At 36.8% G+C, this 116402-nt stretch overlaps 16 protein-coding genes and 1 pseudogene across 20 annotated transcripts; 11 read left to right on the top strand and 6 right to left on the bottom strand.

Moving 5' to 3' along the window:
* Positions 1–238: 238 nt before the first annotated feature.
* Positions 239–3055, top strand: LOC125474548 (COP1-interactive protein 1-like). The gene is made up of 8 exons (XM_048578475.1): positions 239–421; positions 513–902; positions 984–1415; positions 1497–1568; positions 1680–1928; positions 2010–2441; positions 2523–2954; positions 3017–3055. Exons 1-8 carry the CDS (start codon positions 239–241, stop codon positions 3053–3055), a joined length of 2229 nt encoding a protein of 742 aa, XP_048434432.1.
* A 679-nt stretch (positions 3056–3734) lies between these two features.
* Positions 3735–7712, bottom strand: LOC125468202. 3 transcript variants are annotated; one of them, XM_048578329.1, is made up of 5 exons: positions 7502–7712; positions 5041–7357; positions 4551–4752; positions 4264–4460; positions 3735–4188 (listed from the first exon to the last, which is right to left on the bottom strand). In XM_048578329.1, the coding sequence occupies exons 2-5, from the start codon at positions 7346–7348 to the stop codon at positions 4118–4120; spliced, it is 2778 nt and encodes a 925-aa protein (XP_048434286.1). In that variant the 5' UTR covers positions 7349–7357; positions 7502–7712; the 3' UTR covers positions 3735–4117. The 3 variants fall into 3 exon arrangements, with proteins under 3 accessions (XP_048434286.1, XP_048434284.1, XP_048434285.1); XM_048578327.1 differs by having other exon boundaries at positions 5041–7349; positions 7502–7655; XM_048578328.1 differs by having other exon boundaries at positions 3735–4173; positions 5041–7349; positions 7502–7650.
* A 3546-nt stretch (positions 7713–11258) lies between these two features.
* Positions 11259–13440, bottom strand: LOC125474508 (scarecrow-like protein 23). The gene has a single exon (XM_048578324.1). The coding sequence runs from the start codon at positions 12778–12780 to the stop codon at positions 11431–11433; it is 1350 nt and encodes a 449-aa protein (XP_048434281.1). The 5' UTR covers positions 12781–13440; the 3' UTR covers positions 11259–11430.
* Positions 13441–16042: 2602 nt separating this feature from the next.
* Positions 16043–16699, bottom strand: LOC103964159 (60S ribosomal protein L27). Its single transcript, XM_048578325.1, has one exon. The coding sequence runs from the start codon at positions 16673–16675 to the stop codon at positions 16268–16270; it is 408 nt and encodes a 135-aa protein (XP_048434282.1). The 5' UTR covers positions 16676–16699; the 3' UTR covers positions 16043–16267.
* A 12323-nt stretch (positions 16700–29022) lies between these two features.
* Positions 29023–33438, top strand: LOC103964174 (UDP-glycosyltransferase 82A1-like). Its single transcript, XM_009377077.3, has 2 exons — positions 29023–29609; positions 32322–33438. The coding sequence occupies exons 1-2, from the start codon at positions 29111–29113 to the stop codon at positions 33254–33256; spliced, it is 1434 nt and encodes a 477-aa protein (XP_009375352.2). The 5' UTR covers positions 29023–29110; the 3' UTR covers positions 33257–33438.
* An 860-nt stretch (positions 33439–34298) lies between these two features.
* Positions 34299–38771, top strand: LOC103964161 (OVARIAN TUMOR DOMAIN-containing deubiquitinating enzyme 11). The gene is made up of 10 exons (XM_018651617.2): positions 34299–34715; positions 35221–35421; positions 36194–36267; positions 36674–36728; positions 37001–37075; positions 37359–37432; positions 37554–37602; positions 37946–38030; positions 38269–38325; positions 38447–38771. Exons 2-10 carry the CDS (start codon positions 35254–35256, stop codon positions 38491–38493), a joined length of 684 nt encoding a protein of 227 aa, XP_018507133.1. The 5' UTR covers positions 34299–34715; positions 35221–35253; the 3' UTR covers positions 38494–38771.
* Positions 38772–39967: 1196 nt separating this feature from the next.
* LOC103964162 (heat shock 70 kDa protein 17) lies at positions 39968–46422 on the top strand. The gene is made up of 15 exons (XM_009377063.3): positions 39968–40106; positions 40525–41328; positions 41587–41819; positions 42414–42573; positions 42717–42962; positions 43065–43201; positions 43339–43663; positions 43757–43918; positions 44293–44367; positions 44454–44554; positions 44724–44793; positions 45039–45095; positions 45230–45291; positions 45694–45766; positions 45875–46422. Exons 2-15 carry the CDS (start codon positions 40567–40569, stop codon positions 46070–46072), a joined length of 2661 nt encoding a protein of 886 aa, XP_009375338.2. The 5' UTR covers positions 39968–40106; positions 40525–40566; the 3' UTR covers positions 46073–46422.
* Positions 46423–46561: 139 nt separating this feature from the next.
* Positions 46562–49625, top strand: LOC103964164 (pentatricopeptide repeat-containing protein At4g02750-like). The gene is made up of 2 exons (XM_009377065.3): positions 46562–49172; positions 49487–49625. The coding sequence occupies exon 1, from the start codon at positions 46927–46929 to the stop codon at positions 49144–49146; it is 2220 nt and encodes a 739-aa protein (XP_009375340.1). The 5' UTR covers positions 46562–46926; the 3' UTR covers positions 49147–49172; positions 49487–49625.
* Positions 49232–51847, bottom strand: LOC103964163 (UDP-arabinose 4-epimerase 1). The gene is given in 10 exon segments (XM_018651619.2): positions 49232–49902; positions 50008–50152; positions 50254–50383; positions 50562–50656; positions 50789–50930; positions 51017–51108; positions 51222–51329; positions 51419–51535; positions 51622–51687; positions 51689–51847. Coding segments are annotated over 10 exon segments (1173 nt in total). The 5' UTR covers positions 51746–51847; the 3' UTR covers positions 49232–49681.
* Positions 51848–55633: 3786 nt separating this feature from the next.
* On the top strand, positions 55634–61402 carry LOC103964165 (protein PAT1 homolog 1). Its single transcript, XM_009377066.3, has 5 exons — positions 55634–55945; positions 56612–56760; positions 57094–57150; positions 58059–58134; positions 58802–61402. The coding sequence occupies exons 1-5, from the start codon at positions 55891–55893 to the stop codon at positions 60877–60879; spliced, it is 2415 nt and encodes an 804-aa protein (XP_009375341.2). The 5' UTR covers positions 55634–55890; the 3' UTR covers positions 60880–61402.
* Positions 61403–64452: 3050 nt separating this feature from the next.
* On the bottom strand, positions 64453–70266 carry LOC103964168 (carnosine N-methyltransferase). Its single transcript, XM_009377069.3, is given in 19 exon segments — positions 64453–64658; positions 64865–64918; positions 65003–65071; positions 65174–65230; positions 65321–65418; positions 66096–66169; positions 66879–66992; positions 67177–67243; positions 67329–67393; positions 67560–67639; positions 67719–67733; positions 67735–67764; positions 67899–67970; positions 68109–68216; positions 68330–68551; positions 68756–68798; positions 69117–69160; positions 69268–69340; positions 69890–70266. Coding segments are annotated over 19 exon segments (1503 nt in total). The 5' UTR covers positions 70012–70266; the 3' UTR covers positions 64453–64562.
* A 3092-nt stretch (positions 70267–73358) lies between these two features.
* LOC103964167 (protein TIFY 5A-like) lies at positions 73359–74631 on the bottom strand. Its single transcript, XM_009377068.3, has 3 exons — positions 74384–74631; positions 73985–74066; positions 73359–73746 (listed from the first exon to the last, which is right to left on the bottom strand). The coding sequence occupies exons 1-3, from the start codon at positions 74425–74427 to the stop codon at positions 73537–73539; spliced, it is 336 nt and encodes a 111-aa protein (XP_009375343.1). The 5' UTR covers positions 74428–74631; the 3' UTR covers positions 73359–73536.
* Positions 74632–81052: 6421 nt separating this feature from the next.
* Positions 81053–83365, top strand: LOC125474507 (7-deoxyloganetin glucosyltransferase-like). The gene is made up of 2 exons (XM_048578323.1): positions 81053–81796; positions 82304–83365. Exons 1-2 carry the CDS (start codon positions 81241–81243, stop codon positions 83233–83235), a joined length of 1488 nt encoding a protein of 495 aa, XP_048434280.1. The 5' UTR covers positions 81053–81240; the 3' UTR covers positions 83236–83365.
* A 3158-nt stretch (positions 83366–86523) lies between these two features.
* Positions 86524–88213, top strand: LOC125474506 (7-deoxyloganetin glucosyltransferase-like). Its single transcript, XM_048578322.1, has 2 exons — positions 86524–87093; positions 87189–88213. Exons 1-2 carry the CDS (start codon positions 86544–86546, stop codon positions 88115–88117), a joined length of 1479 nt encoding a protein of 492 aa, XP_048434279.1. The 5' UTR covers positions 86524–86543; the 3' UTR covers positions 88118–88213.
* A 7223-nt stretch (positions 88214–95436) lies between these two features.
* On the top strand, positions 95437–97206 carry LOC125474147 (7-deoxyloganetin glucosyltransferase-like). Its single transcript, XM_048577590.1, has 2 exons — positions 95437–96001; positions 96113–97206. Exons 1-2 carry the CDS (start codon positions 95473–95475, stop codon positions 97033–97035), a joined length of 1452 nt encoding a protein of 483 aa, XP_048433547.1. The 5' UTR covers positions 95437–95472; the 3' UTR covers positions 97036–97206.
* A 2203-nt stretch (positions 97207–99409) lies between these two features.
* On the top strand, positions 99410–103543 carry LOC125474505 (7-deoxyloganetin glucosyltransferase-like). 3 transcript variants are annotated; one of them, XM_048578320.1, is made up of 3 exons: positions 99410–99941; positions 101515–101979; positions 102484–103543. In XM_048578320.1, exons 1-3 carry the CDS (start codon positions 99887–99889, stop codon positions 103413–103415), a joined length of 1452 nt encoding a protein of 483 aa, XP_048434277.1. In that variant the 5' UTR covers positions 99410–99886; the 3' UTR covers positions 103416–103543. The 3 variants fall into 3 exon arrangements, with proteins under 3 accessions (XP_048434277.1, XP_048434278.1, XP_048434276.1); XM_048578321.1 differs by having other exon boundaries at positions 99411–99854; XM_048578319.1 differs by lacking the exon at positions 99410–99941 and having other exon boundaries at positions 101325–101979.
* Positions 103544–106343: 2800 nt separating this feature from the next.
* On the top strand, positions 106344–107942 carry LOC125474146 (annotated as a pseudogene).
* The last annotated feature ends 8460 nt before the right edge of the window (positions 107943–116402 follow it).

Here is a 116402-nt window from a genome sequence, read left to right as displayed (position 1 = left end):
CAATTTGTACAACACGTGGCGTATGCCATGTATGCCTTGACACTTCAAAACTTTAATGCATTGGTGAACATTTGTTTTACTGAAATTTCGATGTCTACAAGAATAACCTGCTTAATGAAGTGCATCAGAATACTAAGAAGGAACTCCAGCTAGCGATATCTAACCTTGAAGAACAGCTCAAGGAACAAAAGACTTTACCCACTAATGAGTTGGTGCATCCTCTTCCTTGTTTTTACACATGTTGTTACGATGCAGTTCAAAGCCTTTGCGCAAGAGCAGTGTTGAAGAATTAACAGATAAGCACTCGAGAGCCTTAGAACTTCATTCTGCTTTCGAAGCCCGCATTGTGGAAGCTAAGACGAAGTTGCAAGAAGCCATTGAAACATTCAGTCAGAGAGATTTGGAAGCTAATGGCATTTCTGTTGCCAGTGGTTTGCACTAAACTTTTTTGTAATTATTTTGCGGCTAAATATTGTCGCCTTATGGTTATTAGCTACATCTGTTTGCCACAGATAATTGTGCGCGAGGTCCTGCTCCAGCGAGAGATATCTGAACTTAAAGAACAGCTCAATGAACAAAGAGCACGAGAAGCTGCTTTAATATCTGAGGTTCAAATTCTCAAGGATGAGGTTGCTGAGAAACCTTTATTGCAGAATTCTCTCAAGGAACTGCAAACCAAGTCAGCTCGCTTTGAAGAAGAGAGAAGAAAACTAGCTGAGGCAAATATAAAGTTTAAAGAAGATGTGTCTACATGCAAGTACAAACAATGTGACCTTGAAGCAAAATATTCCACTGTCGTTGCTGAGAAGCACAAATCAGTTGAACAACTTCAGGCTGCAAAAAGGACTATTGAAGATTTAACGCAGCAGCATTCTTCTCAAGGGCAGAAACTACAATCTCAGGTTTGCACCAAACTTTTTTGTAATTATTTTGCGGCTAAATATTGTTGTTTTATGGTTATTAGCTACATCTATTTGCCACAGATATCTTCGCTTATGGATGAGAACCGTCTGCTTAATGAAGTGCATCAAAATACTAAGCAGGAACTCCAGCAAGTGATATCCAACCTTGACGAAAAGCTCAAGGAACAAAAAGCAGGAGAAGCTGCTTTAAAATCTGAGGTTAAATATCTCAAGGTTAAGGGTGCTGAGAAACCTTTATTGCAGAATTCTCTCAAGGAACTGCAAACCAAGTTAGCTCACTGTGAAGAAGAGAGCAGAAAACTAGTTGAGGCAAATAAAAAGCTTAAAGAAGATGTGTCTACGTACGAGTCCAAACAAAGTGAGCTTGAAGCAAAATATTCCACTGCCATTGCTAAGAATGATGAATCAGTTGAACAACTTCAGGCTGCAAAAAGGACAATTGAAGATTTAAAGGAGCAGCATTCTTCTCAAGGGCAGAAACTACAATCTCAGGTTTGCACCAAACTTTTTTGTAATTATTTTGCGGCTAAATATTGTTGCTTTATGGTCATTAGCTACATCTGTTTGCCACAGATATCTTCGCTTATGGATGAGAACCGCCTGCTTAATGAAGTGCATCAAAATACTAAGAAGGAACTTCAGCAAGTGATATCCAACCTTGAAGAACAGCTCAAGGAACAAAAAGCAGGATAAGCTGCTTTAAAATCTAAGGTTAAAAATCTCAAGGCTGAGGCTGCTGAGAAACCTTTATTGCAGAATTCTCTCAAGGAATTGCAAACCAAGTTAGCTCGCTGTGAAGAAGATAGCAGAAAACTAGCTAAGGCAAATAAAAAGCTTAAAGAAGATGTGTCTACATACAAGTCCAAACAACGTGACCTTGAAGCAAAATATTCCACTGTTATTGCTGAGAAGGATGAATCGGTTGAAAAACTTCAGGCTGCAAAAAGGACTATTGAAGATTTAATGCAGCAGCATTCTTCTCAAAGGCAGAAACTACAATCTCAGGTTGGCACCAAACTTTTTTGTAATTATTTTGCGGCTAAATACTATTGTTTTATGGTTATTAGCTACATCTGTTTGCCACAGATATCTTCGTTTACCGATGAGAACAACCTGCTTAATGAAGTGCATCAAAATACTAAGAAGGAACTCCAGCTAGCGATATCTAACCTTGAAGAACAACTCAAGGAACAAAAAACAGGAGAAGCTGCTTTAAAATCTGAGGTTGAAAATCTCAAGGCTGAGGCTGCTGGGAAGCCTTTATTGCAGAATTCTCTCAAGGAACTGCAAACCAAGTCAGCTCACTTTGAAGAAGAGAGCAGAAAGCTAGCTGATGCAAATATAAAGCTTAAAGAAGATGTGTCTACATACGAGTCCAAACAAAGTGACCTTAAAGCAAAATATTCCACTGCTGTTGCTGAGAATGATGAATCAGTTGAACAACTTCAGGCTGCAAAAAGGACAATTGAAGATTTAAAGGAGCAGCATTCTTCTCAAGGGCAGAAACTACAATCTCAGGTTTGCACCAAACTTTTTTGTAATTATTTTGCAGCTAAATGTTGTTGCTTTATGGTTATTAGCTACATCTATTTGCCACAGATATCTTCGCTTACGGATGAGAATAGCCTGCTTAATGAAGTGCATCAAAATACTAAGAAGGAACTCCAGCAAGCGATATCTAACCTTGAAGAACAGCTCAAGGAACAAAAAACAGGGGAAGCTGCTTTAAAATCTGAGGTTGAAAATCTCAAGGCTGAGGTTGCTGAGAAGCCTTTATTGCAGAATTCACTCATGGAACTGCAAACCATGTCAGCTCACTGTGAAGAAGATAGCAGAAAACTAGCTAAGGCAAATATAAAGCTTAAAGAAGATGTGTCTACATACGAGTGCAAACAAAGTGACCTTGAAGCAAAATATTCCACTGCTGTTGCTGAGAAGGATGAATCAGTTGAACAACTTCAGGCTGCAAAAAGGACTATTGAAGATTTAATGCAGAAGCATTCTTCTCAAGGGCAGAAACTAAAATCTCAGGTTTGCACCAAACTTTTTTGTAATTATTTTGCGGCTAAATACTGTTGCTTTATGGTTATAAGCTACATCCGTTTGCCACATATATCTTCGCTTACAGATGAGAACAGCCTGCTTAATGAAGTGCATCAAAATACTAAGAAGGAACTCCAGCAAGTGATATCCAACCTTGAGAACAGCTCAAGGAACAAAAAGCAGGAGAAGCTGCTTTAAGATCTGAGTTGAAAATCTCAAGGCTGAGGTTGCTGAGAAAACTTTGTTGCAAAATTTTCTCAAGGAACTCAAAGAGAAATTGGGGAAAACTGAAGCTCGACTGCAAAAAGAGGTAGAAATCGATTTCCCTGAAAAAAATCCACAGATAAGCTCTTGGGCAGCCAAAGAACGGGACACATTCATCTTTTAAATATTCTTTCTAACTCAGACGAATTGTAGGCTGAAAGCATTAAGGCGGCTGCAGCGAAAAGAAAGGCAAAGGCTTCCCCAATGCCTAGTGTTAAGTTCATTGTGGGAGTGGCTGTGGTGTCAGGGATCATCGGCCTCATTCTTGGGAAACGATACCAGATCAAGTTTTTGTGTTTTTGCTATCCCCTTGGTTGTTTGCAAAGCAAAACACAGATGGTTATGTATTATTCAAGTTTGTATTTAGTTTGTATATTGGGTTGCAGATGCTTTCGGAAATATAAGAATTTGTGCGTTTGTTGATACGAAAAGAAGAGGACAGTCTCAGTTGTTTTTGAGTCATATGGTCGGATCCCAAAATGAAATTATTTCAGGGCCGTTTGATAAGTATTTAATTTTCAGTTTTTATATTTCTTTTTGAAAATTAAAAACTGAAAACTCGTTCCGCAACTATTTTTGATTGTCAGCTACAAAGCCCCATTTTTCTACCATGTAAACTACCTACTTGTAATTGTTTGTTGCAGGAACTTGCCCAACCAATTCACATCCCTGAAGGCTGGCCGCGGTCACATATTTTTCCTCCTAATTTCCATCACTCTGCAGTAATGCCAGGGAAAGAATATAATTGGCCCGAGCAGTATCTCTAGACATGCGAGTTTGCTAAGTGCCTTGCTTCCCGTAGGAACTTGAAGAAAGTGGCGGTGGTGTGGTGAACTCATAAAGATGTTTGTCTTTGCATTATGTCCCGCCGGCTCACAGCGCTGTGTTTAACATTCTTCTTTAACCACTTTTAATCCGTTCAAAATTTCATTGTCATCATACCCTGTACATTGACCAACTGTCCAGTTTAACTCAAGATGTAGAAAAGATTATATCTTCGACGATAAATTACAAACCATACAAACTTAGTTACCTGAACCCAATTCTTCAACTTCATCAACCGAAAGTTGTAAAAGCCTCGAGTTCTCAGAGGGGGGATCAAGTGACATCCAATCAGGATTTTCAGTGTCTTCTTGGTGCATCTCCATCTCTGCTACCCACTCTTCGGCAATGCTGTTGCGGTCAAATGATATAGGATCCACGTACTTATGTTCTTTGTGCGTGTGAACCCTATAAGACAGTTGATTAGCAAAACATCTGTTTTCTTTGAGCAAAGAACATTGGGAATACAAATCAACAGAACCTATGGTTTCCACTTACTTCTGTTTTAGTTTGAGGTTGTATTGAAGGAAAACAAGATCATTAAGCCGCTGTTGTTCTACGCTGTTCCTTGTCTTGTGCAACTGTTCGAAAGGAATCTGATTCTCCTGACACGGAACTAAGCTGCAAGTTTGACTGAGAATACGAATTGCCAAGCGTGCGAGGTTTGGGCAACCACCACCATATGTCGACCACCATTCAGCTAAGACAAACAGAGAGTTCAAAGAAATGAGCCAAAAGATGCAAGAACATCCAAACTCTCTGCAGCATATCCTCAAAATAGGAGCCCTCGTACCGAATTTTAAAAATAAATAGATAAATTAGATGGTCAGGGTATATTTTATGCAATTTATCATATCTATCATTCTATTACATAAAAGTTAACTGAGTTAAAATATGGCTTAATTACCTTTCGTCTACATGTATAGCCAAGTAACTAAAGAAACCATGCGACACAAAATAACAATGCATTCTAATGAACTATTCTCACCAGGAAGCAGACTGTCCCTTGCTCGGACTGCCAAATTCCTCCCCAAATCTCCAACAGCATTTTTGTACAAGTTGATCTCTTTGATTACTTCATCTTGGACTTTTATATCAGGAACCAATCTCTCTATGCAGTCAAACATCCTCGACACAATTTCATTATGCATGTCTCCTTTGAAGCTATAAAAGAACTTGGGATTAAGGTAAAATCCTGCAGCGTGAAGGGGAAAATCCCACAATTTTTTCCATCTCTGATCTATAATGTTCCAGTACACCATATATTCTTCTTGCTTGACAAGTTCTATTTTGATTGTTTCTTTTGCTCGATACATCCCTGCAAAAACATATCCCATCGCTGGCCTCTTCTGGCTACCAACAATTCTCAAAACTCGCAAGAGCGGATTTGTTAAACGGGTGATCAAAATGCACGAAGACCAAAATGACTGATTGCTGAATATATCTAACACTGCCGATCCTTCTGGTGTTTTAGAAAAGGGGCAGCCCATCCACTCGTTTGAAGTAACCATCGACTGCAAATTATATTTAAGGTCAGCCATTTGTTTCAACGTCATAAAGTTTGTTGCAAACCTAGATACTCCCAGCCTAACAATGTCATTCCCAAACGTATACCTTCTCATCATGTTCAAAATGCCAACGTGTTTGTAGATAAATCTTGTAATAGATCTAGCCTGTTCAATTACAGAATTTATCCACTCAACCTTTCCGAAATCCTCGAGAATCGAATCTATGCAAGCAGCGGAACAGGGAGACCAGTACAGGGTAGGGAACGTATCCATCAACTTCTTCCCAACAACAGAAAATTGTTCTTCAGTATTTGTAATGACTTGCAAAACATGTCCCACTCCAATTTCTTCCACCACTTCCTTGAAAAATGCAAACAAAGCATCTGGGGAAAAAATAAAGTAAGAAGCATCCACAGATTTCAAATAGATTGTTCCTTCAGGAGAGTACACTGCAAAATTTAGCAAAGTTCTACCCTTTTCAGAATTCCATTGGTTGACTAGAAGAGAACAACCTGTCCTCGCCCAAGTTTCCTTGTGTTGTTGAATTTCACACTTCATTTCTTCAACTGCATTCTTCAACATCCAACCCCGAATGTCATCATATGAGGGTGCCACAGTCTCCTTTCCCCCAGAGGCAATTGCGTCAATCATTGGCTGGAAATAAACAGAGTTCTTCACTGCATCCAGGGGAGCCTGAATTTCATACAAAAACCGACCAATTGCCATATGTATTTGTTCAATGCTCAACCTTTTTACCTGGTAATCATTGCCGATGGTTCCATCATTCGCAGCCCCCAAAGCATTTTCATCCCTTACCCTCTTCTTCACACTCACATTTGTATTACTTACGCCAACGTCTTCATTTTCCAACAAATTTGAATTGGGAAAAGCAGTACCTAATGCAATAGGAACAGGAGGTGAAGCATTACTCAATTTCGTAACAGCATTAACTGAACCAGTTGCTGCTTTAGAAGGTCTACCCCTCCGCCTTACTCTTCTATCAATACTCAATCCAGCATCTTCCTGATCTACTGAAAAATTCAGTTTGATGCCAACTTCTTCGTTTTGCGATAAATTTGAATTGGGAAAATCATTGCCTACTGAAATAGGAAAAGGAGCTGAAACGCTACTCAATTTCGTAACACCGGCATGAACTGAACCAGAACAGGTAGCACCACCTGAAGGTCTACCCCTCCGCCGTTCTCTTTTATCAACACTTGTCCCACCATCTTCCTCTTCATCTACCGAAAAATCCAATTTGGGCACTCCAATTAATCCCTGCTGAGCATTACTCCTGTAAGAATTATCTACTTCAAGGGGCACATTCGTCAAATTATCACTTAACCTAATTCCTCCTTTCCCACTCATCCCACCAGCCTCCTCATCATTCACCACCGCATTCGAATCGTGTCCTACAACCAATTTATACTCTCCATTTTCACCCAATGAACCGTCAATTTCGCTAATACTACAATGCGGGTTAGCAACAATTCGACTCTTCCTCTGCCTAAACGCTGCAATCCCATCATCCAAACTCTGCAACATTGCGATTCTAACATCCGGCGGGGCCTGATCACAGGTAGGGCCATTGCCCTTCCGACCGGCAAGGTGGGATTTAAGCCGAGTAATCCCACCACCCTGAAACAACTTGCCGCAATATATACACTTTTTCAACTCAACTCTAACCCCATTGGGTTGGTCTTTCATGAAAAGTTGGCAGTGTTTCCATGCCGGGTCTTGTTTCTGGGGAGAAACAGCTACGGGCTCGAAACCCTCCAAAGATATCATCCTAATCAACTAAAATAATCAATCAATTAATCAATCAAATTACTAGCCTGTGAATATTTTTGAAAATTTTCTGAGAATTTAATATGTAGTGGTGAAGATTTTGCATTTTCCAGAAAGAATTCGAAGGAGAAGAGTGGGAAGAAGATGACTTACTTGTCTCTGGTGATTTCTCTCAGCCTTTGGAGCATTTTGGGAACACAGAGAGAGAGAGGAGGAGGAGGGGGAGGAGGAGGGGGTGGGGGTGTTTGGTTTGTTTGGGAGAGAGAAACGAGCGTCCGTGCGGGCTTTAGATGGATTTTTGTGTTGAGAAAAAAGGTCAACCAGTTTGTCAAACCGGTGAATTTTTTTTTGTTCTTTTAGCCAAAATGGGATTTGACTGTTATAACTTCTCAGAGCAAATCCAGCATGCTCCCTAGCATGGTGGATAGGGAACAAAAGCAACCCCATCCCCACTCAAACTAGCTCCAGCTTATTTGGGCAATTGGGTTAAGGGAGAGTCCGTGGGGGAGGGCAAAAGGGAGTCCAAGGTCCGAGCGCCTAAAGGGCTTTGTGATGCAAGGCTGACGTCAATCACGTTATAAAAAATTTTGCGTCAGGCACGTGCATAACACTTGCGCATGGGGGCGCGTTACTGACAAGATTTCAGGCGGTGGGGCCCGCGTGTTCACTTTGAATCTAAACCGTTTGATTTCTAGATCAACGGTCCAGTTTGTTCGGTTTTAAAAAAATTTAGAAAAAGAAATCAGAAATGTTTGGGTGGGCCACATGTCTCATTTTGGATTGTTGGATTTCAAATTTTTTGTAATCCGACGGTCCAAATTAATTAAGTTAATTAAAAAAAATTAAAACTAATTAAAAATCAGAAAAAAAAATTTAATTATAATTTTTTTTTATTTTTTTATAAATACCTTACCATTTTCTCCCACCTTACACCACATTTCAATATTTTCAATTGCCAATTGCCATGGGGGGCCTTCCTACACTGGAAGTGCTCTCATTTTGGCCTTTAAGATTTAAAATTAATAGAAATGTGCATGAGATTGTCCATCATAATCACTTTGTTCATTCCGTGAAAAATCTTCGTTAGAATAAGGAAACCTACCTTATACTATCACATCCCGGCCCGGGCCCCCACCATATCCTGGGCTCGACTCCACCGTAGCACGATATTGTCTGCTTTGGGCCCCGACCACGCCCTCACTGTTTTGTTTCTAGGAATTCACACGAGAACTTCCCAGTGGGTCACCCATCCTGGGATTGCTCTCTCGCTCTCTCGCTTAACTTCGGAGTTCCTACGGAACCCGAAGCCAGTGAGCTCCCAAAAAGCCTCATGCTAGGTAGGGACGAGAATATACATATAAGGATCACTCCCCTGAGCGATTGGGATCTTGCATACACTATACTAATAGTAAAGATGCGTAGTAGCGTTCAAAGATCACTCTTTGGCCTTTAGACTCGCTTTAGCGCCTTTGCCCTTTAAGTGACAAGGGGTGGTAAGACAAGGAGTAATATAAGAGTGGCTCGGTCATCATCAGGCCTCTCCTTATTCATTCTATAATTCAAAAGGTAACCGACTTTTTCTCCGGTTTCCGCAACCGTCACCATTTGTCACTACGATTACTTCTTCATTTTCCAACCAAGGATACTGGTGAATTTGATCGAGGAGACGGACCTCTATCTTGGCTGTCTAGCTATGACTAAAAAAACCTACTTGTGACAACTCAACACTAGAAGCTCATCCAAAGCTTGACCAGGAGATGGTTGAGCGCACAAGAAATAAACTAAAGCAAGAACCTGCGACTTCGCTTTTCCTCTTTACTTTCTGTATTCCCATATGCAATGATGGAGATGGGTCCTTGTGATCAGCAGAATTCTAAAACTACAGAACCAACTGGTTTCAAATCGGGGGAACACCATCCGAAGCAACAACCTCAACAATTTTTGTGTGTGTGTGAATGAAAGAGATATAGAGAGAGGTAAGTGATGGAGAAGTCAGGAGGGGTTTCACAATATAAGAAGGAAAAAGGTGGCAACCAAATCGAAAGGGGATAAAATGATAAAAATATCCTTAATTTTTGTCTAATCGTTTTGGCCCATGTTTATTAATTGAGAGTATTTTTCTAATTTTAGTCCAAATTTAATCGAAAATTTTTACGGAATAACCAAAATAATTGACGGTAGAGAAACTCATAACCACTTCTATTAATTTCAGATCTCAAAAACGAAAAAATGAATTATGCCGATCTCAAAGATCATAACTGCCCTTCAAACGACTAACTATTACTTTACCGGTACTAGGCCTGTTAAAAAGAGCCAAGGCCCTAATAGGCGGTCTGAGTTTAGTCCTATTTTAAGGTCTTAGGTCGGCCCAATCCGATCGTAGAGCTGGTTTTATTTGACTCGTTTTTAAATCGGTAGGTCATGGGGCTTACATTTTAAGCCTCGATTGGCCCATAACGAGCCTTAAGGATCGGGTCCTATTCGGCCCAATGTCAATAACAAGACCCTGTTGCACTAAATACTCGAGTGAATAACTATTTTACCTTTTAAAGAAAACATGTAAATATTTTACCTTATAAAGTAAACATGGTTTTTTCATGGAGAAGTACAAAGAAGGGAGATGATTTTCGCACGTTATTTATATATAATTTTCGGATCAAATAAAGAAAAAAAGAAATAAGAGAAATAAATAAATGTGAGCGTGCATTATGAGAAAAAAGTGTAGCACAAATTATTTCCGTGCGAAAGCTTCCACCCTTCATTTGCTATTGGCACAATGGCTCCCACATTTCACATATAAGATAATTAGGGCAACAGTCTTTGTACGTTAACTCAATTGGAGGTTTGGTCCTGAAATAAAAATCTAAGTATTAATTTCTAACTTATCATAATATGGAGCGAAAGTCCTTTTGGCGAACTCCGTTTAGAACTTTCACCCCTTAAATCTTTATTTTGGATGAAAGTTCTAACGGGGTTAGCCAAAATGACAATTACTCTACATTATAACAAGTTCAAAAATCAATGTTCACGAGTTTTTAATCCAGGAACCAAAGCTTCAATTAATCCAATTTTCTGATTGACATATTGACATGGAGGTATGCTGGTAGGGTAAGATGAGGAGGTTAGCAAGTGTTTAAAACTTGATTAAAAATGGTTGGAAAATGATATGTTAGTAAAATTGGGATTGAAATAATTTAAAGGTCACTATCATACGAGTTAAAGTGTGTGGAATTCCCTTCCAATCAACCTGTCAAGAACTGATATGCAACTATGAGAGGAAGAGAAGCACACCGAGCTTATCTGATTTTCTGACAAAGTGAGACAAGCTTTCATTTTCTAGGGTACAATTCCATGTGCACTCATTTCCTTTGTGGGGACTAGGCCATCTCCAAATTCCAATTTCTCACTTACCCCGCACATGTTAGATATAGGATGAGGGGACCTAGAAAGATCAGTCGTGTGCGTGAGTTAGTTCTAAACGTTGTATCATACCATTGATATATCACATTCAAAGTCTTAACGATCATAATTTTATAATCCATGCAGACGACTTACCGTAGCATATAACATTGATGTTTCTATTGATCCCTAAAATTATTTAGCACACAAAGGAGGATAAGTCTTGTCTCCCATGTTTGATTGCAACTTCCCACCAAGCCAAATATCATAATCCTCATCCTCTCATGACATTGCATCATCAAAACACACATTCAACTCTTCAATGAGTTAAACAATTGCACCTAATTTAACAACACAAATGATTCTTACTTCCTAAATAATAATAATAACAAGCCATGACCTATGGATTTTTTTTTTTTCCGGGTGGTGTAATACACACACCCCTTTCAGTTTTGATCGTCGAATTTCATAAATCACAAAATCCAAAGAACAAAAATTAATAAGAAATATGTGAGAAGTAAAAATAGATGCGTAGACAGCACCGCCTTCTTCTTTTCTTTAAACATATAACAAAGAACCGAAAAAAAAAAAAAAACTAACTACAATGTTTTGCTCCTTCAAAGAATTACAGCAAAGTGAAAAACAACTCCTCCTCCCCACTGTATCATGCTGGTCAAAGTATTTCAATCCAACGGCTGCCAGGCAGAGGCTGTGAGCAAGGAGAGGTCCTTCCAACCCAACTTCAAGCACCCATTCTCCTCCACCAGAGTGTACCCCTTCCACGGGAACATCCCAAGCAACAAGCTAGCCTGCGCCGCCGGGTTCCCGCCAAGCGAAACGGGCCCAAACCCAACCCGCTTCAACTCATCCCCCCACCTCTCCACCTTCACCTCCCCGGTTCTCTTCGGCCCGCCAACCGCCAGGATATTCCTAATCTCGCACCCAAACAGCTGCTGCTCCACCATATGCCTCTCCAGGCTGTCTGCGCCCAACCCGTCCCCGAGCGCATCAAACAGCGCGCTGTAGTAATGCAAGGCCTCCACAAACCTACTCAGGAAGCTGCCGCTGTGGCTCAAATCCTGCTCGGCGATCATGATCAGCTTCGGTCTCAGCGAGCCCAGCAATCTCAGCGTCGCCAAATCGCTGCCGGTGACGTCGTACAAGCAATGGTGCATCCAGTGGACCACGGTGGCCTCGCTCGGTCTGATTCCGAGTTGACTTAGGTCGGTTATGCTCCCGATTTTGCCCTCCAGCGGCTGGAACTCGAAGGGCAGGCCGAGCGAGCTCGCGAAATCGGCGAGTCTCCGTCCGGTCGACTGGAGGAGCTCCGAGGAGGACCCGAACCCGGTTATCCGCATTGACCGGATCTTCTTCGACCGCGATGCGAGGATGTGGAACAGTCCTGGCCACTGGAGGCCTTGCATTATATCCAAATCGATGACGTGGACGTGATCCTCGCCGTCCAGCGCCTGGAAAATCGCCTGATTGGACGTGAAGTGTGAGAATTTGACTAGCGGACTGATGGAGTTGTAGGATTGGAGCCCGTTGAAGATCCGCTGCGACTGAGCAAGCGTTAGGGTTTTGTTGGCGAGCGGAGAGTAGGTACCTAAGCAGGAGCTGATCACGCGAGTCTGAAGCGCATGCGAGAAATACGCGCCGACTCGTTCCGGCGACGACCCAAACGGCGATGATAGCTCCGCGATCTCAGGTAACAGGTCGCTGGCGTCGTCGAGGCTGTCCATGGCGACGAACTCGGCGCATTGTAGCAGAAGCCCCAACAGTCTCAACCCGTCCGACTCGCCCTCCGCCACCGGTTCGGTGTCACGATCGTCGGCAGTGCTTTCGCGGAAATTTCTGCCGGAATTGGGGCGTTTGGTGAAGGAGGGGTCTTCGGCGTCGGAATCGCCGCTTCCACTGCCGGCGAGGTCGCGGTCGACGCGCTTGGTCTTCATGGAGGAGGAGGAGGAGGTAGGGTTGTTATTGCTAGGGGTGGCGGCGGCGATTGGGGATTGAGGAACTAAGCTCTGAAGCATGACTGGTAGAGGAGGAGGAGGGAGGAAGTGTGTGATTGTCGATAGGGAGAATATAAAAAGCTCGGAAGCCTTCGAGCGGGAAGCGACAAAGAAAAGCGAGAAAGACAACCAAACGCCTGTACAGTGAGTTTTGCAGAAAGCTTTGTCAGAGAGAGAGGAGAGATAGTAGAGAGAGAAAATTGTTTGGTGAGAGAGAAAATTGTTTGGTTAGAGAGAAAGTGCGAGAAAGTGAGAGAAAATTAGGGAAAATGAGACGGAAAGTTTGATAACTTTAGAGGGGGAAGGGGATGCGTGCGAGCGTGTTGGGGGGTGGGTGAGGAGTTGACACGTGTGGGGAAATCCTCCTCGTTAGGTACTCCGTTTGGGGTTGTCGTTAAGTCCGTTTGTTGTGTTGGGGGATTCGACCAAAAAAAAAAGGGGGTCGGTCGATTGACGGATTAGTAGAATTAATTAAGGGTTGATTAGTTGATTAATGGTGTAATTAGCGTCATCTTCGGATTCTCGGATCGAGAGGTTTTGGGAAGATTATAGGGTGGGAAGGTTTGTCCTTGTGTTGACATTGATGTGTGTTAATTTTGTCTAATGTTTGTATGGTTGTATGCAAACATCTAGACCATTCAATATTCACGAGTTTTTGGAACCTTGGACGGCGGCTTTACAGCTGTACCAACTCAGATCCCAATTCGACTTCAACATTTATTCTTATTTGAGATTCCAAGTTGATGAGTCTAATTGACTGTAATCAAAAGAGACTGAAATGCTCATTTAGTATTTTTGACTTCCGAAAAAGATGGATAACCGTGTTTACCATCAATTGTCCTAATTAAAAAAAAAAAAAAAAAAAGAGTGTGATATATATTGTTAAAATATAATGGTCCAAAAGTAAAGTATTTTAGAGAATTTAACATGTAAATTTGAGTCACTTAAACGTATTGTACATTGTCAATTGATATATAATAGAATGATTCACATATCATGTCCTATATTCAAGAAGCTTAAATACAGTTAGGACTCCTATTGTCCTGAAGTTTAAATGTCAATCAACATAAATCGAGACAGTAAAAGCTTGTTAGGCATCTAGTATAGGAGATATTCTAGAGTCCGACTTCTTGAGCTCATTTGCTGCCTTGTATAGCACAAGTTCTAAGGTCTGAAATAGCGACTGAAAGTCTCTCTACCCCAATCCCGTTGTATTTCAAGTCCAACTACCCCACTCTCTAGTCCCATCATTCCAATCTTGGTCGTAGTTCGACTGGAGTATAAAAGAAACTTTTATGTACTACAGTCGAACTTCAAAAGATGTGTGAATTCGCTGGCTATACCTATTGCTTACCAAAATGATGAAAGATTCCAGGGTAGGTAGGTAGACTACAAAAGTTAGAAAACTAAAACTTGAAAAGAGTAGACTGAGTTAGTCAAGGACATCATAAATACTAATCTGAGTAATATCAGACTCGGGCTGTTGGTACTTCAACTGGTACAGAAGGCTTCTCTGGTTCCAGTGGTGGAGGTGGAGTGGCAAAGCACCGGCCGTGGTGGCATAGAGCAGCGGAGACTTCGGTCAGGCAACTCGAAAAGCTCATAAGCGCAAGTGTTTTGGTGAATAACTTGAGAGAGATGGATTTTTATCCCTTTGAATCTTGTTTTGTATTTAGGAGGGGAATTTGCAGACAAGGGTTGTGCTTTTGTTGTTTCTCTTAAGCATGATATATCATCTACTTAATGAATAAAAGCAGATGATACTAAGATTCCTATTGAAATTTTTTGGGTTCCGTTACAACAAAAGTGACTTCCGCACACGACTTTCTTCTCTACACTCCTATTTTTACAACCCTTGAATTGAATGAATCACCAGAGAATCAAAGGATAATCCAGGTGGTGATTACAAACAAGGACACGAGTGCAGAAGGGGAAAGAAACTAGGCGTGAAATCACCCCCCGTGTAGCATTCCAAATAGTTTACTTCGACGACTGCATAATTTTCGATGTACAAATTGAAAACGCCAAACATTGAGAAATTTTTTATACACCCGCCCAATGAAACAAGTCTCTCACGTATACGATCATTTGCCAATTGCCACATACATGCATCAAAGAGTAAATTGTAATAATGATCTCTTAACTTTAACTCAATCGGAGCAATTGTCCCTCAACTAAAAATCTATTATCATTGGTCCCTCAACTCATTAAAACATGCAGCTATAGTCCCTCAACTAAAAATCTATTACCATTGGTCCCTCAACAAAAAATCTATTACCATTATTCTCACAGCACAGCAGAATCAGTTTTTTTTCAAAGCACAACAATACCAAACCAGATCTAAGTCTTGAACAAAAACTATTGTTCTTAAATTTGACTACACATAAAAATCATCCAGAAAAGAATTGGCATGGAAATGTTTTCAACCAAAATTTCACGACAGCAAACCAATCCATCGAATGCTAGCAACCAGTTTAGCATCAGATGTTTTCATGATCAACGCAACACAAGAACCACGTAATTACAAGTAACATCCAAAAACAAGCAACAACTTCTATTCACGACTGTTAAATCACAAATCTAAACATTTTGACATGAGATGATTAGGGCATCTACCGCTAACCAAGAAACTCGACAGTCAACATAGAGACCACAGACAACAAAACTCCCTAAACAAAGAGTGACAAAGCGTTTTACAAAAGCAGCAATCTGCAAAACTTCCAATCACCAGCCATCAGTTGAAGACTCAATTCAACACATCATACTGAAAGATAAACAAAGTCTATCAATTGAAAATTCAATAGTACTTGTTAATAAAATGCTAAAACTTTGACTGCAACTTTTCAAATTTCTAGCAATTAGTAGAGAACATTTCATACCACGAAACCCCAACATAAACCAATCCATATACACACACTCCAACGACGTCTTAAGGTACAACTGTTTTCTACAAGACGAAGCATCAAAAATAAACACCATAACTAAACTATTTCTATTAACTAGCACTAAAGTTGACAAACAAGATACCTCACAGCAGACAATTTGTTCGTGATCGACCCTAAACACTGGAAAATCCAAAAGCACAACACTTGGGCAATTCCATAAAACAAAAATGCATCAGTGAACAGTAATCGAACTTAAATCGAAACATTACACGCATCACAGCTGCTCAATAGCCTACAACTCTAGAAACCCGATTCCTAATTATCCAAATTGAAACAGAATCAATACACAAATGATAAGCGTAAAGTAACTGCAGGAAAGAATCATATCAAACAACACAGAAGAACAATGCTGATATAAAATTGCAGGAAAATAAAGCAAAATCCAGAAAGACCCAAAATTAAACATCTCAGTAATACAAAATCTAATCACTCAAGCTAAACATTAATCCATAAAATCCATAAAAACGTCTCATTTCATTTCAAAATTAAACTTAAACTCGAAAAAACATAAACCCAAAATCAGACAGACCCCATTTCCAGTGCGGCGCCGTATGGAAAGGTCCTCAGAACCTGAGCTTGGTGAAGAACCACCTGTTCTTCCCGGTCTTGAACCGCTCCTCGAACCGCTTCTTGACCTCCTTCAAAGCAGTGACCTTCTGGTCCTTTGTCTGCAAGCACTCGACGTTGACGACGTCTTTGAGATCCACGTCCAGGGTGTAGCGCGTTGGCATCAGGTGCTGGTAGTTCACGAGCTTGATGAAGGCCTTCACTCTGGATTTCTTGGCCGTCTTCTTGGCGGAGTCCTTGCGGATGACCTTGCCTGGGTACTTCTTAATCCCCGCAACCAAACAGTGGCCGTAGGGACGGTCGCGGGTGCCCTCGTCGAAGGCGCGTACGATGACAGCCTTGCGCCCGGCGTAGCGGCCCTGGAGGTTGATCACCGCCTTGTTTGGCTTCAGAAACTTCACCATGGCTGGTTTCTCTCTCTTCTCTCTCACTCTCTCTCTCTCTGTCGCTCGGGTTTCGGCAAAGAGTGGGGAGGAAAAACCCTAGGAGAGAGATTTATAGTAATGGCGGCTCACTGAAACCCTAGGTTTTTTAAGACCTGGGCTGAACTATTGAGATTTTGTATTGGGCTTGGACTGGGCTGAGTTACTATTTTTTTTTCCAATCTCGTGCTTAATCGGGGCAACATCCAAAAAATGAAAATTGGGAACAGATTTCTCTCAAACGTAGGGTTGCTTCGGGTTAGACTTAATTAATTTTAGGAGTCGAAATCTTGTCACGCCGACATGGTGTGAGCCTACGTCTCTTTGATATCTTAGTTAGACTTAATTAATTTTAGGAGTCATTCCGTGTTACTGTATTACAATTTGGTAGTATTCTTCTTCACTTAAAAGTAAGAGGTCTTAAAGTTTGAATACTGTGGATGGCGAATTCAATACCAAATTAGGCTGCTCATTGTGTGATTTAGCCGAACTCTCCCTTCCTCTAGTGCAAAAATATCGATGTACTAAAAAATAAATTAATTTTAGGAAAAATAAATTTCAAGGTATAAGTTTCTTGTCTCCTAAACAATTATCTGTTCATATATTTGGTCATGCCTTTAGAGCACTTTTAGTGTAGTAAGGCCCCCTAGCCAATAGGCAACTTAATCCCCTTAAATAACCACTAAGTACTACGGTTTGATGGTATTCCTCTTCACTTGGAAGTAAGAGATTTTAGGTTTGATTCTCGTAAATGGCGAATTCGATACCAAATTAGGTTGCTCATTGTGCGACTTAGCTGAACTCCCCCTCTCCTTAGTGTAAAAATATAGATGCATTAAAAAAAATCCCCTTAAATGAACAATAACTGCCAAAGTGCAACTCCAACCCAAAACTAAATAACCCAAACAATTCGTTTTAAAATATTAGTATTTTTTATTTTATAAAATACTAACTTTATTTTTAATTTTGTGTAATAATAAATGATTGGTTGAAAGTATTTTAAAATATTGAAATGTAGGGTAAGAATCTGGTTAGGTATTTATAATTAATATATATATATATATTTTTTTTATTTATTTTAATTTTTTTAATAATTTAAATTATGACTAACGTCTTGCGTCATATAGACAAAGCGCTGGAACAGACGATTATTGTCTGACTTCTCCATTGAACTCACCTTGAGTGCAATTGCTCAAGTAGGCTATAGTGTTTTGGCCTTTGGGAGGGGTGAAGTGGATTTGATTGCCAATCCCCAAAGCAATAAGCAACAGTAGTGTTGGTCTTATATAAGGCTAGGCATGGCTTTGGATGTGATTCGTTAGGACACGTGTAGTGCTCCTTGTTAAGGTTAGATAAAGCATATAGATGGTATTGCCCACAACTATAGCCCTCCGTCAGACTCAGAAGGATAATAACCATGATCATCTTTAGAAATATCTTTTCAAGTACACAGTGAGACTAAATTCATCTTTTTTCTCTTAACGTAGATAATATCAATTGTTCAAAAAAATAAAAATGTATACGGTGCCATCTTTTTCAAGGATAATAACAGGGGTTTACGAATTGCTTCTCTCCTCCTCCCATAACTTGTCCTTGTTGGATTTTCATAGCTCAGTTTGCATGCAGGCCAAGTAATAGAAACCAGCAAAGCTTGCACAAACGTATTCAAGTTGAAATAACAACAAAATTACAGAGAGAGAGAGAGAGAGAGAGAGGGCGTGCAAAAACTCCAGTGCTGCAAGAGTGGAATCAATGTATACAATTTACAAATTGAAAATCCAAAACCAAAAATTATTTTTAGTTGATTTTAAACATAAAAAGTAAAAGAAAGAATACGAAATAGTTATTAAACAGTTCTTAAAAAGTAAATTGAAATCACTACCATCTTCGGCAAACATGAATCAATTAAATATTGCAGTAGATACAAAACTTGATATATGAAACCATACAATCAAAACATATACATAGCATAGAAACTATACATCAACCATCCAAAATCAATTTTCATTTCCTTTCCAAAATTTATAAGTAAGGCATGAAAAAGGCATATATAATCAACTATAAAACGTGATCTCTTAGTACTACAGTACAGTGATATTCATCTTCACTTGTAAGTCAGAGGTTTTAAGTTCAATTCTCACTAAAAACGAATTTGAACCACATTATTGCTAGAACATTGTGACGCTTAGTCCACTCGCCCATCCTTTAGTGTAGATAATATCGTTTGTTAAAATACTTAATAATCGTGAAACTTGGAGCCCATGTAGAATTAAACCACTCTTTTAAGTTTATGAAAATTATAACTCAAAGTTGATATAAAAGTACAAATATATCAATAATTGTAGTTTTGACATTTTCTTCAAAGATAACTCTTATATTTCCATATTTGAAGCGGAGAATGAATATTGTAGACAAAGTGTCGATAACGACATGTTTTGTCTTGTTTAAGAGTGATTTGACAATTACTCATGCTGAACCAACCCAAGTGTATTTGTCCTCTTATATTTCTATATATAGGTGAGGATAAGGCATTTTTCTGGAAAGATAAAGTTGGCAATGGGACCATCCCTCATGTTCCTTTGCGTTTAAGAATCGATGACACAAACACAATGCAGGTTTTGTCAAACACGCGTGCCTTTGAAAGTAGTCATCCACTCTCACGTAATGTTTGAAATTTGATAAAATATAGCAGAAATAATTGAACGAGAGAAACAAATCAACCACTAAATAAAGTATAAACAAATAAATAAAAAGAGTAGCCATATCGCTTAATTTATTATACAAGGATGAGAAACTGGGACAATCACACCGTCCAAATCTACATCAACAATATCACACACCGTGATTGTACTGTAATAACACAAAAAACTAGGTAGAAGTAAACACAAATGATCAAAAATATTGATCGGTATGAATGGCTGGATATATCTTCAAAAACATGCATCCAGCATGCAACAGCAACAGAGGGCAGCACAGCAGCCCTTCCAGAAGCCATCACCCTTTGACTTGGTTTCTACCGGAACCGCGTTTTGGGGTTCATCTCTTGTCGGGTAGCCGGCTGGTGGCGGAGCTTGCACGTAATAGGGACCCTGAGCGGGGCCGGAAGCTGGAGCGGGGTATCCTGCTGCACATCAATTAAACAAGGTCATTCCGTGTAATTAACAATCAATTTTACATAGAATTCAGATCAGGACGTCTTTAAGATTCGGAAATCCTATGCGAAAATTTTTAAAGAGCTGATAGTATTAAAAAAAAAAAAAAAAAAAAGTAAAACAATGTATTGATGTTAAAAAACAATCACTTAAATCAAAATAAATTTTAGCACTTACCGATTGTAAGTTTACAAATATCATTAATTATACGTAAAAAAGCTACAAACATAACCTTCATTAGATAACCAAAACCAATTCAATCTTTAAAAAAAAAAAAAAAACCCTTCAAAAGTCTAACTTTAAAGTTCACTTGAAAATATAACCTTATTGTATAATAAAATTGGAAAACTACCGTTTGTGAGGATGTTTGTGAGGGTGTTATTATTGACAATTAGAATATCTCATTGCACTAGAAAATTTTATATTGAGTGAGATGCTAAGGATGCTAAATTTATAGACAAAATTTAGTAAATTAAATGATATATAAGTTGATTAAATTATTACTTAAGCATTGATAAACATGATTATTTTCTATTTATTCTTATAATGAATGCACAATGAGATTTTAAATTACTAACAAAAACAATTTTCTAAATATATAACATTATTACATAACATTAGATGACAAAAATTTTAGGCCCTTCAAATTTGGAGTCCTGCACCTTTGCTTCACCTCCCCCCTTCCCCCAAACGCCCCCTCTGATTCAGATAAAAACTAGGAAAAATTTGAAATATGTCTAATTTTATAGGCCACTTTTTGAAATAGGTCTAATTTTTAATGACTTTTAATTTTTAAAATGGTCTAATTTTTAGTTGCTTTGACCCATATCAAAAGATCCCAAAAAACTAATTAAAGAGAAGAACAACGATCAGCTAGTATTTTTCACCTAACAACTGTCGTTCATGAGATTGTTTTAACTCGAGAAAAATCTTAAAGAAAAGTTGAACATGCAACTTAAAAAATTTGAGGAATCAAGAAACTGAAATCCTTGATCGACGGAAACTAAATATTCTCCAACAGTATATTCAAATTAAATTCAAGAACATATATATGCATGAAGATCTGGATTTTTATGGGAAGAAATTAAGATAATACGAGTGAGGGTGGAGTTGAAAAAGTACCTGCTGAATTAGTAGAACTCATGTTCGAACAAAGGCGAAGATATGGGAAGATTATAAGGTATATTGGGGTTTAGAACTTTAGATAACCAAAATACTTGGAAGGCCTTGAGTTGCTGCTTTGAATTGTTGGTTTAGAAGACGATCGATGATGAATATATATACATACAGAAAAAAGCGCAAATGGATGGAGTGGTTGTTTCGTAGATGGCAGTCGCGCGCTCGTACGTGGGCGGCTAACACCGCGTGAGGAAGAAAGAATACCAAGCCGATAAAAGTACCCCAATTAAAATGTCATCAAGGTTCCCAAATGGCAGGCAATGCTTTTAAATGCAAATGAAAGTCATTTCTGATTACGTGGCTAATGTGACCACCATATTCTAAAAGTCTCTTTCCTTCGAGCATTTTACGAATTATAAGATATGTTGAGAGTTGGCACGTGCATTTACTACATCAGATATTCGACAAAACATGATATGCAAAAATCACTAATTCACAAGCTAATTAAGTCTTACAATAATTAATTTAGTATATAAATTTAGCCCTTCTAGTATTATTTTTTTCTTAACAAACAAACTCTAATAAACTGCAAAAGCAAACTCCTACACGATGAACTAATAGTGATCCTTTTTGCCAAATAGTAATCCTCCTACACATTGACACGTGGCCCCTGCTTACGTAATTTCAACCGTGCGACTCATTGAAAAGGCCTTTATTTAATTTAATTATTGTATTCCATTTCTATATTCCTCAGTTGAATTCTCATCCAATATTCGTTACAACTGGGGAAGGGTATATGGAATCAGTATCGACACGACCTTCTAGTATCTTCTACGTTAAGGAAATTTGGAAAGAAATTATCTTCGGATCTCTTCCTTTAAAATTCAGAAATCAATGATTTGGATCTTTAAAAAATTTATTCAATGATTAAAAATTATTATAATTTTAAAAAGATTTTACTAATTTTTTTGTTTTTAATCATTGAATCAAATTTTAAAAATTTAAATAATTTAATCTCTAAATTTTGAAGAGAAAAATCTGAAGATGATCGCTTTCCAAGAAATTTAAGGGTGTGAAACTGTGAATGCAAAAACGCCTATCAAGAAGTCAATTGAATTAAAATAATTGAAATATCTTTTGCTAGACGTAGTGGTTTGGGGTTGATGACGTGGTTTTGCATTTTGGGTGATGACGTGGTTTTGCATTTTGGTTGATGAAGTGGTTGAGTTGTTTCGCTTGATTTGATTGTCGGTTGGCCCAGATCTGTGTGTCATTCGAAACGATTGCTTATCCCTTTACCTAATGGATAAATAATTGCACAGAATAGATGAGCCGCTGTTGGAAATATCTAAAAAATGGGAGTCACTTGCAAAGTTTTAGCTGTGCCAAATACCAACTGTGGTTTGGACATCAATCGGTTGTACATGGATATTTTTCTAGGTCAGGGATAAGCACAGGAGCGAAAACGTTTTTTTTTTTTTTTTTTCATGAGTGAACGGATTTAACTAGTTAATCTCAATCATTTTTCTTTTGTTTTTTGATGAGTAGAAGAGCCAAATTCCGCTTAGGAGATCTTGGTCTTAAACAATATTAATTAACAATAAGTTTCCCCTACTGTGTTATCTTTTTTTAATATGTCATTTTCACCAAATTCGTGAATATTTTTATTGGGTGTTTCTATTTGAAATACCATTTTTTTTAAGTACATCGATATTTTTACTACTAAAGGGAAGTGGGAGTTCAGCAAAGTGACCCAATGGGCAACCTAATTTGGTATTGAATTTGCCGTCCACGAGATTCGAATCTAAAATCTCTTACTTCCAAGTGAATATAAATACCACTCTTGTTTTAGTTCAACAGCATTTCCAAGTTTGAAATACCAACATTCACGACTAGATTTCAACTCTTGTCTATTTGCTTGTACTTTCTACTTGTTTTTCCTATTCCAATTAGTTAGACTTAGAGCATCTTTAAAGAAGATGTCGAATTCTAAGTGGAGATGTCATTGTGCATACTTGGCATAAAAAATTCTTCTAACCGAAGTATTATTTGGTGACTAGATTTGAAGCCTTTGTAATTAGGAATCAAATTTAACATCAATGTCAAATTTATTTTTAATTAATTTTAATGGTGGGTCTCTCTTATTCTACTAATATTTCAACAGATAAAAATTATGTTTCATCAATTTTTAAAATAAATACAACCATTTAAAGTTCTATATTAATAAGAAAATAACATTTGACAATTCGGTTAGAAAAGTATAAAATTTGTTATAAGACTTCGGATTATCACGTTAACCATCAATTATAATTTAACTGTTATAATTTAACATTTTATTTGAAGATGGTCTTAGTGTTCGAAAGTCCTCCTAAGAGCATCTGATAAAAGTTTGTCACTCAACCTACATATGAGGCAAAAGTTACCAAACGCCTTAAAAATACCACTTTACTTAATTCCTTGGCTTGTGCTATCACTGCTATATACGTACTTTTAATGATAAGATATATAGGTGATGGGTGGCAATTTGCCCTAATTGATCAGCAAGGCAACTTTATCTGGCCAAAAACCCTTGAGGCAACTTCTTTTGGTCGAAAAGTTCTTTTGAGGCAACTTTGTCAAAACCCTTGTTTTATCATCGTTGAATAATGAACAAATTTACATATCCTTTGTTTTCATATTCTTTTTTTAGTATCTCTCGTGACATGTATCACATAACTATGGTGAACAAAATAAAAAGAAAATTGTGAAACAAGGAATACGTAAGTTTTACTCGTTGAAAGGATAAGAGGTGACATGACAAAAAAAAACTATTACCTTCTTCTCTAAAGATGCTCCTATATGTATCAAATTTTCACTTTTTGCTTGGGAGCGTGAGCTGCTAAATGAGCTTTCTTTCGAAACCCTTCTAATTGAATTTTTTGACTATATACAGTCTTCACTTAAAACAATAAATAACATGCACTCGGTCCATATACTCTAAGTTATTAGATGAGAGAAATATTAAAAATTATGATTAGGTTCTAAATAAAGGTCGAATCAATCACATAATCAACTTAGGTTCATACTTCTAGTCGAAGACGACGAGACTCAGCGGTTAAAGAGTTTCGGCCAAGAATAGTTTCGAGTTTATTAAGAGAATATGCTGAAGAGTCATAATATTATCAGAATTGTATCATTTGGTAGACATAGCCATCATTGAATTCATCCCTACAAATATTAGAGGTTTTGCAACGTAGAGAGCCTCACTTCAACTCAAAACGCTCTACGTGGAAATGCTCACTCTACGCAAAAACCCTCGCTCTATGCGAAACCCTTTTCATGCACGCTTTTTCTTGGTTTTTTTTAGAAAAAATAAGGGAAAAAAAAAAGAAGGAGGGGTAGGGATTAGTTACAAATATTTGATTGTAACTGAGAGAAGCAAGAGGGTCAACCTCTTTCATATATACAACATGGATTCTGGCAATGTCGTTAGACTCTCACATCGATTCAAATGAATTATCCTTTCCATGAAGGTAAATCTTTGCCTACTAGGCAAGACAATAGCAAGTTACAAATGTTGTCTCTGTAGGACATGTATTTTTGTTACTATGAAATTCATAAATGAAGTAGTTAATGGTGGGGTTACCCAGTAGCGGATCCAGAATTTTAAACTCGGAGGGTCCCAATAATAAAGGTCAAAAAATTAAGAGACAAAAATAACATTGAAAAGTTTAATTATAAGATTGGAGTTTTATTCTCGGGTCTCTTTCAAAATTATTCAAATATAGGGTGCTTTTGGCTTTGGTGAAAAATCTTTCCATTTTCTTATTTCTACATTACACAATTGATATAAAATAAAATTAAAAAAAAAAACACAAAACACAAAACATATACCAATAAACTAAAATTCCATCTAAATTCCAATAATCACATGAGTATACAAACATAAAGCATATCAATAATCATATCAAATAATTGACTATAAACCTCCATCAATATCTAATATAATTTAATTAAGATTAGATTAGAATACCAAAAAACTTGCATGAATTTTAAACCAAATGGTGGTGGTGTGGAGATTTGAAACAAATTAAGTATGATATTGGAGTAAAATTTAAATATGGGATCGGGTAGGATTTAGCATTTTAGGGTTTTGAAAATTAGGGAATTGGGGATTGGGTGAATATGTGAAAATCAGGACAATGGGATAGGGGAAGGGATGGAAAGAGTGGGACTTGGGGGACATGCTAGCTGGGAATTTAAAACAAAATATACACTAACGACTACGTTTTGTATATTGTTTAAAAAAAAAATTAAAATAGTTGACCAAATCGAGCGTTTTGGGCCAAGCCTTAAAAAAGAAAACTTCTTCACGCGGTCGTCTTCTTCAAAGACGCCACCGCTCAACCGCTGCAGCTTGCACACACAAGCCGTCCTCCTCGAGTGTGAGGGGTCCTTGAAAATTTCAAGCAACAATTCAAGGTTGCTGAGGGGTCCTGAGATCTCCTAGGTCCCTCTATGGGTCCGCCACCAGGGTTACCATTATCCTTTTTGTAATGACGAATCTTGTATGTGTTCCTAGGAAAAGAAAGTTGTCCATTTTTCGGGTTCTCGAAGGGGCGTGGAAATACATAAGAACTCTTGAGTGGAAATGGGAAAGAGATGTAACTCCATTTTCTTTGGAAATGGCAAGATCTTTGGTGCAAGAAGGAGTTGAAATTTGTATCTCACTACACAAATCTCGAATTTAAACTCATCAATTAGTGATAAATAGGATGATGAACATCACCATAATTACAATGATGAGAAAACATATTTGGTATGCCGTGTGGTGTTATTGACATTTTGACCACGTTTATTTTTTATTTTTGGCTTCCCACTTTATGTCTCTATCCCTCTACAGATGAACAAGGCATTTTATTTATTTATTTATTTTAACAAGCGATATTATGTACACTAAAGGGGTGAGGGAGGGCTATAATAATGTGGTTTAAATTCGCCTTTTACGATAATCGAACCTAAAACCTCTCACTTACAAGTGAAAAAGAATACCACTAAACTGTAGTACTAAGCGACACAAAACATTTTTTTTAATATTTTACGAAAGAAGACTTGAACTTATGACATCTAATATATACCGCTAAATTAGAATCTAACTACATTCTAATCCTACCGGTTTATGATTCCCATCCATTTAGGTTTTATCTTTTGCTTTCAACTATCCATTTTCCCAAAAACAAGAAAAAGATCTATGATACATCATTCCCTTACCACGTATAAGATTTACGCTACACCTCCGAATATCTTCAGACTAGTGCTTTTTATCCATTTTTATCTCCACACACCCTTATTAATTTTTATTTATTGATATTCTTTAATTCATTCAATCTGACTGACCTAAAAGTGAAAGCTCATGTGAGAGGTAAAAATGAGTGTAAAAATAACACCACCCTATTTTTAAACCATACGCATTGTGGTGATGTTGATAGGTCGGAATAGGCTAGAGATCAAGAATTTGAGCCTTCCGTTGTCACAAAGGAAAACTACACATATTATTTAAGCTGGTCCAATTGTGATCGTGAGAATCATGCTTATACAAGATGTTTGAATTTACAACTCGTATCATGCTTCGTTTTCTAGCATTATCTAATTAAGTATATTATCACGTTGCATGGTTGGCGGATGAAGGCTCGTGAGCCTTCAAACTTCAACTTCAACTTTATTGGTTTCTTTCAATTGCATGGTGCACTAGGAATTGGCGTTTTGCTTGAGTTTCTCATGCGTTTTACACTTCTCTTTCCACCATCCAAAGTCAGCAAAGGTGGTTCTGCAGCAACCTACACTTTTTATAGTACAAGGAAGTGGACACAGGATTCTCCATCTGAGTGGAGAATTATGAAAGAAATGATGCAAGTTTGATAACTGTTAGAATAGTTAATAAGGCATTAGCAACTTCTTTATTTTTATTTAAGGTACTTTTGATGTTTTATATCTTATAATTTTCTAGTAGAATAACGATTATGATTCATTTCCTATCTTCTAATTCAACATGAATTAAGTCTCGATAAGATGTGTTCTTTCATTATGTAATCGTCTTGCCAAATTATGGTATTTTCTTTATTTTAGTCAACGGAATATATAAATTTCTAATCAATTTTTATTTTTTCTCGCCTTTCGCATTATTATTTAGGCTAAATTTCCACAAAAATCTCAAAACATAAGATCGAATGTGTTTGAAATAACTATCTGCAAGAAATTATTGGAAACCAATTGTTTTCTTCTTTTCCATTTTACCAAAAGTTTAACATACTGTAATATTCTAAAACAAACAATCCAACTTTATAATATCATCTAAATGAAATGAAATGTAAAAGGTAGACATAAACATCAAAGCCACTTCGACTATTGATCGATGAAGTAGTTGAAAATGATGTGTATGGGCATTTAAACGTGGATCAAAATTCATCACGTGTAGAAAAAACACAGCCCATGCATGCGTCAATCAATTACAGTTATCGGTGCCCCTAAGCCTAACTTGAGTTCCTCCGGGCAATGAGATGCATGCTTTTAGAGGAGTTCGCGTCCACTTAACGAAAAGATGAAAAGAGTTGGCCTAATTTGGCGCGAGTGTTTTCCCACATCGGATAAACGAGGGGTGTATAGAGGTATAGCCAACTGGAAAAAAAAAAAGTACAATGTGCGTATATAGCCAACTTGTTCCACTTAATTTTTGTTTTGGAAGTGATTAGTACGAATTAACATTGCAACTGGTTGTGAATCATGCAGATATTGGATTTGTCTCCTACTGTTTAATTTATTAGAATTAGATACTTTAATTTTAATTGGGGGTGTATGTACATAGCATAAAGGCCGCGCTTATATTATAAAAATATACCACAAGTTGGATTATTACAATTAAAATTGTACTTTTATTTGAGCAATATTTTTTAATTTAATATAAATTGTTTTGAGTAGAGGTTTGACTTTCAGTGTAACTAAGAGAGCAGATTGCTCTAGCCAATTAGTTACGCTTAAATCTGCAATTTTTTTATTTATATATATATAAAGTTCATACACATAAAAATTCAGAGCAGCTTGTATCGACTAAATGAACTCACTGCGCGTGGCAAGGCTTTGTTGCTCAAATAATTAGGACAGCGTTCACCATGCAATCGAGGTTTTGAAATTCGGAGTTGATATGTGATCATAGATTATATTTTAGTTTCTACTGTATATAAATAATTTGACTTTTGAGGTTTTCTCACTAACATGACAGTTTTGAGGGAACTGCAATAATTAAGTATATTTTGAAATTAACTTTGTTGCCAAAGGAGTGAAAATGAACGTGGTAGCAAAGATCTGCCATCTTCGGTCTTGATAATTTGTACCTACAAAATAATAAGCACGTTTGATCAAGCTAAAGCAACATGCGTGCCCATGAGGTTGGTTAGGGGGTTGGCCAAGAGATCTCCAATGTCTAAGTTAGTTTCTCTGAAAAGAGTGAGTATTTAGGGCTTGTATGTGTAGCAAAAAGCTCATTAGAAAATGGTGTAAATGGAGTATTTATAGGAGGTGACCGACCATGGTAGGATTCTACACTACACATGGCAGCTTCCAATTGGCCAAGGTGTGTCGTCCGTAAGATGGATGAGGAAAAAATAATCCCGAAGATATTAATTAGGAAATAATATCTTGGGTTGATATGGTAAGTATCCTTGATTAATTGTGATGAGAATTCTTACTTGTTTGAGTTGATCTTCAATCAGGAATATTGTATAAGAGATAGTATTTGGTGATTAATTATATCTTTAATGCCTTGAATTTTCCATGCCACGAGTAGGGATTCGGAGCTTGCTAATATTGTAGTTAGTTGCTCAAGCCTTGAACTGTGCGTGGGAATTATTGTGATCCCTACCCATTTAATGAGGACAATATTGTCTTCTTCAAAAAAAAAAAGTCCACTGTATTAGTCTCCAAAAATTTGAGATTATTTTTTGCTCCACAATTAAGTAGAGGCTTATAGTTTATAACAGTACACATCATGTTGCACATGCATAGTTGACTCACCCCTCACTTTCTATAAACGTAGGCCTTGTTTCAGACTCCCGAAATCAATCACTAGCAAAATATACGCCATACATGCTAAAAGAGTCAGAGATAGAGAAAGATGGGAAACATGAAGTGCATAAAGAGGTCCAACTCCAACCCCATCATCATCCTGGTTCCATATCCAGCGCAAGGACATGTCACTCCCATGCTTAAATTAGCCTCAGCCTTCCTCAGCCAAGACTTCAAGCCAGTGATGGTCACTTCGTACTATATTCACCACCAGATAGTCCGGAAAGTCGAACCAAAAGACAAGATTTTGTGCATGCCAATCCCAGATGAATTGGACAAGGACACCCCGAGGGACTTCTTTGCCATTGAGAAGGCCATGGAGAACAACATGGCAAACCCTCTAGAGAGACTTATTCATCAGCTTGATGATAAGGATGGTGATGAAGTTGTGTGCGTAGTTGTTGATTTGTTGGCATCATGGGCTATAGATGTAGCCAATAGATGCGGGGTAGCCTGTGCTGGGTTTTGGCCAGCTATGCATGCCGCATATCGCTTGATCACTGCAATTCCAGACATGCTAAGGACAGGTCTCATTTCTGCTGATACAGGTTACTTGTTGATAATATTTTATAGTATATGCATGAGATCATCATCTACGTCTTCGTTTGCCTTTTTTAGTCTCCCTCTTTTGGTTTCTTTAATGGCATAGTAACTTACATAACATAACCACACTATCGTCGTAACATTTCATGTCAATGATACATTGATATGCGAACAAAATTGAGATATAACACATAATGTCACGATGATAGTAAGTATACTATGAAAAACTGATACTAGTGTCTTCTAAGTTCTCATTTCATATCCATAAAAGTTTATTGTTGTTTGTACCAACTTGGTCATTATCTAAAAGATTATTTGGAATTAATGTGTTCTAGGTGTTGTAAGAGATGTGATAACTAAACAATATTGTTTACATGGTATGCATTTATTTTTATTTACAAATTAATCGTTTGACTCCGTACAAAGTGTGCATTTATTTTATTTACAAATTAGTATAACAAAAGTATAAAATTATCAATATATATGTATATATATGTCAGATTTTCATTTGTCTGTCAAAAGTCGAGTATTTCTGATGCATATACATAATTTTTTTTCAACATTTATTATTATTAATGGGAAAGGAGAACCCGAAACTCTTACAATAACTTAGAGGGAGTCAAAGTTTGAAACCTAATACCTATTCACTAGGATATTAAATCATATGCATTATTTATTTATTAATAAAATTGTATGATGGTATTTATGACTAAGACATTTCATAGTGTGACTTATGTGAAGCAGGCAAGTGGATCACATATTAATATCTATTACGATCGATAATTTTATAGTAAATGTAGGCATTATTCTAATTAGGAACAACATGGGGTACATGTTTTTCAGTTAAATATGTACCGAAGAAAACTAAGATTTCACTATAAAATATATTGGCAATATGATGAGTAATTTAACCTTTTATAAGCTATTGCAAGGTCCATCCTCTCATCAGTGTGGGATTCATTATCAATACACTCCCTTACGTGTGGCGAATTTTCAAACCTAATAATTGGACAACACAAACAAGGTGACATGGAGCGCGTGTGGCCCTTGGGCTTCACACGTGGGACAACCTTGCTCTGATACCATGAAGAAAGTTGAGGTTTTATCATAAAATCAATTGGCAATATAGGGAGTAGCCCAACTTCTTATAAGTTTTTGCAAGATCCCTCCTCTCATCAATATGAAATTCATTCTCCACAAACATCCATGTAGATATATTGAAGTAAGCAAGTTGAAAACCACTGCTGGGTGGATGAATTTTAGGTCCGTATTCCACACACTTTGGGTTTGATTACTGGCACTAGTGAATCGCACGATGGTGCCTAGAGGGAGGCTGAAATATTTTTATGAGTCTTTCCGGCCACTAGAAAAGTGGACTGCCGTGGCAAAGCCATCAAACCTCTTTTTTTAGGAAAAAAAAAAATTAAATAAGCAAGTCGGACAAAGTACGGTTAAGTATTATTGTTGTTAGGGTTCAATCCATATAAATCTTCTCAAAATGTTGTAGCTGTAAATTAATATTAAGCTTGAATATATTAGAGGCATATGAACGTCATAACCATCCAACGTGTATCAATTAGTTGAACATGACATTTTTGTAATTTAAAGATGGAGTAGGACTTTGATCCAAGGCCAAAAATCTAAGCTGTTATTGGATTTAGTCTAATTGTCTTATTGTTCAATTTTAATTAAAGTTTTTTTTATTTTTTATTTATGCATCTATACTTAAATATTTAAATATAAAAATCTAATCGCTTTCAATGAAAAATAGTTAAAAGAAAATTTATATATCATTATATATATTTATATATATATATATAAAATATAATACTATATCATAGGTTGATAAAATATATTTCATCTATGATAGAGATGTATACGAAAATAAATAAAACTTAATCTACCTATCATCCATTAAAATAATTCAAAAAAATTTCATCATCCATACATTTATAAATTCATATACATGATGATATATATTGTACCTAAAACAAATATTAGATAACATAGTTAACCTAACCTGATGAGGTAGAAGGAAAAAATCGTGATACAAATTAGGAGCAGTAATAAGGATAAACAATATTTAATTTTTATATTTAATCTTAAAATTAAGTAATAAACAATCCCATAAATAAAGAGATATTTATTACAAATAATAAAATAAATTGATGTGGATAATCGAGCGGACCTAATCTATGGACTAAACAATAATTCACAAAATTAGATTTATATAAGTTTACCCTTTAAGAGATTAAAAAAAAAACACTAAAAAATCATCTTCTCTTTTTCTATAGCATAACTTAACTGAAGTTTCTTCAAAACGCTTACTCGAGCCAAAGCAAAATGCATATGAAACAATTCTAAAACTAAATGATAATCAGACACGTTCCAACATTGACGAAGCAAATTAATTTGGTTTTTGAACTTTTGGAATTAAGACATTAATGTGATACAAATAGTATTATAGACTTAATAGCTCGTTTAAAAGTGCTTTATAGCGATTGACACCATTTTTAGTAAAAACAAAGTAGATCTTGGAGAGTTACTTGAAGTGTTTCACACAAAAAACACATATTTGGTTGCTTCTTCCAAAAAACACTTAAAGTCCTTTTGAAACCCCAAAATCAATTTCACTAAAAACTCTTTTAGTCATTTCAAAATCATTTTCAAACGAGCTCAGACACTAACGTGTATATAATATAATATAATCTTGGCAGGATTTCCAAAACAACCAGGTGGTATATGCTTATCTAATCAACCTGTGCTATCTACTGAAGAGCTGCCATGGTTGATTGGCACTCCAGCTGCAAGAAAAGCAAGATTCAGATTTTGGACTAGAACCCTAGAACGATCGAAAACGCTTCAATGGATACTAATAAATTCTTTCCCAAATGAATACACCATCAGCGATGAACAACATCAACAACTCGGTGATCAATTGTTCAATAGCACCAGAACCCAACAACCTCTTGTTTTCCCAATTGGTCCCTTGAGCAAGCACACAACCACCAAGAACCCTAGCTTTTGGGAAGAAGACACGAGCTGCTTAAACTGGCTAGACAAGCAAAACCCTAACACAGTTGTTTACATCTCTTTCGGAAGTTGGGTTAGTCCAATTGGAGAGGCTAAGGTTAGAAGCTTGGCATTGGCTCTAGAAGCTTTGGGAAAGCCATTCCTCTGGGTGCTTGGATCTTCATGGCTTGGAGGCTTACCAATTGGGTACTTGGAAAGAGTGGCAAAACAAGGCAAAGTTGTGTCATGGGCCCCACAAATGGATGTCTTGCAACACAAGGCAGTGGGATGCTATCTCACACACTGTGGGTGGAATTCAACAATGGAGGCCATTCAGTGCCAGAAGCCTCTCCTGTGCTATCCAGTGGCTGGGGACCAGTTTGTAAATTGTGCATACATTGTGAAAGTGTGGAGGATTGGGGTGAGATTAAGTGGGTTTGGACAGAGAGATGTTGAGGAAGGATTGAGAAGGATGATGGAGGAGGATGAGATGAGCAAAAGGATGAGGAAGCTAAATGAAAGGACTATGGGAGATGAGGCTAATTTGAAAGCTGTGTCAAATCTCACTGCCTTCACCGATCAGCTTAAGATGTTTACACTTGGGTATTCTAATAATGGTGTTTATGACTATGTTTTCTAGATTAATTATTCTATTTAGTTCTTATGTAATTTTGTTGAGAGATTTTCTTTTTGTATTTGTTAACTGTAGAGAGATGTTCAACACTAGTGGAATTCCATCCTAACAATGATAAAGAATTGGTATTATTTACAATTAAAATTTTCATTGTTAATTTTTTTATATATAGGTGGTATCGTAATTTAAATAAGTTATAGTATTGGGGGAAAGATTCGAACTTGAGTGCATATAGGAGCACTATCTGCTCTAGCAAAAGTAGCTACCCCTCGTCTACAATAATTAGGTTATAAGTTGTAATTAGTGGACTCCTTGGACGTTCTTAATCAACTTGATGATAACTACTTTATCATAATCAACAGCCAAAGTAAACAAAGCAAAGCACCAAAGTAAATGAGAGACATTCAAAAGCAATACAAGAAGCTTCCCATTTTTTTATCTTTTTGTAGTTTCACGTGTGACAAATCACATAAAATGCCACATAGATTGGCATGCAAATAAGTAAGAACACTATGGTAACTTATTTAGTAGAGATTAAGTCATAAAAAGATACTAGCTAGGCGTAATGAAACATACATTTGGTGCAAGGGAGTCACTTGTAGAAAGAGAAATAAGGGCGTGATTCGAAAATTCTCCTCCTTAGTTGACAAAAAAAAATTATTTTAATACGTAAAAGAATGTAAATGTGAACGTAACTACGTTAGCTATAAAAAATGTGCGCCAACTTTGCATCAAAGTTCGAATTCACTCCTATGGATATTCTCCACTCAAGCGGGGAGTGGTATTCTTATTTTATCCTTATTCATTTCTTTCAATTTGATTTGACCATCGAAACCATTTACTTTTTGATTCACCTTTTCAAAAAATCACCTAGCGGAAAATCAGTGTTGCAAAGATTTAGTTGCATGATAAGGAAAGACAAAATAAAATAAAATAAAATAAAAAAAAAATCTGAATTAAAAAAAAAAAAATCAATTTGACATCCCAAGTCTTGACTCATGATTCACACGGTTTATAGAAGTTTGGTGTTGAACTTGTTTCATTTTTGTCGTGTTTTCTTGTCGGAAGTAGAGGATGACGTTTTGTCAAAGGCTCCGCAGCGCTACCCATTCAATTCCAACCTCCAACCCTTTCCTTCCCGGCTTTTATTTTTTTATTTTTTTCTCTGACCCTTCTTTTGGCTACCAAGTCAAATTTCGTTTTCCCTTTTTTTCTTCCAGATATTTATTATACAGTTCAGCTACCTAGGTGGAATATATTTACAGTTTTATTTATATTTGTATTTATATTATCTTATTATTTTCAGTTGCATATCTTCGAGTTCATCCAATTCCTTGTTTGGTTGCTGAGAAAATAAGACAAAGAGAAAACTTGGATTTGGGATCTTCCCTGTTGGATTTGCTTCTGTGGACTGCTATATTCAGCTCAACAAGTTCATTTGATTTAATTAAAGCTCAGCTGAGAGGTACAAAGACTTTCTCTGCAGAATTTTTTTTTTCTCAGGAACTGAATTTAGTTGCAGGTTCTTATTCGTTCGGTTTGTTTATATAATAATTTATGCTTTTCAATTACTTTTAGATTATTTTTTAAAATTTAATTTAATTGCTGCTGCTATTGAATTGCTTTCCTTTCACACTACATCTGCTGTTTGGCTGGTGAGAAAGTGCAATGAAATAGAAAATCAGATTATGTCAAGATCAATCACTGTGTTTTCCATTCAATTCAAGTAAAGCCTTGCACTTCCAAGAATTTGATGATAATCGAAATGCAAGATAGAAGATTTTCGTTTCGTTTTTTTTTTTTCTAAATTTTCTCAGCAACCAAACAGATGATAAGTGAAGGGGGAAATTGATATGTCATTAATCCATACATTAATCTCAATTTTTAGGGGTTCTAGCTCGTAGCTACCGTTATGACGGTTACTGTTTTGGATTACTTTGACGAGTTATTACACTTGACATGTTTTGTAGGGGTGTGTTTGTGATCTGTCTAGTTCAGGCGGTATGAATGGAAGCTACAGCAATGCGAGTGCGAGTTCAAGCTCGAGTTTAGATAGCAGCAATCATGATACAGAGGATGATCAAGCCATTGCAACCATCTTGGCAGAAGAGGAAAAGGTCAAAGTTGATCGCAGGCTTGGGAAGAGACTGTCCCACTTAGATTCGATTCCGGTAATGTTCCTTGCTAGTCATTATGTCAACAATGTTTCTAATTCCCGGATTAGAGGTGTGCCACCCTAATGCATCTTGTATATATGCATATATGTATATATACTATATAGGTGAAGATATGAATATATGTATCCATTTGTTGTATCGATTTTATCAAAAAATTAAGGGAAAATTAAGCCCATGACTGATTTTTCTCTGTTGGTTGTTATGAATGGGAAATAGCTAATGTATGCTTTTGGCAACGCAAGCAGAAATTGGCGATATGTTAACTAAGTCACACCCTTCACACCTTATGATACTTGGGTTGATCTTGAAGTTTCAAATTCTTTTTTCGAGGTGTTACTTATACATTCCTTTAGACATAAATTTGTGCTGGTGTAGTAGTGTTACTAGTGTATGTAGTATGGGATATGAAATATCATTGCAAAATAGATGTGGGCTTTTGATACTTTCGACACACTAGTTTTCTTGTTTAGTTTTAATATGAGCACCATTTTCCTGCCTCATATACGATTGCTTGCTATGTCTGTTGGAATTGAGGAGGCATTTTTCAAATGTCGTTAGGTCTATATCACTCAATTAATTCTTGCTCCGCTGTATGAGATAGGTTGCTTGCTCCGTTATCTTAAGATAAATAATATACTCTCTGCCTACTGTCTGAGCAGTGCATAGATGCATGAGATAACCTTGTTGTCATTTGACTGAAAATTGGGTAGCTTATTGGTATTTAACTGGATATAAATATGTACCCACTGATTTATTGTGTTTGCAGCACACTCCCCGCGTAAATGGGGAGATACCTGACGTGAATGATGCGACCCAAGACCATGAGCGCCTGTCGGCAAGGTTGTAATTTCTGCAATGAGCTCTCTACATAATTTCTACTTGATTTATATCGCTACCTTGGCACTTTTTACGTTTACTGAGCTTTCCTTTATTCAGTGCTTATAGTACACGAGTTTAGACGGTATAATTTGATCATAACTTTACAACTCTTATTTTCTCAAAACTAACTTTAGAAAAATCCTTCTCTCTTTTTTCCGAGAAGGCGGGGGTGGGGTTTATTGTGAGCTGCTCATATCGAATAGCCTGGTATCCTTTGCTACTCTCATTTGGGTATTATATGTTGCTGAACTAATGAGAGATGTAACTATGACCAAGCAGCTTTGTTGTGCACTTGGGTATGTAGAGGGATGGTTTGGTAGCAGGAAGAATCATCTTGATTGTAATAATATCTTTTTGATTGATTCAGGTTGGCAACATATGATTTATCCGAACTGCAGATCGAGGGCGATGGAAATTGTCAGGTTTGGCTGCAATAATTAATTTGTCACCTTATTGTTTTCAAAGTATTTGCATCTGTTGAGATTCTATTTATCTTATACATTGAAACGCAAAGGCATACCAAACGTATATTTTAACATATTAGGTTTTTGTTATTTTGTTTACTTGGGTTACATTGTTGTAATGCAATTGATTTGTCAGCCCACATTTATTCGTTTGCATCCCTCTTCTTCTCTTTTGGGAGGAGAGAAGGGGTTTCCGACTAATTCTAAGATATTTGGTTAACATGCTGCAGTTTCGAGCAATAGCAGATCAATTGTTTCGGAATCCAGAATACCACAAGCATGTAAGAAAACAGGTGATAAAGCAGGTACGGCTGATGAAATTCCTCCATTTGTTCATTTTCATTATATTAGTTTAGTTACCGTAGGCTTTGATCGATAAGAAGATTGTATCTTGAGATAATATTTTCATCTATTACTGGTAGTGGTATGAAATCTTAATACCTTGCTGTATGGAATGGATGCAACATCTTAGGAGTAACACTAAGATAGCCTTTTATGTTTGAATTTTTTCTTGCTTTTCGAATTTTCTTTATATTGGGTGTTTCTTAATATTTTTAATTTTTTTTATTTTTATGTTTTATGTTTCAGCTAAAGCATCACAAAAAACTCTATGAAGCTTACGTCCCAATGAAATACAGACGCTACCTGAGGAAGATGAAAAAGTTAGATTTCTGCTTTCATGCCTACTAATTATTTACCGCAAAATTTGAGACATATTGCAACGTATATATCTAACTGTTACTAAAAGTTAACTTAATTTTGTACTTAACACTGTGGCACTAGAACCGGGGAGTGGGGAGATCATCTTACACTACAGGCAGCTGCAGATCGAGTAAGTTCGACTCTACTTTTACTCCCTTTATTCAGGTGCTTTTAAGGTCACTTAGTGAAAATTTTGACTTTCTCTTCACCACACCGTTTATGTTGTCGAGGTTTATTTTGTATATGGTTGTGACTTGAAATTGTTACCATGTCAGACCGAAAATGTAAAAGGAAGTTGTTAAAATGTAGTTTTGGTGAGATCGAAGTAAAGAATTGTAAATCATTGTTTATTTGCATACGTTGATTCTTCTGTTTGCTCTCTGGTAACTCCATAACAGTTTTGTTCTTTCCTGCTTTATATAATGCTAAGTTTCACAGTGATTGGTTTCTAACAGTTACGGATTCTTCTGTAGTTCGGAGCCAAGATTTGTTTAATCACCTCTTTTCGAGACACTTGCTACATCGAGATTCTTCCTAAAGATGGGAATCCTACCCTAGGTAAATCTCATTTGCTTACTCTATCTTTACTTGAATCGTGAAAGTCAAAAGAAACTGCACAATGTACATATTAACCAAGTGGTACTGATATGCTGTGGAAAATCAAGCCAAACTAGCCAAGTTGGGCTTTTGGATGGAGTTAAACTCATAACTTGATACGTACGCGTGGGTTGAAACTTCGTCATAAAAATATAACGAGGTTGTGATTGTTTTTGTTTCAACTTTTGTGGTGTTTCAGAGCTTTGGCTGAGCTTTTGGAGTGAAGTGCATTATAACTCCTTATATGCAAGTGCAGGTGATGAACTAAACCATTGCTTATACTTCTTATTTGCAATTTGTTTCTCCCGACACTTCGGTGTCGGTACCATTGAAGATATAATCAATCCTCTGATTCCTTTTTACCAATCTGTTTACAGATGTTCCGACGAGAACTCCCCGAAAGAAGCATTGGCTGTTATTCTAAAGTTATTTCAAACCGTATTCGGTTTCAATTACTCCGTATACAAGTTACACTAGTAGCAAGTATATTATGGCGACGGGCGTTGTAACTTGGTGTAAACTAACAAGAATTCAGATCTTTCTTTCGAGTTAACGTCGGTACGCCGGAAATTAGACTTCAGATATCTGTAAATAGAAGTTACATGCTGAAGGATCACATAGCTTTTTCTGTGTGTGTTTCTGCGGATTCTTGTATAAAGTCATCAAATCATTTTTCCAACAAGTGAAATGCGGTTGAAGTCATCTCGCACATCAGTTGGCAACTAAACATCGTATGCGCAATTTAACTCGTAAAAAATGTCACTAGACCAATCGGTCATTGCGAGTTTAAAATGTCACTAAACCAACTGATCGTTGCATTTAGAGGTGAACTACAACTCTAAATATCACTTTCCACACTCCTCGTCCTTTGTACCGTAAAGTGGGAGAAGTTATTTAGGGGGTGTAGTCAAACTAAGATTTTAAAGAATTTTAAAAGTGATAGATTTTATAGGATTTAAGAGGATTAAAGACTCCTACAAAATTCATATGGATTTTAAAGAATTTGAATAGATTGTGGTGGAAGGATTTGAAATCCTAGGGGGTGAGGTTGAATTCTTTTTAGTCTTGGTTGTATATACTTTTTGCTCTCAAATCTCACAAAATCCACAACTTATTGAAATCCTCCAAAATCTTAATTTTTTGAATACATTTAGATTTGGATGGATCTTAAAATCCTTTAAAATCTTTTAATTGACTATACCTAGATTTGAATGGATTCTAAAATCCTTTAAAATCTTTTAATTGATTACACTAGGATTTTAAAGTCTTTTAAAATCCTCTCAAATCCGAGTTTGACTACACCCTCCTTAATTGCCAACAAACTAAGGAGTTGAGCAGATGCAACATCTAGATCTTCAACCCAATTTAATTCAGGCTTTTATTCAAAAGTGGTCTTTGGTATTGACATAATTTTTAAATTTGATTCTTAATAATAAAAATCGATAAAAGTGGTGTCTGAATTTGTTTATTGTAAGTCATTTTGATCATTCCATAAAAAATCTGTCAATATCCTTATTAAATTGGCCAGTGACCATCTTTTTCACATTATTTTTGTTAAATCAACTCTTTCACTTATTATTGATATATTTTTCGCAGAAAAATTAAAAAAATTTACCGCAAATAAATTTAGGGATCAATTCTATGAATTTTCATTAATAATGACTAAAATAAGGAGTTATAGTAGACGGTTTGCCAAAAAACCTTAAATTTATAGATCTCTATTTCCACGGTTAATCGAAAGTCATGCAGCATCGCGCGCCAACACCGAATGATGCACGAAGAACCTATGATAACCGTTGGCACAACACCGCGGAGCGTATCACTGACTTCCACGTGTACACTACGCCACGTGGATCTTTCCAAGTGGTAGTTCACTGTCCTAATTTTCCACGTAGGCATTTCTTGTGTTTAAATTCCCTGCATCTTCCAGCACTAACTGAGAAAGTTCTCGCCTTCACCTTCTTTGTACGTTTTCTCGTCAACCAAACAGAAAATTGTGCCGCCAGTCTTCTGGAGAATGCGATCTGCACATTACTGGTATCTCTCTCTCTCTCTCTCTCCAATTATCTCCGTGCATTCATTTTTCTCCTTTTCTATATCCGAGTTATTTTTCGATTTTCTATCGACGTGAAATATTCAAATTTTTAGTCCGCTGTTTGGTTGCTGAGAAAATGGAAAACGTAGTGTAGAAAAAAATTAGGGTTTAAGCTAATTTAATTATTTTTTTTCATCGAATTTGATTTCGAATATCGAATATCGAATTGAAATCTGTACTCAGAGCAATCAATTGAGCTTAGTATACTCCCGTTTTCCATTTTCTTTGTGCCCAAACATCATAAAAACTGTAAATTTTCGAATGAATTTAACTGTTTTGTATTTGTTTTCTCAGTCGCAAGTCCGAAAATTGAATTTTCATGCTAATTATTTATCAATTTTTATTATTGTGTTTGTTCAGACGAAGCTTTGAAGTCCTAGGGTTTGCCGAATCCAATCTAGGATGGCGTCGATCTTATTCAAGCTAGGGTTGTTCTTATCCGTCCTTTGCATTGTGTTTTCGCCTTCTCAATGTGCAGTTATGAGTATAGATCTAGGCTCTGAATGGGTAAAAGTTGCGGTAGTAAACCTTAAGCGCGGGCAGAGCCCGATCACAGTCGCTATCAATGAGATGTCAAAGCGAAAATCCCCCAACTTGGTTGCATTTCACTCCGGTGATCGTCTTATTGGGGAGGAAGCAGCTGGATTGGTTGCTCGGTACCCGGAAAAAGTCTATTCTCAAACAAGGGACTTGATTGGAAAACCCTTTAGTTCCAGTAAAAGCCTATTGGATTCATTGTACTTGCCATTCGACGTTACAGAGGATACTACGGGAACTGTTAGTTTCAAAATTGATGATAAAGTAACTACTTATTCAGTCGAGGAACTAACGGCGATGGTCTTAGGTTATGCTGCAAATTTGGCAGAGTTTCATTCGAAAGTGCCTGTAAAGGATGCTGTAATTTCAGTTCCTCCATACTTTGGGCAAGCAGAGAGAAAGGGGTTACTCCGAGCGGCACAGTTGGCGGGGATTAATGTTCTTGCTTTGATAAATGAGCATTCCGGTGCAGCATTGCAGTATGGGATTGATAAAGATTTCTCAAATGAGTCAAGGCATATAATTTTCTATGATATGGGCACCAGCAGTACCTATGCAGCACTTGTTTATTTCTCGGCATATAATACCAAGGAGTTTGGTAAGACTGTTTCAGTCAACCAGTTTCAGGTAATTTCATTCCAATTCGAATTATTTTCTAGCATTTAATAGTTTGCACCGATGGTTAACACTTCCATAGTTTACATTTTACACATGTTACATTGGTTTCACAGTAACACATCTACCGTGTGTAAATAATCCACCGCGTGAAGTTCCTTCCTCCATGTATCTGTTATTTATGGAAGCATAGGTTACTTTTGATTCTCGTATGATATGCAATTATTTCGGCCAGTTCTCTTAAAGTTTATTCTCATTTCTCATGTACAGGTCAAGGATGTCAGATGGGACCCACAACTTGGGGGCCAGAACTTGGAATTACGGTTGGTGGAGCATTTTGCAGATGAGTTTAATAAACAAGTAGGGAATGGTGTTGATGTGAGGAAGTCCCCAAAAGCAATGGCTAAATTGAAGAAACAGGTCAAGCGTACAAAAGAAATTCTAAGTGCAAACAAAATGGCACCAATATCTGTTGAATCCCTTTACGATGATCGGGACTTCAGGTCGGTGGAATTTACAGTGCATTACTCTTTTATCCTTGTTGAAAAGTTCCTTTATCATTGTCTATCTTTATTAATTTAACTAGTGGAAGCAATGAGCAGAAGGGTGAAAAGAGTTCATGTGGCAGTGGCTTTGTCAATTATTGTTCATGCGGCATATTTTTACCGTTGCCATACTTCTGGTTGATATAGACTTTTATGTGTTTCGTGATTTCCCTTCTAGAGTAGTGGAAAATAGGCTATTTTAAGCATCTCAATTTGAATACTTTTCAGAGCTAGCTGGAATTTGTGTCATTAGTTGTCCAACGTAGTATATTGAACATTATCGATATGTAGTTGTGCAACTTATATAGATAGGTTTCTTTGGGATGCCTCTGTTTCCATTGTTGGAAGTTCTATTATTAATTACTATTTATTCCACTGCTATGCTGGTTGATGTAGGTTTCCTTATAAAAAGCTTGGTTTACCCTTCTAGATTTGGTGGAAAATAAGCTATGTTAAATTTCTAAAGATACATGTGTTTTCACCTTGTGTACTCTGGCAATTTGTGTTAGTTGTCCAAGTTGACAAACTGAACACTATTTATTTCCCTTTCAGGAGCACGATAACTCGTGAAAAGTTTGAAGAGCTCTGCGAAGATCTGTGGGAGAAGTCACTTATACCTCTTAAAGAAGTGCTCAAGTATTCTGGTTTAAAGGTAGATGAGATATATGCAGTGGAACTGATAGGAGGAGCTACCAGGGTGCCAAAGCTGCAGGTTTGACCTATACTCTCTCTCCCTTTTGCTCTGGTGATGTCCTACGTCACCTTGATATTAATGTTGCGCTATTGAATCTCGTCATCTCTGAGTTGTTATGAAGAGTGATCATGAGAAGGAATTCTCTATTTCTTTTATGACAGGCTAAGCTTCAGGAATATCTTGGAAGGAAAGAGTTGGATAGACATCTGGATGCTGATGAAGCTATAGTTCTAGGTGCAGCATTATATGCTGCTAATTTAAGTGATGGAATCAAGCTGAACCGTAAGTTAGGGATGATTGATGGTTCTACCTATGGGTTTGTGCTTGAGTTAGATGGCCCCGATCTTCAGAAAGAAGATATTACTAGGCAGACACTTGTGCAACGGATGAAGAAACTCCCCAGCAAGGTAAATAACATGGAAATAAATACCAAATGTTAGTAAAGGGTTTTATTTTATAGTTTTTCCCGTCTAAGTTCACTCACTATGTTTCGGTTTGCTATAAAATAGATGTTCAGGTCCTTTATCCAGAGCAAAGATTTCGAAGTGTCGCTAGCGTACGAGAGTGAAGATCTTTTACCCCCAGGTGCCACCTCTCCTGTATTTGCTCAGTACTCTGTGTCCAGTTTGACAGAGACAAGTGAGAAGTAAGGATTGGCATTTCCAGATTCTTTCTGTACGATTTTTTCGGCAGTGCTTTAAAGAAGTTCTACCTATATGTCCATGCAAAAGCATGAGATGAACACTGACAACATTTTATATTTGTCTTTTCCATCTTATTTAGGTATGCATCACGGAATTTGTCTTCACCCATTAAAGCAAGTCTGCATTTCTCTTTGAGTAGAAGTGGTGTTTTGTCGTTGGATCGTGCAGATGCTGTTATTGAAGTGTCAGAATGGGTGGAAGTTCCTAAGAAGAATCTGAGTGTGGAGAATTCAACTAATGTTGCACCGAACATTTCGACTGAAACTGGTGCTCAGAACTCTTCAGAAGACAGCAATGGCAATACTAATGATGGTGGAAATAGTAACACTTCCAACTCTACTGTAGAAGCGGATGTTGTTATTGAAAAAAAGCTGAAAAAGCGGACCTTTAGGATTCCACTGAAGGTATATGTTAGATAATTTTCTTAAAGTTCTTTCATGCTTCTCAACAGCTCATTAGAAGCTCGTATTTTCTCAAATCTCCTTTTCATATTGTAGATTGTTGAGAAAACAGTCGGACCTGCAATGTCTCCTTCAAAAGAATTTCTTGCTGAAGCAAAGCGTAAATTAGAAGAATTAGACAAGAAGGATGCAGAGCGGAGGAGAACGGCAGAGTTGAAAAATAACTTGGAAGGATACATATATGGTACTAAAGAAAAGGTGTGTAGGTGCAATCAAATATTTTTTTCTTCTCGGCATAAGAAAACCATCTTCATTGCATGATATATTTTTTTATGAATATTTACGATGTTTCCAAATATTTCTGGATTTTTCCGTGATATTGTGCCTTGCAATTGTTGTTTGATAAAGTTATTAATGTAGTTTGTTTTGTATATTTTTTGTCACATCATGCATTTGAGGATATTGCATTGACTTGCTTTGTATTGAATCTGATGTTATTTCTCCTTTTTGTGTCTTTTGCTTTGATAGGCTAAATTATTTTGTTCTAGTGCTAGTTTCCCTATTTAAAAATGTTTTTGGTCATAACAATTTGTTCTTGTTTCAACCTTTTAATGAATTCTTTCTTATACCAGTTTGAAACATCCGAGGAATTTGAAAAAATTTCAACTAGCGAGGAACGCCAATCCTTTATTGGAAAGCTAGATGAGGTAGACATTTCTTTATTCAACCCAAAATTCAGCTTCATCATATCTCTGTCCTAAGTTTTCTATTTAACCTGTTGTCTTTTTCTTAGGTGCAAGAGTGGCTTTACACCGATGGTGAAGATGCTACTGCTTCAGAGTTTCAGGAACGCCTAGAGATGCTAAAAGCTATTAGTGATCCAATATTCTTTAGGTATATTCCAGTTTAGTTTGTTTGGTTTAAGTTTAATTGAGGGTAATACTGCATTCACCAAGAAAAAAGAATTGGGCAGTGATGTATAATTTTCAGATGTAATTTCTACAAGTTAAGTCCTGTGTCAAGTCAATGCAATGTATCTGATCTGATGAATTCTTGGGTGCAGATTCAAAGAGCTTACCGCACGGCCAGAAGCAGTGGAACATGCTCGAAAGTACCTTGTTGAGGTGCAACAGGTAATTCAGACACTGTCATTTTTATAAACTTGGATTATATATCACATGTTAGAAATTGAGCTCGGGGATATTGTTACTAAACAAATATATAGGCTTAAGTTTTACATGTGAAATGGTTGCCATAGAAGGTCAATCACTGTTAAATAGTTAAAGAGCTATTAATAAAGTCCGCACCATTAACTATATGTCCTTAGTAAACTATGAGATGTGACATATTCATTTATCTTTTCCTCATTGTGTTGCAGATTCTAAGTGGATGGGAGTCGAACAAACCCTGGATTCCGAAAGATCGAACAGATGAGGTGCTTCAATCATACATGATCTGACTTAAAACTCTTTGTCAATTGTAAATAGTAGTTGTAGTAATGATCTAATTTAGCTGCCCTTTGATGGCCTCTGACGCTTAAGGTGTGGGAAATTTATGTGTGTTTACCAGGTTGCGAGTGATGCTGACAAGTTGAAGAAGTGGTTGGACGAGAGGGAGGCTGAGCAGAAAAAGTAAGTAATTGTTGTTGCTGTATTGATTTCTTTTGACATTATTAAGGTAACTTGTTGATGTCAACCTATGCACGCACATATAATCTTAATTAAGGAAACATGCAGTGATAGCCCATTTCCCTGTGCTTGATATCTTGCTTTATGTTGACGATTGTTGAATGTACCGTGTTGCACATTGGTGCTGAATTTTTTATTTGGTTTGAAAGTGTTGCTTTTTTCGTTAAAAATCCTGCAGTTAGAAGTTATTTATGTGCATAATTTCACCCGGTTCTTGATTTGCATCTTATTGATTTTGGCTACTGACCGAGATCCAGTCTGCTCTCCTTGATTATCCATCAAGTATAGCAGCAATTTTATGACAGTGCTTCCATTTATTTAACCTAGTTTTGTTCTTCCTTGAAGGACTCCTGCACATAGCAAACCAGCATTCACATCGGATGAAGTGTTCGGGAAGGTGTTTGATCTGGAAGACAAGGTATCCTTTCGATTCTGTTTCTCGGTTGGGAAAATAAATGAAAATGCGATCCACAAGCTATTTCTGTACAATTGTAATGCTCTTATCGATGACTTTGTCTTTGTCTAGGTTGCCAGCGTCAACAGAATCCCCAAGCCAAAGCCTAAAATTGAGAAACCCGCAAGCAATGAAACCGAGAGCAGCGGAGAAAAAGCCAAAGATTCTGACTCGAGTTCTGATAATTCTTCACAAGATGACCAGAAAGCCGGAGACTCAGATGACTCAGCAAATGAAAAAGTTGAGTCAGCGGGTCACGATGAGCTATGATCAAATCTAACTGACATGTCAATTAGCCTTAGTTACTGCCTTCCCAATCACTGGATTTGCATCGATACAGAGGAAGGGAGAGGTGCACCTGCAATTTTCAGGACGTTAGAAAAGAGTAGAGTTTGACGGTCTGAAGAATATTTGCTCAGGGACTTCTCTCGTGTTACTCATACAGCTATCATCTCATACCCACATTACGGAGGGGCACCAATCGATTTTCTGCGTCGCGTCGCTAGAAGTCTTGATCGTTATGTTCTTCAGACGATATGATATTTATAGGGAATTTTGCTGTTGAGGAAGACTTTGTATCATCTTATTTAAGAGAAGAGACTAGTTCTTTTCAGTTGACACTTTTTGCTCTCTTTGTGGCCTTTTCTTTCTCCTCCTTTTCTCGACTTTTCTTTTCTCCTCCATTTTAGCTTCTCACAAACGCTTATTCAATCATTTTCGTTGTTTTCGTTTGATTTATTCGATCTGATGGTTAGAAAAAAAAAAAAAGGGGCTTGTGAGAAGTTAAAAAAAATGTGAAAATTACATCCTAAAATGATAACTAGAATATTTAAAAAAACAAAAAAGGAAGCTATTGTCGACATTTCAAGGAAGTCTTTCACATAACTTTTTTCTCGTGTTGTGTTAAAAAGATAACATGAGCTTAACTAAGTTCGAATTTTGTTTTGCAGTTTAGATGTATTAGAATAATGCATCTAAAAAGCGAGAAGTGTGTCAATTTTTGTTGACTCAACAAATAACAGTTCCCTCCAAAATACAAGTACAACACAACAAATATTGAATTGCTCAAACCACAAAGCAGCACTCTTTTCTTCTGCCTCACCAACAGCAACTGCCAACACCAAATGAGGCTGAGATCCATAGGTGAAAAGGGGACCCAAGTCTTCAACCAAAACCTGAAAATTACCCGGTTGGGGAAGTCGGGTCGGATCGACGAAGCGATTAAGGTTTTCTTACAAATGCCTCAAAGGAACACTGTAACATACAATTCGATGATCTCTGTCTATGCGAAGAATGGTAGAATTGGTAATGCACGCCAACTGTTCGATAAAATGCCGCACAGAAACTTGGTTTCTTGGAACACTATGATTTCCGGGTACCTGCACAATGACAGGGTTGAGGAAGCGTATAGGATTTTTGTTGACATGCCGGAGAGAGACCTTTACTCTTGGACTTTGATGATAACTTGCTTTACTCGTAGCGGTGAGCTCGAGAGCGCCAGAGAGCTATTCGATTTGCTTCCGGATAAGGGGGATGCTGCTTGTTGGAATGCAATGATTGCAGGGTATGCGAAGAAGGGGCAGTTTGATGATGCTAAGAGATTGTTTGATGAAATGCCGGAAAAAAATTTAGTTTCGTGGAATTCAATGCTTGCAGGGTATACGAAGAATGGGGAGATGCAGTTGGGACTAAATTTTTTTGAGGAGATGCCTGAGAGGAATGTGGTTTCGTGGAATTTGATGTTGGATGGATTTTTTGAGGTTGGTGATTTGGATTCTGCTTGGAAGTTCTTTAAGATGATTCCGGACCCGAATGTGGTTTCTTGGGTCACGATGTTATGTGGGTTTGAGCAAAATGGGGAGATCGCAAGGGCAGAGGATCTCTTTGAGCAGATGCCAAGTAGAAATGTGGTTTCTTGGAATGCAATGCTTGGAGCCTATGTTCGAGACCACCAAATTGACAAGGCTGTTAAATTATTCGGGGATATGCCTGAGAGGGATTCTGTATCGTGGACAACAATGATCAATGGGTATGTTCGTGTTGGTAAGCTTGACGAAGCAAGGCAATTGCTCAACCAGATGCCATACAAGAACATTGCTGCACAAACAGCAATGATGTCTGGATACTTGCAAAATGGAAGGATGGATGAAGCAAGTGAGATCTTCAATACCATTTCCATCCGTGACGTTGTTTGTTGGAACACAATGATTACGGGCTATGCTCAGTGTGGGAAAATGGTTGAAGCTCTATCTCTTTTCATAAAAATGATTAACAAGGACATTGTTTCTTGGAATACTATGATTACTGGTTATGCTCAAATAGGGCAGATGGATAAAGCACTTGAAATCTTTGAGTCGATGGGTGAGAGGAGCATAGTTTCGTGGAATTCTCTGGTTACAGGTTACGTGCAAAATGGGTTATATCTGGATGCACTAAGGAGGATCGTGAAGATGGGACAGGAAGGAAAGAGGCCTGATGAGTCGACTTTTGCTTGTGGTCTAAGCGCGTGTGCCAATCTTGCGGCTTTACAAGTTGGAAAGCAACTTCACCATTTGGTTGTGAAGTGTGGTTATGTAAATGACTTGTTCGTCAGCAATTCCCTGATTACCATGTATGCTAAATGCGGGAGAGTTGTGGATGCTAATTTTGTGTTCGAAGATATCAAGCGCGGTGATATTGTTTCTTGGAATTCTTTGATATCTGGGTATGCTTTAAACGGAGATGGTGAAGAGGCAGTGAAGCTCTTCAAAAAGATGTTAATAGAAGGGGTGAATCCTGATCAGGTGACCTTTGTTGGGGTGTTATCAGCATGCAGCCACAGTGGGTTGGTTGAGTGCGGTTTAGAAATTTTTAAGAGCATGACTGAAGTTTACCTTATTGAACCTTTTGCCGAACACTATGCTTGCATGGTTGACCTGCTCGGTCGTGCAGGGAGGCTAGAGGAAGCCTTTGAAATGGTGAGGAATATGAAGATCGCGACAACTGCTAAAATATGGGGTGCATTACTTGGAGCTTGTAGGATACACCGGAATCTACAACTTGGAAAGTATGCTTCCGAGAAGCTTTTAGAACTTGAACCTGATAAAGCTTCAAATTATGTGCTCTTGTCCAACATGCATGCTGAGGCCAGCAGATGGGACGAGGTTGAAAGAGTCAGGGTGTTAATGAAAGAAAGTAGCACGGAGAAGCAGCCAGGCTGCAGTTGGATTGAAGTCAGAAATCACGTACATGCTTTTCTCTTTGATGATCCGGCGCAGCCTAGAACAGCAGAGCTTTCAAGCGTATTGAAGAGCCTAACCACAGAGATGAAAAACACAAGTTACATATCGACACCTTATGATTGACAAAGATTTACAACCTACGGTAACAGGTACTGCTTTTTCGCTCTTGCTAAGCTATTAGCAGTATAGCATTTTATAGATCAGTAAATATACGACACGAGCATTCATTTATGATTTATCAATTGTTCTTCAAATAGAGAACTCATACATTGCCAAGGAAAATAGGAAAGAAACTAATTTGTTTTAAGTGATTTAGAGCAATTTACATGAAATTTAGCAATTATACTTATCCGCAGATAACACTCAAACTGGCTATGTATACAGTACTTTAAATGTTTCATCTGTTTAGATCAGTTATCTAATATCCTCTCCTATTCTTTTTCTGGGCTTGAAAAAAGTACAGGAGTAAAAATACACACAGGGTTACTCTTGTCCTATATGAATCAAGAGGGAGGGCACTCTCTTCTCTCAACAAACCCAGAGACTTTCTTCCTCGCCGATTGGAAATTTATGTAGTGTTCCAATTAAAAGGAAATCCATGTTCAACTCAAGGAGCAACATCCTGCTTCCGCAACGATATCTCTGGTATCTTTTCAACCTAAGGACCATAGCCATTCAAATGCGATTTTTGCCATCTCCATGCAATCTGCAGGCTCTCTTGAAGTGTGTAGTGGGCTGTCCAATTCAGCTCCTGCCTTACCTTGGAAGGATCACTATAAACTTTAGCATAGTCCCCTGGCCTTCGGTCGAGGTAATCAACCTTTATGTCCACCCCTGTCGCCTTCTTGCATGCCTCAACAAATTCCTTCACTGAACTACCTGTGATCAAAATGATCCAAAATAACTTCAGGAAATGCAGGGCTAGCGAGGCAAGGGTAAGGAAAGGTTGATAATAATTTCAAGGGAAATGACAGATTTCTTAACCTTTTCCAGTGCCGACATTGTAGATCCCAACCTTCCCAGGTTGTGTGCCGGCGAGAGCTTTTACATGAGCATCAACCAGGTCAGTGACATCTATATAGTCCCTCACACAAGTGCCATCAGCTGTTTCATAGTCTGTTCCTCTTACCTAGAATCAATGGCATAGACAAAAGAATTCAATTTCTCACATTGATTTTGGCCTAAACAAGTGTACTGGAAAAGAGGAGGGGGACAGGGGGAGAAAAGTACCTTCAGTCCAGGAATAATCCCTCGAGCGGCATCAAAACAGGCACCAGAGATTCGTCCCTGCTCACGTAGCTCAGGTCGAGGAGCCTCTCCTAGTCTTCCCTCAGGGTCTGATCCTATCACATTAAAATATCTGGATACGTAACCGTATATATGTTAGGTTCAGTTATACCTAATATATACATTTCGAAGAAATTGCTCATGCCTCATGCTGTGTTGAAGTCAGAATTCAGAAACAAAGCAGCGGGAGCACTTTGCTCGCGCACACGCACGCACACTTTTCAAATAATTAAGCAGAATTCAAGGCCTACCGTAAGATCATGACTGCCATGTTTGAGTTTTTGGAGAAATCTAGTATGATATCTTCTGCCATCTTCTTTGCTTTTCCATATGGATTGATTGGGACCTGAATTCGTACAGTTATAAATATTGAGTATTTCGGAAATTAGCACATCTTCATACATGATTAACACAATATTTAAACTTTACAGTTAATACATGATTAACTGACAAACTAAAACTGTGTTATGAATCTCACTTGCTCGGTTTCTTCGGTGATCGGCATCTTCTCAGGTTCACCATAAGTGGCACAAGTACTGGAATAGATCAATGTTTTTACATTGTGTGCTGCCATTGCCTCCAAAACCAAGAGGGTATTTGATGTGATATTGTGATAGTATCTGCAGCAGAACACTAATTGTATGTCATTAAAAGGTAAACAGAGAAGAAACGAAACTTAATTAACACGAAATTGACGATTGAATACCGAAGAGGCTCGAGTGTACTTTCACCAACATAAGCAACAGCTGCAAAATGCATGACAGCATCAAATGCATTCTCTGAGAAGATGTTATTGACCTAGACAAGAATCAAGGAATATCCAACACGGTGTTCACCCGAGTTCAGTTCACCCTTTCACAGTTTAGATTAGTTTAAAGTAGAATATACAAAAGAAACATATATTAGGATACGGCTTTTGCATCTCCGAGGTCAGCGTATATGAATTGCAGCCTCCCGGGTTCTGGAAACAACTGTTGAAGAACCCTAACAGCACCGATGTTTCCTCGAGAAAGATTGTCCTGCGAAAAGACACAAATTAAAGGGTTTTCAATCGACGAATCATGTAAGAATCACGAAGAAAAAGCTTTCAAGAATGATCGATATATACCACTATCGTTACACGGTATGAGTCCTTCAAAAGCCTAAGTGCAGCATGAGAACCTATGTAGCCAGCACCTCCTGTGACCAAGACATGCGTGATCCCTGCTTCATGATAAGAGAAGATCTGTAGATATACAAAAACATGAGTTGAATGTAAAGAAATCTTGTAAAAAAAAGAACAAAACCGAAAACTATAAATCGGAAACAGACCTTGTTGGGACTGCTAGAATCATGTGACTGCTTGAACAAGACAATGCAGAGGGTGATTAGGCCGGCATGCTGCGAAAATCTTGCCGGAGAATTTGCTCCTTCGTTTCGAGTCTGCAATATCCATGCCTGCAACTGCAACCACAGAGAGAATTGGTTGAAAAATCAAATTTGGTAGTGAAGCACTTTATTAAAAAGTGCTTATACAGGACTAAAAATTGTCTATTGTGATGAGTCCAAAGTCTATGCTTGATGTGCCCTATATGCTTATCTACCTAATACAATGCCCAACTCTGCCGACTTATCGTAGTTAGACTTCTTGACCTATAGCTTATTTGAAAACGTCATAAAAACAAATGACATAATATTCAATTTTTGGGCGAGTGTGTACAATAAAATTTCTGATTCCGTCCCTTGCTTAAAAAAAAAATAATAATAAAAAAATCATAGATGATGATGATTTAAATACGAAAAAGTCCCCATCTCCAAATTAGAAGGATGTATAAAATTCAGCATTGATATATGACTCCCAATTCCGACCCTACAAATAACGTTACCAAAGTATAATAAAAATAAATTAATATACTAGAAGGGAAGGAGTTACAGGCAAAGAAAGAAACGTTACAGAAACATGGTAAACGAAGTGATGAATTTAAGGAACCCTAATGACAGAAACTAATAATTAAGCAAGGGCTGAGATTCATGAGGAGAACCTGAGGAGTCTCGACTGCCACACAGAAACGTCAAACTGGTGACCTCAGAAACGCAGAAACCTGCCAGTCTAAACGAGAACTTGGGAATATAAAACGTCTCTAGTCGTTTCTGTGTAAGGAGGAGGAGGAGGATTAGGTGGAATGAATCTATATTTATATATATTGAGCAAATGAGAGGCGAAGAAGTGTCACTAAAGTTATGCGAGCGAAAAGGAAATACTAACTACCATGAATATTCGTAGAGAGAGAGAGAGAGGGAGAGAGAGAGAGAGAGACCAGGTCCTCCTGCAGGTCTTTGTATTTTGCTAAACTGATGGAGAATGTATACAAACATTCCACGTGCATGGGCGGGCGGGGTTAAGGTTAGCGGCTTCAGCCTCACTCCCGGCGCTCTGCATGTGAATTGACCGGCCTGAGCCCGCAGCTTTAGGGTCTCAGCCCTCAGGCCAGCTTTGCTTCAATCAAAATCTTGAGATTATTACGTATAAGGAGGGGGAGAATCAAATGCATGACCTCAGGTGCGGGGATGGATGCTCGACTGCTTGAACCTTTTCTTAACAAAGAGGTAAATTTTGGGATTATTATTTGGTAATTTAGCTGTGCCTTAAGTCCACCATTCTACTTTGGTTCAAGACATGCACACATACTAATGGAGAGGAGGAATGGAATACAATACCTTGGTTGCCGAGATGAAATGCTCTTACCTACTCGTGTTACAAATATATGCTTGACAAAGAGGTAAATTTTGGTTGTGTACATATATGTATGTGGTAAATGTTTATGGATAGATGGGAGCATCAAATACATGTACCTGCCTTTTGCGTTTAATCGCTTCAGCTACAAGTCGTTGATTAAAGAGGTGAACTTGGATTGCTTCAATATGTATGTGTTATATGTTTATTTCAAGAATGATGATTGCACTTTAAGCATGCTAATGGATTGATTTTGTTCATTTTGGAAATCTACTAATTAATTGTAGTTCTTAACAACCATATATTGTCCTAATTAACTAGTCATAATTAATCTGGGATGGAGAGAAATTATATATGAAACAAATGTATGATTTATATGAATTTTATTGCTCGAGAGAAAACGACTAAACACCTAATCCCTAACCCTCTCTCATCTTAATTAGCTACATAAAACCTGGTCTAATTAGGTTCTCTCCTCAACTCTTAACACTACTTAGTTGAAAGCAATTCCAAGTTTTCATTCATTGGCCTAAGTTTTATAGGTTAAAAATTGAGGATTTAGAAAGAAAAAAAATTGTTATTGACATTTCAAAAAAAAAATATTATTCACTCTTCTCTCTTTTATTGTCAATAACAATTTTGTAAACAAACTAACAACAATGTCATTTCATCGCAAAAGAGGGTCAACAATGAAAGAGTATTATTACATGAACTACTTATGACGTCAATGCATCAGTCGGCTGTATACTTATTGTATCAATTATTATGACCTATTGTTAATTGACATCATATTGTGACCACAAAATGTAATTATCCAACATTATTGTGATTAAAACTGTTTCAAATTGAATGGTTTATTTTTATTATTTTTTGTTGAAATCCTTAGATTAAATGATTGTCTTTCACATTTAGAGTTATGTTTGTTACCAGATTTCTAACACCCTACTTTTCTTTGCTACCCAATTTCTTGCTTACAAGGGAGAATTAGGCAACTCTTAAATCATCTCTGATTTCTCATCTTGCACGTTTCATGAAAGAGAAATTATTATCACACTTCCCTTTGGAAAATCTGTTAGCAAAATAATAGCAATAAAAGACGGCAAATTAATCTATTGGGTTGTTTACAGGTACCCGTTAAGACATGTTTAATTTAATTTCAACCTACGCAATTATTACCACAACCAATATCTTGTTATAGTATGATGATATCCAATTAAACGGGTCTTAACAGGTACCCGTTAAAAACTTATTGTGGTTGATTCGCCACCTCTAATAGCAATGCAACCAAAACGCACCGTCTCACTGTATTCTTCTCTAAATCCTAGGGTCTAGAATATCCTCTTCTAAAACGATGACGTGTCAACCAATCCCACCGTGGAGTCCCATATGCATTCCCTTCTCTCATCAAGTCAAGGTCCAATAATAAAAAAAAAAAGGCATAAGTCCAAGTTGGCATTGTCACGCGGCAACACGCGTAACTCCATCATTGGCTACAAAGCGGACATTTTTGTATGTGATGGTCACATTCTTACCTATCTTATTAAAATAATGCTATTCACACATTTATTTTTACTTCAAACACAATTTTATTAATTTTAATCATTACTTTTTTAAGTCATCCGGTTTAATAGCCATAAATTAAAAAGTAAAAATAAGTATTTGGATAACACCATCCTATTACTAATGTATTTGTTGTTGTTAGAAATGTTTTTTTTTGGGTCAATGTTGTTATAAATGTTTATTTGGTCTTGATGACTAAGAAACACGTGGTCACACACCCTCAAATAAGATATCAAGAGTGAAGAATAAATGAGTTTAATTTTGATATTATAATTTAATTCGTTAGCAAAAATCAATTTTATGTGATAGGAAAGCTTACCAAATGATCAAAATTAATGTAATTACATATTGGGTGGTATATCCACACACTCATTATTTACTTTGGACATACTTCTTGTTAACTTCTACTCTTTGATTTTTCAATTTATTCGATTCAACAGCTGAAATTAAGAAGGATGTATGGTAAGTAAAAAGAAGTGTGAATATGTGCTTTTAAAATGACTGAAAACACTTTTGGTGAAAATGTTTTTAGAACTAATCTTCTTTAGTAAAAATGTAAGTAAATTCTGAAAAATTACTTAAAGTGATTCTTGAAAGAAGCACATAACTGATGTTTCTTGTAGAAAGCATTTTAAGTGCTTTTGGAATCCAAAAATATTTTCTCTAAAAACGCTTTCGGTCATTTTAAAAGGACATTCAAAAGAACCCTCATAACTAATAGTTTACAATTCCACGAATTATAACTTAAAACGATTCATAATATAACGTGACGTGTCGGACAACTAGACAATGACAGGGAAAAACATCTTAACAGTCGACCCGGACATAATGGTCCATTTACGCATCCGAGTCCGAATATCCGAGTTTTAATAGTGAAAAATGCAGTTGGAAAGGCAACCAATGAGAGCGCGCCACCTCAACGCACCTTCTCTATCTGTATTTGCCCACCGCTTCTCTGGAGGAAGGCACGTGCGCCAATGCGAAAGTCGTCTTCTTCCCTTCGCGCTGCAAAGAAAAATGACCTAACCCACATAACCCTCCTTATTTCTCTCCTCCCCCTCTCTCTCTCTCTAATATCCCTCTCAGAAGAGAGAGGGGTTAACCCTTTTTGCCGAATTTGACCCTCGGATTCCCTTCGATTTACACTCCCTTGCCATCCCCCCATTTTCTTCCCTCGACCGCGTAATCTCCTACTGAAGCCTCCAAGTCCCGGCGCGTTTTGCTGTTTGTGCTGATCCGGACCAATACGGCGTAATTTTTGCTTCTGCGGCGGAGCTTCGGGTTGTGGTTTTGGTCCGTCTGTTAATATGGAGAGATCTAATGGCACAGATTTCAGGGACGTGCTTGAGAGTTCCTCGTCAGGTCTGCTTTCGTCTTTGCCTTCAAGATCTATTTTTTTCTTCTCTTTCGCTTGTTTGGGTGCTGAGAAAGTTGAAGGAGAAGAAAAGAAAATCATATATGTTTGAATGTCTTTGTAGTTCGAAGAATCTGGGGCGAAAATGCGAATCTTTTTTCCTTTTTCCTAACATTCTGACCAGAAAATAAAAGTTAGGGTTTTAATTTTTCGACCTGCTTCTGTATCTTGTTTGGGAGATTGTATTGAAGTCGAAATTCGGAGTTTATGATTACTGTTTATGGACGTAAGCTTTTGATGCTCAATAATTCTGCAGAGAGTTTACTCTGAATTGTCAATCAAGTTTAGCTGAATTTGGCTTTAAGGCTGTTTCGAGCTTATATGATTGGGGTCAAGTTCTCGTCTTGACTGAATTGAGAAGCCTAGTTATGAGAAAGACTGAAAATTTGGTTGTCATTGTGTTTTGAATTGTATGGAAATAATTAGTTGGGGTATATAATTCGCACTTCGGTTTTTGAACAATGGCTTGATTTTCTGTTGTTAGTATGCACTGCGCTATTAGCACTTAGTACCATGACCTTGATAATTCGTTTTCGCTGCTTTACTTGTTTATGAACTGTTGAAATTAGCTCTCTTTTTGGGACACCTAACGCTTTTTTCCTATTGTCATACAGAGAATAAACTCTTTGATGCATCACAATATGAGTTTTTCGGTCAAAATGTGGTGGATGAAGTTGAGTTGGGGGGTTTGGACTATGAGGAAGGCAGAAAACCTTTGTTTGGGCCTGCTGATAATGAGTACCATTTATTTGAGAAGGATGAGGTTAGATTATCTTTTCCCAGCTTACCTTACAATTGTCTGTGAGGCCAACAGTGCAATAGTTTATTGTGTTCAATTTGCAGCATTTGTTGTTCTTTTTGAAGCATTGTTTCACGTGCTAAATTGTTCGCATACACTTAAGCAGCGTGCATGTATTTTACTTTATTCATTCTGAGTACTCAAACACCTGGCCTGATGCTATGTGCAACCATTTCCCTATTCTTTTTATTCGTTGTTATAAGCTTCACCTTTATCTATTTAGTTTAATGAAATATGTTGCAGGTCCTTCGGCAATTTAAAACATGTTTACTGACCTCAATCTTTTCTTTTGCATAGGCTCTTGGTTTGGGATCTTTATCTGACATAGATGATCTGGCAAGCACTTTTGCAAAGGTCAGCTTTCTTAACTTTGTTGACTTTGCAAACAGTTGAGTTTGTCTGCAATCAATATCTGTTGGGCCACATCTTTTGTTTGACATGGTTTTGGAATGAAAGTTGTACGGCTGTACTTATCGTATAAATTCCTCAATATGACATTTTTTTGTTGTTATTTCTCAAATGTGGTATTGATGCTAGATCCTTGAGTTGTGTTTGATGTTTGTATTTTCGTCATGCATGCAAAGATCTTAGTGACGGTTGCCCACTTTCTTCTTTTAGAAGTACTATTAATTTATATCTCAGTATTGCATGCCTTTTGGTCCTGAATTTTTTTAATTCTTATCACTATGTTGACAGTACTTATTGTAGTAAACATGACATTCAGTTGTGAGATACTTCAATCCTTTGTTTTGGCATAGTCATACACGTAAATTTGTGGAAATATATGAATTTTTTTTCTTTCTCTTTTTTTGATTCCATATGAACTTTTTTTAGTATCTGAATATATGTATCCTTTTATTTGTTCTTGAGGTACTATTTTTATACTGAATTGCTGACGTGATTTCGATTTTAACAAAGTAAGACTGGAACAATAGAGCTATGTTTTTCATCCAGAATCTTATCTGTCACTTGCCAGTACTTACGACTTACTAGTGATGGTTCTACCCTGTAAATGTGCTGGTTTGAATGAAGCAGATTATGTTATTTCTTCATTTTTATTTCCGTGTTTGATTGTTATATTTGTGATCAATCAATATGTTTGTCTTTCAAGCTCAAAAGTTTTTAGATGTGACAATTTTCATTCTCATGGTGAATGCTTGATCTTTCTGGTCCATGGAGTGCATTTTCCTGACGTTTTCATCTTAATAGCTCATTCTGCCCTCACTAATTCTTAGTAGTGACGTAGTTTTTCTTTTGCACAGTTAAACAAAGTTGTAACAGGACCAAGACATCCAGGTGTTATTGGAGACAGAGGTTCAGGATCCTTTTCAAGAGAAAGTGAGTAACTGTCAACCATTGCCATCGTGTTATGGTGGTTCTTATTTTTGTTGCACGCATGCTTGCTCTGGAATTGTTTCTTTGAGCCAGTATCTGCTGGAAATTAGCCTCCATTGAAGCTTAATAAATAAGAAAATAAAATAGTTGATTATGCATTACAAAGCTTTTGTTACCTCTGTTTAACTGCATATATGCATTACAAAGCATATATGATGTGTTTTAGCATTCCATAAACAATTTATCAAATTGAAACACGAGTGCACTCATTGTAACAGTATTAAAACTAGAACAGTCGTATTGTGCTTAACAATTGTTTGCACATTATGCTTTATCATTTATTGATTTTTTAGGATCTAGATACTCAAGATTTAATGTGCAAAAGATTGGGTGGTTTTGTTGCTTTGCATTGCAAAATAGAAGTAAGCTAGCTGAAAAACAGCAGCAGTTAGCTATAAGATAATTAAGGTTCTAAGGCTTCAGCATTTGTTTATGGTCATTATATCACCCTCCCCTTATATTGCTAGCTAATTTTTATCACCTCTTTGGTATATTTTTATGTGCTTGATTTCTTCCATTTGTGAAGTATGTAATGTAGCTATAGCCTCCGTACAATTTTCAGTTTTCTGAAATTTTATTTTGGCTTTATCTAACGTGGTGTTTTCTTCAGGTTCATCAGCTACTGATTGGGCCCAAGACGGAGATTTCAATAACTGGTTAGATCAGCATATGTTTGATACAGAATTTTCCGAGGAAGGAAAGAGGTGGTCATCACAGCCGCAACCTTCTTCTGCTCGATTTTCAGAATCAAAACAACCAAAACCTTTGTACAGAACATCGTCATACCCAGACCAGCAGCCAGTCCAGCATCACTTCTCCAGTGAACCAATTGTACCGCCCAAGTCAGCATTCACATCATTCCCTCCTCCTGGAAACAAGTCCCCGCAGGGCTCACCACATCAGCTGAATCTTTCTGCTCTTGTGGGTGGTTCCCAGTTGCCTTTTTCTGCACCAAACCTTTCTCCTTTATCTAACTCTAATCTTCATATGGCCGGTTTACCTCATGGGTTGCATTATGGAGGGAACATGCCTCAGTTTGCCAACCCTAGCCTTCCTTTCAATAGCAGGTCACAGAATCATTGGGTTACGCATGCTGGAATATTGCATGGCGATCATTCCAGCCTCAGAAACAATATGTTGCAGCAACAGCTCCCTCATCAAAATGGACTCCTTTCCCCACAATTACTGTCAGCTCAGCAGCAGCTACAACAGCAGAGATTGCACCATTCGGTTCAGCCATCTTTGGCCCATTTTGCTGCAATGCAGTCTCAATTTTATGGTACTCACCCTTCTTCATCACATAAGTCAATGCATGGGTTGTCTGACATAAGTAATCATAGACCAAAAAGAGGAAAACATCGTTTTTCTCAAGGCTCTGATACTGGTAGTCAGAAAAGTGAGAGTGGGTGGATCCAGTTCAGGTCTAAGCACATGACATCTGAAGAGATAGAGAGTATTCTTAAAATGCAGCATGCTGCAACACACAGCAATGACCCTTATATTGATGATTATTACCACCAGGCAAGTCTTTCCAAAAAAGCAGCTGGCTCGCGGTCAAAACATCCTTTTTGCCCATCTCATCTTAGAGAGTTCCCTTCCCGCGGCCGTAATAGTACTGATCAGCATACTCATAGTTCTGTCGACGCTCTTGGGAGAATTCCCCTTGCTTCCATACGTAGGCCTCGCCCCCTCCTTGAAGTTGACCCTCCCCCTGGTTCTGGCGATGGCGAGCAGGTCTCTGAGAAGCCTCTGGAGCAGGAACCCATGCTTGCTGCTAGAATTGCCGTTGAGGATGGGCTTTGTCTCCTTCTTGATGTTGATGATATTGATCGACTGCTACAGCATGGTCAGCCCCAAGATGGTGGGGTTCAACTCAGGCGAAGGCGGCAAATACTGCTGGAGGGGTTGGCTGCATCACTTCAGCTTGTCGACCCACTTGGTAAAGGCAGCCACTCAGCGGGGCTGGCTCCAAAGGATGACATAGTGTTCCTACGTTTAGTTTCTCTTCCTAAGGGGCGAAAGCTCCTTTCTAAGTTTATTCAGCTTCTCTTCCCTGGTAGTGAGCTTGCCCGTATTGTGTGTATGACAGTATTCCGTCATTTAAGGTTTTTGTATGGTGGCCTACCTGCAGATCCTGGAGCTGCTGAGACAACTAGTAATCTTGCAAAGAGAGTTTCTACATGTGTAAATGGTATGGATCTTCGTGCGTTAAGTGCTTGTCTTGTTGCAGTAGTTTGTTCATCAGAGCAGCCACCGCTCCGACCCCTTGGAAGCCCTGCTGGAGATGGGGCCACTATTATCCTAAAATCTGTTCTTGAAAGGGCAACTGTACTCTTAAGCGACCCTCACGCTGCTGGGAGCTGTAGCATTTCTAACCGTGCCCTTTGGCAGGCATCATTCGATGAATTTTTCGGTCTTCTCACTAAGTATTGCCTGAGTAAGTATGAAACTATAGTACAGTCAATATTTACGCAGAGTCAGCAAAGCACAGAAGCTATTGGTTCAGAGGCAACCAAGGCGATACATCGTGAAATGCCTGTGGAGCTTCTGCGTGCTAGTCTTCCTCACACAGATGAGCGTCAACGGAAGCTTTTGTCAGATTTTGCTCATCGATCAATGCCCATTTCTGGTCTTAATGGCCATGGCGGGAACGGAGGTCAAATGAACTCTGAATCAGTGAGGGGATAGTTGAGGACTGCGAGTTGTCTGGGAAGGTTTGTGAAAAATATAATCTTTCACCGGCAATTCTATGGCGGAGGTCATATGCATTTACAAAGTGAATCTGCTGGGAATGTGGCAGGCTGGTGTGCCGGGGGTGGCACACTTGTGCGTGCATCCCCATCGAAGTAATTTTAAAGGCTTCGCTTTAATTTGTTGCTTAACTTTTTACTGTTCCGAAGTTGAAGAAAACATGTGATGCTCGGTTTGATGATGAATGTCATGCAATGCATAAAATGTGTAATATGATTCTGGACGTGATGGGACGGGGACGGGGTCGGGAAGTTTCTGAGTCTGCAAGTTGGTTCTTCTGGGGAGCTTTATTTTGGTGCTCTGTTGAACTGGAAGCATAGGGATAGAGATGATGTACAGAGTGTAGTCTCACATAAACCCTCAAAACTCCTTTTGTTCCAGTTCTCTCAATTTCTCCCGAATTTCTAATTCAGTTATGTATCTCTCTGTTAGCCAGCTTATTAGGATCCGCATTACATTCTCTCTTCTCTTAATTTCTCTGTGTTTTTCTATCTTCTTTTGTAAAAGGACCGATCGAACGTTAACCCTTAGCCAGGTTGGTAAGGATCCAAAGGTGAAGGTATTGAAGCTCATAGTTACACTGTGTATGGCTTATGTGGGCGTATTAAGATAATTTTGTAATTTAAAAAGTCGATGTGGGGTGTTTTTAAGTACACAGGGCGTCGTCAACGAAATATGCCATTACTAATTACACATGCTTTAATTTGGTTATATATAAACAGTAATTAGGGCATTAGTTTCTGGACATTTTTGACCCAAAAAACTGAATTGGACCAAAATCGTATAAAGCCATGCCGAACATGAAGTTGATTTATTTATTTTAAAGAAATTTGACAGAACCGAATCAGACTGATTTATTTACTAATTTATTTCGGCTCGGTTTTGATTGAGATTTTAAGAAACAGGTGGTCCAACCGAACCGAACCGATTTCTAAAATCCATACCTGACTTCCACGGTCAGTGCTTGCACAGCAAACCACCATAGCAGCACAAGTTGTAATTTAAACGAACAGGTACACTAATAACATTTTTAAGTTGTCGTAATTTAAACGAACAGGTACACTTATAACATTTTACAAAATATCACTTTTTCTTATCTCCGAAAAAAAAAAAAAAAATCACTTCTAATAACAAAACCCTATAGCCACCTTTCATTCGCCCTTTTTCTTCACCATTTCCGACCACCCTTCTTTACCATTGCATTCAACCACCCACTGCCACATTTGCGTACAAACTTTTTCATTCGCCCTTCTTCTTCTTCTTCTTCTAGCCAATCGTCCTGGCCCCTTCAACTTAAGCCAAAGATATATTTTTGCTGCATGCCCAAATATGTACGTAATTGTCACACAATTGACATAATATCATGGTATAAAAAATAGAAGAGACGTTGAGCCCTAAACCGTGGTATCATAGTGAGAGTGGTGAAAATGGCCAAACTCCTGGGGACCGTCAAAGCAAACACAAACCATGCCAAGATTATTTCACAAGTGGCGGCAAGATCAATGGCTGCCCCTAATTATACAACTCTTGCTGCTCCTCCAGAGCTCAAAAGATTCAACAGCCAGGCACCAGCAACGAAAAGGCTCCCTCACCCTCCGGCGGAGTTGGAGGCCTCCTTGGCACATCTGAAGCGACTGCTCCCGCTGGCTTGGTTTCACAATCCCCTAACCACCCTTAAGCTCATCTATAACCTACTAGACATTATGGGTGGATAATTCTAAGAAAAAGCCTTCCACACGGCGGCGTATTGGCTCCACCAAAACCCTAGCGTGCAATATCGCCCATATTCCCGAGTCGTTTGGGATTTTTATCGACCCTGTCGTGATTCTATACCAGCTTCTAGATGACGCAAACGTGACAAAAATGGCTGTTGTAGAGAGGTATGAGTGTGACCCGAATTATCAGTTGTTATAGGACCGAGTTACGAATCTTTTCGTGAAGAAGTTGGAGTCTGATACTGAAAATTTGTCAAGAAGACTGGTGAAGAGAAGTAAAATCCACATAAGCGGGGCAGCACGCTGTTGCCTTTCCGACTCCATCGAATACCCTCAGGCCATCGAAGCCACTAGGCTGCATTGCGAGGAAGCTTTTCCCACGAGAATCATACGACCCCGAATACTATACGGAGGATCATTATAACAACAGGGTCTTTGTGCGGCTCACCAATGAAGTTTTGGTGCCCTTAACGGATGCCTACAACTGTCATGAAAATTATTGGCCAAAAGAAGAGCACCGGAGCTCTGTGGCTGACAAGTATTTGGAAGCGGCGAACGTCAACAAGGCAAAGGTTGTGGGGGATGCTTTGCTTCCGCATGAAATCATACGCAACGTGCATCATCGGAATGTGAGGAAAGTGGCCGACCTTCAGTGGATGGCAATGGTCGAGGACATAAAAAAACAAAGTAAAAAATCGCAAGAAGATACTCAACAACTGCTTGGCTGTATGTGACATCAACCCTCACTTCATGGACGAGATGCACGTGGACGTGTCCATTGCTTTGGGACTTTTGGTGTCTGAACTGAGTAAAGAGCGGTGGAAAGGAAAAGTGATTAATTACGGTGATTTGCCTCAGCTACATTTGATACAAGGCGGTGATGATCTTAGGTGCAAGTGCAAGTTTGTGAAGAAGATGAAAGACCATGTCAACTGCTATCCAGAATTTGGGAAGATATTTGACTTGATCCTGGAAGTGGCTGTGAACAGGAATTTGAAGCCAGAGCAGATGATTCGGAATGTGTTTGTGTTCAGTCACCAAGACTTTGATCTTGAGATTAATGATATCAATCGTTGTAGCTGCTTATGGGATGATCATTATAAGGCTATACAAAGAAAGTTTAATGATAAAGGCTACGGGGATGCGGTACCCCACGTTGTGTTTTGGACATTGTCAGAATACAAGCCGACCAAAGCCGGCGATGCCTTGCACTACACAACCAGGGATGACGTTATTGCATGGCTTCTCCGACAACTTGCTCAAGTTGTTCTTGGACAATGACAGGGATATTAGCCCGGAGCAAGTCATGGAAGCGGCGGTTGATGACAAGAAGTATGAGAGCCTGCATGTGGTGGACCGACTGACGTTTATTACGGTGATATTGTGTTTTGTCTCTCTTGTATTGTTAGTTTTGTGAAGAATAACTTGATTACTGGTTTTGTCTGTCTGATTTAAGTTATTGTTATTATCATTATTTTCTTTTTCTTGCGAAATCATAGCAGATTATTATCCAAGGATATAGATCAAATCTTACAAGAAGCAATCTCATTCACACCTAGACTTGCATGGAACGAGACGCCAAGGTGGTATTGTCACATATCAGTGATACATACCGGCACTTTGAGCTTGGTTCGAGCCCTAATTTTGCGGTTTACTTCTTGGCTTGTTGGGAAGTGGAGATTTGCATGGGAATCATCGTGATCCTAAATGCCGTTAAGGGATGGCGGAACTTGGGTGCGTAGACGACGGGGGAAGCGGTGCCTGGAAAGTATTTTCTATTTTTCAATTTAGAAATATTATTTTCATGTTTAAATTAAATATTTAAAACAATTAAGAATTTTAATTCCTCGAGTAATAATAAAAAATCAACTGGATTAAAAATAAAAAAATAAAAAAAAAATAAACTTAAGCGTCAAGAATTTGTCTCTCAGTTAAAGGAGGTTGGTGCTCCATTGTTGCTGATCTCTTTCTCATTGTCCAAAATGCGGCGTAGTATCGGTTCTGCAAGAAAAGGGGACCTTCAGATTATCAAAGCAGCAAAGGTTTAAATAGAACAACTCAGCTTTAAACAGGTTTCAAATCTAAAACTTCTGGCATTCGAGGAGTGACATATGCAGAAATCCCCAATTTAGAGATTACAACACGAAAACGGAATAAAGAGGGGAAAAGGAAGAAAAAGAAAAGCCACTTCAGGTGGTATTACTTACCTGCATCATTGACCTAGGATTTGTAGTGTAGGTTGTCTCAACGGTGCTTTCTTTCTGTGGTTTGAGAACAACGCAATTTATACGGTTATGATCATCCAACGATGCTTAAGCAACATAACGGAATTGGAACGAGCTTACCTCAAAATGAAATCCGTAGTGCAAGGCAACCCTCCTCACATCCTCCAAACTCAGTTCAACAGACATTTCCTGAAACAAAACAATGAAAACAATTTTTTTTTTTTTAAAGTAAGCGTATAGAGCTCCCTCAGAGCATGTCAGCACGAAATGCTTAGTTGAAAGGAAGCTTACATCTTGCCCATAGACATCAGCAAAGTGGTATAGTAGGGGACCCAAATTTATCCAAACCTGTCATCCAATCAATCAAGGATTAATAAACTGAAAAGACGGGGGAACAAAAACTAGAGTCAACAGACTCATCACGACTGAGGAACTTACTCCACCATCCTTCAAGATTCTTGATATGATTTCTATGTATTCAATAATGTTGTGTGCCGTATCAATAAAGAAGCAGGTCACAACCGCATCCCAGACACCTGTACATTCCACAAATATCTCCATGAGAAATACTACGGAGGTTATTTATGCGCGTTCCTGAAGTGCATGCAAATCTAAATCTTTCGAAGATAATTTCTGAACAATAAACAAATTAAATTATCCAACCATGTTATATTGTAAAAGTAATTTATGTTACCATCTGTACGGGAACAGGTATGAACCATCTAAATTTGTTTCGTCAATCTGCTTGAACAGGTTTTTCTTATTATTTAGAACACCTTGCCCTTAAGTCTAAACCCTAAAGTTACGGGCCGCTTGGTTCCGGCTGTTTTGGAATTTATTTGTCACAAACACTTTATAAATTGACCGGAAAGAAATTCATTTAGGTCTCCTCCCAAAGATTGTATTCAATATTTAAACACTATGAACGGGAAAAGCAAGAGATTTATTTTATATCTCGCCCAGATATGTTTATACCAGACCAGACAACTATCTGCTGTCTCAGCTTAGCAACACTAGACCTTAACAATTTAAGACCACCTGTCTATGCTGAAGCTACTTGCCACATCATACACCAACATAACAAATGGATTACCACAGGATAAATGCAATGGAAAATTTCTTACGATATTTCCTACTACTAGGTGCTCAAAATATCTACTGTTCATTAACCTCAATTACAATGTTTGAATATAAGAAACCCATATTTTCTTACCTACTTGGTTTGGATCGTTGTAAACCTCAACAAAGTCGCCACCACACATAGAAAAGCCTTCAGTAATCCCTGCACTGTTTGAAAGAAAACCTACAATTATTGGAAAACAAATCCTAATAGAAACTTTTACGAAAAGAAGATAGTACTCATATTAAAAATAGGCTTATTTTTAGCTATGACACCTGTACCTTTCACCAAATCTCACTTTACCCCCTACACTTTATATTGTCTCACTTTACCACCTGCGCTATTCCTTTGTGTCTCACTTTACTCCTACACTATATTGTCTCATTTTAACACCTGCACTCTTTATCAATGTCCCAATTTACCCTAATCTGTCAAATAAGTTAAGTGAGCTGCTAATTGTGTTGACGTGGCATGGACAATTTTGTCTTGTTAGCACAATTAACAGCTCTCTTAACTTATTTGACGAAATAGGGTAAGGTGAGACATTGAGGAAGAGTGTAGGTGTTAAAGTGAGACAATATAATGTGTAGGGGTGAAGTGGGACACGGAGGAGGAGTGCATGTGGTAATGTAGGCGCTAAGGTGAGATTTGGTGAAGACTACAGGTGTCATAGCTAAAAATAAGCCTTAAAAAAAAGAAAAGATAAGAAGCATATCATCTCTTTCTAGGTCACTGCTATATTGAAGAGTATCCATTCAACTACTATCTATTTCGATGATAAACACCTTAAAAGCACTAAGAGAACTGATAGTATGTCAGAAACGCTTTTGTAGCATTACTAAAGACTTCAGACAAATGAATTAGCAGCATCAGTACCTAGCAGGATGAATATCTGGTACTGTAACGGGGCGAAGTTGGTCACTATCTGAAAGTGAATTGCAATTGCTGTGGATCCAAGGATATATTGTCCACTCCCCAGCAGTTTGACAACTGAGTAACCAAACAAAACCATCTAAGAAAAGAAAACATAGAATACAAAATGAAGAGAATATATCGGAAAAGAATCTATTGCCAACCATTGAAAACTCTCTTCCAAGGTCAGAAAAAGGATTCCTTTTTCGTGATAGCAAGATGGTTGAAGACTATTTAAGGTGAGGTGTAATGACATGCTTACTGATTAAGAATAAAATTTGAACATATCATCATGTAGTATGAAAATTCATTTCCCTGGCTTATGAAACCTGAATAGAATATGAAAAATAATACACATGAGTATAAATATATATTGAAAATGGAATTCTTAGCAAACAAACAATGTATGCACACCTAAACACGAGATTTCCAAAGCCAGCCGCCCAAGTCCAGCACCAGGAACCAAACAGGCAGGAGGACTGTTCAAATAAATATCATTATCATACACAATAAATTACTTGAAAAAAACCCGTGCTCGATAAGAAAAAGTAATTTGATAATTGCAATGGTTAAGAAACGATGCAACTGATAGGAAGACAGTGACACATATGAAAACATAAAACTAAGATCAGAAAATAATATTACCTTTTCTTAGAGCGATCAGCAAATAGTGCATCAAGTTCTTCTAATATAGGCTTGTAGCACTGATCACGTTCTTTCTGTCCCTGTATTTAATATAATTACAAACTTAAGTAAAACTGGGATATCCTCGAGCATAGAAATCAATGATAAATCATCAGATACCTCTGCCGCCCAGTCCTCTAACTATGTTCCGTACTATACAACGGACCTGTAGGGAGGGTAAAAGAAATTTTTATAAATTAAGCTAAATTGTTTACTGCTTGTATTTCTTATTACTTAAAGGGAAAACAAAAACAAGTAGTCTCATAGCACCAGATATCCAACACAAGAGAAGCAATATACCTTATCAACATCAACTAACGGAACATGTAACTGTAATGATGGATCCAACCATGTCCGAGATGGTGAGGATACCTAAAAGCGTATCACCAAGAAAGTCACAATTTTCAATTGAAAAGTTTGGCCACTTTCTGAATAATTAAACCATAAAAGAGAAACGCACATACTCAAATAGGTTGTAAATTAATGCTATAAAGAAACAAAAACTCATACATCTCCATTGGAATCATTCCCACAACAGTTATGTGTCTCTCTAATATATTCCACTCCTGAAGTGTGTCCATCGGTAATGGACTCATGATGACCGTTATTGTCTACCTCCTGTGGTTATCTACAGAGGTCAAATTTCTAATGAAGAAGGACATTATGAAGAAAAATATACATTTAATTCTAATAATGAAAAGCTAACATGGTCGTGTAAGTGTTGCAGAAACCTTATTAGTAGTCACTATTGGTGAACTGTGGACTGTGTTGCTCCCTTCCTCATAACAGGCCTGATCAGAATTGGAAGTATGCAATCTTTTGCTAGCGGAGGTAGACTGAGAAGAGCAAACATTATTCACTCCAGAAACATTGTGATTATTTGGGACGTTTTCAAGATGGGGGCCATCACAGACATCTATGTCCTGGCTCAAATCAAGTGGGGGTTCAAATGCCTGCAATGTATATAAAAGTGGGGAGACAAAAGAAGTCAAGAACCTTAATACCAATTACCCCAGTTTGAGGACTCGCTCACATAATGTCAGTCCTTTGAGAAGTCATGAAGTGTTGTGATGTCAAAAGGTCATCAGAATATTATCAAACGAATGATTTTTACTTTTTTAGAAGGAAAAAGTGATAAAAAGTATGTTGGAACTAACCTGAAGCATGTTAAAAATGAAATATGAATTTACAGAGATGCACCTGCACAACAAGTCTGACCCATTACAAATCTCGAAACTCTTCTACCAATCATGTAAACGGAAAGAAAGTCCCTAGGATGTTTTACAGAAAGTTTAAAAAATAAATAAAGACACCCCACCAGTTATTTTGAAACACACTTAGAAGTCATAATACTAAATAGTATTAATCAAATTCCCACCACATTAACCTTGAGTTAGTTTTTGAGTTAATATGTCAAGTTTTACAATTTAAAACCGTAGATATGCCAGTCGTTGATGTATTATCCAAATTCCAAAAACTTGAAATTAATGTAATGAAACAAGTCAAAGGAAAATTTACCGTCTTAGTCTTTGAAACTTTAACGGGTAGTGGGATAACAGAGCCTGCAAATAGAGGGAGATTGTTAGAAACGAAAAAGATAGCGAAACACCAATTTGGTTAATGTATCCCAAGTTACTAGCGTATGAAAGCTCTTATAGTATTTGTACACCTTATGGGCAGGTGGAAGCATTCTGAAAGATCTTTCATATCGTCTCACGTCCTCTTCTGACGCCTCCGGATAGCTGCATTCAGAATGAGGGACATTATTCAAACTATAGGCACATATTTGATATCTCTGAAAATAAATAAATAAAAAATAGGCTATCACACCAACAGAATAATCAAAAGGTTCATAATTTACAAAATTCGAGCCGTAAAGTTCAAGAATTTCGAGTGTGATCAGACAACCAGAAACCAGAAAATGACAGAGTGGCCTGTGATAGATCGATTGAAAGCGAAGAACGTTCGACCGTGGGTCACAGGGTGAATTGTCAGCCCCAACCTTAACGAGCATTTTCGGGGACTAGCCCGCTTTATACACAACCTAGTCGAGCATAATGTAAAAGAACAGGTATTCGAACTGAATATGTGACAATCACAGCAGCCTTTTTTTCTTTCAGAAATTCAAATATTTCGATTGTTTACAAGAAAAATTAAATCTTTTGGTGTTAAATTAACAAAATTAACGAAAGTATCAAGCTTTCCAATCATTAATGCAAATTGTATAAATCGCAAATCATTGAATTCAAACTTGAGTAGTGTAGAGAGAGAGAGAGAGAGAGAGAGAGTACTTGAGGTAGGCGCTGATTATGCGCCTGAGGGACTTGATTTCGAGAGCTTCTTCGAGCTTACTCTGGCGACGTCGTTCGTCGTCTTCGTCCTCAACTCCTCCTCCTGCTGCTACTGGATGCATATCTCTGCTGTCGTCGGCTCTGACTGACAGAATACTGACAGGAACACACTAAAGAGAGTACTTCTAGTCAAACAGGATGAGTCGCACACACATAATTGAAGGCCGAGCCCAATATGAAGCACAAACATATAGATCGACCAACCCACTAGTTCCTGAGACGTTGGGGGTCTGATTAAAGGGTTGGATATTTACATGATCGGGCTTTTCATATCTTGATTGAGGGAACCGAAGACAAGTTAGGGTGAGTAAATATTCTTAACCACACTTGACTTAGTTATTTTGTAAAGCCAATGATTAAGAGTCCATTCGACTCAAGAATATTTAAGTAAGAAACATTTTTCCTTATAAGCAATTCAGTAAGTGTGTTTTTGTTAGAAGTACATTAAGGGTCCGTTTATTAATTCGTAATTAGATTGAGAAGAATTGAATTGAGGGAGAATTGAAATGAGGTAGAATCAGAATTAGATTTCTGTTGAAGTTGTTTACCAAAATTGTCTAGAATCGGAGTAGAAATGACATTGATTCTATATAAACTGTTTACTAATTCATATGAATCGGAATAAAATCTAATATAATTACTAAAGTACCCTTGCTTAACTAATCTATTTTATTTGCTAATTATCTTTAGTAAAACTTTTACTGTTTCATTTTTTTTTATTTTTTAAGGAGATTTTTTTTAGTACAAATTTAATATGAAATAATATTTATTATTTGCTTCCACATATTTGAGAAGATTCTTAATCACCCTAATTTATATCCTCTTCTCTCTCTCCCCCTCGCCCCAATCTTTATCAGCAGCCGTAGGATACCCACCACCAACCTCTCCAATACCCACCACTACCACCGTCTCTCCTCCCTCCCTCCTCCCCCATCCTCTTCTCTCTCACCCTCTACCGCCTTAACTCACTCCCCCTCTCCCACAAGACTCTCCTCATCGCCAACCACGTTATGTTCCTTTTATTATGTGAAGTAGATCAGCACAATCCGCAAGGGCTGCAAACAATATCCCCTGGTTTGTTCTCCCCCCTCTCCCCCCATCCCAATATTACTTTGAAGCTTGAGGGTTTTATTGGTATAAAACTTGGATTCCTGGTGAACACAATTTCCAAGAATCCAAATCCCTCATCTCACCCAAGAATCCCACTCCGGCCTTTTTAGGAATTGAATTCATGATTTTATGCGGGTCCACTAGTTTTTTGATTCCTGAAGTTTTGGTAAACACTTGAATGAATGGGGAAGTGTGCAATTCCATTTCCTATCATTTCATTCCCCTTTGGTAAACATGCCATAAAGGTTTGTTTGAAAATACTTTTAAAATGAAAGTGATTTTGGTGTAAATATTTTTGGAACAAATTTTTAGTAAAAAATACTTGAAGTGCTTCCTGAAGAAGCACCAATTATGTGCTTCTTGCTTTTTTAGGAAACACTTCAAATGCTTTTGAAATTCAAAGACAATTTCTTTAAAAATTCAATTATTTAAAAGTATTTCCAAACAAAGTCCTAAAATATTTATTAGAAGTCCAAGTACTTCTGTTAGAAGTTGTTGACCCTAAAAATTACAAAGCCTACGTGGCGCGCAGGCTGAGTAACTGATAAGCTAACTACGTCCTTCAGTTGAATACGAGGCGTGCCAACTCGTCAACCGAGGAGTAAAATTTGTTAATGTTGCGTTGAGCGTGTTGCTGACTTCTTTATCTTGCGATTGCGGCCAAGGAATGAACAAATCTCGGCCTTTGGATTCTCGAGCCTGAAGACAATGCTGCTAGTTCTGCGAAGTTCACAAATCGACACCAAACTGTATGGACACAAGTATTCAAAGGTGATGTATATTTTGATGGTGAATGTGGTTCGGCTGTCAGAATGCAGAACTCTGAAACTCACTTGTGAGTATCCAATCATAAAATCACTCGGCATTCAATACGCCGAATGTTGTAACTCGTAACACCTTACTTCGTCGAGAAGGCTAATAAGATGACCTCTGCCAATAAGGATTTGGAAACCCTTCTTGACCAATACTTGGATAGATAACCAGTCGGTCTCGACGTAGTGCTGTTTATCCAAACTGAAGATGCTCTTCAGTCGACTGATTCTACGGTAACAATGTTGTTTATCCAAACTGAAGGTGTTTGCCGGTTGCCTTTACAGTGTTGTTTATCCAAACTAAAGATGTGTCGGAGGAAAAAAGAAAATAAAAAAAATCTCAAGATGTTTGAGAGGTTTTGCGCAGGGCAATTGTGTGTTGAATTGGATGTCCTCTTTCTGTTGTTTGTTGCCTTGTATTTATAGTGAAGTCTCTGCTTGCAGCCTGATGTTATTTGTAGAATTCAATTGCAACTTAAACTCTTTGATAAGCCAGTTCCTTTGCTAATAATTATCACAACCTAAATTGGTGCTAGTCAGGCAGCATATTCGAAACGTCTAATGCCAACCATGTGCAATAGAACTCTCATTAATTTCAAACCCTCCATGCTGCTTGGCGACTAAATCCTCCACGTGTATGTGAATTATGTATGTCGCAAACACTTGCAATTTAATTGCAATGCCAACCCCTGAAAGCCTTATCACATCCCATTAATGTTACCAAGCCTAGGCTACCTAGGCTACCAAGGCTTCCTATCTTATCACCTTTAAACTCATCCATCCATGCATGCATCCTGACCCTTCTTTCTTGAATACCAGCTTTGCAGCATATCCACACGTCCACACACCTCCTAAGTCAATTTAAACTGAACCACTTGCTTCGGGATATAATTCGCATTCTATTTACTTGATTGAAAAAGATACTAGGATAATTCATATTAAAAGATAATCATTATGATAAAAACCATAATATTATCCTTTAATAATGACAAAAATTATCTCCACTTTTCCATCCGACGATTGAGAACTATGTTCACTCAACGGCCTTGATTGCACGGGCCGATGATGTAAATTTGAATCCAAACAGAAGCGCATTAAAATGCCACAAAAATCTACCCATATAATAAAACACTGGAAAAAATTGGAAGGGTCTTTAACTTTTGTAGTCAAATGCTATTAATTGCGCTTTTAATGATCAAAAAATGTTTTTCAACTTTTTTTTTTTTTTGAACAAATAATATTATTTGGGATGTGCTATCCACACACCTTTTTTTTACTTCTCACACATCCCTTGTTAATTTATGTCTGTTGATCTTCTTCAATTTATCTGATCTAACGGCTGAAAACTAAAAAGGTATGACAGAAGTAAAAAAGGATGTGTGGATATCACATCCTTATTATTTACACTAAAAGGAGTAGATGTGCTATGAACTTATCCGTTCACTTACTAATAACTTTAATTTAGTATTGATTACTAGGAAGATACGTCCCAAGTATGATATCTCCTGGCTATGAACTTGGGTTGTTCTAAAACTTGAACAACTTTCATCAAAAGCTAATTTTCCATTTTCTTGTCACAAGAAAACCACCTAATTTTTTTTTCCATTAATAAGCCAAAATTACTTGTGGCAGCAAAACTTGTACATTAGCAATCTAGCATAATAATTACTGATTGTTGGTGGAGTTGTTGTATGGAGAAGCTGCTTGACTTCTTTGCTTTCTCTTTTGGAGGAACCTTCGAAGAGACCTCTTCATGGACACACCTGGAGGCCCGTAAATTTGAGACCGCAATGCAAGCAATACTGCGCTGGACCACCTCGATGATGTCCCTCCTCCTCGCATTTCCCTAGTTGCCAACAAAATAATAGCCCTAGCCTACACCAGATCAAAACTAATCATTAGCTACTAGCTAGCAACTAAACAGACTTTGATGGGATTTTGCTTTCAATTAAAATTGAGTAACTATGTTTCATTTGCTTTCAATTAGCCGATCTCACTCAGTGGAAAAAAAAACTTTGTTGTTGTTGTTATTGTTGTTTCATTTGCTCTTGTTTTACAAAAATTCTTAACACGATTCTTCGATCGTTCTAAACTTTAACATATCGGGAATTACCTGAAGTTCTGTCACGTCGCAGACAAAAACTTGTCCGTTGTAGAAAATGGTAATCTGTGGTTCGCCCCGAGTCGACTCACCCCTAAGAGAAGCAGAGAGATATCCAGCGTTGGGTTCCCAAAATTTATCAATGTAAAATGTAAAGATCATGAGAACAAGCAAACTCACAAAACCAATTGTTTGGTCGTTTCAATCTCTAGGCATGATATATAAAAAAAGGGAAACGAAAGGGCTTTGTTTTCGAAATCGTCCACACACACGCCACGAAATTATCCCCACTTTTAAGCTATTAATGTACGTGAATTTCATACATCAACGTACGGTTAACAATCACATATGTGGTTTTGAATGCGGAAAAATATCATATCATTTGGTGCATCAAAACATTGATGAACTTACGTTGGAGTTTTCTGAGAATCTGATGGTGGTGCAGAAGTGGCCATCGAAGGAAGGTGAACGTACGAGCTGCGCTTCGTTGCCAACAGCCAACAGAGAAGGTAAGTGGAGAGACAACTATTTCATCCAAGATTAAATCAAATCATATAGGAATGTAATATAAAGCTACAAAACAGAGGGAGAGAGAGAGAACTGTAGTCGACGAAGGGAGAGTTTTTATGGTTTGTTAGGAGAGTGTTTTTGAAGAGAGAGCATAAAAAACGTGCCCCAAATAATGGCCAGATATTTGGCCATGTGAGAAATTCCTTCACTCTCTTTGATCTCTCTATTCTTCACTCTCTTTTCTCTCCCTAATATTCTTTCTCACTCTCTCGCACACTTTCACTTTTGCTAAATGGTAATGTTAAAGAACCTAAATTTGTAAATAAAATTTACAAATCATATGATGTGTCACAATAAGAAATGAACACGTTTATCAAAGCTTAAGTAATAATTCAATCATCAACTTCCATATCATTTAGTTTACAGAATTTTGTCTACCAATTTAATCTCTCTAGCATTACTCTTTTCTAAATATCTATTTGAACAGTCACGATTAAGCCACGTCAACATCTTATATTAATTTTTTATAGCAAGAGAGACAAAATAAGAGAATATGAGATGAGAGAATGGAAGGGGATGAAAAGAGGAGAAAAGAGAATCCTAGTCCCATAAATTTAGCCTATCCCAAACCCACTTTTTCCCACATCTAAAGCTCACATTCTTCCTCTCAAGTTTTCATAGCCCTCGATGCAAAGCCATCCGTAGATTAATTATCCGTATGATTTGCGAGTGGTTGCTAATATCTGAACTTAAATTAAAATTTTAAACTTTGCTACATTTCGTATATGTACTCAATACTATCACTATTTTGACAATCAAATTTGTTGTAATGAAATTTACAGAACATATATGACCGTCAAATAACAATACTAATACTAAATGCTTGTAAGTATTGTAAACCAGTCCTCAAATTTTCATATATCGTAAGAAATGAGCCTCGGTAAAGTGAGAGGAGAAATAAGGAACATAATGAGACTTGTTCCACAAACGTCCTTGTTAATTGTTGTACAACATAACGCATGTACTACGGCCCACATGCATGCAATTACCATGTATTTTCACTTTAACTCATCTAGCTAGTCACAAGTCACTCCTCCCTCCTCAAACGAAAAGTTTTTTTCATTCAATTAAGGCACGAGGAAATTGTCCCTCAAATGGCAAATGGCACGTGCTTAAATTCGTTTCCCTTTCAATTCAAATGCATGAGAGCCAAAGGCAATCATGTGCAAATGGGAGTTGCAAGTCCAATGAGATGTTGCTGCTTTGCTTGGTTTTTTACTGGTTTCGTAAAGCAGATGAGATATGAGGCTCATATAACAAGCCCCAAAGGACCTTGTAAGGGACGACAGATATCTGTATGTTCAGTTAGTGTGGAAAATGTGATATTTCCTCTACATGTAAAACTTCCAAGTATTTTCAAAGCAGGTGGTGCACTTTTGTTACATATGTCATATCTAAATGTGTCACACCATTAATGCACATGCCATGCTTTATTGCTATTGCTGGATCTCAACGTTCCTAGCTATAATTTGTTGCTTGCTAAATTTGGATTGTATCTAACTCCAATATTTGGGTGCTATCATGTTACCAGAAAATACTTAGGATTGTATGATTAGACCATAATTAATTAGGTTTGAGCGTGACAAGATTAGGTCAAAGTTGAATGTACATGACTATGCCAAACTAGTTAATCAATCGAAAATCTCACATGTTGAAGCAATACTTGAAGTACGTACTATAGCTATCTTAATTGGGGGTTTAAGGATCTAATTAGAGGTTGTTTAAGTCATATTTTGACGTTTGATCAAGATATGTGATCTTAGGTAGATCACTAGGGTTTGTGACAACAATGAAATGATGGAAAATGCTTAATTTGCATCACATGTCGAAGTCGAATGTGATTAATTAGCCAAACGTTCACGTCTCACTCAACTTCACCATTTGGGCTAACCCAAACGACAACTTAATTATTATTCAATACTTACCCTCACTCTTTTGGCTTGTGCAATTATAATCTACTGAGTTATCTACAAATGCTGTCCTAAAATGCATAGAAAATAGGGGAGACATGGGCAAAAGCTTCCAAGCCTGTAAAATTATGAGCAACATAAAAATTGTTATGTCTCATAATCATGTATTTAGTTTAATATCTTAGTAGATAAGATGTTAGGTTTCTGCACATGCATTTTGAATTCAAAATTTTCTTCTCCTCTAAATTATTGAAATAGTTCGGAACCATTTTTATAACTTTTCTTTAAAAAATTGTTCGTGGTCATCATTCTTTTGAAAACAAGAAACCACACTAAGAATTGAGGCATAACTAGTGAGGGTGACGGTCCTCCACAAATGAAGGGCAACGCAAAACTTCTTAGAGTAGAATTATGGGGACTTGGTCCAATGGTTTGTTAATGCTTTAGCAGCCTGCTAGGCCGAAATGGATTTGACTTGGGCAGTTCTGTGTTCGACACTCTTTCACTTGTGTTGAAAGCTTGGGTTTGATCGGCAGGCCAAGGGCCTGTTTTTTATTGTACATTTTGAACGGGTGTAATGAAAAATAAAAAGTTCGAGAAATAAAAGTCCGTTCGAAATCTGTACTTTGAAGTACTTATGCTCAGATGTGAGAAATTTGAGGAAGACCGTCTGATTAATTGGACGGCTTTCACCTTGTTAGTTGTTAACTTGTTTTTATTTATTGCAATCCATAATTAATTTATTATAAATAGCATGCCAAAATTCTTGTGCAAGGAGTTCTTGTAGAACTCATCGACTTAACCTATAAAATGTACACATCATAAACATTCATCGTGAGCAGCAATAATACTAAAGTATCATAATATGGCTAAAGCATATTATGGCCGAGACCGGTGTGGCGTTCGTGGCTGGGAGACAAAGTATCACTTCACTTTGTCTTTACAATGCTGTTTGGTGGGAGTTGTGGTGTTGATTTGGGAAATCAGTTTTGGTTCATCTCTACGTTTAGGAGCTCTGTATCAAAATTTGGGTTTTGGGTTGGGCTTTTATAAGATAGTTTAGGTGGCCCCTTTTTGTCTTGTTAATATTTGTTTGGGGACCTTTGTCTTGTAATTAACTTTTATAATAAAACTTCTTCCTTTCTATGGAAATAATTTATCAAAAAAAAAAAAAAAAAAAAAAAGGAGTATCATAATATGGCTGCTAGTTTTGCAGATGAGAGTTGTTTCACAAATGGATTTCCAGACAAGGTAATAGATTGGATTCCAGGAATGAAAAATATTCGTTTAAGGTATCTTCCTAACAGTTTTTGTCACGCCCCCCATTCCAAGATACGTCTAGGATTGACATGTGTTGTCATCATGTACCTCTACATCTATCATGCCTCGCCTCCGAAGCATGAACAAAATACAACTCAAGATCCACTAGCATAGTAACTTTTTGTTTACTTTATGGCTGCATCTAACCTTTGTGTTAGAGTGCCTACGTACCCTTAGATAGGATCACGCCATTCGTAATTCACCTTCATATGAGAAAAGCATGATTTCATAAGTTTACATTTTATGAAATGTTTATAATTTATTGAATTTACGTTTTAAGAGATGTTTATGGTTTAATGATTTTACATTTTATGATTTATTATGATTACATGATGCTTTAAGCTAGAACGCTCCCATGGTTTTATGATATGATGTTTGAGCTATTGAACTCTTATGTTATCGTACGAAAGAATGTGTTCATGCTTAATCTATGTGCTTACTTAGTTGGTAATTATACAACACATACATACTAGACGAGTATGTACCTGTCTATGGCCATATGACTCAGTTTTACGCTTATCAAGGTACTTCATGATATACTCCTAGCTTCACTGGCAAAATCAGTGTCGGACAGCTTCACTAGTCAAGGTTAGTGGCAGTGTGATATATGTTTTCTTCAATGGTGCAACCGACTGTCGTATAGCTTCACATTCAGGTGATAGGGCCTACCATATTTCTTCACTGGCGTATCCCAGTATCGTATGGATTTGCCTTTGGGTGACTATGATACCACTATTTAAGTAAATTGTTATAGGAGCTACGAATATTTTTATGGCATGCTAGAGTTTTCAGACAACCTATTACATACTACTATATGAGTTTTCTAAAATAGGGGATTAGTATGTACAAAGAAAAGTGGTTTTGACTTACTTATAAACTCCAATCCACACATCTTTGTTTTGCACCCCCTACAGGACATTTGAACGAGGTGTACGATCCCGGCGTTGAGGCATTCCCATATTAATAGCTTCTAGTCCTCCTTTCTATGTGGGACCTTTAGCGTTACTGTAACGCCCCGCTCTGAAACATTTGTTTCGGGATATAAATTTTGTGATAGGCCAAATTAAACTCTGGTTTATTTACTACCATTAATCACAATTCTTCATCTAAATTTATTAATCACTCACACAATCTATAACCAAAATTTAATTACCAAAACATAAGATTTAATTTTACAATTAATCACCAAATTTCTTTTCTTAATTCAAATTCCCAACAAAAAGATTTATCTCAATTACTTAAGGTTGTATCTAACCCTGTTAGACTGCCTATGTACCCTTGAGTGGGATCAAACATTTCGTAGTTCACCATTCATCTTTTTATCCATTTCCGAAAACACTCTAATAACGAAAATATTCAACATTAGTTTTCACAATCAAACCACACCAAATAGGTACCAACTACGGATTTAAAATATCAAATCTGTATGAAAAGACAGCATCGGCCCACTAGCCAAGCGCCACCACGGGTGGCGGTCGGCCGCCCTGACTCACCGGAAACCTAACTATTTCCAAAAATTACCAAATTTTGCAGGAATGTACAACTCAAGAAGATGAACATTTTTCATACTTGGGTCGACGTCTAAATCAGCCAGAAAACGCCTGAAACTGCCCACGAACCTCCGGAACCCTAGAATTGGATGTGCTTCGATTCGTCTTTTCCGGTGTTCCACCGCTCCCAAACTTGTTTGGGCTTTGTTCCTGGCCTCAAGAGGAATAGTTTGGTAGTGGTGGTCAAGGAAGGTAGCTGCAGGAACGGCAGAATCGCCGTCGTGTACACAGGAAACCCAACAAGCTCGATCTCAGTGAAACGAGAACCAAAACCCATCAAATCTGGGTGGAGATACAAGCTGGAAAGTCGTCGAGCTCTATACATATGGTGGATCGCCTTGCTTCGCTGAAGAAACAGTGAAAAAGCTGTCGGAAAACGTGGATGAAACGGGTCGGTCATGCGGGTCAGAAATGGGATTTGGATTGGGTGTTTTCTTTCCCCCATCCTTTCCCTCATTTCCCCCTCCTCCCTTATTGGCTAGTTCCCCACCACATTTCTCTCCTCCTCTTTCTATCTCAGCCATCCATCTCTCTCATTTTTCTTATTTTCCTTTCATCCTAGCCACACATGTGGCACATTTCATTGCTCCAGAAAATATGGAGCCTTCTAGATTGAAGGACAATTACCAAAATGTCCTTAACTTTGAACGTTAATAACTCATTCATTATAACTTCGTTTGTCGAATGGTTTGCATCTACACGCTCGTAGGACTGAGCTCTATCCAATTTTATCAAGAAATAATTTAAATTACATGAGGATAAAATACGTTCTCGTAAAATTACATTTAGTCAACTAGGGCATTTTCGTCTTTTCCACTTATCGCTAAATTTTTCAATGTAAATTATAATAAATTCTGGAAACAAAATTCTAAAATTTCTCTAATCAATTTTCCATAACCATAAATCTATTTATTCTCGATTTACTCCACATATTCATATATTTTCAATTTTTCAAGGTATTACATTTGACCCCCATTAAAATAAATCTCGTCCTCGAGATTTCCAACCATCGAATAACGAAAGGGGATTTAAAACTAATCTCACTGTTCCATTTATGGTGAATAAAATCATAATCTCAGTTTACGATTTTATTCAAGCTCAAAATAAATAATTCAACGAATTACTATCATGATTTTCACACATATACTCAGATTTCCAACCACATTAATTGGCTGAATAAATATAAGAAATTCTAACGAAAATCATTGGAACTTCTAGTCACAATCACTGAAATTCTTTCCTAACCTCTCTAGGACAAGAATTGTTATACCTCTAATTTTCCTAAAACAATCCTAAACCAATTAGGACATAATTGACGAGCCAAAATCCTAACAGGTGTTGGGTTTCTAACTTTTCCGGGTTCGAAACTTTCCTCCTTTAAATTATTGTATAGTTACTAACTCTTCTCCTCTCCTTCATAATGGTAATTTAAAAAGAAAAAAAAATGTTCCCATGTTCATCATTATTTTGAAAACAAGAAATCGCATTAAGAATTGAGACATAGCTAGTGAGAGTCCTCTACAAATGAAGGGAAATGCAAAACGAAATGCAAAACTTATTAGGGTAGAGTTATGGGAACTAGGCCATAGTACTCAATACGTGATGCTCTTTGCCACTTAAATGTTGTCTTGAAAGAGAGGGTGGGGGCACCTAGTTTCTATTTCGGGAACTAGGCCATAGGTGATGCTGGTTTGCCACTTAAATGTTATCTTGCAAGAAGAGGGAGGGGAGGGGAGGGGGGCCCTAGCTTTCCATTTCATGACATTTTTAGTTTGTTCTTTTGATTTAGCTTTGTCTTCACCCTGTGAATTTTATCGGCACTGCCAAAATTATTGACATCCGGCCCTTACTTCTTCTTAAGTTTGCACCACTCATTGTCTCAAGACAGACCAAAAATTTATAGATCCATACACGTTTGATGTTAAAATACCCTCATACAGTAAGCATACACTCTGAGATCCACAAATCTGAGATGTGTTCTAACAAGCCTCATGCTGTCTGTATTCCAGTTCCGATTCAAGGTCACATAAAGGCATTGCTTCAATTAGCAAAACTCCTCCACCATAAAGGTTTTCGTATAACCTATGTCAACACCGAGTTCAATCACAGGCGGTTAGTTAAATCTCTAGGACCCGAGTCCCTCGATGGCTTGCCTGATGATTTTCGGTTTGAAACGATCCCTGATGGCCTACCGGATTCGGACGAAGATGCCACCCAAGACCTCAGTTTGCTTGCAGATTCAGTCACAAACAACTTCTTGGCACCTTTTGTTGATCTGATAAAGAAACTCAACAGTAGTAGTAGTACTCCTCCAGTGACATGCATTTTTTCAGATGGTTTCATGCCATTCACAACCCCTGCAGCTCAACAATTTGGCATCCCCGTCACACTCGTCTTTACTTTTTCAGCAAGCGGCACCATGGGCTATATGCAGTATCCTGCTTTGGTGGAAAGAGGACTAGCACCCCTCAAAGGTAAAGAATTAAAGCAATTGTTTGATTTTAGGAAACTAATATTTATTTATTTTTGGTCAAATTTAGGAAACTTTTATTCAATCTACAAAAATTCATCTTACACTCCTTCCTAGTGAAAAAATAAGGGAAATAATTTCACCATGCTTATTTTTGTTACTTGATTATGCTTTTGATTTATTCAACCAACTCAGTGTGAGAAAAAGTGGTAATTAGCATAAGTAATTACCCAAAAAAATAAAAAGAGGGAAAAAGGCATGGTTTCTTTTTGAAGTGTTAATAATAGCTTCACAATTTGGTTATTAGTTCTATTTTTTTTTAAATTAATCAACAACGGTGTTGCTAATGGCCAATTAATCTAGTAGCACCCAATTTCGAATTTGTTGGAGACGTCCTAATTTCAAAGTTCATGAACGACAATTGTTGCATTGGCCATGAGAGAGTTTGTATTTGTTAATCAAGCAAATGAAGATACTTTTTATTAATAAAGCATTACTTGGCTGTTTGTAGATGAGAGGTGCCTCACGAATGGCTTTTTAGACCAAGAGGTAGATTGGATACCAGGAATGGAAAGTATTCGTTTAAGGGATCTTCCTAACAACTTTGTAACAACAAATCCCAATGATGCAATCTGGAATTTCATACTTGAAGGAATGGGCAGACTAAATGAAGCTTCAGCAATTGTTATACATACCTTTGATGCATTGGAGCTAGATGTTTTGGACGCTCTCTCATCTATGTCTCCACCTGTTTACACCGTTGGCCCTTTCCAGTTACTTCTCAATCAGATACCACAACACCCTTTGAAGTCCCTGGGATATAGCCTATGGAAAGAAGAAACTGAGTGCCTTGAATGGCTGAACGATAAGGCACCAAACTCAGTTGTTTATGTGAATTTCGGCAGCATAACGGTCATGACCCCGGAACAACTTGTGGAATTTGGTTGTGGGCTTGCAAATAGCAAGGTTTCTTTCTTCTGGGTAATTAGGCCTGACTTGGTAGTTGGTAAATCAGCAATTTTGCCACCCGAGTTTGTGGATGAAACTAAGGGGAGAAGTCTAATAGCGAGTTGGTGCCCTCAAGAGCTAGTCCTCAACCATCCATCAGTTGGAGGATTTTTGACACACACTGGTTGGAATTCTACGCTGGAAAGTGTGTCTGCAGGAGTGCCTATGCTGTGTTGGCCGTTCTTTGCTGATCAGCCGACGAACTGTCACTATACTTGCAAAAGATGGGGCATTGGTATGGAGATCAATAATGTTGTCAAGAGAGATGATGTTGAGAAACTTGTTAGAGAGTTAATGGAGGGAGAGAAGGGTACGCGAATGAAGAATAAGGCCATGGAGTGGAAACAATTGGCAGAGGAAGCCACTGGTCCACAGGGTTCTTCATCTGCAAACTTCGAAAAATTAGTGAATCAAATTCAGTTTAAAAAGATCTAGATGCTGTGCATTGGAACTAATGAGAGACATGTATTGCATGCCTCACAGTTATCGGTTCAAAAGAACTAGCAACATGTTTGGCCTGCTACTACATCTTCAGTTTTATTCAGTTACTATTTTTAATTAAATTGATCTTATTTGTCATAGAAAATTTTGATTAAAAGTCCAAAAATATCAACACGAATAGAAGAACTAGCGCATTGTTGCTCATATACACACACACACACACACACACACTAAGTAAATTTTACCCGCACGTCGTTACGGGAGCGAAAATATGACTATAGATTATGTTTTTAACATATAAATATGCAAAGAGTGTTATAAATACTAAACAGAAAATGAAACAAATATTTTTACAAAGCTGTCTAAGTTAATATATTTTACAAAGCTGTCTAAGTTAATATAATTTACAGAATAGACATTATAAAATGCCTTATCATCAGTATACAAAAATGGTTAATCTAGTATTCCTCCTTGACAGTGATCCTAAAGAGCCCATTATTTATATACATAAAAAGAATGAAGAATTCATATTAGGATCAACGATTTATACACAAAAAATTGTGAATCAATACTTATTTGTTTTGGATAACACATGCCAACATCCTTTAACAAAAGTTTTTTGGTTGAAGCTGTAGAAAAAACAGCATTGATCAACAGGCAAAAAAAAAAAAAAAAAAGGAAGCTAAAAATGAAAGAAAAATAGGAGAAAAAGCAGAAGCCGAAAGCAAAAAGAAGGGAAATAAGACAGTAAACGTGCAGGAAAGAAAAGAGAAGAGCTTACAAACATACATTGCTTTATCACATTGCTTTTTTTTTTTTTGTATAAAAAACAAGTACGATATTTCCATACAATCAATGGAAAAGGTGCTAACAATAACAATGGGCCTTGATAAAAAAATTTCCAGAAATACCTGAATGAAAAGAAAAAAAGTCTCGCACCAAACAAAATTAAGCATTAAAAATATCTTTCAAAAAAGATCAAAAATTACATCAGACGGTTCTTCCAACCATAAAACCGGTTGTGACAGACTAAGGCCGCCGGGAGCCAATCTGTGTGCCGCTTCATTGGCACCGCGACGCACGAAAATAGCCTTCCATTGTTGAACATTTTTAAATATTTTTTGTTGTCCTGCCACCAATTTTTTTTATTATTTTATCTTTTTCTGACTAAAAAGAAAGACTTGTCGTGCCACGCCGTTGCCTTACGAAAGACTTGTCGTGCCCGGGTTTAACTCACATTTTGAAGATTGTTTTGCCTTACCATCAGTTGCTTTATTACATTTTTTTTAATATTTTTTTGGTCCTGCCATCAAATTTTCCTGCCATTAGTTGCTTTATCATATTTTTTTGTCCTGCCACCAATTTTTTTATCATTATTTTATCTTTTCTGGACTAAAAGATAGACTAGTCGTGCCACATGGGGTTTGACTCACATTTTATTAGGGATTTGGATCCTCTCCGGATCCCTAAATCTCGGAGATCAAGATACAAGAACCATTCATCAAAGATCGTGCAACCATAATTAAATATTTTTTATGTAAAACGAGATTACTTTACTTTTAAAAATATAAAAAATATTTAATTGTGACCGCACAATCTTTAATGAACGATCCTTATGCCTTGATCTTCGGAATCCCCAAAGAGGGGATCCGGAGAGGATCCATATCCTTTTTCTAGATGTTTTTGCCTTACCAGTGCATCTAATATTTAGCAACCCAAAAGAAGCAAGCTAGTCATGATAATCTCTTTCTTTTATCATTTATTGAGAAAAATTATATGCAAATGGTCAAAACTGAAATAACCAAACAAAAACCACAAAAAACTCATCTGCAAACAAAACATAGTCCCTCCGCCGAAAAAAAAAAAAAAAAAAAAAAACAGCAACAAAATATTCAGGAAAAAGAAAAAAAATTATATACCTTGATGACAAAGAGCTTGCAAAGCTTTAGAGAAAAACTGGAAATTCAAGCAACAACTTTTGTTGCAACTAAAAATCAAAGCACATCAGAAAAGTACACCCAGTGCTTGAAAAAAATTAAATCACACACAATCAGAAAAATAGAAAACTCACCATTAAACGTTTGATCGTATCCTTAACTTTTTCTGAAATAAAAAATCAAAACACATCAAAGAACCACACATAAACCACGAAAAAAAAAAATATTGAAATCCCATGTGGCAAGAAAACCAAATAACTCACAAAATCAGCCAAAAGACACAAAATAGGGGAAAATAGCTAAATCCGGAAGAGAGAGGAAGAGAGAGCAGACGATAGGGGAAAATAGCTAAATCTAGAAGAGAGAGGAAGAGAGAGCAGACGGGTGGAAAAGAAGAGAACCAAACGTAATGGGGAAAAAAATCGATTGAAAGCAGTCAAAAGGAACTGAAAAACGAAGAGAAAGCAGAAAACGGCGATGAGAGATGCATGGAAGTGAAGGGCACAACCGTCATTTAACTGTGGAAAGCAGGAAAGATAACGAACAAATGAAAATTTTTAAGGGCAATTTCGCCATTTTACTGTTAATGAACAGTAACTGAAACTCAGTTTTAGTATATATAATATAATATATATATATATATATATATATATATATATATATAATCTATGAAAACATTTCAAATAGTTCGATCTAACTAACACAACTTCTAGCAAAAGACCTTGAATGAAGTTCTTGAATATGAAAATAAAGAAGCAACGATATTATGCCACTTCGTGGTTTTGAAGCTTAGAGAAAGTATATAAGCAAACTAGTAGTAGGAGGAACTAAAAACAATAAAATTTAGAAGAATGAAAAATAATAAAAAGCCAAAAACCATGAAAACAGGCCAACTACTTGCGGAAATTGACCGAACGGGCCTAGTCAGCAGTGCTTAGAGAAGGGTTAAGAAGAAATAGGTTTACTGCTGGCAATGGAATACAATGTTAGCTGGCTCTCTACATAGCAACAACCGCTCTCTAAGTACTTGAAGAACTAATTCACATATAACCAATGAAAATTAAGATGATTACAAAAAGTTTTAGCAATGAGAGTTGATTTTCACACACCATTTTTAGTCTCTCACATACTCCTCTTTATTTTTTGTCATTAGGTTGAATAAATCAAACAAAATAACAGAAATGATTTAACAAGATGTGCAAAAGGAGATAAAGAGTGTGTTTATCATTCAACTTGAACCACATATATATGTTGAAAATCTATCATTCAACTTGAACCACATATATGTTGAAAAGTAGCTCACTACTAGCACAGCAGTAGTATAAATAATCTGCACTGCACTGCAATGCAGACACATTATCTAAAATGGATGCCACAGAATCTAAAATGGATGCCACAGCAGTAGTTACTAAGCCTCACGCTGTCTGCATTCCAATTCCGACTCAAAGCCATATCAAGGCAATGCTTAAATTCGCAAAACTCCTGCACAGTAGAGGTTTTCATATTACCTTTGTCAACACGGAGTTCAATCACAAGCGGTTTCTTAAATCTCTAGGACCTGACTCCCTAGATGGCTTGCCTGATTTCCGGTTCGAAGCCGTCCCAGATGGCCTTCCAGATTCAGATGAAGATGCCACCCAAGATCTCATTTTGCTTGCTGACTCTATTAGAAAGCAGTATTTCTTGGCCCCCTTTCGTGGCCTCCTCAATAAACTCAACAATGATGCCATATCAACATCCAACAATCCACCAGTGACTTGCATAGTTTCAGATGGTTTCTTGTCCCCATTCACAATCACAGCTGCACAAGAGGTTGGAGTCCCTTCAGTGCTGCTCTACACTTTTGCAGCGTGCGCTTTCATGGGCTTTATGCAATTTCGCACTTTGGTTCAAAAAGGACTTGCACCACTCAAAGGTGAAATATATATATATAAATGTTGAAGCAATTGCTTAATTTGTGGTTAACTCTTGCTTATTTTCTAAAAATGCAAATGAAATTTCTTGTTGTAGATGAGAGCTGTTTGACAAATGGATATCTGGAAACAGTTATAGACTGGATTCCAGGAATGAAAGATATCCGTCTAAAGGATCTCCCGACCCTTTTCCGAACCACAAATCCCGATGACATCGCATTTAACTTCAAGATGGAAGGAACCGATAGAGCTCATGAAGCTTCAGCAATTGTTATTCATACTTTTGATGCCTTGGAGACAGATGTGTTGGATGCGCTCTCATCCATGCTTCCACTTGTTTATCCCATTGGCCCTCTTCAATTACATCTCAACCAGGTACCAGAGCACCCATTGAATATTGGATACAGTCTGTGGAAAGAAGAAACTGAATGCCTTGAGTGGCTAAATGCTAAGGCGCCCGATTCTGTCATGTATATAAATTTTGGCAGTGTAGCAGTCATGAAGCCTGAAGATCTTGTCGAGTTTGGTTGGGGACTTGCAAATAGTAAATTGCCCTTTTTTTGGGTAATTAGGCCTGATCTTGTAGTTGGTGAATCCGCAATTTTGCAGCCTGAGTTTGTTGCCGAAACAAAAGAAAGAAGTCTAATAGCAAGTTGGTGCCCACAAGAGCAAGTCCTGAACCACCCATCAGTAGGAGGATTTTTAACTCACAGCGGTTGGAATTCAACAATTGAGAGCCTGACTGCAGGAGTGCCTATGCTCTGTTGGCCATACTTTTGCGACCAGCAAATGAACTGCCACTATACTTGCAATGAATGGGGCATTGGGATGGAGATTAGTAATGATGTGAAGAGGGATGAAGTAGAGAAGCTTGTCAAGGAGTTAATGGAGGGAGAGAAGGGTAAGAAGTTGAAAAATAAGGTCATGGAGTGGAAGAAACTTGCAAAAGAAGCTACGGGGCCAAATGGTTCTTCATACAAAAATTTAGACAATTTAGTGAATCAAGTTCTACTAAGAAAAACCTAGATGCTAGACTATGTAATTTAGAACTCTTTCTTCCATTAGTGTTGAATATCGTTCGTAATTAAAAATAAATAAATGTCGGTATGTGGTTTAGTACTATCTCAAAATTACCCATATTATTATTGTTCTAAGGACTAGTTTGGTATTGTTGTAATTAAAAAAAAAAATGTTTCTGTGTGCTGTGTAAATAAGCAACTGTAAAACAAAAATTGTTGAGTATTTGGTAAACTTTTTTTTTTTAAATGCTTTTAACCCAAAAAAAAAAAAAAACAAAGTCAATAGTGTTTTGATAAAATTTTATATAAATTTGCTCTGAATATGAATGACTTAAAAAATATGCTACTAAATATGATATAATAATTGCCAAATAAAATAACGAAGGAACAATTATTGTGCTTTTGTAAAATATGCGGGAGTATACTTGTTGTTTGCAAATTTTATTAAATAGGCATTGTTCACTATGCTTTGAAAAAAAAAAAAAAAAAAAAAACTTTTTTAGAAGAATGGTTGACCATGCTTTTGTTTTTCTATGTCTTTTTTACTTTCATCGACAATAGTTTTTTTCAAAACAATTCTTTTTTTATTTTATCAAACATATTTAATGTTCAAATTTTTTAATAAATAGATTTATTATTATTATTTTAAAGTACCACAATCCCAAACCAACTCTAAGTTTTGAAACTATATGAGTATACAGTATTCTCAGCATCATATAAAAGAATAAAAGAAAAACTAATGAAAAGTCCTCAAAAACTTTAGCTTTAATGAAAGTGACAAAATAAAGTGTAAGTGAATAGTACCAAAAGTAACTTTTCAAAGTAAAAATATCATTTTCGTTAAAAGTGAACAACACCAGAAGTGTTTCGTTAATATACCCTATAATAAATGATAGGCCCGCCAACGTAAGACGTTTGTCTACTTGTTTGGTAGCGTGGTTGTGCACGTTGTACAATGAACGATCCCGATCACAAGATCCCTAGAATTCCAAGGAAAATGATCCTTTTATATACCAGGTCTAATAATTGAAGTTATTTTATGTTTTTTTTTTTTTTGAACAAATGGTATTATCTATACTAGGGAAAAGGGGTGGGCTTAGCCTCGCAAAGGCTAGCAATAATACGGTTCAAACTCGCTTTTGGCAGCTATAATCAAAACTAAAATCTCTCACTTACAAGTGAAAATGAATATTATTAAACCGTAATACTAAGTGAAAATTATTTTATGCTTTTTACGAAAGTGAAGATGTAAACAAAACTTTTATATATAGCACGAAGTCATCACTTGCCATTATCATCTATATATCTTACTTCCAAACGATCCTTATTCGGTCTATCCACTTTGAATTCATAATTCTTCCTCATTGCGATCATAGCTAATAATTGCAAGTGACAACTTTGTGTAATAGTACTTTTAAGGGTATATTAGTACTTCCATAATAACTTTGAGTTATACTTACATAAAATCAAAATCATTACTATAATTTTATACGAGGTCCAAATTCTGATTATATTTTCAAATTTCTCAAAAAAAGTTGTAATTCGAATTAATTCCGTCGTTAATTAACCTCATGTTTAGTTCAAGTTGGAATTGGTGTTAAACAGCCAAATACAATCCTACCTTGGGCAATCAAAGGCCCCAAAGGACTTTCTTCAAAACAGTTTTCTCTAGCATTCCTTATATTACATAGTTTGTGTGTCTTTCACATCAAGCATATGATCACACCCAAAGGACTTTCTGATTATTTTGTTATTACGATACAATTGACTTGTTATTCAACTTGAATCACTCATTTAAGATTCCTCAAACAAGATTATATATTTCACTGCCTCAACTGGCGTGAAGATAAGAATAGGAATGTAAGGATGTGAAGAAATGTCTCAACATGAATTTTAAGAAATCTTGTATGTGATTCATGGAATCAGAATAGATTGGCTCACATGTGAAGCCAAACGTCCATATATATTCCACACCACTAAGTTTGGTAATCCACATGTCTTTCTTGAAAATTTACCGCACATGAGAAAACGTGTGAGAAAACGAAAATGTCATGCACTTTGCATGTACGCAAAAAGAGTTGAATTACTCCCTAATTTGAGAGCCTGACTGCAGGAGTGCCTATGCTCTGTTGGCCATACTTTTGCGACCAGCAAATGAACTGCCACTATACTTGCAATGAATGGGGCATTGGGATGGAGATTAGTAATAATGTGAAGAGGGATGAAGTAGAGAAGCTTGTCAAGGAGTTAATGGAGGGAGAGAAGGTTAAGAAGTTGAAAAATAAGGTCATGGAGTGGAAGAAACTTGCAAAAGAAGCTACCGGGCTAAATGGTTCTTCATACAAAAATTTAGACAATTTGGTGAATCAAGTTCTACTAAGAAAAACCTAGATGCTAGACTATGTAATTTAGAACTCTTTCTTCCATTAGTGTTGAATATCGTTTGTAATTAAAAATAAATAAATGTCGGTATGTAGTTTAGTACTATCTCAAAATTACCCATATTATTATTGTTCTAAGGACTAGTTTGGTATTGTTGTAATTAAAAAAAAAAAGTTTCTATGTGTGGTGTAAATAAGCAACTGTAAAACAAAATTGTTGAGTATTTAGTAAACCTTTTTTTTTGTAAAAATGCTTTTAACCCAAAAAAAAAAAAAATCAATGTCAATAATGTTTTGATAAAATTTTATATAAATTTGCTCTGAATATGAATGACTTAAAAAATATGCTACTAAATATGATATAATAATTGTCAAATAAAATAACGAAGGAACAATTATTGTGATTTTGTAAAATATGCAGGAGTATACCTGTTATTTGCAAATTTCATTAAATAGGCATTGTTTGTTATGCTTTTTAAAAAAAAAAAAAAAAAAACAAAACTTTTTTAGAAGCATGGTTGACCATGCTTTTGTTTTCCTATGTCTTTTTTACTGTCATCGACAATAGTTTTTTTTTTTTCAAAACAATTCTTTTTTTATTTTACCAAACATATTTAATGTTCCAATTTTTTAATAAACAGATTTATTATTATTATTATTATTATTATTATTATTATTTTAAAGCACCACAATCTCAAACTAACTCTAAGTTTTGAAACTATATGAGTATACAGTATTCTCAGCATCATATAAAAGAATAAAAGAAAAACTAATGAAAAGTCCTAAAAAACTTTAGCTTTAATGAAAATGATAAAATAAAGTGTAAGTGAATAGTACTAAGAGTAACTTTTCAAAGTAAAAATATTATTTTCGTTAAAAGTAAACAATACCAAAAACGTTTTGTAAAATACCCTCTAATAAATGATAGGCCCGCCAACGTCAAATCTTTGTCTGCTTGTTTGGTAGCGTGGTTGTGCATCGTGACCAATATATAGGACACCCGACACGTAACATTAATATGTTACCCCATCTATTCATTGTAGCTGCATGATTGAATAACCTTATACAGGAAAAGGATCCGGCGACCCATATTCGCTGTAGCTGCATGATTGAATAACCTTTTATAGGAAAAGGACCCTCGCCATGTACTTTTTTTTGTGGATCTTAGAGATCTCGTGATCGAAGTCGTTCATCGTATATTGGACAGTTAGTTTTCTTTAGGTATCATTTATATTTAATTTTAAATTTTAAATTTTAAAATAATTTCTGACCGTACGATGTACGATGAACGATCCGGATCACGAAATCCCTAGAATTCCAAAGAAAAGGATCCTTTTATATACCAGGGTCTAATAATTGAAGTTATTTTATGTTTTTTTTTTTGAACAAATGATATTATCTATACTAGGGAAAAGGGGTGGGCTTATCCTCGCAATAGGCTAGCAATAATACGGTTCAAACTCGCTTTTGACGGCTATAATCGAATATAAAATTTTTCACTTACAAGTGAAAATGAATACTATTAGACCGTCATACTAAGTGAAAATTATTTTATGCTTTTTACGAAAGTGAAGATGTAAATAAAACTTTTATATATTGCACGAAGTCATCACTTGCCATTATCATCTACATATCTAACTTCCAAACGATCCTTATTCGGTCTATCCACTTTGAACTCATAATTCTTCCTCATTTTGATCATAGCTAGTAATTGCAAGTGACAACTATGTGTAATAGTACTTTTAAGGGTATATTAGTACTTCCATAATAACTTTGAGTTATACTTACATAAAATTAAAATCATTACTATAATTTTATACGAGGTCCAAATTCTGATTATTTTTCCAAATTTCTCAAAAAAAGTTGTAATTCAAATTAATTCCGTCGTTAATTAACCTCATGTTTAGTTCAAGTTGGAATTGGTGTTAAATAGCCAAATACAATCCTACCTTGGGCAATCAAAGGCCCCAAAGGACTTTCTTCAAAACAGTTTTCTCTAGCATTCCTTATATTACATAGTTTGTGTGTCTTTCACATCAAGCATATGATCACACCCAAAGGACTTTCTGATTATTTTGTTATTACGATACAATTGACTTGTTATTCAACTTGAATCACTCATTTAAGATTCCTCAAACAAGATTATATATTTCACTGCCTCAACTGGCGTGAAGATAAGAATAGGAATGTAAGGATGTGAAGAAATGTCTCAACATGAATTTTAAGAAATCTTGTATGTGATTCATGGAATCAGAATAGATTGGCTCACATGTGAAGCCAAACGTCCACATGTATTCCACACCACTAAGTTTGGTAATCCACATGTCTTTCTTGAAAATTTGCCACACATGAGAAAACGTGTGAGAAAACGAAAATGTCATACACTTTACATGTACGCAAAAAGAGTTGAATTACTCCCTAATTTGCCAATTGATTTTATTGCGAAATCTCAACTATTGCCACACAAACATATTGAAAAGTTCTCACTAGGACTATAAATGTTCTGCATTATGCAACCACTGCAAGCCTCATGATGTTTGTATTCCAGTTACAGCTCAAAGCCATATCAAGGCCATGCTGAAATTTGCAAAGCTCCTCCTTCACAGAGGTTTTCATATCACCTTTGTCAACACGGAGTTCAACCACAAGCGCTTTCTTAAATCTCTCGGCCCCAACTCCCTTGATGGCTTGCCTGATTTTCGTGCGAAGCCATCCCAGACGGCCTTCCAGATAAGATGAAGATACCACCCAAGATCTCACTTTGCTTGCCGACTATGTCGGAAAACAGAACTTGTTGTCTCCCAACAATGATGCCACATCAACATCCAACAATCCTCCAGTGATGCGCATAATTTAAGATGGTTTCATTGTCCACATTCACAATCACAGCTGCTGAAGAAATTGGAGTCCCTATAGTACTGTTCTACACCATTGCTGCATGCAGCTTCATGAGCTCATTCAACTTCGTGCTTTTACGAAAAAGGACTTGCACCACTCAACACTAAATATATACAACTATTGAACACACTGATTTTTATGGTTAGCTCTTTGAATTGCTTATTTATAACATGTGTACAAAAAATTTCCTGTTGTGGATGAGAGTTGTTTGACAAATGGCCATTTGGACAAGGTTATAGATTGGATTCCAAGAATGAAAAATATCCGTTTGAGGGATCTCCCCAAAGACTTTGTAAAAACAAATCGCAATGATAAAATTTCAACATCTTTGAAGTAATGAATAGAGTTCATGAAGCTTCAGCAATTATTATACACCCTTTTGATGCATTGGAGCAAGATGTTTTGGATGCCCTCTCAAGTTTGTCCCCACCTGTTTATGCCATTGGCCCTCTCCAGTTACTTCTCAATCAGATGCCACATGGTTCTTCATCTGCAAACTTAGAAAACTTAGGGAATCAAATTCAAACTTAAGAAAAATCCAGACGTTCTGCTTAAGAACAACCAAGAAACATGCACAGCAGTCATAGAAGTTGTTGGTTTAATGAATTAGCAACATGTTTAGCCAGCCACCATCTTCAAATTTGTCCAGTTATTAGTTTCAGGTTGAACTTAATGTTACATTATTTGCTATGTGTGCTGAGAGATTCTACCCTGTCACCGGTGTCACATGACAACAGATGCAGACACACGGGTATACTCACGGGTGGCACACATGATTTTCTCCTGCCATGGTTTTAGGATCTACAATAAATTACTGAAAGATACAATACAGCATCCAATTTTTATAGAAATTTAGAATAACAACTCCAGCACTATCAACAAGAATAGAAGAATCAATGCATTGTGAATATAGGATATAACCAAAGAAAATTGAGATGGTAAAGTATTATTTCAGCAATATAAAACAAAATGACAGAAGAATAGAAGAAGCCACGAAGTCCGATTCCACTAATTATTGTAAATCATCTTCCCTGTAGATTTCTTAATCCTTACACTATTGTAAAGCATTTCTCTTTCTCTATCAAATAAGGGGCCCGTGAAGTTGCGATCAAATAGTTGCCGTTGTGTCTTTCTCAATTGAATTTTTTCATTGCACGGATATTCGTTGGGGACCAAATCTGATACAAGTACTGCAGGTTCACAAACTAATCATGAACATCACCTACATCAGATTACTACTGGTAGCTAGTTAGTATTATTAGAGTTAGGGCTGATTTAGTATTGCTGTGTTTTGAAAAAAAAACTGTTTCTGCTGTGCTGTGAGATTAAGCAGCTGTGAAATAAAGCAACAGAGTGTTTGGTAAACATTTTTGTAAAAGTGCTTTTGAAAAAAAAAACAGTATTATAGTGTTTAGTAAACTTTTATGTAAAACAGATGTGAAAAAAAGCCGGTTTTTCAAAGCTTGGTTTTGCAGCTTCTTGTTTTTGGCTATTTTTCACCCAAAACTATGAAAAAAAGCTGAAGCTAAATGTTTACCAAACAAAAAAACAGCTCACAGCTTTTTTTTATACCAGTTTTTTTAAAAATCACCTCATTAACAAACCAGGCCTTAATTTTGTGACCAGCTATTGCTAAGTTAAAGTGCTGAGTCAACACTCGTTTGATGTATGTATAAATACTCTCTCGATGTATGATTCTAATCAATGAATGAAAGATTCAATTTTTTTTCACTTTCTGTCAAAATCTACGATTAAGTCAATCTGCAAAAAGATTTTTTCAAAAGGAAAATTAATGAAAAGAGTTTGAAAATTTTGAGTTTTAATAATAAAGATAAAATAAAGGGTAAAGTGAATAATATCAGGATTGACTTTTAATGTAAAAATATGATTTTTCATTAAAATGAACAGGACCGTGAGCTTTTCGTTAAAACTTTTTCAAAACCTTGCCTATTTTCTTTCATATCTCTTTAAATTTACCTGTCTGCACAAGAAGACAAAACAGTAGATGTTGAAAAGTAGCTTAGTTAGCATCATAAATAGTCTGCATTACTGCAACCGCTGCAATGCAAACGCAAAACCTAAAATGGATTCCACAGCAGTAGCTACTAAGCCTCATGCTGTTTGCATTCCAATTCCGACTCAAAGCCATATCAAGGCAATGCTTAAATTTGCAAAGCTCCTCCACCATAGAGGTTTTCATATTACCTTCGTCAACTCCAAGTACAACCACAGGCGCTTTCTAAAATCTTTAGGCTCCCATTCCCTTGATGGCTTACCTGATTTTCGGTTTGCAGCCATCCCAGATGGCCTCTCAGATTCAGATGGAGATACCACACAGGATCTCACTTTGCTTGTTGATACCATAAGAAAACAAAATTTCTTGGCTCCGTTTCATGACCTCCTCAATGCGCTCAACAACGATGCCATAACAACGTCCAACAATCCTCCAGTGACTTGCATAGTTTCGGATGGTTTCATGTCCACATCCACGATCACAGCTGCTGAAGAAATTGGAGTCCCTATAGTACTGTTCTACACTATTGCTGCCAGCAGCTTCATGGGACTTCTACAATGTCGTGCTTTGATCGAAAATGGCCTGGCACCACTCAAAGGTGAAATATATTATATACAGAACTACTGAAGCTTTATTGAATTTATGGTTCGCTCTTAATTCCTTGTTTCTAAACATGCAAATGAAAATTCTGTTTTTTTTTTTTTTGTAGAGGAGAGCTATTTGACAAATGGCTATTTGGACAAGGTCATAGATTGGATTCCAGGAATGAAGGATATTCGTTTAAAGGATCTCCCAACCTTCATTCGAACAACAAATCCCGATGACATAATGTTTAACTTCATGATGGAATCAACCGATAGAGTCCGTGAAGCTTCAGCAGTGGTTCTTCATACTTTTGACGCCTTGGAGCGAGATGTTTTGGATGCTCTCTCATCTATGCTTCCACTTGTGTATCCCATTGGCCCTCTTCAATTACATCTTGATCAGATACCAGAACACCCCTTGAATATTGGATACAGTCTATGGAAAGAAGAAACTGAGTGCCTCCAATGGCTAAACACTAGGGAGCCAAACTCAGTTGTGTATGTGAATTTCGGCAGCGTAATAGTCACGACGTCTGAACAACTTGTGGAGTTTTGTTGGGGACTTGCAAACAGCAAGTTGCCCTTCTTCTGGGTAATTAGGCCTGATCTTGTTAATGGTGAATCCGATATTTTGCCACCTGAGTTTGTGGCTGAAACAAAGGAAAGAAGTCTAATGGCAAGTTGGTGCCCACAGGAGCAAGTCCTCAACCATCCATCAGTGGGAGGTTTTTTGACACACAGTGGTTGGAATTCAACTATTGAGAGCCTCACCGCAGGAGTGCCTATGCTCTGTTGGCCATTCTTCTTCGACCAGCAGATGGACTGCCGCTATAGTTGCAACGAATGGGGCATTGGCATGGAAATTAGTAATGATGTGAAGAGGGATGAAGTAGAGAAGCTTGTTAGAGAATTAATGGATGGGGAGAAGGGTAAGAAGATGAAAAATAGAGTGGTGGAGTGGAAAGAACATGCAGAAGAAGCTACCAGTCCACATGGATCTTCATCAAAAAACTTAGACAATTTAGTGAATCAAGTGTTACTAAGATAAAGTTAGATGCCACGCATCCGTGCAAAATTTATTGTTAATAATTGGTTTTTTTTTTTTTTTTTTTTGGTTATTGTTTTGTTGTTGTTGGCCTTCAGAACTAGAATGATGAAGTGCAAATATAAAGGACCATTATCTCAAATAATAAAATTAAAATTAGAATTGAATGCTTAATTACAATCATTTGCAGAGAAAACTCAGATGCTAAAAAAATATTTTAGCAATACAGAAGAGGAAAAAAAACAACAAAAAGAAAAAAAATTATAGACAAGGCCGCAAAATGTATTATAAGGGCTATTTATTAATTATACAGCTTCGAAATAAAATGCAATATAATAAACGAGGTCTGATAGACGGGGTCGTAATATTTTAGAAGACTGTGATATAGAGCTATTTATTACATGAATATGACACGAAATAATTATTAAAAATTATCATATTATATAACTGTGTTTTAATACTATACAATAAGTTATTTATAACACTTGTTAAGGTTTCACTTACACCCACGCTTCTACTCGACTCTCATATAGTCATCAAATAATACGCGCATTGTTAGGCATATATGCACTACGATGTAACGCACGCATACTGAAACTGAAAAATATCTCCACAAAATGACAGAATAAGCCTCAATTATTTCTCCCCTTGCTTTCTCTCTCTCTTTTTAATAAAAGTAAACTTTGAAATCCATTGGTTGTCATATCAATTAGATAAATATAAATTTTACCTCGTACCGATGTGGAATGTGGAGAGAATTTTTACTGTGATCAGAATACGAATGGTACATTATGTATTTTTATATAAGTGGTAAAAAAATTATTTTTTAAGTTATTAATTTTTTAACACACGTATCTCACCATTTATATAGTAACATATAATGTACTATTTTGTGTAGCAATTACACTAAAAAATTTCTCGTTGAATGTGGATCTTCAAAACCTTGTCTTGTAGTCTTTGACATTTCTCAATTCAAATTAAAAGTTAACAACTTTCTACTGGCTACTATGGCTAATTTTATTTATGATAAATTACATAAAACTACTTTAACTATTGGATCAGTTACAGTTTCATACCTCATTTTAAAAAAAATTTTAATGTCATGCCTCATCTATAATTTTTTTACAATTTCATACATTCCGTTAGTTTTCTGTTAAATAGTGACGTAATTTGAAATTAATTAAATATTTAAAAACTAAAATAAAAAAAAAATCATTTTTTATTTTTTTTTTCATAGGGGACCCACCCTTATCCCACCCAAACCCAAATCCCACCCATCCCGTCTTCTCCAAACCCAAAACCTACCCATCTCATCTTCCCCAAACCCAGATCCCACCCATCCCGTACCCTCTGTGCCGATCACTACCGCCACTCTCTTCGTCCTCCCCCGCCCTTCTCCGACTTTGCTGACCAACTTCAGCTATCACTCACCCGCCTTACCCATGCCACGCCATCGCTCGACTCCCTCCCTCCCTCCACACCGCCATCAACCGACTTCCTATCTGATTCCGACTCTGCCTTCACCAAATCGGGTCAATCAGCCCTCTTTCTGCTCCACTACCACTTCTGCCCTCTTCCTCTGCCCCTCAAAACCCTCAAATCTCTTTGCTTCAGTACAACACGAAAGACACCACGACGGTGATTGTGCAGGTGGTCGGGTACAAGGAAAGCGAGGAAGCGTTTCAGAGGGTTTCCGGGGTAAGGATTTTGGCGGATTTGTTGGATATGGCGGAAAGTGGCAGCGGAGAAAGGGCGTAGAGGGAGGTGAGGGAGGAGTGGGTGCGCTAAGGGATGTGAGGGAGGAGTGGGTGCGTTGAGGGAGGAGTGGGCATTGAGGGATGTGGCGGAGAACGATAGCAGGGAGTGGGATCTGGGTTTGGGATGGTATCTGGATGATTTTGGGTTTGGTGAAGACGAGAGGGGGAAGAAAGGGTGAGGGGTGGGTCCGCCATGCAAAAAAAAATATTAAAAATGATTTTTTTTAGTTTTTTAATATTTAATTAATTTATTAATTTTTAATAGAAAATGGGTTCTGTCACAAATCACGTTATTATTTAATGGAAAAATTGATAAAAAACTGACAAAAGGTATGAAAATGTAAAAAATTCTTAGATGAAGTATAACATTGAAATTTCTTAAAAATGAGATATGAAACAAACACACCCTTAAGGTGCCTAATTTGATTGCACTGAATGCCTTCGTCATGAAACAAAAGACAATTAGTCAATTATCTTGTCGCCCAAGATTAATTTTTGCGTAACCTGCAAGTCTTAAAGGAGCACGTATTCAATTTGACTTTAGTTGTGTCTACTTTTCGGAACAGTACTAATCTGCACATATATACATATATTATATATATTTGTGCTTAGTGCAAGCACAAACGCATAAGCACAATCTATGATGGATTCCAAGGCATGCTGTTTGTATTCCAGCACCAGCTCAAAGCCATAAAGGCAATGCTTAAATTTTCAAAGCTACTCCACCATAGAGGTTTTCATATAACCTTTGTCAACACAGAGTTCAACCACAACCGCTTTCTAAAATGCCTCGGACCCAACTCCCTCGATGGCTTGCCTGATTTTTGATTCGAAACCATTCCAGACGGCCTTCCACCAGACTCCAACCAAGATGCCACCCAAGACGTCTCTTTAGCATCGGACGCCATCAGCAAAAACCTTTTGCCTCCGTTTTGAGACCTCCTCATAAAACTCAATGACGCGGTGATTTCGATCAATAATGTTAGTCCTCCAGTGACTTGCATTTTCTCAGATGGTTTCATGCCATTTACAATCACTGCTGCTGAAGAATTTGGACTCCCTTTGGTACTCTTCTTTACCATTCTGCAAGCAGTTTCATGGGCTATAAACAATACCCTACTTTGGTGGAAAAGGGTATTGCACCACTCAGAGGTCGTGAAAAAAAAAATCTGAATAAGTTAATTGCACAATTTAATTGATTAAACCTTTTTTTTTAACAAATTATTAAAATAGTGTATAGCACCATATTAGCTTGTCGGATTAGGGGCTGGTTTGGTATTGTTGTGCTTTGAAAAAAAAACTGATTCTGCTGTGCTGTGAGAATAAGCAGCTGAGTGTTTGGTAAACTTTTTTGTAAAAGTGCTTTTGAAAAAAAAAAAAAAAAAAAAGCAGTATTATAGTGTTTGGTAAACTTTTATGTAAAATAGATATGGAAAAAAAACCAGTTTTTCAAAGCTGGGTTTTGCAGCTTCTTGTTTTTAGCTTTTTTTTCACCCAAAACTGTGAAAAAAAGCTGAAGGTGAATGTTTACCAAACACAAAAACAGCTTCCAGCTTTTTTTGATACCAACTTTTTTCAAAATCACCTCAGTACCAAACCAGGCTTGCTAAATTTGGATTGTATCTAACTCCAATATTTGGATGCTATCACGTTACCAGGAAATACTTAGGATTGTATGATTAGACCATAATTAATTAGGTTTGAGTGTGACAAGATTAGGTCAAAGTTGAATGCACATGACTGCCAAACTAGTTAATCAATTGAAAATCTCACATGTTGAAGTAATACTTGAAAGTACGTACTATAGCTATCTTGATTGGGGGTTTAAGGATCTAATTAGTGGTTGTTTAAGTCATATTTTGACATTTGATCAAGATATGTGATCTTAGGTAGATCAAGATATGTGATCTTAGGTAGATCACTAGGGTTTGTGACAACAATGAAATGATGGAAAATGCTTAATTTGCATCACATGTCGAAGTGGAATGTGATTAATTAGCCGAACGTTCACGTCTCACTCAACTTCACCATTTGGGCTTAACCCAAACGACAACTTAATTATGATTCAATACTTACCCTCACTCTTTTGGCTTGTGCAATTATAAGCTACTGAGTTATCTACAAATGCTGTCCTAAAATGCATAGAAAATAGGGGAGACATGGGCAAAAGCTTCCAAGCCTGTAAAATTATGAGCAACATAAAAATTGTTATGTCTCATGATAATGTAGTTAGTCTAATATCCTAGTAGATAAGATGTTAGGTCTCCACACATGCATTTCGAATTCGAAACTCTCTTCTCCTCTAAAATTATTGACAATTTTAGTTTATTCTTTTAATTTAAGAAAAATTAATAAAAATAATTTGAAAACTTTAAGTTTTAACGATAATGACAAAATAAAAGGTAAAATGAATAGTACCAGAATTAACTTTTTAGTGTAAAAGTGTGATTTTTCGTTAAAATAAACAATATCGCGAACTTTTCGTTACATCTCCTTTTAATTTAGCTTTGTCTTCACCCTGTGAATTTCATCGCACTGCCAAAATTATTGACATCCGGCCCTTGACTTTTTCTTAAGTTTGCACCACGCATTGTCTCAAGACAGACCAAAAATTTATAGATCCATACACGTTTGATGTTAAAATACCCTCATACAGTAAGCATACGCTCTGAGATCCACAAATCTGAGATGTGTTCTAACAAGCCTCATGCTGTCTGTATTCCAGTTCCGATTCAAGGTCACATAAAGGCAATGCTTCAATTAGCAAAACTCCTCCACCATAAAGGTTTTCGTATAACCTATGTCAACACCGAGTTCAATCACAGGCGGTTAGTTAAATCTCTAGGACCCGAGTCCCTCTATGGCTTGCCTGATGATTTTCGGTTTGAAACGATCCCAGATGGCCTACCGGATTCGGATGAAGATGCCACCCAAGACCTCAGTTTGCTTGCAGATTCAGTCACAAACAACTTCTTGGCACCTTTTGTTGATCTGATAAAGAAACTCAACAGTAGTAGTAGTACTCCTCCAGTGACATGCATTTTTTCAGATGGTTTCATGCCATTCACAACCCCTGCAGCTCAACAATTTGGCATCCCCGTCACACTCGTGTTTACTTTTTCAGCAAGCGGCACCATGGGCTATATGCAGTATCCTGCTTTGGTGGAAAGAGGACTAGCACCCCTCAAAGGTAAAGAATTAAAGCAATTGTTTGATTTTAGGAAATTAATATTTATTTTTTTTGGTCAAATTTAGGAAACCATTATTCAATCTACAAAAATTCTCTTACACTCCTTCCTAGTGAAAAAATAAGGGAAATAATTTCACCATGCTTATTTTTGTTACTTGATAATGCTTTTGATTTATTCAACCAACTCAGTGTGAGAAAAAGTGGTAATTAGCATAAGTAATTACCCAAAAAAAATAAACAGGAGAAAAAAGGTGTGATTACTTTTTGAAGTGCTAATAACAGTTTCACAATTTGGTTATTAGTTCTATTTTATTTTATTAATCAACAGTGGTTTTGCTAATGGCCAATTAATCTAGTAGCACCCAATTTCGAATTTGTTGGGGACGTCCTAATTTCAAAGTTCATGAACGACAATTGTTGCATTGGCCATGAGAGAGTTTGTATTTGTTAATCAAGCAAATGAAGATACTTTTTATTAATAAAGCATTACTTGGCTGTTTGTAGATGAGAGGTGGCTCACGAATGGCTTTTTAGACCAAGAGGTAGATTGGATACCAGGAATGGAAAGTATTCGTTTAAGGGATCTTCCTAACAACTTTGTAACAACAAATCCCAATGATGCAATCTGGAATTTCATACTTGAAGGAATGGGCAGACTAAATGAAGCTTCAGCAATTGTTATACATACCTTTGATGCATTGGAGCTAGATGTTTTGGATGCTCTCTCAGCTATGTCTCCACCTGTTTACGCCGTTGGCCCTTTCCAGTTACTTCTCAATCAGATACCACAACACCGTTTGAAGTCCCTGGGATATAGCCTATGGAGAGAAGAAACCGAGTGCCTTGAATGGCTGAACGATAAGGCACCAAACTCAGTTGTTTATGTGAATTTCGGCAGCATAATGGTCATGACCCCGGAACAACTTGTGGAATTTGGTTGTGGACTTGCAAATAGCAAGGTTTCTTTCTTCTGGGTAATTAGGCCTGACTTGGTAGTTGGTAAATCAGCAATTTTGCCACCCGAGTTTGTGGATGAAACTAAGGGGAGAAGTCTAATAGCGAGTTGGTGCCCTCAAGAGCTAGTCCTTAACCATCCATCAGTTGGAGGATTTTTGACACACAGTGGTTGGAATTCTACGCTGGAAAGTGTGTCTGCAGGAGTGCCTATGCTGTGTTGGCCGTTCTTTGCTGATCAGCCGACGAACTGTCACTGTACTTGCAAAAGATGGGGCATTGGTATGGAGATCAATAATGTTGTCAAGAGAGATGATGTTGAGAAGCTTGTTAGAGAGTTAATGGAGGGAGAGAAGGGTACGCGAATGAAGAATAAGGCCATGGAGTGGAAAAAATTGGCAGAGGAAGCCACTGGTCCACAGGGTTCTTCATCTGCAAACTTCGAAAAATTAGTGAATCAAATTCAGTTTAAAAAAATCTAGATGCTGTGCATTGGAACTAATGAGAGACATGTATTGCATGCCTCACAGTTATCGGTTCAAAAGAACTAGCAACATGTTTGGCCTGCTACTACATCTTCAGTTTTATTTAGTTACTGTTTTTAATTAAATTGATCTTATTTGTCATAGAAAATTTTGATTAAAAGTCCAAAAATATCAACACGAATAGAAGAACTAGCGCATTGTTGCTCACACACACACACACACACTAGTAAATTTTACCTGCACGTTGTTGCGGGAGCGAAAATATGACTATAGATTATGCTTTTAACATATAAATATGCAAAGAGTGTTATAAATACTAAACAGAAAATGAAACAAATATTTTTACAAAGCTGTCTAAGTTAATATAATTTACAAAATAGACATTATCAAATGCCTTATCATCAGTATACAAAAATGGTTAACCTAGTATTCTCCCTTGACAGTGATCCTAAAGAGCTTATTGTTTATATATTCGAAAAGAATAAGGAATTCATGTTAGGATCAACGATTTACACACAAAAAAATATAAATCAATACTTATTTGATTTGGATAACACATGCCAACATTCTTTAACACGAGCAAAAGTTTTTTGGTTGAAGCTGTAGAAAAAACAGCATTGATCAACAGAAAAAAAAAAAAGAAAAAAAAAAAGGAAGCTAAAAATGAAAAAAAAAATAGGAGAAAAAGCAGAAGCAGAAAGCAGAAAGAAAGGGAAATAAGACAGTAAACGTGCAGGAAAGAAAAGAGAGAGCTTACAAACATACTTTGCTTTATCACATTGTTTTTTTTTTTTTTTTTTAAAAACGAGTACGATATTCACGTACAATCAATGGAAAAGATGCTAACAATAACAATGGGCCTTGATAAAATAAATTTCCAAAAAAACCTGAATGAAGGGGAAAATAGTCTCACACCAAACAAAATTAAGCATTAGAAATATCTTTCAAAATAAGATCAGAAATTACATCAGACGGTTTTTCGAACTACAAAACCGGTTGTGACAGACTAAGACCGCGGCGAGCCTTCCATTGTTGAACATTTTAAAATATTTTTTGTGGTCCTGCCACCAATTTTTTATTTATTATTTTATCTTTTTCTGACTAAAAGAAAGACTTGTCGTGCCACGCCGTTGCCTTACGAAAGACTTGTCGTGCCCGGGGTTTAACTCACATTTTTTAATATTTTTTTTGCCTTACGAAAGACTTGTCGTGCCCGGGTTTAACTCACATTTTTCAAGATTTTTTTGCCTTACCATCAGTTGCTTTATTACATTTTTTTTAAATATTTTTTTGGCCCTGCCATAAGTTGCTTTATCATCTTTTTTAATATTTTTTTGTCCTTCCACCAATTTTTTTATCATTATTTTATCTTTTTCTGGACTAAAAGATAGACTTGTCGTGCCACATGGGGTTTAACTCACATTTTTTTAGATTTTTTTGCCTTACCAATGCATCTAAATTTAGTAACCCAACAGAAGCAAGGTAGTCATGATACGCTCTTTCTTTTATCATTTATTGAGAAAAACTATATGCAAATGGTCAAAACTGAAATAACCAAACAAAAGCCACAAAAAACTCATATGCAAGCAAAAACATAGTCCCTCCGCCAAAAAAAAAAAAAAAAAAAATACAGCAACAAAATATTCAGGAAAAAGAAAAAAATATATATACCTTGATGATAACGAGCTTGCAAAGCCTTAGAGAAAAACTGGAAATTCGAGCAACAACTTTTGTTGCAACTAAAAATCAAAGCACATCAGAAAGTACAGCCAGTGCTTGAAAAAAATTAAATCACACACAATCAGAAAAATAGAAAACTCACTAGTAAACGTTTGATCGTATCCTTAACTTTTTCTGAAATAAAAAATCAAAACACATCAGAGAACCACACATAAACCAAGAAAAAAAAAATATTGAAATCCCATGTGGCAAGAAAACCAAATAAGTCACAAAATCAGCCAAAAGATACAAAATAGGGGAAAACAACTAAATCCGGAAGAGAGAGGAAGAGAGAGCAGACAATAGAGGAAAATAGCTAAATCTTGAAGAGAGAGGAAGAGAGAGCAGACGAGTGGAAAAGAAGAGAACCAAATGTAATGGGGAAAAAAATCGATTGAAAGCAGTCAAAAGGAATTGAAAAACGAAGAGAAAACAGAAAGCAGCGATGAGAGACGCATGGAAGTGAAGGGCACAACCGTCATTTAACTGTGGAAAGCAGGAAAGATAATGAACAGATGAAAATTTTTAAGGGCAATTTTGCCATTTTACTATTAATGAACAGTAACTGAAACTGAGTTTTAGTATACATAATCTATGAAAACATTTCAAATAGTTCGATATAGCTAACACAACTTCTAGCAAAAGACCTTGAATGAAGTTCTTGAATATGAAAATAAAGAAGCAACAATATTATGCCACTTCGTGGTTTTGAAGCTTAGAGAAAGTATATAAGCAAACTAGTAGTAGGAGAAACTAAAAACAATAAAATTTAGAAGAATGAAAAATAATAAAAAGCCAAAAACCATGAAAACAGGCCAACTACTTGCGGAAATTGACCGAACGGGCCTAGTCACCAGTGCTTAGAGAAGGGTTAAGAAGAAATAGGTTTACTGCTGGCAATGGAATACAATGTTAGCTGGCTCTCTTCAGAGCAACAACCGCTCCCTAAGTACTTGAAGAACTAATTCACATATAACCAATGAAAATTAAGATGATTACAAAAAGTTTTAGCAATGAGAGTTGATTTTCACACCATTTTTAGTCTCTCACATACTCCTATTTATTTTTTGTCATCACGTTGAATAAATCAAACAAAACAACAAAAATGATTTAACAAGATGTGCAGAAGGAGAAAAAGAGTGTTTATCATTCAACTTGAACCACATATATGTTGAAAATCTACCATTCAACTTGAACCACATATATGTTGAAAAGTAGCTCACTACTAGCACAGCAGTACTATAAATAATCTGCACTGCACTGCAATGCAGACACATTATCTAAAATGGATGCCACAGCAGTAGTTACTAAGCCTCACGCTGTCTGCATTCCAATTCCGACTCAAAGCCATATCAAGGCAATGCTTAAATTCGCAAAACTCCTGCACAGTAGCGGTTTTCATATTACCTTTGTCAACACGGAGTTCAATCACAAGCGGTTTCTTAAATCTCTAGGACCTGACTCCCTAGATGGCTTGCCTGATTTCCGGTTCGAAGCCGTCCCAGATGGCCTTCCAGATTCAAATGAAGATACCACCCAAGATCTCATTTTGCTTGCTGACTCTATCAGAAAGCAGTATTTCTTGGCCCCCTTTCGTGGCCTCCTCAATAAACTCAACAATGATGCCATATCAACATCCAACAATCCACCAGTGACTTCCATAGTTTCAGATGGTTTCATGTCCCCATTCACAATCACAGCTGCACAAGAGATTGGAGTCCCTTCAGTTCTGCTCTACACTTTTGCAGCGTGAGCTTTTATGGGCTTTTTGCAATTTCGCACTTTGGTTCAAAAAGGACTTGCACCACTCAAAGGTGAAATATATATATATATATATATAAATGTCGAAGCAATTGCTTAATTTGTGGTTAACTCTTGCTTATTTTCTAAACATGCAAATGAAATTTTCTTGTTGTAGATGAGAGCTGTTTGACAAATGGATATCTAGAAAGAGTTGTAGACTGGATTCCAGGAATGAAAGATATCCGTCTAAAGGATCTCCCGACCTTGTTTCGAACCACAAATCCCGATGACATCGCATTTAACTTCAAGATGGAAGGAACGGATCGAGCTCATGAAGCTTCAGCAATTGTTATTCATACTTTTGATGCCTTGGAGACAGATGTGTTGGATGCGCTCTCATCTATGCTTCCACTTGTTTATCCCATTGGCCCTCTTCAATTGCATCTCAACCAGATACCATAACACCCATTGAATATTGGATACAGTCTGTGGAAAGAAGAAACTGAATGCCTTGAGTGGCTAAATGCTAAGGCGCCAGATTCTGTCATGTATGTAAATTTTGGCAGTGTAGCAGTCATGAAGCCTGAAGATCTTGTCGAGTTTGGTTGGGGACTTGCAAATAGTAAATTGCCCTTTTTTTGGGTAATTAGGCCTGATCTTGTAGTTGGTGAATCCGCAATTCTGCAGCCTGAGTTTGTTGCCGAAATAAAAGAAAGAAGTATAATAGCAAGTTGGTGCCCATAAGAGCAAGTCCTGAACCACCCATCGGTAGGAGGATTTTTAACTCACAGCGGTTGGAATTCAACAATTGAGAGCCTGACTGCAGGAGTGCCTATGCTCTGTTGGCCCTACTTTTGCGACCAGCAAATGAACTGCCACTATACTTGCAATGAATGGGGCATTGGGATGGAGATTAGTAATGATGTGAAGAGGGATGAAGTCGAGAAGCTTGTCAAGCAGTTAGAGCAACTCCACCCAATCCACTTTGCGCCAGCACCCAGCCCATTTATCCACTTAATTGAACAGTAATAGACTCAATGAACAGTAATAGGCCAAAGCATCTCCACCCCAAAAAAAATGTGCTGGCACCTAGTCTAAAAATGCGCTGGCACAAACGATCTCCACCTCTAAAAAATGCGCTGGCACCCAGTCCATTTAAAATATTAAATAATTTTTTATAAAATAATAAAAAAAAATAGTTTTAATTTCGGATAGGATTTTTAACCAATCTCGTCACACCACGTGTCATTATCCGAACGTACTATTTTTTGAATAGATTTCCGCTAAGATTTTCAACCAATCCTGACAACCCACGTGTTACTTCCTGTTTACAATAATTTAGGCAAGATTTCGATAAGATTTTTAACCAATCTCGTCACGCCACGTGTCATTATCCGAACGTACTATTTTTTGAATAGATTTCCGCTAAGATTTTCAACCAATCACGCCACGTGGCATTGTCCATAACTTCATTTTCTTTTTTTTTGTCCATATAAACCCTACATCCCTACATCCATCCTCACACTAAACTCAATCCTTTTTTTTTAGCTCAGAATTCTTCTTTATCATTTTCAAATCTTGAGTTCTTACAATGTCTTCTTCAAGGAGAGCGTATAAACAGTTACAAGAGCAGCAGAAAAGGTTGTTGGCACAACAGGAAGAATTGGTCAATCTTGACCAAGGTGGAGGTGGAGATGAGGCATTCGCAATGGAGGTGCTTGAGGATGATCACCATAGAAGGCGGAGGGCCTCACATTCCCGCCGTATCATGGAAACTATGGGTCAGATAGCCAAACCTGGACGTGCGGCAAACATCGATAGAAGAAGGGAAAGACGAGGTAAAGATCTCTTGGAAGATTATTTTATTCCCAACAGCGTTTTCCCTGATCATGTTTTTAGACGTCGTTTTAGAATGCAACGAAGTTTGTTCGCTAAAATCATGAGTGATGTTTGCAACCATGATCCATATTTTGTGCAAAAAGAGGATGCTTTTCATGTTCTAGGTCTTCTTCCTGAGCAAAAAATTACGGCTGCCTTGCGAATGCTTGCATATGGAGCATCTGCAGATCAAGTGGATGAGATCGCAAGGATGGGAAAAACAACAGTTCTGGAGTCCCTGATGCGGTTTTGCTCTGCAATTGAAGCCCTCTACACCAATGAGTACCTTCGGCAACCCACGACAAGGGACATGCGAAGGCTTCTGAGGAAGGGTGAGATGCGAGGCTTCCCTAGCATGATTGGAAGCATCGACTGCATGCACTGGACATGGAAAAACTGTCCAAGTGCATGGCAAGGAGCTTATGGCGACAGAAAAGGAGCCAAAGCATCATTCTGGAAGCGGTGGCTTCTTTTGATACATGGATTTGGCATGCTTTTTTTGGTGTTCCAGGAGCTCAGAATGACCTAAATGTCCTTGCCCAATCTCCAGTGTTTGACGAACTGCTACAAGGGCGTGGGCCGAGATGCACATATTGGGTTAATGGTAATAAATACGAGGGACCATACTACCTTGCAGATGATATTTACCCAAGGTGGTCAACATTTGTCAAAACAGTGCCACACCCGCAGAGTGAAAAAGAGAAACACTTCGCAAAGTGTCAAGAAGGGTGTAGGAAGGATGTCGAGCGTTGTTTTGGTATCCTGCAAGCTCGTTGGGCCATTGTCAGGGCTGCAGCTAGAATGTTTGATGTCGAGGCTCTTCGATCCATCATGATGACGTGTATTATTCTCCACAACATGATTGTTGAAGACGAGTATGATTATGATGCCGTCGATGAATACGAGCCGGATCCGATGAACAACTTAAGAACACAAATCTACTATGCTCATGACCGGACCGAAGATCCCGTGCAACACGAGCCGTTGGAACGGGATGGACGTTACAATGAATTGATCGTTCAACGATACACTTCATTGCAAGAGCCATACTGGCACATAGCCCGCCAGAATGACTTGATTGACCATCAGTGGAGATTGCACGAAGGCGAAGATAATTAAAATAAGGCTTGTGGTTGAAGAATAAAGTGTATTGTTTTTTAAGTAATCTTATTTAGTGTGTTTGTTTTTTTTTTTAAGTTTAAATGGTGAGGTTATGTAATTTTATTTGGTGTTTTAAGTTTAAATGGTGAGGTTATGTAATTTTAAGTTTAAATGGTGTTTTATGTAATTTTATTTGGTGTTTTAAGTTTAAATGGTTTTTTTTTTAAGTTTAATGGTGAGGTATGTAATTTTAAGGTTAAATTAAATAAAGTTCTAAAAGTAAATAAGAAATACATAAGAAATTAAATAAAGTTCTAAAAATAAATAAGAAATTACAGGAGAAATTAAATAAGTTCTAAAAGTAAATAAGAAATTACAATAAGAAATTAAATAAGTTCTAAAAATAAATAAGAAATTACATAAGAAATTAAATAAAGTCTAAAAATAAATAAGAATTACATAAGAAATTAAATACAGTAGTACAAATAAATGCGAAATTATACAAAGTCTGTGGAGTTAGGATATGTGGTGCTAGGATATTGGTTGCTAGGATTCTGTAGCTGGAACCCCCTTGACTTGTTTCGGCATCTCTTTCACGCCTCCTTCGCACGACATCTCTTTTTTCTGATGTCCAAAAATATTTTGAATTCGGAGACAATCCTACTAGAGACTTGTTCATAGTGTCACGATCTGTTTGAGCCATCCTTTCTTCTCTAAGCATCTCATTCTCTCGATGAAGTGCTTCTCTAATCATCTCGTTCTCTCGATTAACTATTTCTCTTTGTCTCTCAGACGCCGCATCACGAGCCTCAGTAGCTGCAATAATTGCTGCCACAGCAGCAGCTTTTTCCTCATCTCTAGCCTTTTCCCATGCCATGTTCAATTCACCTTGACGAGTAAGTTCCTCCATATATTTAGTGTAGTCATTTTTGGAAGAACTACCTTTTTTCTTTGATGCCTTTTTACCTTGAGGCCTGAGGGACTGACGAGTCGGTTGGGTCTCTGGCACTTGTGCAGGCATCCCTTCCGTGTCTTCAAATGTGTTGGCTTCTTGTTCGGTTGTGTCTGCTTCTGGCGAACTGTGTAGACCCATACCGTGCATGACAACTTCTGGACCGGTTGCCACAATTTTGTATCTAGGGCAATCTTTGACAATTTGCCAACATTCCCATTTGTTGAATGATTTGTTATGGTTCTTTGCATTGTAGAATGCTTGTGCTTGTAGTGTCTATAAAATACATAAAATTACATAAGAATTGTGGAATGCATAAAAATTATATAAAAATTACATAAAATTACATAAGTATTGTGGAATGCATATTATATAAAAATTACATAAGAAATTAAATAAATTAAAATATTGATGTGGGTGGAATGCATATAAATAAATAAAAATATTGTTACCTCATCCGCTAAACTTGTCCCACTACGCAAATTACCAGAAGCATGAGAGAGGGCGTTTTTCCAACAAGTAAAGGATGCGTTGAGTTTTTTCCAACGACCTTGAAGACCTTGACTAGATCTTGCATCTTTCCATGTACATCTTTTCCATGTACATCGTTGAACGATTTCGTAATTTTACTCCACATTTCTTGCTTATCCATCTCATTACCCGTAATCGGATCATGAGTAGTGCGAATCCAACATTCACACAACGTAACATCTTCACTGAGCTTCCACGAAGTCATTTTTTTCTCTCAAAGTGTACAAAATATTCAAATGTAGAAAGTGTAGAAAATATTGAAATGTGGTGTAAGGTGGAAGATGAGGCTTAGGTATTTATAGAAAAAAAAAAATTTAAAATTTTTCTGTATTTTTAAAAAAATTTTGACATTTTTTAATTAATTTTTAATAAATTTTAATGTTGTAATTAATCTGGACCGTTGGATTTGAAAAATAATCAAATCCAACAGCCAACACGATGCCACGTGGCCAACTGTCAAATTTCTGACCGTTGGGCCTTTTTTTTTTTTTTTTTTAATTTTTGGTGAAATAAACGTGGACCGTTGATCTGTGATCGGACGGTCCAATTTAAAATTTAAATTTAAATTTTTTTTACCGTTGGAAATCCAACGGCCTACAAAAACTAGCCGTTGGAAATCCAACGGCTCTGAAGAGGGCCACGTAGCCCTCACCCGGATGACTGCAAGTTGACCTGCACGCGGGCCCCAGCGCCTGCAAAGCCTGTCGGCTACTCGCCTGGGCACCCGCGTGTGTTGCACGCGCCAAGAAACAGACCGGCTCCTGGGTCTGTCCATTTTGGGCTGGGCTGTTGACTGGCACGGGCTGGGTGCCAGTTAATTGTGCGGGCTGGAGCTCATTCCTTGCATGCCGGGCTATTTTCTTCACTGGGTGCTAGTCAATTGTGCTGGGCTGGACTTGCTCTTAATGGAGGGAGAGAAGGGTAAGAAGTTGAAAAATAAGGTCATGGAGTCGAAGAAACTTGCAAAAGAAGCTACCGGGCCAAATGGTTCTTCATACAAAAATTTAGACAATTTAGTGAATCAAGTTCTACTAAGAAAAAACTAGATGCTAGAGTATGTAATTTAGAACTCTTTCTTTCATTAGTGTTGAATATCGTTTGTAATTAAAAATAAATAAATGTCGGTATGTGGTTTAGTACTATCTCAAAATTACCCATATTATTATTGTTCTAAGGACTAGTTTGGTATTACTGTAGTTTTTTTTAAAAACTGTTTCTGCTCTGCTGTGTGAATAAGCAACTGTATAACAAAGTTGTTGAGTATTTGGTAAACTTTTTTTTGTAAAAATGCTTTTAACAATAAAAAGAAAAAAAAAATGTCAGAGTGTTTTGATAAACTTTTATATAAAATTGCCCTGAATATGAATGACTTAAAAAATATGCTACTAAATATGATATAATAATTGCCAAATAAAATAATGCAGGAACAATTATTGTAATTTTGTAAAATATGTGGAAGTATACTTGTTGTTTGAATTAAAAAGGCATTGTTCACTATGCTTTGAAAAAAAAAAAAAAAAAAAAAAAACTTTTTTAGAAGCATGGTAGACCATGCTCCTATTTTTCTACGTCTTTTTTTACTGTTATTGACAACAGTTTTTTTAAAAACAATTCTTTTTTTATTTTACCAAACACATTTAATGTTCCAATGTTTTAATAAACTAATTTTTTTTTAAAGTACCACAATCCCAAACCAGCTCTAAGTTTTGAAATTATATGAGTATACGGTATTCTCAGCATCATATAAAAGAATAAAAGGCAAACTAACAAAAAGTCATCAAAAACTTTAGTTTTAATGAAAATGACAAAATAAAACATCAAATTTGATTTATTTATGCTTCTAACGTGATATATATTTATGTTCTTCTTTCACGATCATTCTACAATTTTTTTGTGCCATTTTTTTTTTGTCAGTTGATACTCTTCCGTCCTCCTTTGTGAGTCATGTTCATTCCCTTTGTATTTTCATTTGATGCAAACCTCTTCATTTGACCATTCGTACCATGGTACATTTGGAAAATAGATTCTAGTGGTAGATGATATGGGGTATGTTTCCATTTAGTATTGGTACGTTTCTAGTTGATATGTTGGTACATTTTAAGTTGGCATAGGTACATTTCATATTAGCATCACTACGTTTCAATTTGGCATGGGTACATTTCTAGACGATATGTTGGTACATTTCAAGTTGGCATGGGTACATATCCTATCATCATTGCTACATTTCAATTTGGCATTGGTATGATTCAAGTCATATTAGTACATTTCAACATGGCATGAGTACAATTCAAATTAGAAACTAATATATTTAAATTTGGTTTCAATTTAATATTCACATTCATATATCTGATGCCGAATGACATTAATCTCATTCCAACTAATCCCTTTTGTCAACAACTTTTATGCAAATTATATTGTGCTACAATATTTTAAAATCACTTGTTTTCTGTTGCATACTACACAACCATGCAATCAAACCAGAACTCAACAAGATAAATGTAGTGTCTATGGTGTTTTCATCATGTTGGATTCGCTATCTCCATTTTTTCTGCTGATGTAAGTTTTTTTCGTGATCAATGAAGTTTTATTATAGAAAAATAAATGTTAAAAATTCAAAAATTAAGAGATACTATTAATGATTTAATAGTTAATATCTATTAATTATCCAATATCTCTTAAAAAGGGGCATAGATTCTGACATGTCAAAAAACCTCTATTAACTAAAAAGATTATATGGGAAATCAACATATAACATTTTTCATTTAGAAAAAAAACTAAATAAAATAAATTTAAAAATACGTAGGTGGCCACTAGTCAAAGCGTTTTAATCAAATATTTAAAAGACACAAATGTTTAATAAAAAAATTGTAAAATCTGAGTGGGGCATTCTAATTTTCTCGATTAATTATGCAACTCGATTGAAGTTTGAATGTAATTTCATATTGTTAAAACCCTTTAAATGGATGAGAAAATATTGTTAAACCCCTCAAGCTTTATTCGAGCTACTTTCAATTTAATTTCATATCAGTGAGAGAATATAATTTTACTTTAAAGGTTTGAAAAAAACTAATAACTCTTGGTAAAATGTCTTTTATGTCAAAGACAAGCAAACATTATCAAAACTATGTGATTGAGTTGCAAAGATATGTGTGCAAAATAATAGGTGACCTCTGTAATCTAAATTTCTAATATTTTTTTTTTCTTTCCAAAATCCATGATGAGCAATTTATGTTTCTCTTTCTTTAACATTTTTTCCTTTTGTTTTGCTGGCCTAATAATTTGATTGACACCTACCTTTTAGATTAGAATAGAATATAGTTATAATTATTTGCAATTGTGGGATAATTGGAAAAACTCAAGTCCGTTTTATGCCTGTTTGAAGGAACAAACAAAGTTTGTAAACCCCTGCCTTGCTCATACATGTTTTACTCCTTCCTTATCATTTAATTTATTTTCCTTTTTTGGTTTAGGCTTTTAGTTTGGTTTGTTTTGTTGTTAACTTTGTTAATCTGGTAAGGATTACATTTTTCTGATAGCTTGGATTTAGAATTTGATTATAATTTCTTCTTTTTCAACGTAATGGTTAATCCGGATGAGGATGTAGTTTGGATTTGGGTGAGGTGGGGGAGACTTTTTCTCCAAGAACCTCTTGGTGGAGTCCCTCAGAGGACAGAATAGTACTATTTAGTGACTAGGAGTTGACAGTTTCTTCTTTTCAACTTAATGGTTATTGAATTAATTGCTTTTCCTTTAAGGGTACCAAAAGCAGACTGCACTCAGCACTCATACCTTTTTTTTTTTTTTCTTCCCAATTCCCCAAACAATATCAATGTTATTCCCCCTTTTTTTTTTTCAATTATAAATTTTCTATATGCAATCTTATTTTCAATTTTTTTTTTTATATTTTTGCTCAGAATTCGTAAGTGCAATGTTTTCAATTTGTTGAAAAGCATAATGGTATTTCCATTCAGTTTAATGTCATTTTAACTTGGTGTTGGTTTACACATAATTTTCAGCATTTTCCACATAGGTTCTGATTTTAATTTTTTTAAAAACCTAACTAATGACAAGCTATTACTATATATTGTTCCTATCAAGGAGGAAGACATTTTTAGATTACCCTGAAATATAGCTAGGAAAACATCGTTTATTATTTTTATTACGGCAAACATTTATGCCTTACATTGTTGACTTTCTTTAATGCTTGCTCTGGATTCTACAGTTTTTTTTTTTATTTTTTTTTTTTATTAAGTTTATTTGGTTGCTGGAAAAAAAACTAAGAAATGAAGGGCTTCAGAGTTTGATCATTTTGCCTCAAATTTGGTACGGTTTCTTCCCCCTATATAATTTTGATTGGTATTTATAGATTTTCATCATAAATTATTGTATTATCTTGCAAAGAAGTTCATTTTTGACACTTATGTAAAATTTTAACACCACTTCACCAGAGAACTCAATTTCAATTAGAGAAAGAGGAAGAGGAGCATAGAAGTTTGCTCACTACTTCTCTGTTTCATCGGTATTATCTACCAAAACCCAATTATCAGCTTTTAGGGTTTTTTTTTTTTTTTTTTTTTTTTTCACATCAATTAATTTTGCCTGTAATGTTAAGGCATGATATTTTAGGGAATTTTTTGTTCACAATTTTTTTGGGTGAAATAAATAGATATGAGTCTTCACTAAGTTAATTTGATGTATTATAATTTCTTTATTTCAGAACTAATTGACATCTTGCTGCTTTTGGTAGGTTTTGTGTAAGCTTACCTACATTGCATACTTTGTTTACAAACAATGTTTGGTTTAATTTGGTGATAATATATTTGGTAAATCATTTCAGAATTAGTCTCTCCAACCTCCATAAGTTTACAATATTACTATGGTAAAACTTAATTTCGGATTGCATGTTTGAAAGTTTAGCCTTTTGTTTAGAATTTGAATTGCGTGTCTCAAAATTTATAATATTTTCTTTAATTGCCAGCTTAGAGCTCAGAGAAAGAGGTAGCAGCCATAGATCAAATTCGAGATCAAATATGAGTTCATACCCGAGTTCAAATCCTACT

This window comes from the organism of the source record quoted next, unplaced genomic scaffold (genome assembly GCF_019419815.1).
Source record: "Pyrus x bretschneideri cultivar Hongxiangsu unplaced genomic scaffold, Pyrus_bretschneideri_v1 Contig12, whole genome shotgun sequence".
NCBI classification, from domain to species: Eukaryota; Viridiplantae; Streptophyta; class Magnoliopsida; order Rosales; family Rosaceae; genus Pyrus; species Pyrus x bretschneideri.
The sequence above is the reverse complement of the archived record's forward strand: the minus strand, read 5'-3'. Positions and strand labels throughout refer to the sequence as shown.

Bases quoted from the DNA above. Each gene is read 5' to 3' on its own strand.
- LOC103964174 (XM_009377077.3), top strand. From the start codon at position 29,111: ATGGGAAACATGAAGTGCATAAAGAGGTCCAACTCCAACCCCATCATC. The intron at 29,610-32,321 runs GTTACTTGTTGA...TAATCTTGGCAG, and splicing joins TCTCATTTCTGCTGATACAG to GATTTCCAAAACAACCAGGT.
- LOC125474147 (XM_048577590.1), top strand. From the start codon at position 95,473: ATGGATTCCACAGCAGTAGCTACTAAGCCTCATGCTGTTTGCATTCCA. The intron at 96,002-96,112 runs GTGAAATATATT...TTTTTTTTGTAG, and splicing joins TGGCCTGGCACCACTCAAAG to AGGAGAGCTATTTGACAAAT.
- LOC103964167 (XM_009377068.3), bottom strand. From the start codon at position 74,427: ATGGCCACTTCTGCACCACCATCAGATTCTCAGAAAACTCCAAC. The intron at 74,067-74,383 runs GTAAGTTCATCA...TGCTTCTCTTAG, and splicing joins GATTCTCAGAAAACTCCAAC to GGGTGAGTCGACTCGGGGCG. The intron at 73,747-73,984 runs GTAATTCCCGAT...GATCTGGTGTAG, and splicing joins GCGACGTGACAGAACTTCAG to GCTAGGGCTATTATTTTGTT.
- LOC125474506 (XM_048578322.1), top strand. From the start codon at position 86,544: ATGGATGCCACAGAATCTAAAATGGATGCCACAGCAGTAGTTACTAAG. The intron at 87,094-87,188 runs GTGAAATATATA...TTCTTGTTGTAG, and splicing joins AGGACTTGCACCACTCAAAG to ATGAGAGCTGTTTGACAAAT.
- LOC103964161 (XM_018651617.2), top strand. From the start codon at position 35,254: ATGAATGGAAGCTACAGCAATGCGAGTGCGAGTTCAAGCTCGAGTTTA. The intron at 36,268-36,673 runs GTTGTAATTTCT...TGATTGATTCAG, and splicing joins CATGAGCGCCTGTCGGCAAG to GTTGGCAACATATGATTTAT. The intron at 37,603-37,945 runs GTAAGTTCGACT...ATTCTTCTGTAG, and splicing joins TACAGGCAGCTGCAGATCGA to TTCGGAGCCAAGATTTGTTT.
- LOC103964159 (XM_048578325.1), bottom strand. From the start codon at position 16,675: ATGGTGAAGTTTCTGAAGCCAAACAAGGCGGTGATCAACCTCCAGGGC.
- LOC103964164 (XM_009377065.3), top strand. From the start codon at position 46,927: ATGAGGCTGAGATCCATAGGTGAAAAGGGGACCCAAGTCTTCAACCAA.
- LOC125474508 (XM_048578324.1), bottom strand. From the start codon at position 12,780: ATGCTTCAGAGCTTAGTTCCTCAATCCCCAATCGCCGCCGCCACCCCT.
- LOC125474507 (XM_048578323.1), top strand. From the start codon at position 81,241: ATGTTAAAATACCCTCATACAGTAAGCATACACTCTGAGATCCACAAA. The intron at 81,797-82,303 runs GTAAAGAATTAA...GGCTGTTTGTAG, and splicing joins AGGACTAGCACCCCTCAAAG to ATGAGAGGTGCCTCACGAAT.
- LOC125468202 (XM_048578327.1), bottom strand. From the start codon at position 7,536: ATGCTCCAAAGGCTGAGAGAAATCACCAGAGACAA. The intron at 7,350-7,501 runs GTAAGTCATCTT...TTAGTTGATTAG, and splicing joins AGAGAAATCACCAGAGACAA to GATGATATCTTTGGAGGGTT. The intron at 4,753-5,040 runs GTGAGAATAGTT...TGTTTGTCTTAG, and splicing joins AAGGGACAGTCTGCTTCCTG to CTGAATGGTGGTCGACATAT.
- LOC125474548 (XM_048578475.1), top strand. From the start codon at position 239: ATGTTGTTACGATGCAGTTCAAAGCCTTTGCGCAAGAGCAGTGTTGAA. The intron at 1,416-1,496 runs GTTTGCACCAAA...TGTTTGCCACAG, and splicing joins GGCAGAAACTACAATCTCAG to ATATCTTCGCTTATGGATGA. The intron at 1,929-2,009 runs GTTGGCACCAAA...TGTTTGCCACAG, and splicing joins GGCAGAAACTACAATCTCAG to ATATCTTCGTTTACCGATGA.
- LOC103964162 (XM_009377063.3), top strand. From the start codon at position 40,567: ATGGCGTCGATCTTATTCAAGCTAGGGTTGTTCTTATCCGTCCTTTGC. The intron at 42,963-43,064 runs GTAAATAACATG...GCTATAAAATAG, and splicing joins TGAAGAAACTCCCCAGCAAG to ATGTTCAGGTCCTTTATCCA. The intron at 43,202-43,338 runs GTAAGGATTGGC...CATCTTATTTAG, and splicing joins TTGACAGAGACAAGTGAGAA to GTATGCATCACGGAATTTGT.
- LOC103964165 (XM_009377066.3), top strand. From the start codon at position 55,891: ATGGAGAGATCTAATGGCACAGATTTCAGGGACGTGCTTGAGAGTTCC. The intron at 57,151-58,058 runs GTCAGCTTTCTT...TCTTTTGCACAG, and splicing joins TGGCAAGCACTTTTGCAAAG to TTAAACAAAGTTGTAACAGG. The intron at 58,135-58,801 runs GTGAGTAACTGT...TGTTTTCTTCAG, and splicing joins AGGATCCTTTTCAAGAGAAA to GTTCATCAGCTACTGATTGG.
- LOC125474505 (XM_048578319.1), top strand. From the start codon at position 101,424: ATGTTAAAATACCCTCATACAGTAAGCATACGCTCTGAGATCCACAAA. The intron at 101,980-102,483 runs GTAAAGAATTAA...GGCTGTTTGTAG, and splicing joins AGGACTAGCACCCCTCAAAG to ATGAGAGGTGGCTCACGAAT.